The sequence below is a fragment of the Musca vetustissima genome, unplaced genomic scaffold, assembly GCF_032173495.1.
Source record: "Musca vetustissima isolate MV318-11 ecotype Yass unplaced genomic scaffold, APGP_CSIRO_Mvet_v1 utg40789, whole genome shotgun sequence".
Classification (NCBI taxonomy): domain Eukaryota; kingdom Metazoa; phylum Arthropoda; class Insecta; order Diptera; family Muscidae; genus Musca; species Musca vetustissima.
In genome coordinates, this window is record NW_026875964.1 from 14836 (window position 1) to 153536 (window position 138701).

At 33.2% G+C, this 138701-nt stretch overlaps 7 protein-coding genes across 7 annotated transcripts; 3 read left to right on the forward strand and 4 right to left on the reverse strand.

The window, feature by feature from the left end:
* The first annotated feature begins 19076 nt into the window (after window positions 1-19076).
* Window positions 19077-81466, forward strand: LOC133338494 (uncharacterized). Its single transcript, XM_061546662.1, has 11 exons — window positions 19077-19807; window positions 19871-22010; window positions 56474-56584; window positions 58458-58553; window positions 65226-65411; window positions 66095-66412; window positions 66478-66675; window positions 68337-68703; window positions 68761-68891; window positions 78931-79057; window positions 81351-81466. The coding sequence occupies exons 1-11, from the start codon at window positions 19077-19079 to the stop codon at window positions 81464-81466; spliced, it is 4521 nt and encodes a 1506-aa protein (XP_061402646.1).
* A 9378-nt stretch (window positions 81467-90844) lies between these two features.
* LOC133338501 (ribonuclease kappa) lies at window positions 90845-94176 on the reverse strand. Its single transcript, XM_061546669.1, has 3 exons — window positions 93972-94176; window positions 93558-93677; window positions 90845-90947 (listed from the first exon to the last, which is right to left on the reverse strand). The coding sequence occupies exons 1-3, from the start codon at window positions 94038-94040 to the stop codon at window positions 90849-90851; spliced, it is 288 nt and encodes a 95-aa protein (XP_061402653.1). The 5' UTR covers window positions 94041-94176; the 3' UTR covers window positions 90845-90848.
* Window positions 94177-96945: 2769 nt separating this feature from the next.
* Window positions 96946-97782, forward strand: LOC133338502 (uncharacterized). The gene has a single exon (XM_061546670.1). It carries the CDS (start codon window positions 96946-96948, stop codon window positions 97774-97776), a length of 831 nt encoding a protein of 276 aa, XP_061402654.1. The 3' UTR covers window positions 97777-97782.
* A 3866-nt stretch (window positions 97783-101648) lies between these two features.
* Window positions 101649-102650, reverse strand: LOC133338495 (josephin-like protein). The gene is made up of 3 exons (XM_061546663.1): window positions 102554-102650; window positions 102300-102471; window positions 101649-102030 (listed from the first exon to the last, which is right to left on the reverse strand). The coding sequence occupies exons 1-3, from the start codon at window positions 102621-102623 to the stop codon at window positions 101649-101651; spliced, it is 624 nt and encodes a 207-aa protein (XP_061402647.1). The 5' UTR covers window positions 102624-102650.
* A 21719-nt stretch (window positions 102651-124369) lies between these two features.
* Window positions 124370-129459, forward strand: LOC133338496 (zinc finger protein ubi-d4 B). Its single transcript, XM_061546664.1, has 3 exons — window positions 124370-124857; window positions 127147-127425; window positions 128540-129459. Exons 1-3 carry the CDS (start codon window positions 124449-124451, stop codon window positions 129457-129459), a joined length of 1608 nt encoding a protein of 535 aa, XP_061402648.1. The 5' UTR covers window positions 124370-124448.
* A 3639-nt stretch (window positions 129460-133098) lies between these two features.
* Window positions 133099-133913, reverse strand: LOC133338498 (uncharacterized). Its single transcript, XM_061546665.1, has 4 exons — window positions 133830-133913; window positions 133533-133771; window positions 133352-133462; window positions 133099-133246 (listed from the first exon to the last, which is right to left on the reverse strand). The coding sequence occupies exons 1-4, from the start codon at window positions 133911-133913 to the stop codon at window positions 133099-133101; spliced, it is 582 nt and encodes a 193-aa protein (XP_061402649.1).
* Window positions 133914-135008: 1095 nt separating this feature from the next.
* On the reverse strand, window positions 135009-137060 carry LOC133338504 (cytochrome P450 4p1-like). Its single transcript, XM_061546672.1, has 6 exons — window positions 136865-137060; window positions 136415-136697; window positions 136246-136346; window positions 135831-136095; window positions 135237-135766; window positions 135009-135169 (listed from the first exon to the last, which is right to left on the reverse strand). Exons 1-6 carry the CDS (start codon window positions 137058-137060, stop codon window positions 135009-135011), a joined length of 1536 nt encoding a protein of 511 aa, XP_061402656.1.
* Window positions 137061-138701: the final 1641 nt, after the last annotated feature.

Genomic DNA, 138701 nt, shown 5'->3' on the forward strand with positions numbered 1-138701 from the left:
AAAATACGCGCATATTCTAGGCCTCGAATTTTTTTTTTTGTAAATCCACGTCTTGATCTAGGCCTTGACATTTCTTTTCTTTAAACCCTCCTAGGCCTTCACATTTATTTTTTTTTAACCCTTCCAAAAAATTATTCTATAAATTATTCTTTACAAATCCACGCCTATTGTAGGTCTTCTAAAAAATTATTCTTTAAAAATCCACACCTATTGTAGGACTCGAAATAAATAGTAGTTTAACCCTTGACTGATTTACAAGGGTATGTCAAAGTTCAATTTCAGGTTTTTCGAATACCCACCAAATTGTGGAAGGTATACAATTTTCCACCTAGATTTCACGAATTTTTATTTTCCATTAATTTGAAAATGTATCTTTGAAATTCCCTTGTTCTCCCCTCTCTGAATATTCTACATATGTATATGTAAATTCTGTATGACTTTATCTCACAAATAATGCATAACAATATTTTTACATTTATCTTCCGCTTCCGAATAACTTCTGTGGAAAAAAAATTATTAGAGCAAGCAGGTGAAGTGAGCCATTACATTAGCATTCTTGCATTTAGCTGACAAGACTCCAACTACCTTTCTTCTTCTGCTTCTAATTACACTTTCTTCTAGCCGACACTCCGACACATAGTCTTCGTCAGTCAACCACCACATATCACCGACACTGTCGGTAATTAGCAAATGATTAATTATTATCACTAATGTATAGACCTACGGTTAGGCTGGCTCCCTCAAAGATATGTGTCTACGGGAGCACTTGCTGCAATACTTCTCGGCAAATTGAAATCAAAAGTGTAGCGTCGTCGAATGAATGAAAGCGAAACAAGAATGAAAGCAAGCAGCCGAAACTATTTTAGTGAACATCATTTATCAAAACTTGAAAAGTGAAAATCGAAGGACCACACACGTTTGCCTTACACAGATAACTATTTAATGTAATATTGGTAATTGGAGGAGAAGTGGAATGTCAATCAGACGGAAGTGGATATAAGTTATGTGGAGTCTCTTAGGAAATGATGAACCGGAAATTTTTATCTATTGATTTTCATGAAAAATTTTCATATATGAGACCTAAAGATAATGAATTAGGTTTTCAATCGATGGAAGATGTGAAGAAGGTCTGTAACCAATACTATATCCGAACAAGGCCTCTGAATTAAGAAGGATGTATGGTTTATAAAAACGCTGAAGAATGTCGTTTGTGTCAGAAGACGTAATAGGAAGAAGATCTCGTGTCTACACAATACTCGAAGGGAGTCTTCAATGATCTGAATAAAGGCATCGTATGATTGGGGTTATCTTATCGTTAAAAAAACACTGGAATAGATTTTTGTTTATAAGGATCTGAGGTAGGATTTCTGCATTCAAGGAACCTAGGTAGTAGATAGAAGACCCGAATATTTTTTTTTAATATTTTTTAAAAGAATTTGTCGAATACATATTAACGGGGGAAGAACTTTCAAGGGCCAACTGAGGCGTGGATTTATTAAAGAATATTTTTCAAGGGCCAACTGAGGCGTGGATTTATTAAAGAATATTTTTCAAGGGCCAACTGAGGCGTGGATTTATTAAAGAATATTTTTCAAGGGCCAACTGAGGCGTGGATTTATTAAAGAATATTTTTCAAGGGCCAACTGAGGCGTGGATTTATTAAGGTTTCTTTCTATGGAAGTTCTTCCCTCGGAATTTTTTGAACCTCTATTGTAGAGGTTCCAAAAAATTATTCTTTTAAATTTTACACCTATTGTAGGACTTCAAAAAAATCTTCTTTAAAAAATTACACCTATTGTAGGACTTCAAAAAATTCCTCTTAAAAAATCCAAAATGATTATACTTTAAAAAATCCACGCATATTAAATTCTTCTTTAAAAGTCCAAGTCTATTGTAGGCCTTCCAAAAAAAAAAATATTCTTTAAAAATGTACACCTATTGGAGGCTTTAAAAAATATTCTTTAAAAATCCAAGCCTATTGTTGGTTTTCCAAAAAAATATTCTTTAAAAATCCAAGCCAATTATTGGTTTTCCAAAAAATTATTCTTTTAAAATCCACGTATATTGGAGTCTTTGAAAAAGTTTATTCTTTAAAAATCCAGGCCTATTAAGGCTTGAAAAAATGTGTTTTAGGCTCCACGCCTATTGTAGGCCTTCAAAAAAATTATTCTTTAAAAATTCACACCTATTGTAGGCCTTCATAATAATTATTCTTTAAAAATCCAAGCATATTCTAGGCCTTCAAAAAATTATTCCCTAAAATTCACGCCTATTGGAGGCTTTGAAATTAGTATTCTTTAAAACGAAGCCTATCGCTGGCCTTGCAAAAAATTATTGATTAAAAATCCACGACTATTGGGGGCTTTGAAAAATATTTTTCTTTAAAAATACACGCCTATTAAGCCTTGAAAATTAATCTTTAAAATCCACGACACATTATGACGTGAAGTCATTAAAACCCTGGAGTGTATTGTTTGTATTGGCTGTCAATAGACAACAAGAAGAGTTTATAGAACAACTGCAAACCTATTCTCTCGTTAAAGAATATTTTTATTTTAAACAAGTCCTATATAGATTATTGGTCCATAAAGAATGGCCCATATTATATAAAATAACTAAGATAGGTCCACTTCTTCTTTATGTTAAACTTCGGAACCTGTTACCTGTCCGCAGAAGACACGAGACCAAAATCTATGGAGACCAGGATGTAGACTTTTGTCTAAATGACTTTGTGATCTGAAGAAGGTATTCTTTTAATAAAAGACCCAAAGAAAGTATTTTATGTATAGAAGACCCGAAGTACGTCTAATGAAGATCATATGACGACATGAAGAAGGTATTCTATCGGCATGAGACCTTCAAAAAAATTCACTCTGTAGAAGAGCTATATATCGTATATTTTCCTTGCAGCAGATCATAAGGTATCCGTCTGTCTATAGAAAATCTGAAGAGATATTTTTTTGTAAATAGAGAACTTGAAGAAGCTTTTCTGGCAATAGATTTTAAAAATTCATTCTTATTATAGAATAGTGTATCGAACCGTCTAATGGCGTTTTGTTTTTGTAAAAAACTTGAGATAATATTTTATCTATGAAAAATCTGAAAATGACTTTTCGCTATAAAAGCTCCGAGAAATAGTTTTCTGTTCATAGGAGAACTGGAGCGAAATCTTATGTCTATAGCAGATCAGGAGAAGGACTAATGAACACCGTTTTTCTACAGGAAGCCCAAAAAAGTCTTTGTTTTTTTATTTCAAGATTCGTTCCCTCTATAGGGGATATATATTAAAGATATTCTTCAGTTTTTAGAAAATTTGTGGGTATTCTTGAAGAAGCATATTTAATGAATATCTGTTGTCAATGTGCCATCTACCCAAAGACGTTCTGATGATTGCCATATAAGATGTCCAGTTGAAGAATAGTCTGAAAAAACTGTTCATCGATAGAAGGTCCTTCAGGTACATTCTATAAATAAAAGGTTGATCTCATCTATAAAGAGAAGGCAGTTCAGTAGGACTTATAAATAGAAAACATATTTCAAAGGGGTTTCTTAGAAAAAAGGAAACTGGGAGAGGTCTCCTATTGAAACAAGGCTTTTGAAGAGGTTTTGCATAGGGTTCCCTTCTAGAGGACTTCTTTGTCTTTCAGTTTATAAGAAAAAAAACTCTATGATGGACTTTTTCCATGGATGGCCAGCAGAAGGGCTTTGGTCTATTGAAGATTATAAAGAAGGCTAAAAGAGTAACCTGAATGTAGCATCTGTCTTTAACCTGAACCTGAATGTACCATCTGTCTGTAATTCAATAATCTCTTGTTCTTACATAATACTTGTATCTACAAATGTATATCAAGGAGATCTAAGAAACTCCTTCTTTAATTCAAATAAAACCTTAATTATTTTTTTCTGGCAATAGAGACTCCGCTATAAAACACATCTAAATCATTTGAAGATTTTTTAATGTACCTAAAACACAGTTCGTCGACCAAGGAACCCCTTTCAAGATTGTTCTACATCGGAAGATTTATTCCCTCTATAGAGGACATAAACATTTCTTTAAATTTTTTTTAGAAAATGTGTGTACTCCTTATAAGAAGTACCATGGATATACAAATTTATTTTCAGAGTCGTAGCCAGATTCGAAAAAAAAAATGGAAAATCGTGTTTTGTTGAAGAATTCTTATAAAATTTTGAGAATTCTCTCGTCTCCACTTGATATTTCTAAAATAGATATATTTTCTCTCCATATAGAGGGGTTATCTCTCCCTATAGGAGGTTTTCATATATTTACATTAAACTTAAAGTGTTTTAGAAACCTTGGCTGATATTTAGGGATTTAGGGTAATAAATATATGAATGTATTATTGAAAATGACATGGACTGTAGGAATTCCACAAAAACCACTACTACTAAAAATTAAATACAACCACACATGTAGCCTCAATTAAAAAATTTGAACAAAAAAATCTGTAACAATTTTGTTAAATATTTGTGAATGGCTATTCATTTAAAAAACAAACTGTTTCAAATTCTTCATTTTGATAATTGAAAAAAACACTGGTCATTCCACAAAATAGCAACAACAATAGAAAAACCTAGCCTAACATCAAATTATGTGTGGCGAGCTGATTATTAAACTTTTACTTAAAAGCGATTGTCTGGCTGCCTGCCTGCCTCTGCTAACCTCCTCAACGACTAACCTCAACTTAGCCATGTCTTAATGATGCTGCCGGTACCAAAGAAGACTAGTTTAATAGCAACCAACAGCATGTTAACTTCACATAACCACAGATTCATTTAATCTCCAATGTAGCACCAACCACACCTGCGGTGTAACTGTGTTTTGCCATTCAATCACCTGTTCTGTTTTTTGCCTCTTCTGAAAATCTAAAGCCTAATATCATGGATTCACTTTCGTTTTCAATGGATTTTTACAAGAAAATAAAAAAAATATAATAAGCTCACCTCCCCCTATCCCTCGTCACTTATTCAGCCATGTGAGTCACACATAAAACCACATGCTGCTGGTGTTTTAAATTACAGCTTAAGCCAAGTGACTGAATGATTGGCACAGCTCCAAGCGCAGTTACCACCTAAAAGTGTACGCATCTTCTTCGATGCACTTTGTTTAGCTCTTCACCTTTGGCGTCTTTTTTGTTGTTTTGATGGGATTTCTAATGCTGCAGTCTCGAGTCTTCCCAAAATATGCCATCCACCACTACCCCACCACCATCATCAACCAACCAAAATGAAAATGAAACTGTTTATATGTTAATAATACCGTTAGAGAAGAATATAATTAGGTTTATGGGAACACACACGAGTACGAGAGAGTCACTGAGCTAGTAAGTGTCTGATGTTTGGATGTGTGGAAGTTTAATTGGCTGCTAAGTCAACAGGTTTCCATATAACCAATTGTAACTAATGAAAATTGGCTAAATAAAAAAAATGCAACGGTTTTTCGGAATATTCAAGAGATTTTCACCAGATAGAAGCTCAAGATGTAAAGGTACCTTCAATATATCCTCTTTAGAAAACAGACAGATTAAACTTGAAGGTGCGTTTTTAGACAGAGGACCATTCAAGAGATGTTTTATAAGAAGTCCGTCCCAAAGATCCTTCAAATGATCTTCTGTCAAAATCAGATTTCAAGGCGCCTTATTTGACAGAAGTCTCTTCAAATGTTATTCAAATCAACCGCTCAAAAGACCCTTCAAGAGATCTTCTGTCTAAACCAACTTTCAATAGGCATTACATGGTAGAAGGCTCTTTCAAAGTTTTTCTATTGCATGAGGGTCTATAAAGTGGTCTCGAGATGTCATGTAAAGACAGATGACTCTTCAAGATATATTTTATTATACCCTCAGCCTTATGGCTAATGAGGGTATATACACGTTGATATGGCAAAAATGTGACTCATCGCAATATTGCTTTTAGACACAGAGTTTCGTTGGATCAAATCGGTTTCCGATGAAATCGGTCCATCCATCGTAATATTTCTTCCAAACATAGTTTAAATTTTACTGAGCCTAGATAGAATCCAAAGATAGGACCCATCGATCAACTACTTATGATACATCTCCCACAAAGTGTCAGAATGTCCGATTTTATGCCAAATATGCATATCGTAACATTTTTTTCAAATGGTTCGAAATTCCGTCAAAACTTTATTTGGGCTGATATGGCCCATTTCTACTTCGGTAAATGTGTTAATAACCAAAATTGTCGCATCTGAGTCTTGGAAACCTCAAGAATTACTATAGGAAATCAGCACCTGTTTTCTGCGGTTTATGAAGCGGCGTGATCAGTGGATCCCACTTTTTGATTGTATACATTCAGAGTTGGTTTATATTGATGTACTTTCAACATTCTTTTACGGTAAAGTTTCCGAATAGTTTTATCTCTCGTAGAAGTGCTACCGGTTTTTGTGATTTCTTTCTTTGGGCCAAGTGATTCAAGATTCAAGATCTCAAAGACGCATTCTTCGTGAGGCTATCGATAATATATAATAGTCACTTTGTTTCAATATTTTCAAAACCGGGTTTTCCTAGAAATTTATAATATATATTTATAAAAAAATAAATAAATTTCAAGAAAAAAGAACCGGTTTTCAAAAATTTTGAACCGGATATTCAGATAATAAAACCGATAATAGACCGGTTTCATAAATTACATGAATATCATTAGTAAAATAGTAAAAAACGTGCTATTTTTTATGAAACGGATCATTGTCGGTTTTATTATCTGAATATCCGGTTCATAAATTTTGAAAACTGGTTCTTTTTCCTCGATATTTAGTTTTTGGCAGAACTAAACTTTAGAAAAATAGATGTCAAAAAAATAAATTTCAAGGAAAATAGAAGCGGGACTAAACATTTTTGAACCGGATATTCAGATCATTTTTTTACGTATTTGGCATAACTAAAAAATAAAAGACTAAAAAAGAACCGGGTTTCAAAATTTTTTAAACCGGATATTCAAAAAATAAAACCGATAATAGGCCGGTTGAATAAATTATGTGCATATCTTTAGTGCACTAGTAAAGAAACGTGCTTATTTTTTATAAACCGGATTATTATCGGTTTTATTATCTGAATATCCGGTTTAAAAATTTTGAAACCCGGTTCTTTTTTCATTGAAATTTATTTTTTCGACGTAGTTGGTATAGAACATAATTCGAACGAATCTGACAGTTCGCCATAATAAGGAATGTATACTGAATTTATTGAAATCCATAGATATAGGGTTTTAGCGACAAGAAACGGGTAAAATTGAGAATATTCCAATAAAACATTAAAATATCGGTTACTCGTCCTTGAAGACCCCAACTAGAATCCTATGAGCAAAATTTTTGTAGAATGTTGCGAGGATGAAATAACGCATCTATTGATAATTGGATCCCGGTTCAATAAATTATGGACCCAAAAGGGCACACAAAGAATCGAGTTAGAAGGATCAAATGCTCTACAAACTATTTTAATCTCAAAAATACGTACAATAGCTACAAAAAGCTATTTCTTCATGTATAATAGGGTCGCCAGCAAAAAAATATAATGTCATATCTCCGAACTTGGACTTATAGGGAATTTTTCCATCTGGGGGTTTACATATACTCACCAAGGTTTTTCTTTCTCAATAGGAATTTTCCACCCCACGGTATCTCAAAAAAAAGATTTTTCTTGAATATTAAAATAACACCTTGTATTTGTGGATGACCTATTTTCATAGAAGTTATCCTCTTATAGGAATCATTCCTCCATATAGAAGTCCCATCCTCTATAGATAGGTCACATTTAGGTGGTTTCTATAGGACATTCATGTGGTGTTCAAAAACCTCAAAATGTTTCTTTTTTTTTTTTTTTTTTGACTGTCGGTGCTAAACAATTTACTCACCTACATTTGCCATTTCTTTCCACCTTTCTTACTATTTTCGCAAACACCCAACTGCACTCAGCCATAACTTCTCAACAAAAATTCAACACAATGTTTAACGCGCCCGAGTGTTAACCTGTAAATAATGTGGCAGAAACAAATGTAGCGCTCTGGGCTAAATTCATGGCTTAAGGCAAACTTTGGCAGACAGAGAGATGGGGGAAAACGGGAAAAGAAATGCCAACGAAAGTGTTACTAACATTTGTTTAGTTTTTGTTGCTGCTATTTAGTTAATGTTTTGCTCTGGTGATAGCGATCATCATAATATGAGAGATGATGATGTTCATCATCTTCTTGGCAATTGGAAACTAATGAAAGAAAGCATTAAAGTTTTCCGTTGTATTTTCTCGAATTGAAAATACGAAAGAGAGATGTTCCAAAACCCGCATGACATATTATTGTCGCATCTTTATTAGAAACAAAAAGAGAAACGATTTATTTACCTCTTTAAAATGTCAATGGGCACCCCATCAAAATCTCCAGTGTGAATATAAGTTTAATGGAGACACAGTCAATTTTTTATTAACTTTGAACCCAGCCAATCAAAATAAAACAGTTATTGGCTATTTTATAGTCAATATCAGCAGCTATTATTGATGAAGAAGACATTGATGCCAGCACAAATGCGTTGTTGTTGTCATGTCGCATGTCTGAAACTAATTTTTATGTCAAACAATTTGAATTCTTAAGGTCTTTGCTTTAATTACCGTTCATATGAAGGTTGATTTTTTTTGTTTGCCAATTTTATTGCGACATCTTTATATATCTTTTAATGTTTTATTCTCGTTTCTTGTCTAACACACCCGTTTTATTTTTTGCCTTTTGTTTCGTTATAGGTATGTATGCGTTATAATAAACATGGTTTATACTCTTTTTTGGAGGTAAGTACATTAAGGTTTGAATTAGGAAATTAGTAGAAGTCACGAATGTGGGATATACGTTCCATTGCTATCCAAACTTACTCGCCCAGTTGCAGTAGCATTCTCAGTTCGCAGTTTAAAAAAGGTAGACCTAATACATCATAAACTTGTATCCCCAAAGTAAACTGGTAAATATTAAGTGGGAAGCATAAATCGGTATCAAAAAATCTATTTTTTCTTTAAAATTTCTAGTGATAACTTTCGTATGAACTAGGATACGTCCAATCGGCGAAGATCTTCTATATTGTCCAGGTTGGTTTTTGGTAAAAATAGGCGAAGTTCCATACAATAATTTTCCTAGATCCGCCATTTTGCTAATTTTTGAGCGAAGCCAATAACCCTTGTTTATACCAGAGCCAGATATGTACTCCTTTCTGGGATCTTTTGGTAACAAAATTCCGTTTATACATGAGAAATATTTCAGTAGGAAAAAATGAATCATTGAAATGTTATTCTAAACACATTTCTATATCATCATATACCCCATACAACTACCACTAAAGTCTAAGTTTCTGCGGATCTATAGTCCGTTAATATTTCGCGATATTTACATTATCTTGGCCGATTATATGTCAGGACCTCCACGTTCTAAAACTGGCATAATTTCAAAATCTTGTTTTTTTGCCGAGATGAATATTTACACCATAAAATAATAATTTAGTCACTTTAAGTTTTGGTTGATTTAACCCTCGGACTATTGTCCGATCATCATCTAAACAGTTGTTCTATGTATTTGGTCAGATACCCACCATGTAATATATGTAATGTTCTGCATATAGTAATGACCTCTAGAGCGACTAGAAAATCTGACAAAAATACATATCATCTCAACATCACCGAAAAATTATAAGCGTCGTTCTTGATCATAACCAGAACTTCATGTAAATTTTCAAGGCGATCAGCGTAAAATTTCCGAACTCTAGTCGGTAATAGTAAATATTAAGTATAAATCCCACATATACAACAATATAATTGGCATCAATTTAAAGGTCAAGTACCTCCCTCCAATTGACCCGCTAAATATTGACCGCTCTTCACCGAACTGACATGCTTATTTTATGACCAAACACTTCTCTCTGTGTTAAATTTCGTGGTGTTCGGGTCATAATTGTAGGTCTAGAGCGACAAAAAAGTTTTGGATCCATTACAACCCCTAAGTATTAACGGATCGTTACCAAAAACAATACGGGTCTTCATTGGCTAGAACCCATCCTACATGCAAAATTTCATGACGTGTTTTCAAATTATAATGGACAGACGGACGGACACACATGATCTGGAACGACTCAGCTAGTCGAAATATGACGATCAGTATGCTTGAATGTGGGTCCAGGATTAATATTTCGCGGCGTTTCAAACACAAAACTGTAATACCCTTCTCAATAGTGGTACAAAAGACCTGCAGCTATTTTCTTAATATATGAGGTCTGTCTATAAGGAAACTTGGATTCTGCCTATAGGAAGACTTGAAAGCTATATTCGGGCCTATTTTTATTCATAAGGTTAACAGGAAGTCTTCATTGACTGTGAAATTTACTGTTTGAGAAAAAAATAACCAAAAAAATATTTTTATTCGAAACAAAATAGTCGTGCGCAATCTTATCAAAACATTTTTTTATGTAGGTATTTCGCGTTTAAAAAGTTGATAGTAAGTGAAGACTAAAGCATTTTTATGTAGGTATTTCCCGATTAAAAAGTTGACAGTAAGTGAAGACTAAAGCAAGAATTCGCTTGCCGGTTAACCTTATAAATAAACCTTGATTCGTGCTATAGAACGCCGGAATAAGGTATTTTGTCGATACAAGTTTTGTATGTATTCTCTGAACCGGTCCCGGAGAAGGTAGGGTTCCTCCCGTCCATTGGAGGTAAATTTCAAACATCGTCTGCTTATAAAAAAACATACGAATATATCCTATCTAAAACACTGCCAAAGGCTATCTTGCCTACAAAGACGAATGCTTGTAGAAGGTATTTTATCTATAGAAGATCTGAAAAGTCTGAATAAAGCCTTATTACAGTTTTATGTACTATATAGAAGTCCAAAAACGGGTCTGCATTTTATAAAATATATGGTCTATAGATGACTTGGAAAGAGTCTTCTGCGTATGGAACTCCTGAATAAGGCCTATTGTCTGTAGAAAACCTACAGAAAGAATTTTGTTTACAAAAGACCTGAGGAAGATTTTCTGTCTTCTTCCAGAGGAAGACCCAAGAATATCTTTGATCAAAAGAACCCCTTATGAATGTTTTTTTATCTACTGAAGACTTGATGGAGGTCTCGTGTCTATAAAAGTTCTGGGATCTTCTGCATATTGAAGACCTGAAAGATCTATAGAATATTCGGACAGAATACTTATAAATGTCGTCTCTCTATGAAGGACATAAAGCTATGCGAATATATTCAGCTTAGAAAGTCTATATAGGACTCGATGTAGGTATTATGTATATATGAAAACCTACTAAAGTTGTAAACTTATAGTTTTCATTGTGTCCTTCTGAGGAAGATCTAAATAATATCTTACGTATCATAAAAAGTTTAGTCTTTGGAAGACTTCCGTCTATATAACTGATGTTTCGTACTATTTATTCCCTGATTATTTATCTTTTATAATAAAGAGATCCTTCATAGACTGAAATCCTGTATAGATGGTATAAGGACTTCTGGAGATCTTCTATAGACCTTTCAAAAATATGACAGAATGACAGAAGAAATATTCAACATTTCTACCTATATATCCCGAAAAAAAATAACTAATGAATATTTTCAGTACTTGCAAGACCTATGGAAAGTCCTATGGTATAACATGCATATTTTTATTATTTTGTTCATAAAAGTCCGATGATGATATTCCGTCATAGACCAGTAGATGACTAGTAGACTCCCAACTACTATACGAACTTCCATCTATATATCTATACACCCTAAAGAATCCGACTGTATAAATAGTACACACAGAAAACATTTTGCACATCTGCGATATCACAAGATGCGATTTTTCATTCTCGCAATATTCTACAAAATGTTGCTTACAGAGATTTAATGAGCGATTCTCAAAGACTAGAAATAGACCATGAAAGCGTTAAAATACCGATTTCTCGTCTTTGGGGACGCCAACTAAAACCTAATGAGCATAATTTTTGTAGAATATTGCGAGGATGAACAAATCGCATCGTATAATAATAGCAGACCGGTTCAATAAATTAAGAACGATACACAAGGAATCGAGTTAGAAGGACGATATGTTCCACCAAAAAATCCAACATTCGATTTTACTGAAGGAATGTATCTCAAAAATACATATAATATCAATTCAATTCCGATATAAAGGTCTGTAAACTCTAACGGGTCATGGGTAAGACCCCTATTTTTTTAATAACTCTTGCATACACATTCGAACTGCACTGATTTTTGTATTTTCATTTTCCATTAACGACCAAAAATCGGAACTCACCACAATTAGACTCGAAAATCAAAGTAATTTCAATTCGAAACAGTGATGTAAAAATGCCGATAAGATGTTGCAACAACACACGACACAAGTAGGCTGGCGGTGTCGGTTTAATGAGTTCAATCCCTTTTCAAATAGTCAACAGAGAAAAAAACTATCTAAATTGATTGCCACCAATAATCCTGGTAACAATGGAGCCATTACAATTTATTAGACAAACCAATCGAACCATCCGCTAAAAACAGCAACAACAACAACAGAAAGAAAGAAATTCCTTTTGTTACAAACAAAAAAATGGACTGCCCATTTTTCCACTAATTTAGGCTACCAATAAAAATTCATCGTGAGTAAGCAACAAAATTTAAAGAGTGATCAGTTGTGAATGAATAAATGACTGAATGACCTGACGGACTGAGGTAACTCATGATATCAACTCGAATAATTTTCAAAATTGTACATTTGTAACAACAATTAATCATTCATGGGATGAGATAGATGTGTGGTTGAGGGTGGGGGAAAGATATCCAACCGAATACCTTCCAATAACAACAACGCCAAACAAAGAGTCGTAACTATTAATGTCTGGTTTTATTACCAATCTTCAGTCAGACAGATACAAATTGATTTATGAGTTTTTTGTTGGTGTTGTGGTGTCCACAATCCCATGCCAGGAGCTATAAAGGGATTGTTTTTTCCTTTTCCTACTACTGGACATGACAATTTACATGACCATTTCTTATCAGGTTTTTTTATGACTCAAAACCACGAACACGCATGCACACACACTACATGACGAACACAGTTGGAGTTATACGCACACGCGCACTTTATGTCATCTTGATAATTTATGTCCCGCCGAAAATAAATCAGAATTCTACTGCTGATGTTACTTGTTGCTCCTTGGGACGTAGTAGGAAGGAAAGAGGAAGAAAGAAGTGGGAAAACTTATTCACACACACAAACATATGCATACGTATTGGATGAAATGGTCATTAAACTTCTAGCTTGGTTTTGTTTAGGCTTCTTTCCAATCCTTGGCTTTTATTGGAGTATGTACACATCATCGTTATAATATCGAGCATTATTATAAAAGCAGTGGTGTGGAAAATTATAGCATCATTTTTCATCCGAAGTACCATCTAAAAGTCTAGAAAATTATTATTCGAAATATAAAAGTTATTGTAAAAGACTTCCGTGTAGAAGATATTCAGGAGACTTCTCTAGAAAGATATATGAGGTCTTCTGTAACAAGGAATAATTTCTGAGATACCTATAAACAGAAGTTCTTCCTGAGGTATTCTATACGAAAAGGGTTCACAGTTTTTGTTTTTGTATGAAAATCCACGCCTGGAGACCTTCTTTTATACAGAATAACTTCAGAATGCCTCATAGAAAAATATGACATTCCTGAGGCATTCTGCGGACCTGAGGAAAGTTTTTATGAATGGAAGTCCATCTTGAACCTTTCAAAGGCAGAACACCATCCAAATACATCTATGGACAGAAGAATACCTTCTGGAGATCTTCTATCGGCCTTCCTATATTCTCGAGGTGGTTTGTAGAAAACATATTTTTAAGAGGTTTTTTTGATATGTATTCTAGAAGACCTTCAGCAGATATTCTATAAGACCTATAGAAGGTATTCTAATATATATATATATATATATCGGGTATTCTATAGACATAATATAAGACCTTCGGAGGATTCCTATTGTGGTCTTTTTTTCTCTCCTTTCTGATTTCTATAGGCTACAAATCTTAAGCAGGTCTTTTATGGGCAGATTAACTACTATTATCTTCTACAGGCGGAAGACCTAGGTACTTATATAAATAGAATGACTTTCTTAGGGCTTCTACATGTCGGAAACTCTCCTGAGGTCTCTTATAGGCAAATAACACTTATGTGGTCTACTTAAACAGCAGACCTACCTTAAAAGATATTCTTCCTGGAGCTATGTTTCAACACAGAAGACATTCTTCAAAAGATCCTTTGGAGGAAGTTCACAGACATAAGGCCATAGATCTTGAATAGACAGAATAACTTCTAGATATTCTATAGACAAAATCTCCCAGATGTCTTCTTGAGGTATTTTTTAAACAGAAAACATTTTGCAGTTATTTTAGAAAAATAAGGTTTTCTGGAGGTCTTTTATACGGGGACGAACAATGGTGGGGCTTTTATGAACGGACGACTTTCTGGAGGTATTTTATAGACAGACGATCCAAATGAGACTTTCTGTAGGCCGAATAACATTTAGATGTCGTCCGTAGACGGAAGACACCTGTGTTATTCTATAAACATAAGTCCTTTCAGAGGTTTTGAATAGACAGAAGAACCTTTTAATCCGTCTGTAAACAAAAACCAAGTTATTCTATGGGTTGAACACCTACCTAAAGCCTTCTAAAGAAGACTTTCTTGAAACCTTTCATAAACATATGAGAAGAACCGAGGTCTGTATATACATAAACTCTTTGAAGGGCCTTTTATGGGCGACACATTTTTTTCAATGACTTTTATCAGATAGAACACCTTATGGAGACTATTTTGGTTTGATTGTTTGTAGGTACTGTATGAGCTCCTTTCGGAAGTCTTAAGATCTTCTTGGGATTTCCTATAACTCTCCTGAATAGATGGTCTTCAGAAGCGTTGCTATGAATATAATACCATGTAGAGCTATATGCGACCTATTTGAGGTCTTTTAAAAACACAGGCATTTCGGGAGGTATTTCATGGACAGAAGGTCTTCTGGATTTCTTTTATAAAACCAAAGATCTCCTGGATACTATGCATTTTTGTAGGTCTTGTATGAACGGAAGATCCTCCAAATCTTGGTTGTAGGTCGACTTTTCTGAAATTTTTTATATATGGTATAAGACCTTTTGGTGATTTGCTATCGTTCTCTCATCGATGAATGTCTTTTAAGCTTTTCTATGTACATAAGAACAGAGCCCTTCAGGTCTCCTAGGCTAAAACAGCATCTTCAGCTTTTCCCCAGTTTTATAAGCTTTCTTCTACGCCGAGTTAAACCTCTTCAGACCCAAGTGCCTCATAAGCTCTTCTATAGCTCGAAGGGCCGCATCATCTCTTCTATTGCCAGAAGAGCGTAGAAAGTCTCTTCAGTTCTCCTATATCCAGAAGAGCCCTTCAGTACTTCTATAGTTAGAAGAGCATATTCAGGTCTTCTATACCAGAAAAGTCTATACAACTTTTGGCTATTCTACAGCCAGAAGATTCGCTTCAGAGGTCGAAGAGGATCTTAAGCTCTTCTACAACCTTTTGAAACCCCTTACACTGCTATTTTTCTTTACATTCATGTCAACTTTGTCACTCACACAAAAAAGTGTCTGCCTGCCTCCACAACAATAAAAAACCTCCACAAACTGGTCAAACAAGAATGATGTCTTTTTTGCTGTTGATCTTTTTTTGACCAGGCGCAAGCGTAACATAAAATTCCCATAGCTCCACATCAAACACATATCATCATCAACATGTATGAAAGAAACATGTTGTGTGTTGTAAACGATCAATGCTACTTAACAACATAGCTGGTGGTTGCCACTATTGTTACCACCATACAAACAGTTGCAAACAAACTTTAGACGGTTAAACAACACGAAAACGGATGAATTGAAAACGAAAAGCAAAAAAAAAAACGTTTGAAAACATTTTGAATGAATGGTAGTAAACACGATTCGGAAATAATCGGTAGTTTAACATCTTTCTATACAAAACAAAAAAAATCCGTAAACAATTGTGTGTTTTTGGTGTGGAAAGAAATTGTTATTTCAATGCATTGATTTGTTAATCCCCCACTCTTCCCGATTTATTGGATTATACGATGTGATTTTTATTTATATAATTATGCAAAATATTATTTTTGTTTTTTCGTGTTAATTATTATTCAATCTTTATTGACCATTCAAATGTTTGTTTGAAACGGAAACAAAAAGAATACAAAAAATAACGAAACGAAGTGTTACAATTGTTGAAAATCCGAACAAAAAATTAAAAAAAAAACCAAATCGAAAACTCGAATTATTAAAAAAATATATTTTTTTGTTGTGAACAAAAAAAACACCCAAGGTTATACACCAACATTTAAGTGCCCCTATTAACTATGAAAATTGTGTCAAAAAAATAAATAAAAAAACCTTGTTGTTGGTGTTTCTTTTTATGAAAATAATAAAAAAAACATAAACATAATAAAAAATCCCACACAAATCTGCTGCAGCTGAGATTATTTTTCATGTTCCAGACTTAATGAGAATTACAACGACTAATGAAGTCTTCGCCCAATCTCATTCAAGTGACTAAGGATTACACTTAATGAGCATTTTTAAGAAGTATATACAATAAATCATAAAAATTTGCTTGTGAACTGGTGTCAGAAGCTTGAAAGTGAATAACCAATGCCTTAACGAGAATTATGACGCTTTTAGTGTTTTTCGTAAAGTGAATGAGAATTGTCTGCTTTGCTGAAATTCGCCTAAGACATTGAAGTGTCAAAAATAAACAAAGAGAAGCTTTTAGTTACGGATTTATTTTACAGAATTCAAAAACTGTGTAAACTTCACGAAATAAATGAATAGACTAACCCTCCCACATAAATACGAACCCAAAAATTCCTTTTTGAAATAATCTTCCAAGTGCCTAAAGTGAATGAGAATTATATGCTTTATTGTAATGAGAATTATACGCTTTATTATAGTTCTTAGCAATTAATTTCTGTGACAACACTGAAGTGTAATTTTTCTAAGCAATCTGCAAAATAAAAATCTGCAACGGAAACGACTTTAGTGCATTTTAATTTCAATGACCCAAGTGAATGAGAATTACAAGCCTTACAGAATTGTATTGAAATTGAAGTAAAAAACTAAGGCTTTATAAACATCCACAGTGAATGAAGTGTTTACAGAAAATTGAATTAGCAGCACCAGAAGTTCTCTTATCGGATAACCAATTAATTAAAAATATCCAAAATATCTGCTGTAAAGTTGGTTTGCATAAGAACGAATACTGTTACAGTGGATTTTGAGATTAATTTGTCAAGTGATTAACCTAAATGAGAATTATAACAGAAAATAATGTACACTGAAGTCTCACCCAACGAAATAAGGGTTCATGAAAAACTGAAATATCTACGGGAAATCTCTCAGTCAAACATACAATTGAAAATATCTAAAACATCTGCAGTCAACTTAGTTTGAATGAAGTCAAAGCTATGTCTCAAGAGGAGTTGTAATTCAATTTAAGAATATTTAAAGAAATTTGATCGGAAATCTTCGTCAGATATAAAATAAAAACCAAATTCCTAAGTATCTACAGTGATATTGGATCGACTGAAAATTACCAGAACTATACTAAAAGGAATCAAATAAACGTATTCAACGAAGTGCATTAAAAACGATATTCTTAAAGTTTTAAAAAAATTTCGGTCAAATATAAAAATAAAACAAATCTCTAGTAACTCTACGGTGAACATCGTTCGAATGAGAATTTACAGCCTTTAAATCAATAGAACAATCCAAAAAAAATACTTCGGCCAGAAATTATCTTAAAAAAAAAATCTCAAATATCATCACAGCGAACTTCGTTTGAATGAGAATTACCAGGACTTGGACCTTGGACTAAAAGGAATAACTTGAACGAATACATTAAAGAGCAATAATTCTATCGAAGGCAGTGTTATGATAGATTTTATGCGAATTGGAAGTCATTCGGAAACATATTTCTAGAGAGAAATCAAATAAAACAAATTATTAATAACTTCACTGGGAATTCTGATTTGAACGAGAATTATCTGCATTAGCCATAAAGTAATAAAATAAACCAATACACTGAAGTACAATATTTCCATTGAAAACCATATTGAAAATCATTTGAACGCCTTTTCGAAGCGATTGTGGTCAGATTTTAAACCAGAAACAATTTTCCCAGCATCTCAAAAGTAAACTGGGATTTTTGAAATAAATTTACATAATCTCAACTTTGAACCTACACCGAATGGGAATTGTAAATCTTAAATCAAACGAAAAAAACTGAACTACAACGAAAATAAAGAAAAATAAAAGCCCTGGAAATATTTCCTAAAAAACAACGAACCTCAAGCCAGTGAGATATACAACCCTTTAACCTAAACTATAAGACACTGAAGTGATATATCTCCATAGCTGGAAGTACTCAACACATTTTAAACATATTAGAAGTCTAATTGGAAACAAATTTCTTATTAGAAACCCAAATTGTCACATCTCTGCATTTGAACTTCTAGTGAAAACCTCAAGCCAATGAGAATTACAAGCCTTAAACCTAAACAATAATACACTGAAGTGAAATATCTCCATAGCTAGAAGTGTTAAACACATTTTAAGAATATTTGAAATCTAATTTTCTGATTAGAAAATAAAATTCCAACATCTCTGGATTTGAACTTCTAGTGAAAATCAATATCCTTACTTATCACCAATTGAACATCAAGTGAATGAGAATTAACAGACACGAGACTGCACTGAAGTACACTTTTACGAACAATAACATGCGAAATTGAATAAAACGAATGAAAAATATAAAGAAATGCCCGATAATAAAAAAAAAACTAAGAAGGAAATCAATACAATTTTAAATAAAAAAATTTATAACTAAAGAAAAAGAAATTCCGAAAAAGGAGAAATCCAAATATCCATCCAACAAAAATGTGCCTTCACACCCTAAAATAAATTTTCAACATTCCAAATCATCAGAGTTTCTTCAATTATAATGAAAAAATCCACCCACAAAATGCATCATATACAACGTAAATCCTCCAATGAAACATTGGCCAGTGTTGGCATGGACAGTACATTGGATTCGCGTATGTCCAGTGCCGAGGTACCACAAATGGAATTGCTGAAAGTAAATTATGTACATCAATGCAAGGAAGCGCTGATGACAAAAACTGGATCCAAACCAAATTATAGTTATATGGAATATAAGCGTAGCCTGCCACAAGTACAATTAGTTTCATCTCAGCAGCAGCAGCAACAACGTTCTAAAAATGTGGCCCGAATTTCTGTTGTCAATCGTTATGAGGCCCCAAATAAGCCGCTACCACCCCTACCACCTCCAACTGTGGAATCATGGCAATTTTTACAAAATCCCACACCTCAGCGTACCACAAATTCACCACCAAAATTTGTTAAACCTCCCGGTTCCACATCATCCGCCTGTTCGGTATTTTCAAATGCTTCGTCCTCCACTACCAGCTGTTGTCATTCCTCCTCATGCAGTGCGAATGGTGGAGGGGATTGTGATGCCGATACTGGTTGTGAATCGGATAATACTCTCAATGGAGATTGTGAAAAATCGAATAGTTGGGATTATCGTAATCGCATATCCACCTGTGACATACGGCGTGATATTGCCCGGGCTGGTATAAAATCTCGAGCAGATCGCATTGCACGCATAGAGCTAACGGAGTGTGAACATGCCGGGCCAAAATCCAAGGAGGCAGTGGCCAAAATTAATAAAATGTTTGAACAACAAAAACAAGCGGCGCGACAGCAACAACAACAATTACCGCCACAACCCAGTAGGCCGGCTCCAATACCACACAAGGAACCAAATCGAAGGCTAAAACCTGTCTCGGAAGATCCGACAAGATTTCGTCAATCTTTAAGTATTAAAAGTGCGGAATGTTTGGAATGTTTAAGCCAGCAGGAAATGGGTAAAGAGGATAAATCATGTTGTAAGGAGGGTGGTAAGGAGGAGAACCATAAAAGTGCCGGACACAAGGATAGGAAAGCCATCTCCAGAATACCCAAACCCATAACAGATGGCAGAATTCGCCAAGAGGCTTTTCGTTATGTGGATAATGAAAAATCTCCGCCAGAAAATTCTCTACCCATAGATCAAAATCTCTTGAGAAATACCCGTCTCCCGGCTGGACAATATACCAAGGCCAAAGTGGAAAGGGTACATATTCGCAAGAAACGTCAACCTCTACTGATTATTAATCAATTGAATGAACCGAACAACGAGGGGGGAGAGGAGAAGCCGGAGAAGGATAAAAATACCTGTGGTTATAAAAATTGTAATTTTAAAAATTGTCCCATGTCCCGCTCTCAACATGATCTGTCCACAATGCACCAGCAGGAAGATGACAAACTTAAACGTTTATCCCTGGAAAGTAATTCCGATTCGGGGGTATCCTCATCCAATGATGAACATAAGAAACCCGCAAACTCATCATCCGTCAACTCAATGAAGGCAGCGGATAATTTAAAAAACCCTGAAAAGTGCTCGGATATAAAAAAGGCCGCCGGAAAATCCGAGCACTTTGATACGGATTTTGGCTATGATAAATATAAATTGAGTAAAAATTTAGAGGAACCCATTAAGCCCAATATCTCCTGCCACTCCTCGGGCACATCACACATTACCATCCAAGTGGGTAAGACCTCGATTACCTCCTTTTCGGGCCACTACAACAACAATCTGGCGGATCCCAATGATGTTACAAATTTCGCCAAGAAGAATCTGACCAAGGCCACCACAAATGAGGCTCTCAATAATTCCATATCCTCTAAATCCAACACATCATCCTGTTCAGGAGGTACCATTTCAAATACGCCCAATCCGACCAAACAGTGCAACATCGAAAATGAACAGCGTTTGAAAATTCAAAATAATTTACAAAAAAGTAATCTAACCAAAATTCGCATCGATGATGATTGGATCATGGATCATAGTAATGAGCATGCGGATGAGGATTTCATCGAGGCCGATTCGCTGATGATAACTGAAACTATGATGTCAACACCACCATCATCGGCTGCCCACAAAAAACCCTTGAACACTGGGGATAATTCTGTGAAAATTTTTGTAAGAAGTTCGGGACAGAATTCACATGACCTAACCCGATCATCGTGTATATCGGCCCATTCATTTGTCTCCCAAACATCGGTGTGTACACAAAACTCCTCAGCCCATTCGACCTGTTCATCGAGCAGTTGTTGTAGTTCTTCTGCCAGTTCGTCGGATTCATCATCGGGTTGTTCAGCCACTTCGTCCCACAATGGGGATAATCAATCCCTATGCGATTCCGAACGGGATTGTTGTTGTCAATTTAACGATACGAATGGGATATTCTTCAATCGTCCATCCTCATCGATATCCGATGATCAAAGAGCCTGTGCCGGATCACCATTGAGCAGTACCGATGCCATTAGTGAAATAAGCAGTTGTGTAACCTGCTCCTCGGCCCAAAGCACGGTTGTGGTGGCTCCAAATGCCAATAACAACAACAACAATTCGAAACAGTTGGCCTGTTGTCAAACGGATAGTGGGGTATTTTGGAATAGCTCCTATGGTTCACTGGAGGATGGCCAACAGTTGGAGGAGGACGAGGATGAAAATGATTTACCCTGCTATTGTAGTATGTCCAGTTGTGATGATGATAATTGTTCATACTATGAGGGGCAGCAGGGTGATCGGGAGAGATCAGATAGCAGACAGCAGCAGCAGAAACATCCGAAAAGGGATAATATTAAAATTGAAATTAGTCACTCATCATATCGTCACGAAGAAAAGCAGACACAACCCTCAGCGAATCTAAGACATCATACAAATCGACATCAATTACAGCTGCAGCAGCAACAACATCAGCACCAACAACCTCCACAATTACCCAAACGTAATGTACGCATGAGTACCGGCAATCAAATATTGAGGAAGGTAAGTTCAAAACCAAAAAACAAAAAAAAATAAATAAGCGGGCATAGCCCTTAGACTATCCATCTCCCTCACCCAATTAACTAAACAACCCAACGGTCAATATAATTATCTACTTCAGTGAAGCGGAACCACCCGACCAATGTAATACAATTTCATGATTTGAAAATGTAGAAAAATATATAAAAAATTCAATTTGAAAAAATAAAATAATTTTTTCAGTGGTAATATTTAATTTCAATATTTTTTTCCAAAAAAATTAATTTCCGTTTCATCTCGTTTTTTTTATTTCTTTTTGAAACTTCTTCACAAATGTGAATAGTCTCATCCTCTCAAAAAACCAGCTCATCACGTCAATGTTACATTAAATTATTTTTCTATTTTTTTTTTTTTTTTATATTTTCATAATTATTATATTGAAACTTCTGAACCTCACTCAACATTAACCTGCCGGTTTGGTAATTTCGCTTTGGCCATTTTTTCGCTGTCGTTGTTTTAGTTTATATGGATAATTTTTAGAAATTTCGCCACATAAGTATTGTTTTTTTGAAGTGGTGCTGCGTTTCCGTTGTGAAATTTCATAACAAATTATGGGCATGAAATGGTTTGTTTTGTTTTTTTTTACTAATCGATGCACTTTTTTTAGCTTTTTTGAAAAGAATTTCAACTTTCTTTATAAAAATTTAAATATCAGTTAATGGCCATCATAAGTGATTTTTTGGTTTCAGAAAAAAATATATTTTATATAACAAACAATAAATCAAAATAATATTCGAATATAGGAAAGCAGAAGGTCTGCTATACCATACCATAAAATAAATACCATAAAATTCTCTTAGGGAAGACCAGATGTAAAATATATAAGCATTCCTCTATTATCATAAGGTCCTACTATAGATGTTCAGAATGAAAGGAGGTCAGAAGAACTTCTTATAGAATTTCAATAAAATAGGTAGGGTTTCTTATAGAGGGCCAATATGACCTTTTATGGAAGGCTTCTTATAGAAAGCCAAAAATTTGTTCTTAACTCTAATATCGCTTCTTACTGAAAAAAAGTGAGGCTAATTGTAGAAGACCAATAGGATTTATCATAGAAAGCTGCACAAAGAAGATCAATATGGCTTATCATAAAAAGCCAATAGAGCTTCTAATAAAATTCCAATTTTCCTTTTTAACAACGGTCTCTTATAGAAGAATAATCCATCTTCTTATAAGAGTCTTATATTTAATTTTGCAGAAAACAAAATGTGGTCTTTATAGGAGATCTGTCGATAGAAACAATCCCCATACTTCATGATTATTATTATTATTACTTTTTTTTTTGCAATTGAAAATAAAATCCTCATTCTCTCAGATCCTTGGATATTAATGCCTGATTTTCCCTATAGAAAAAAATCCGAAAATAAAAAAAATATGAGTCATAGTCTTTGGGGAGGCTCCCAATAAACCTCTACTACCCTTACCACCATCGTGGCAATTTTTACAAATCCCACATCACGACGTATTTTTTTTTTTTTTTTTTTTTTGCAATTGAAAAAAAATCTTCATTCTTTCAGATCCTTGGATATTAATGTCTGATTTTCCCTATAGAAAAAATCCAAATATAAAAAATATATAAGTCATTGACTTTGGAGAGGCTCCCAATAAACCTCTACTACCCTTACCAGCATTGACCGTGGAATCGTGGCAATTTTTACAAATTCCACATCACGACGTATTTACATTTGTAACACGTCACCACGAAAATTTATTAAACCTCCCAGTTCCACATCCTTCCGTCTGTCCCATATTTTCAAATGCTTTGTACGGATAATACTCTAAGGGGGGATTATCGAAATCGCATATCCCCCTGTGACATAAGACGTGATATTGCCCGGTCGGGTATAAAATCTCGAGCAGGTCCTAATTCTCTGAGATCATTGGACATTAATAAAATAAATCTGAGTCATGATTTCCGGTTTAATTTCTATAGAAAATGTCCCTCAATCAAAAACATGAAAGAATTGTTTCTACAAAAAAGAATCCTTGGTCTATGAGGACGGATTTTTTTCTATATACAAAATACGGCTACTTAGATAATACCAATATTGCTTCTTATAGGTCAGTGAGGCTTCTTATCGTAGAAGAATTCTCAAAGAAGGTCAATAGGGCTTCTAATAAAAGGCCAATATCGTTCCCAATAAAAGACCAATATAGCTTTTTATGAAGGGTTTCTTATAGAAAAGCAATACATTATCTTATAAGAAAGAAAATATTTTTAAAACTTGTTGGTCCTTGAAAAAATATTTAATTGAAAATTCTCAGCTCTGATAATCATTAAAAATATAAGAAATTAGTCCTTATTGTTTCTTGATAAAATATTGTCAACATAATCAACAATATTGTTGTTGACTTCTTGCTCTGAAAATCCTTGTAATTTTTTTTTTTAAATTTCAGCGCCCAGATTCTAAAATTGTAATTTTAAAAATTCAAGACCTTTCTTGCTTTTGTGGTACAGGGTATTATGTCTTTGTGCATATGTTTGAAACAGGCAAAAGGAAACGAGATAGACACATGGTTCCTTTTGAGAATATGCATAGGATTACTTGTTATGTCGATTTATGCGTGTCCGTACGTCCGTCTGTCTGTCCATGTTAAATTGTAAACAAAGTACAGGTCGCATTTTTGATTCGAATGTCATGAAATTTGGCACAGCTTATTTAAACCATTATAAATGGTACACCAATGTCCCTATATATTCTTCGATTTGCACGAAATTAGGCATAGCGTTCAGAATTAAGCCTGGAACTAAGTGTGTTAAATTTCGAGAAAATCGGTTCAGATTTATTAATAGCTCCCATATATAGTTTCGTCCGATTTTAGGTAAATAGTGCACCAAAGTCCATATATATCATTCGATTTGCACGAAATTTGGCATGGCGTACTGGATTGATTCTAGCATGATGTGTGTTAAATTTCTTCAAAATCGATTCAGATTTAGATATAGCTCCCATATATATTTTCGACCGATTTTAGGTAAATGCTATACCAAAGTCCGTATATACTTTTCGATTTTCACGAAATTTTGCATAACGTACTGGATTCAGTCTAGAATGATGTGTGTTAAATTTCTTGAAAATCGGTCAGAATTAGATATAGCTCCTAAATATATATATTCGTCCAATTTTATGTAGTGTTCGAGAGCCTCTACGTTTTTTTCGATTTGCACGAAATTTGGCATACCATACTGAAGTAGGTCTAGAATGATGTTCGTTAAGTTTTATGAAAATCGGTTTCAGGTTTAGATATAGCTCCCATATATATTTTCATCCGATTTAATGTAAATTGTGTACCAAAGGCCCTCTATATATTTTTCGATATGCACGAAATTTGACATAGCGTACTGAATTGAGTCTAGAATGATGTGCGTAAAATTTCTTGAAAATCGGTTCATTTTTATATATAGCTTCCATATTTATTTTTATCCGATTTTAAGTAAATGGTGTGCCAAAGACCCTATATATCTTTCGATATACACGAAATTTGGAATAGCGTACTGAATTGAGTCTAGAATGATGTGCGTAAAATTTTTGAAAATCGGTTCATTTTTATATATAGCTTCCATATCTATTTTCATCCGATTTTAAGTAAATAGTGCACCAAACTCCTCATGTTTGTAATTTTGACATGAAATTTTGAACAATGCATAAAATTGAAGTGGAAGTTCAGATATAGTCCATATATATTTCCGACCGAGTTCGTGTTAATTGGGCTCCAAATATTCAACGGTTGCCCGATTGATATTTTCTTTAAATCGATTTACATAACTTTGCCCCTTTGTAAGAAACGAATGACATGTTTATAGATTGATCTAAGTCGGTTCACATGTAGATAAAGGTCTGTTAATATGCATCTGTTGAATATACCCATAGTGGTGAAGGGTATCATATACAGTAGACCATGTATATAAGAACATCAAAAAAAATCGAGAAATTTGTTCTTATAAGCGGGTTTTTCTTATATGAATGTATTTTATATAACAAACTGTTTTCATTTATGGGTGAAACATTTTCTTATATCCGTGTTTTTCTTATATAAGATGTTCTTATATCCGTGGTCTACTGTAGTCGGCCCCGACCGACTTTACTACTTTCCTTACTGGTTATAATTTTAATTTCTTTATGTTGAAAAAATTAAAAATATTAAAAAAATTAAATTATTTAAATTATATTTATAATTTTTTTAATATCTTTTAAGATCGGCCATAAGGCTTGAATTTTTAAGAAATATATATTTTTTAAAGTCGGCCATAATTGAAAATTTTCTATTAAAATTCCACTTCTTGTTGCCGCTGGAAAAAATATTTATTAAAAAATCTACTTTTTCTTAATGTTTATAAAAATAAAAATACGCCTTGTTGGTTCTTAAAAAAATATTTGCTTTGAAACCAACATGAAAAATATGTTTAAAACAAATCTACACCTTGTTAGTCTTAAAAAAATGGTTTATAATCGATGCCAATAGAAAAAAAAATTATAATAAAAACACATAAACATAAAAACTACTTAAATTAATTTAAAAAAAAATAGCACCTTGTTTATTCATGCAAATATATTTATTTTTATTTAGAAGAATGTTCTATAAAAATATTTAATTAAAATTAAAATTCTGAATTGAATTCTTTTGAATTACCACTGACCTAGTGTAGTCTACGACTATTTTTATTACAATAGAAATTAAATATTATCATAAGAATGCCATTCAATATATGCCCAAATGATTTAATTTCCATATAGTCCTAAATTTTGACGTTCGGAATTGTTGTTCTTTTATTGTGGGGATTTCGAATAGTCTGCGATAATTTTAACACTTGGCGCCTAAATAAAAAAAACAAAAGACTTAAGAAACAAACGTGTTGAGAACAAAGTTCACATTTTATGTGGAGGGAAATTTTCAATTATATTTATAGAATAATAGATTTTAAATCAGATATATGTATAATTTTGTACTCATATTATTTATATAAAATTTTTTGCTTTATCATGAATTTCTTATGTACAAAACAAAAGACTTAAGACACAAACTTGTTCAGCATAGAGTAATTTTCTTGCTCTAACTTTTTTTAATTTTTTCACACATTTTAGTTTGATTTTTTTTACTTTGCAATTTCGTTTAAGGTATTTTCAAGTAATAAACAATTTTAATAAAATGTTGAAAAAATATACCTTTTTCTCTCATTACATTTATTTCACAATTAATAGCCATTGCGGTCTAATATTTGTAATTGATTGTGTTTTATTTTCGTCACATGCCACTTTCAACATGCCGCCACTTTTCTTTGGCTACATATTCAAATTAATTATAAAAAAAATATTTTGTAATAGGCATAACTTCCGTTACAACAATCAAAGAAAATAATTAACGAAATACATATATGCCGTCTCATTGATGGATTTTGTTTACCAAAAATAAAAAAATGGGAAAACTACACACATTATTTTACCTTACATACATACACATGTACAATGGAATGTTGAGTACGTATGTACATTAGGTTGTAATGAAAATTACTGAGTGGAAATAGAGTTTGGAATTTTTAAAAATATTTTTGAAAAGTACACAAGAAGGCGTGAATTGTTTACAAATATTTTTCAAAAAAAAAAAAAAAAAAAAAATGTGTTGAATGATGACCAGGGACAAGACAGACAGAAGCTCTAGGAAATCTTATTTTTGGTTGGGCTAGTGGAACAGACGTTCTGTCTCGAGCCAGCTAAGTGTGTATTGGAAGGATTGGGAGTGGTACTGAAGACCGTTCACTTTCCTAACAGCCTAGATATTTTATAATATTTTTGAAGGATTTAAAATTCTTCTCCCAAAGTGTATATACGATCTAATGTCACGTTTCACTAATAAACCATTTAAGAGGTGTTTATGTATCTTGTTTAAAAAATGTTCATGGCATAGCGTTAATGTAATAATGTCGTGTTATTTACACACAAATGTTATGGTTATAGTTTAATTTTTATTTGTTGCAGCAGTAGCACTGCTACTACTTTCAACGTGTTAAAACTTTTACAAAACATTTAGAGGCAAACACATGTATATACATACATATGTACATCGACAAACATGACCAAGTCTTCTTCGCACCATTTCATTAACATTAAACAGCTAGAAATCGCAGTAGCCACGCTTTGTCTGAAAAAGAATTTACGAACTAATGAAGCAAAGAAATTTTAGAAATAAAAAAAATAAAATACGAAAATTATTTTTTATTTTTATTTCCCAGTCTGCCATTGTTGAAAAGAATTTTAGAAGATAATTTCTACAAAAGTTGTCTAGTTCTTCTAGAAGGTGTGTGTGTACGTGTGTGAGAAGAAAATTTCTGTTCTTTTGTTTTTTTTTTTTTTTTTGTAAATTCTTAACAAAATATCTCCGATAGGTTTACCGTTAGTTCCTTTGTTTATTTTATTGTTAAAGTTCTTCTGCGGGGCTTCTGATTAGCGTTCGGCATTGTTATCTTTACAAAAGGTGACATTTAAGATGTCACTTAGCAAGTCATTACGAATACACACACATGCTTCAGTGATTCCCGAAAAAAAGGTTCTTATTTTAAGATATTCTGGCTGTTGTTTGTAAAGATGTGAAATTATTTGAGATATCGAATATAGATAACTTATAGCGCCAAGAGAAATAACAAATTAACGGGGCTTTTTGTAACAAATATTTTTTTTTTGCAATGACTTTCTAAAAATGTTTACGTACAAACGTTTTAATTTTTTTTTTCAAGATTTAACAAAGCTCCGATTTTTTCAAAATATTTTTCGAAAATACAAAATATTTTTCTTTAATTCTTCTTAATTTTTTTTCCTCTTAAATTCTTGCAAAGCATAGATTAAAAATAAAAAAAATTAAATTCTTGTAAGGCACAGATTAATTTTTTACAACAATGTTTTAAAGACACGACAGGTAGTAGATTTTTTAAAAAATATTTTTTGAAGTTACGACAAAGCGCAGATTTAAAAAAAAAGAATATTTTCTGAAGATATTATTAGGCTAAGCCTTTTATTTTTTTTTTTTTAATTATTTTTTGAAGATACGATGAGGCCAAAAATATTTTTGGAGGTACGAGGTTCATTGGAATTATTCCGAGAAAGGAACGATCGGAACTAGTTCAAGCTCTGTAATTAATATAGCTCCTTTTTCTGATATCGTTCCTTTTTGATCTCGTTCTTTTGTCTTTTTCTCCTTCTTTTTTTTCTAATCTCGTTCCTGTATTCCCATATTCTTCATTCGTTCGTATTTCAAATTGTGTAAATAGTTAAATTTTATATTTTTTTTAATATTTTTATTTTTATTTATAAAAAATATTTTGTGCTTGTCGTCCTGCAGTTGAATTCTTTAGCTTCATTTAATTTTTTTTTTAAATTTTGAATTTTTTAACAACTCAACACGGAACTATGTGAGCGAAAAAAAAACTAAAAGAACGATGAAAGAGAGAGATTCAAAGGAACTATGTAGGAGTATTAGAGCTTTGTGCAGCCCCAAGAGTTTGTAACGCCGCGAAATATTGGTCCTAGACCCACCTTTAAGTATACCATTCGTCATATCTCGACTAGCTGAGTCAATGTCGACATGTGTGTCCGTCCGTCCGTATGTGTTATAATTCGTAAACACGATACAGGCCACAGTTATGGACCAATCTTTACGAAAGATGTAGGATGGGTTCTGGCAAATGAAGCCCCCTATTCTTTTTGGTAAAGATCGGTTAATATTTAGGGGATGAAATGGACCAAAAACTTTTTTTGTCTGATTTTCTGGTTGCTCTAGAGGCCGCAATTATGGCAAAATATCGCGACTTTTTACATGGCGTATATATTTATGCCTGTTTTGATGAAGATCTGTAAATATTTAGTGGGTCAAATGACTCTTGTGTGAAAAATTACAAATTTTGTATTCTATGGCGTATATATTTACTCCTGATAGATATAGACCCGAGAAGTTGATAGTATATCCAAGAGGAGTGGTTGGCCTTTAAATTGATACCAATTATATTGTCGTATGTAGTCGGATGTGGGAGTTACACTTAAATATTTACGTAGGTGCTTACGTATTCAGATATTATTTCATAACCAATTTCCACACTGAAAGGCGAAAATATAGCGCTGATCGGTTTGAAATTTTCAACGAGGGTCCAGGTATGATCAAAGACAACGCCTATAATTTTCGGCGATGATCAGATAATAATTTTTGGATGAAATACACCGATCTATAGGCCACAATTGAAAGCCGAACATCACAACACAACCCTCGGCGAAGGGAATCTGGACAAGTATTTAGAAGGACTGCACAGAATATTAGTAATATTGAGAAAATTTGTCAGTGTAAGGAAGAGGTGCTGTTGACCTCTAATCGGGCAACAGGGTGTAGATATCACGAAATATTGCCCATTCTTGAACTAAACATCCGCAGATAGTTACAATTCCGTGGTAGTTGTGTAGGGTATCGTATGGACGGCTCCGTCCGACTTTACCGCTCCCCTCACTGGTTTTATAATATGTTGTGATGTTTCTTATACAAAAATATTTCGTGAAGTTATTGTAAATTTCTTAAAAAATATAATTTAATGAAAAATTAAGTTATGACAAGGCGTAGATTTCTTAAAAAATTATTTCGAAAAGTTATTACAAGGCGTAGATTTCTTAAAAAATATTTTTTGAAGTTTCCATGAGGCCCAGATAATTTTTTTTAATTTTTGAAGTTTAAAAGTATTCTGGCCAAGCCTTAAACCCGCCTATTTAAAGACCTAATAAATTATTTATAAAAAATTCAGGCTTAAACTAAAAATCCTGGCTTTAAAAACAATTTTTTAAGAAATCGACGAATATTCATAGGCCTTTAAAAACTATTTTTTAAAATCCACGGCTATTTATAGGCCTGATAAATTATTTATAAAAATCCAGGATTTAAAAAACTTTATAAAAATCCAGGCCTTAAAAAATATTTTTAAAAGAAATACACGCATATTTATAGGTCTGATAAATTAGTTATAAAAATTCAGGCATTATTTATTGGCCTTAAAAAATATTTTGTTAAGAAATCCACCCATATTAAAAGGCCTTAAAATATTATTAAGAAATCTAGGCTTAATTATAGGATTAAAAATATTTATAAAAATCCACGCCTGTGTATAGGTCTTAAAAATATTTATAACAACCCCCGTCTGTGTATAGGCCTTAAAAAGTTTAATATTTAATTAATAATTATTATTAGATAAACCTTATTTTAAAATATAGATATATTTTTAAAATAAGATTTATTTAATATTGTTTAAAATGCATACATTTTTTAGACTTCAAAACATATTTTGTTTACAATTCCAGTGGGAAAGGTATAGTATTGTTTGTAAATGCCTTGTTAACCTCGAAGTGAGGCACCAGCGAAATTCTCATGCAGTTTATTTTATTTTGGATATGAAATGTTTTTTGTATAGAAGCAATAGCTTCTGGGGAGAATATCACAACAAAAAACTAAGGGAACTGATGAGGATCAGTGGCGTGATTCGAAACTTTAGTCTTCCTTGCCTTACCCCTCGGCAAACAATGTCATACATTCCCCACTAAGAAATAGTTGTTTTTTCTTATTTATTTATTTATTTATTTATTGAAAATTATATTTATAAATAAATTACAAATATAACAAAAATTAAGCTTTGGCTACTAGGCCTTAAGCTAAAAATGTTTTTTATAAAAACAACAAACTGGGATTCAGCCTATTTTGCAAAAACAAAATACAAATGGTATGCCAAATAAACCGCCAACACTACTGAGGTTGACAATTCCCAATTTCTTTAGACTTTAAAAAAATATATCCTGAAATTTTTTAGACTACACAAAATTGAAGATCTAAAAAACCCTGATATTTTTACCTCAAAAAACATTACAATAATATATTTTAGATTTTGAAAAAAATAAAATTCTGCTTTTAACCTCAAAATAAAATGTAATTCATTTTTTCAATTTCACAATTTATATTTTTATATGTTGTCAGGGTATTATAGCTTTGTGCAGCCTCAAGAGTTTGTAACGCAGCGAAATATTGGTCCTAGACCTAGACCACCTTTAAGTATACCCATCGTCATATTTCGACTAGCTGAGTCGATCTAGACATGTGTGTCCGTCCGTCTGTCCATTATAATTTGTAAACACGATATAGGCCACAGTTATGGACCAATCTTCACGAAATTTTGCATGTAGGATGGGTTCCTGCCAATGAAGATCGGTTAATATTTAAGGGATGAAATGGACCAAAAACTTTATTTTTGTCTGATTTTCTGGTCGCTCCTGACGCCGCAATTATGGTCCAAACATCGCGAAAATTTACATGGAGAAGGCAATCGAGCCAAAGAATAAGCATGCCTGTTTTGATGAATATCGGTCAATATTTAGCGGGCCAAATGGATCCTGACATTTGTGTGACAAATTACAGAAATTGTATTCTATAGCGTATTAATTTACTCCTGAAGGACATAGACCCAAAAAGTTGATAGTATATCTAAGAGGAGTGATTGACCTTTAAATTGATACCAATTATATTGTCGTATGTACTCGGATGTGGGAGTTACACTTAAATATTTACAGGTGCTTACGTACTCAGATATTATTTCATAACCAATTTCCACACTGGAAGGCGAAAATATAGCGCTGATCGGTTTGAAATTTTTCACGAGGGTCCAGGTATGGTCAAAGACAACGCCTATAATTTTCATTGATGATTAGCTAATAATTTTGGGATGAAGTGGACCGAAAAGTTATTTTTTGTGTGTTTTTCGAGTCGATCTATAGGCCACAATTATAAGCCGAACATCACAACACAGCCCACGGTGAGGAGAATCTGGACAAGTAATTAGAGGGGCTGTACTGAATATTAGTAATATTCGGAATATATATCTGTGTAGGAAGAGGTGCTGTTGACCTCTAATCGGACAATAGGGTGCAAATATCCCGAACTATTATCCAGGCTTAGAATAAACATCCGCAGAAAGTTAGAGTTCCGTGCAAGTTGTGTTGGGTATCGTATGGTCGGCCCCGTCCGACTATACTGCTCCGTCCATATAGACGCTTTATGCACTTCTCTTCAAAGCAAGCTCAATATAATCAAATGTTTATCCAACAAAAAATTTCAATGTAACACATATACATTAATCTCAATAATTAATTCATTAATCGTATCTAAAATAACTTACGGAATTTTCTTGTATGGATATACAGCAAAATCAGTTCTAAACAAACTAAAAACTATATTTAATTCAGCAGTGCGAACTGCTCTTGGATCCCACCGCACAACAAGAATTACTAACATGTTATTCGAAGCAAATCTCATGACAATTGAAAATTATAGGGATCTTAACACAACAAAACTAGTAAAGTCCATATTAATAAAAGACAACTCTCCAGTTGTAGAGCTGTTGAACAAATCTGTCAAAACCAAAAGGTTTTCCAAGATCGATTCAGCTTTAAATCGCATTAAAAGTTTTTGCGATGAATACAACCTCCCATACAACCGCAAAAATACCCATTAAGCCCTTTTGGAACCGCAACTCCTACCCTATAGATACATCCCTTCGAAAATATAGCAAAGAAAATACAATTCTGGAAATATATTCTCAAGAATTTCTTAATATCCAGGAAAAATACCGAGAATTTCAATTTATTTACACCGATGGATCTAAGTCCCACAATGGTATTAGCTACAGCATTGTAGACAGCAATGAAACTATAAAGTCATCGATTTTGCCTGAATATTCGTCTGTTTTTTCTGCTGAAATAATAGCCATTTATGAGGCGATTAATTACACCAAACATCTAGGAGGTAAATTTGCTATTGTATCTGACTCATTATCAGCATTAGATTGTATTGCAAATCCTAATAATAACAATATTTATGGGTCTTTAATCAGAGATACCATAAACGATGAGAAACATATACTTGTGTGGGTGCCAGGACACTCTAACATAAAAGGAAATGAGTTCGCAGATTCTGTTGCAAAAGAAGCATTCAATTTTCCACTAATCAACACTGATAATTTAAATCTAAAAGATATCAAGAATTTTGTCAATAAAGTCTTCCACACTAAAAGTGTTTCCATTTGGAACAATTCCTCTGACTGGTATAAATCAGTTAATAATAATAAGACCAATATTAAAACTTATCTTTATAATACAAAATTTTTGTCAAGATATGACCAAACTAAAATAATTCGTCTACGGTTGGGACATTCTAGTGCAACGCACGATTATATCATCAACAAGGACATTAAAAAAGAATGTAAATTTTGTAAATCGAACATTTTTGATATGAATCACTTATTGCTTAATTGCCAATATATCAAACGACACACTGATATACTTTTTCCCAATAATAGCTTCCTAAATATTTTAAACAACCTTGATGATACAAACCTTACTAAAATAATAATCTTTTTAAAAAGATGTAACCTTTACAATTCCATTTAAAACTAGTTAATTATTTCGCAATACAAAATTGTTTATATTATATCATGAACTGTTATTTTATCTAAAACCATAAATTTATATGTATGTATATAAAAATTTTAGCTTAAGGCCACAGTAGCCAGAGCTATTACTCATATTATATTTGTAATTATAATTTATAAATATAATTGTTAATAAATAAATAAATATATCTGTGTAGGAAGAGGTGCTGTTGACCTCTAATCGGACAATGGTCGGCCCCGTCCGACTATACTGCTCCGCTCACTGGTTTTAATATAAAATGTATTATGTTATATTATTTTTAAGCATTTTTGGCTTCTAAAAAATATTTGTTTTTTTTTCCAAAAAAAATCATTGAACAAATTTCCATTCCTGAATTTTTATATCTCAAAAATAACCACTTGCATAAAAATTGCTAATTTTAATAGCAATTTATATTCTGCAAGTTTTATAGCTAAATTCCCTTCACTTTGTTATATATGTTGTTTTCCCTCTTTAATTTTTGGCCAAATTAAAAAGAAATAAATTATTTAAAGTTATACGAACCAGGAATTAAAAAAAAATAATTTTGACTTCACTCATAGAAAATAGCCTCCATTGAGCGAAGCTCGTCGTATCATAATGTTAGGCTAAATTATTCTATACATGAAAAGTAATAAAAGTAAATGTGTGTATGTGTGTTTTTTTTCTTATGTAAGGTTGTCATAGCTTTATTAAAATTCTGCAAATTCACCTCGCCAAAGAAGAAGTAGTTGAAGAAGACGAAGAAGTGCAAAATAAAAATACAAAATTCGCTTTCCTTCAAAATGTTTTATGCAAGCATTAATTTGTTTGTTTTTTTTTTTTCAATGTACAAGGCCTTGCGGGAGTGTGACGATGGTATAGCTATTCCTATCACGTGCTGACAACTAGTTCACTTCCTTGTTTTTTTTTTTTTTTTTGCTATTTGTTTCAAATTTAATTAACAGCAATTTAGATGTCACTGGGCTAACACCAAGTGTATGGAACTTTGCAGTAACGAAGTTTAGAAATTGGTTAGGCAACCATGGTTTGTTCGGGCTTATAAATTTAACTATTTTTTATTTGATGGATGAGTACAAAAAAAAAAAATAAAAATATAAAAATTATCTAACAGTGGCTTGCCATTATTGATGAATATCAATCACGTCAAAGATCCACCTTCCTCATTGACTCGATCTTTCGATCTTTCCGAACACACACTCACAAACTATGGGAGGGGAAGAAATGGCAAACCAACAAAAATAACAAATTTCATAACTGATTTTTTTTTTTTTTTTTTTGCAACATTATTAACGCTCTCCATGAACTTTTGCCAGACTTAGAGACATAGCCACTCAAATGTTGGGTGGGTAACACACAAAAATCCACTGGATAAGCTGCTTATGTTTGGCAGCGATTTTGGCCTACAATACCCGGCTATTGTTTCCAGATGGCGGTGTTCGTGTGTGTGCGTGTTTTTTCCCACTTAAAAGTTCAGTTCCTTGTTGATAGAGTTATTATTATGATTGCGATCCAGAGGTGGCAGAGACCACCGCTCACCATTACACTCTGTGTCCCAATGCCGGTGGTCTGGTCGGGTTTGGTGTGGTCGTTGTGTCTCTTCTGTTGTTTGTCGGGCTAATTACAGACTCTTGACATTTGATGGCGTTCATTGGGTCTCTAAGTTAGGAAAGTTAGGTCGACACTTTAATCAAACAGACAAACAAAAAGTCACATTTATGGACAAACAATGTTGTTGTTGTTGCTGAGTTTTTTTTTTAATTGTGTCAACATTATTATGAAAATAATAATATTGCGGATATTGTTGCTTTTATTTCCAGTTGCAAATGTCTTTATTTGCAAAATTATTAGCAGCGACTATGTTTTGTTATGTTTTTTTTTTCATAATTATTTATGGCGGTATTTATTTGCTAATTTCACAATAGATTTTATGGAGAGGGTCACAAAAGGCCTATGGTGTATTTTTTTTTTTTTTTGGATTATGTGTTTTCTCGAAGTTGTTGGGAAATGCGTCAAATAGATTTCCATCTGAGTTTGATAATAAAAATTTCTCAATATTGTTACGGAAAATACCAAAAAACTGTGCTTTTATTAATCAATGAAGTTTTGAAAATTCAAAATATATATGAAAACAAAAATGCTACCACTATTGTGTTGTTTTTTTTTTTTAAATCTCTGCCATGGGAAGTTCAAAAATACCTTTTCTAATCTACGTCTTGTTGGCATTTCAAAGGGTAACATTAAGCTCTCCCTTAGGAGAGCTGAATGTTATCCTGGAGTCTTCTTCCACCGGAAGAAGACTCCTGTAACTCACCTCACAGACTACCAGCAGCTCTTTCAAAGGAAGAAGAATACCTGCAGCTCGTCCACAGGAAGAAGAAAACCCACAGTTCTCATTTAGGAAGCAGAAGATTCCCAGCTCTCCTATATGAAGAAAAATACCGACAACTTTTCTGTAGGAAGAAAAGTTACATCCAGCTCTCATATAGGAAGAGGAATACTTCCATGTCTTCCATAGGAAGAAGGATACTGGCAGCTATTCCAAAGGAGGAAGAATACGTGCAGCTCTTCAACTGGGAGAAAAATACCTTCAGCTCTTCCACAGGAGGAAGAATACATATAGTTCTGCTTTAGGAGGAAGGATATCTCCAGCTCTCCTATAGGAAGAAGACTACCTCCAGCTCTTTTAGTGGAAGCATAATATCTGGAGCCTTTTCAAAGGAAGAAGAATACCTGCAGCTCTTCCATAGGAAGAGGAATACCTGCAGCTCTTCCACAGGAAGAAGAATACTTGCAGTGCTTCGCGGGAAGAAGATTTCTTAAAGCTCTTTCCCAGGAAGAAGAATAGGAATACAATAGGAAGAAAATACCTCCAGCTTTCTTGTAGGAAAAAATTACATGCACCTCCAGTATAGGAAGAAGAATACCTCTAGGTATTCCATAGAAAGACCAGCAGGTCTTCCATAGGAAGAAAAATACCTCCTAACAACATAGTTGTGTAGGATATAAAAATCTACGCCTTATCAAAAATAAAAAACACCCCTTGTTGGAATTTTAAAAAATAATATTATTTTAATAAAATGCATGCCTTTATCGATTTTTTATTAAAAAAAAAACAAAAAATATATTAAAAAACTAAGCCTTATTGAAAGTTTTTTACTATTACTATTTTGTTGAAGTTCGAAAAATAAGTAATAATATAATAAGTTTTTAAATCAATCCTTAGAATCTTCCAAAAATATTTTTTTTAATAAATCTTCGCCTGAATGGAAGAAAAAATATTTAAAAAAAACTGTGCCTTAATGGAAGTTAAAAAATATTTTTTAATAAAAGTCTACACCTTCCTGGCCTTTGATGGCCCTTTTTTAAATAATAAAAAACATTTTCTATTCTTTTCTATAGCTTAAATTTTTGAAGAAATACAAATATGAGGGTCAGAAGGGGCGTAGATTATTATTTTAAAAAAATAGAGCTTTTCGTCCTTGAGATATTTTGAAATTTAATTTTATTGCCTTTTTAAATATTGTATTCCTTCGAAATTCTCTCTCATGATTAATTGAGGTATTGGAATTCCTAGAATGCTAAAATATTCAGAAATCCACTCAATAAGAATTGAATAAACCCGTTTTTTTATCTCAACATTTATCTTGAACTATAATCAGAATGCCATTTATTTTCGATAATAAAAAATTAACCCCTTTAAAAGTGAATTGTATTTCGGCAAATCCACAATGGAATTTTTAGCTCCAAAAAACATAACATATAGAGGGAAATAATTTTCGATTTTATTACACTTTCAGTTGCCATAGTTACTTTGTGGTCTGTATGTCAGTCAGTTTTTGCTAACTTGAAAATAAAATGAAAAACCAAAAGCAAACGCCTGAGTGTGAAGAGTATTAATTAAAGTTTTATTGTTGCTGCTGCTATCCGTGCAGGAGGAATTGTTTACACATATACACATGTATATATACATAGACAGGTGTAAGCCAGGCACTATCTTTATCAAAACAACTTTTTTGTTCGACGCAAATTTCCGCATGATTTCCTGGATGTTCGTAAACCACATTCACACATATGTATAGTTTGTTATTTAAGTTTTACGTTTTTATTTTGTTATAAATGTAACAGCCATGTGTTTTACATTTAATAACAATAATAATATGGTAACACATAAACATTTTCTGTTTAATCAAAAGAAAGTTGGTTTTATACACATCAACAAAAAAATAAAATAAAATAATAGAAAATATTAAATAATAAAAACGTACGTATTAATATTTATAAATTTTCTATTTTTTTTTTTAATTTATAATGTGTGGAATTTCTAAACACTGGATAGAAAATAATTTTTTTTAAGAATTATTAAGGAGTTTTTTTAATATTAATTTTAAAAGATTATCATGTCGTAATTTTTTATTAAATATTTTTTTAAAGATTAATTAAGGTGTGGATTTTTATACTCTACACAACTATGTTGTCAGTGTATTATAGCTTTATGCAGCCCCCAGAGTTTGTAACGCCGCGAAATATTGGTCCTAGACCTAGACCTTTAATTATACCGATCGTCATATCTCGTCTAGCTGAGTCGATCTAGACATGTGTGTCCGTCCGTCCGTCTGTCCATTATAATTTGTAAACACGATACTGGCCACAGTTATGGACCAATCCTTACAAAATTTTGCATGTTCTGGCCAATGAAGACCCCTATTGTTTTTAGTAAAGCCCAAACTTCGTGAATTTTTACATGGAGAAGGGGATCGGGCCAAAGAATAAGCATACATGTTTTGATAAAGATCGGTCAATATTTAGCGGGTCAAATGGACCCACACTTTTGTGTGAAAATGACAAAAATTTTATTCTATAGCGTATATATTTAATCCTAAAAGAAAATAGACCATAGAAGTTGATAGTATATCCAATAGTAGTGGTTGACCTTTAAATTGATACCAATTATATTGTCGTATGTAATCGGATGCGGGAGATACATTAAAATATTTACAGGTGCTTACGTAGTAACCCATTACCACACTAGAGGGCGTAAATATAGCGTTGATCGCTTTTCCATGAGGATCCAGGTATGATCAAGGACAACACCATTAATTTTCTGTGATGATCGGATAATAATATTGGAAGGGTCACAATTGAAAGCCGGGTGAAGGGAATTTGGATAAATACAGCCCTCCTCTACTGAATATTAATAATATTTGTTGACATCTAGTCGGTCAAGAGAGTGTGCAAATATCGCGAAATATTGCCTAAACTCAGAATATAGAACCACAGAAAGTTATATGTTCGTGGAAGTTTTGTAGGGTATCATATGGTCGGCCTCGTCCGACTATACTGCTCCGCTCACTGGTTTTAATCATGTTTTAATAAATATTTGGCCTGTCTGAAGTCGTGGATTTTTTTTTTAATATTTTCCAAATCCTATCCTAAGAGATGGATTTCTTAATAACTATTTTTTATTTTATCTAAGCCTGTCTGAAGACGTCGATTTTCTTAAAAGAATTTCAAGTCCTGTCTGAATGCATAGATTATTTAATAAACATGTTTCAAGGCCCGTCTGAGAAGTCGTGGATATTGTAATAAATATAGGTGTGATTTTTTTTAGAAATAATTGCAAAACCCTATCTTAAAGCGTGGATTAAATATTGATAAATATTTTTTGATAAATATTTTACCAAAGCCTATCTCAAGGCGTAGATTTTTATAAATATCTTCCAAAGCCTATCTCATGGCGTAGATTTTTATAAATATCTTCCAAAGCCTATCTCAAGGCGTAGATTTTTATAAATATCTTCCAAAGCCTATCTCAAGGCGTAGATTTTTATACATATCTTCCAAAGTCTATCTCAAGGCGTAGATTTTTATAAATATCTTCCAAAACCTATCTCAAGGCGTAGATTTTCGAATAAATTCTTTCCAAAGCCTATCTCTAGGCGTGTATTTTTTTAAAAATATTTTCTTAAGCCTATGTCTAGGCGTGTATTTTTTTAAAAATATTTTCCAAAGCCTATCTCTAGGCGTGTATTTTTTTAAAAATATTTTCCGAAGCCTACCTCTAGCGTGTATTTTTTTAAAAATATTTTCCAAACCCTATCCCAAACTTATAAACTCGAACCACTAATAAACACACAAATATATGAAGGCTTTAGCCTACCTAATTTTCATTGGATGATTACAACAGACCGAATGCGGGACAAACTTGGTAGATGATATATAACTTATTCAAAATACAAATAAATAAACTGTATACTTTTTCTGATATTAATATTCGAACATTTTCCCAACATAAATTAAAATTGTCGATCCCATGTGAATACCTCATTCCCACCTCTCTTAGTTGTGAATGTGTATAAATAGCCGATCTATGAAAATATGACCTTCTAAATCTGACCTGATTTCAATCTAATAGCCAAACTAAAATACACAACTAAATGCTTCCAGATACCCACATCATCATTTGATACATCAAATTCCCATATTTAACATATGAATTGAAACATGTTGATATGGTTCAATTGTTTTCATTGAAATATTTAGCCCTATGGAAAACAACCACAGTAAACAGGGGGAACCCCTCTTCAATCCGCTATCATCAAAATATAACAACTAGATTATTTGCAATCCACAAATAACTTGTCTTTCGTTATGGTTATTTTGATATCGGATATTTGTTTTGCCATAATATAATTTATGCACACGTACGACAAACAGACGGATTGACTAGAGTTGATCGGTCAATCGGCAGGTTGGCTGACTGATTGGTCACACATTATTACCAGTTATTCCGAACGGTGTCTTTATGTTTTCATCGATAGTTTGGCATTGTTTATAAAAAATATTTTCATATGTTCACAATTGTTTTGCCATTATGATGATTGTGATTGTCATTGTGACGATGCCGACGTCGATGACGCTGAGGAATATGACGATTTTGTAATAACCACACCACAGCACCGTAACATTGTTGTGTGTCTTTCCACACACGTCCGTTTGTTTGTCTGTATTTGTGATTGTGATGGCAGACCGTTCACCCAAACCTGGTGATGGACAACATTTTGTATGGCCGGGTGAAACTGGCCTCTTTTGATAGGCCTATAAATTGTTCGCCATTTTTTTTCTGATGCCACTGTGGTACATACAACTGGAACGTTAGCAAAGCTAATCACTGTAATCGATTTAATCGGTCTGTAAATTGTTGGAGCAATTGTAATTGTGGTGGCTCACTCACTCACTACTGTCCACAGGAAATTGCAAAATATTTGTGTTAATAATTATGAATATTGTCGGTTCGTCGGCATGTAATCTAATGTATCGTATGGTCGGTCGTATTTGGAGTATAGAGTCCATATTTTTTGTTGTTCAGTACTTATGTGGAGAATTAATACATATATGTGTGTATGTATGGTTTCAATTAATTTAGCAATAGAGCAATTGCTACTTTGGACTACGCCCTTCTATAAAAACGATATCTAAACAATAGAGTCTTTGGCGTTGTAATTGACCCCAATTAGAAAATTATTAAAAATGAGGAATTTAAACAAATCTAGTTAAGGAAATTTTCAAAATTAGGGAAAAATCCACGTCTAATGATTGGCTTTGAAAAATCTATTCAAAAATTCCAAGCCTAAAAAGAAACTTAAGGGAACCAGGAAGAGTACATGTCTGGCTCTCGTACGAACTAGGATTATTGTCTTCGCTCTAAAATTAACAAAATGGTGGACCTTTCAAAAAATATTTTTGGAAAATCGCTGATTTTTAACCAAACCCCAAGTTAAAAAATAAGGAATATCTTCACCGATTGGCTTTAATCTAGTTCATACGATAGCTATACTCTCACAGAGAAACGTGTAAAAATTTGAAATCGATTGGGTTATTAGTTTTAGAGTTATCTTGCCCGCCATTCGCAAAAAAATGTTTAGAGAAAAACGCGTTTAAAGTTTGAGAAGCCCTTCAGTCGTCACTTGATGCTGACACAATAAATCGGCTAAATCTTCAAGAGTTCTTGAGATTTTAATTTGAAATTTTGTAGGGACATTCTTTAATTAGTGTAGATTCGAATTATATCAACAACATTTTTGACCCCGAGAATGGGGGGGAAGAAAATGAAGAAAATGATGTGCAAGACGTATGATCTATTAGAAGGTATTTGAAAGATAAATCCAATCTATTAGAACTACCATCCGTACTGTGAGTGGATGTTTATGGTTAGAGAAATGTTCAATCATTTCAGCTTAAGGGCGTATTTTCTGCTACCAAAAGATGCAGTTGTGTACTTAGTTGACGCATTAGACCCTGGTTTCCGAAAAGCTCGACGGTCAACAGCAATTCCTCCTCTCTTAAAAGTGTGTGCAGCTCTGAGTTTTTTTTGCGGAGGAAATGACTTCAATCTTGGCATGGCTCAATCCACAATGTCGGTGGTTTGTGACCGAAAATTATAGGCGATGTACTTGACCATAACTGGAACCTCATGGAACATTTCAAAGCGATCATCGCTATATTTCCGTCCACCACTGTGGTAATGAGTTACTAAATAATATCTGAATACATAAGCACCTGTAAATATTTAAGTGTAACTCCCACATCCGAGTACATACGACCATATAATTGATATCAATCTAAAGGCCAACCACATCTCTTGGCTATACTATCAACTTCTCGGGTCTAAGTCCGTCAGGAGTAATTATATACGCCATAGAATACAAATTTTGTAATTTTTCACACAAAAATTAGGGTCCATTTGACCCGCTACACATTTACCGATCGTTATCAAAACAGCCATGCTTATTCTTTGGCCCGATCCCCTTATCCATGTAAAAATTCGCGATGTTTGGGCCAGAATTGCGGCCTCCAGAGCGACCAGAAAATCAGACAAAAATACAGTTTTTGGTCCATTTCATTCGCTAAATATTAACCGATCTTTTCCAAAAACAATAGGGGTCTTCATTGGTCAGAACCCATCCAACATGCAAAATTTCGTTAAGATTGGTCCATAACTGTGGCCTGTATCGTGTTTACAAATTATAATGGACAGATGGACGGACGGACGGACGGACACACGTGTCTAGATCGACTAAGCTAGTCAAGATATAACGATGGGTATACTTAAATGTGGGTCTAGGACCAATATTTCGCGGCGTTACAAACTCTGGGGCTGCACAAAGCTATAATACCCTGACAACATAGTTGGGTAGGGTATAAAAACATTACTTAAAATATATACGCCTTAATATAGGTCCTTAAAAATTATTTAAAATATCTACGCCTTAATATAGGTCTTTAAAAAAATATTTAAACAATCTACGCCTTAATATAGGTCTTTAAAAAAATTATTTAAAAAATCTACGCCTTAATATAGGTCTTTAAAAAATTATTTAAAAAAATCTACGCAGTAATATAGGTCTTTAAAAAAATTATTTAAAAAATCTTCGCCTTAATATAGGTCTTCGCCTTAATATAGGTCTTTAAAAACATTATTTAAAAATCTACGCCTTAATAAAGGTCTTTCAAAAAAATTATTTAAAAAATCTACGCCTTAATATAGGTCTTTAAAAAAATTATTTAAAAAATCTGCGCCTTAATATAGGTCTTTAAAAAAATTATTTAAAAATCTACGCCTTAATATAGGCCTTTAAAAAAATATTTAAAATGTCTACGCTTTAATATAGGTCTTTAAAAAAAATATTTAAAAAATCTATACCTTAATGTAGGTCTTTAAAAAAAAATATTTTAAAAATCTACGCCTTAAGATAGGCCTTGCAAAATATTTATTTAAAAATCCACGCCTTAAGATAGGCCTTGAAAAATATTTATTTAAAAATCTACACCTTAAGATAGGCCTTGAAAAATATTTATTTAAAAATCCACACCTTAAGATAGGCCTTGAAAAATATTTATTTAAAAATCCACGCCTTAAGATAAGCCTTGAAAAATATTTATTTAAAAATCCACGCCTTAAGATAGGTCTTGAAAAATATTTATTTAAAAATCCACGCTTAAGATAGGCCTTGAAAAATATTTATTTAAAAATCCACGCCTTATTTAAAAATCCACGCCTTAAGATATGCCTTCAAAATATTTATTTCAAAATCAACGCCTTAAAACTATTTATTTAAAAAAATTACAGCCTTAAAAAATATTTATTGAAAAAAATTCCACACCTAAAAAAATTTTTATTTACAAAAATCCACGCATTAAAAAATATTTTTATTTAAAAAAATCCACACCTTAAAAAATATTTATTAAAAAAACACGTAGTACAACCACAAATACAAGAAATTAGGATATGCATTGAAAAAAAAAACTATAGATATGCATTAATAAATATATTTAAAAAACATGCTTAAAGATAGGCTTTGAAAATATATTTTGTATAACTCCATGCCATAAAATTAGCCTTGATTTTTTTTACTTTTTTAACTCCACGACTTCAGATAAAAAATTATTTTTTTAAATTCCAAGCCTTAACATTGTCTTTGAAAAAAAATTTTAAAAAATTACCCCTTAAGATAGACCTTGAAAAAAACAATTTTTAATTCACGGCTTATTATATGCCACGCTTTTGAATAATCTTTGAAATATATTTATCTTCCTGTAAAAAATATTAATACCCCAAGTAAAAAAAAATTACATTCTTATCTAAAACCACTTACAAAATAATTAAAGTTACATAAAAAACGTTTATGAAATAAACAAATGAATCGCATTTTTAGTGACATTTACAAAATACCCACATTTTTTGTCAAATAGTTTTTCTTAGCCAATAGAAGAAAAAACCTGAGTCATTATTAGCCCATAAACATTGTGGCTTAATGAAATATTAAAAAATTACTGTGACTAAATTTTTCACCCAAGAAGCAGAAAAAGAAAAAAAAAATAATTTCACTTTTTTTCAACTAATTTTTAAACCCATTCGCCAACGACCTTAGATAACAAGTGGAAAGAGCAGCAACAACAATAGAATGGAAATTTTTTGAATTTTTTTTTTCTAAGGTGACAGACAAATAAAATCACTTGGTAATGGATATTTCTTACAATTTAGTTGTCACATAGTCATAAATTATGAGTTACCTATCTAGCACCGAACTCAAAAAGAAAAAAAAATAATTTAAGTTGCCCAACTTCGTTTGTAGGGCTCTGCCATATGGGAGTGGGTGAAGGGTAAATTTAATGGGTACGGAGTATGCAAAATGACTTGGAACTTCTCTTGGTGCAGCTATTAAAAATTACTTTATGGTGTGACTAAAATTAAATCGGTTAGGCTTTACAAATGACTTGATTACCTTACCCTAGCCTCCCTAAATAAAGGGAGGAAATAATTATGATTTGAGCCCGTGGATTTCAAATGTTTTTTGCTTTTTTTAATTTCTAATTATTTTATTTTGACAAAATATTTGGATTGCTTAAAAGCACACACACACAGACATAAATAGAGATTATGTTGCTTTTCCAAAGTCGTTGTTTTTAATGAATTGTGCTTCTAATGACCTCCCACAGAGGTGGGTTCCCAACAACATCTAAGCTTGACTATTTTTTTATGCAATTTTATTTACATAAATATTTATTGTAGCTGGGTGGCCGGTCACACTTTGGTCGCTCAGACAGCTTCTGACACTTGGCTGTCATTGACCACCACCGTCACCATCATATCTCACCGCACACACATCTGCTGCAACTAATTAGATTGTTTTCCTCACTGTAAACAAATTTTGAAAGTGTGGTAATTTAAATTGAAGTGGCATGTATGGAAATTGTAATTAAAAAACATGAATTTCACAAACTTTAATTTTGCAATTTGTCAACAAATGTCATTTGAATTAAAAAACTGGATTACCGGTTTGTTTGGAGATTTATTTGCCATGCCTGAGTTAGGTGTGAAGAAATTGAGGATTTTTTTAGACACAGAGCTTAGTTTTTAAAATAAATTTAAAAAAAAAATCCGGACTTTAAAAAAATATATAGACGTTGCAATAAATTTATTTTTCCAAAATTAAATAAAGAAACAAAATTTTTTAAATAAAAATGTGTTAATACACCTTAAAACTTATATAAACAGACAATTTTTTTTTAATTAATGATAATTTTTATATATAATAATTTTTATATATACATATTTTTTTAAAAATATTCTATCATTGTTCTAGAGGTTTTAATAAATTATTTTATTTCGAAAAATAAATATCAAAATGTATTTTTAAAACCGGTACAAAAATCGGTTTTTATTATCAGACAATCTGGTGAAAAATTTTATGAATCAGGATTTATCAAAAAATTGAAGTCCACTCGACACTTCTTCATAATCTGCTACTTATACGAAATACACTAGTTTTAATATATGTAAGAGTTTCTGAGCAAGGATCGACGAAAATGTCTTGTCTTTGTGGAATATTTGGAGGAAAATTCGAGATAGAAGAGGGATTTTTTTACAAAAATATTCCTCATTTGATTTGACTGAAGACATCTCATCTCGATCATACCCCCCGCAAACAAAGATATACAACTTTATCTTCATGGACCTTAGATTTACCAGCAAAAAAATTATTCCCTCCGAAACGCAAGAACTTAACCTAAGTTAGAAAATTGAGCTATGGTCTTGACGAAGGGCTGAAGTCACTTAAAAAATTGAGCGTGTGAACATCAAAGTACCTATAAATGGACTGAACAAATTTCAATAAGATAATTTCAACTTACAGTCAACTTGGTTTAAAAACCTTTCTGAAATCCTCAAAATACAGAAAATTAAGGTTACCCTTATATAGGACCTATACCAAATCGAGGACAAATATATTCATATTTTTTATTGAAAAAAAAAAACACGCCTTACGTAAGATATGCCTTAAAATATGTATTTAATTATGCACGCCCTAAGATATGCTATAAAAATCTTTATTTAAATATGAATTTCGTAAGATATTCAATACGCTTGAAAAGCATGTATTGAAAAATCCACGCCATAAGATTTACCTTGAAAAATATTTATTAAAAATATCCCACTTTTGATAGGCTCGAAAACCCTATGCCTTAAAATATGACTTGAAAATATTTATTTAAAAATTCACACTTTAAGAAATGCTTAAATAAATCTACGCCCTAAGATATGACTTCAAAAATGTTTATTGAAAAATTCACGACTTACACCTTGCAAAATATTTATTTAAAATTCAAGCCTTGAGATATGCCTTGAAAAATATGTATTTAAAATCCACGTACACCTTATAATATGCCGTTAAAAATTCAAGTCTTATGATATACCTTTAAGATTGACCTTTAACATATTTCTTAAAAAAAAACACACACATCTAGAGACAGTCTTTAAAAAATATTTACTAAAAAACGCACGCCTAACGATAGACCTTTTTAAAGAATCCACGAATTAAGTAATGACTTAAAAATATTTACTGAAAATCCATGCCTTAAAAATATCAAAAATATTTTTTTAAAAATCAACGCCTTAAGATAGACCTTTAAAGTATTTGATAAAGAATCAACGCCTTAAAATAGGCATATAAATGTTTTTTATCTACGCCTGATGATAGACCTTGAAAACATTTATTAAAAACATTTATTCACGCCTTAAGACACCCCTTACTCAATATTTATTTAAAAGTTTCGACTTAAGGGAACCCCACCCATTCTCGGTTTCAAAAAATTCAAGTTTTTTTATTTTGATTTAATTCGAACCTATACTAATTCAAGAATGTCCCTATAAATTGTCAAGTGAAAATCTTAACATTTTTTGAAGATATAGCCGATTTATGGTGTTAGCATCAAGTGACAGCAAGAGTGCATCTCAAACTTTAAACGCGTTTTCTTAAGTAGAGCTTAAAAAATATTTTTTTAAAAATCCACGCCTTATTAAATTGTCTACCCATTAATCCGACAAATAGAGAGCCTTTTTGCTACGAGTTGAGAAGAAAACTCGAATCAGGATCTGCTGGCTATACCTAAATGGTCTTTTGAAGAGGAAGAAAATTTTGTTCATAAATAAATTGAAGGAAAAAACCCTTAAAAATTCTATTTCTTTTAAAATAAATCAAAAATGCTTCAAGAGTAAATAGTTTTGTTCGTAAACCAAAGCGGAAATACATCGAAATACACACACACATTATCATACGCATCCCAAACCTCCCACACACACACATGTTATGACATGAAGTGACGGATTAGAAGAACTGTTGAGGATAGGAACATTCTGCGCGACTGTCTGTTTGGATTTAGGTCGGGTCTCTCTACGGTCCATGCCTTAACGGCTTTTAGTAGCTTCGTTGGAAAAGGTTTCGATAGGAGATACGGAACTATAGCTGTGTCGTTAGATATTGCCAAGGCTTTTGACTCAGTCTGGCATGATGGAATTTTATATAAATTCCAATCGTTTGGCTTTGATAATCAAATATGTAGAATGGTCGCTAGTTTCCTTAGAGGTCGTGTTTTTAGATTGAGGGTGAGCCAACGCCCGATTTTTGCTGGTGTTCCTCAGGGTTCTTTGCTCGGTCCTATGTTGTACAATAATTTTTCGTGCAACATTCCGCCTCCTCCCCCTGGTGATCTTCTTTTGACCAATGCCGATGACGTCCTGTTAGCATTTTCTGGTCCACTTGCTAGGGCGGTTAATGGGCGCGCTAACGAGTACCTTGATGCACTTCATCGGTACTTCGTTAGATGGCATCTTAAGCTGAATGTAGGAAAATGTAGCGCTGCGGTCTTCCTTGGTAGGCCAGGTGTTGTTTATCCTAATTTTAGGACGTTTCAGTCGGTTCTGAAAATAGGTTCGTAGCAGGTTTCAGTATCGGATTAGCTGAAATACTTGGGGGTAGTATTTCAGAATAGGTTCGATTTTATCCGCCATGTAGACTACATCCTCAATAGGGCGAAAGGTACGTTTTGAATTAATAAAATGGTCGCAGGCTAAAATCGTAAAAACTTGAAGTGACATGAAGCTTTTGTGGGCGAAACCTAGAAAAGATGAACAAAATCGAATACAATTTGTTAAAAAAAAAATGTAGGAAAATGTAGCGTTGCGGTTTTCCTTGGTAGGCCAGTATCGGATAAGCTGAAATACTTGGGGGTAGTATTTCAGGAAAGGTTCGATTTTATCCGCCATGTAGACTACATCCTCAATAGGGCGAAAGGTCTCTTCTTCAGATATAGGGGAGGGTCTTGCGGATGAGAGGTAGTCTTTCCCAGGAGGTTAGGCTCTTGATCTACCGGCAGGTGATCAGGCCTACCATTGCCTATGCTTTTCCTGTCTGGTATGGCATTTCGTCACATCAGATGGAAAGGTTAAGCCTCTTGGAAAGGAAAATACTATCCTCTTGTCTGCGGTTACGCCCTTTTCGGTTAGAGGACGGTTCCTTTAGGAGGCACTCTTGTAGGTCGATCTATGAAAAGGCACAGATTGATAGGATTGATGTCTTCATGGTTAGGTGTGAATCTCGCATTTTTAGACAGATGTCAGTTTGTTGAGAATAGCATCGTTGAGGACTTAATTTGTAGTGCGGAGGGATCGGATCGACTGCGTGCTCGGAAGCACCTGCCGCCCGCAGCCCTTGCTAGACTGAACACTAGGAACATGCTCTACGGAGAGGAGGGTCTTCTGTTTTACCACAGAAGAGCCTTCTCTTCGGACTGGAGCAATTTGGTATACAATACCGCCCAGCGCACCTAAGTTAGTTTAAGTTATTGTAAATATATTTAGTTTTAAGATTTCAAATTAGTTATACGTTTTTCATAGCCCTTTTTTTAATTATTCTATTTTTCCGGGGCATAGTTTGTAGGTGGTGCCATAGGGCAAAGACTTAGTGAGTTGGTTGTGTCCTCTGCTAAGCCGAGACACTTTTTGTTAAGGGTAAAGTAGGCGCTGAATAAGTGCATGATAAGTTACGACGTAAGATAGGTTTAAGCCGTTTAACCTGTTATAGATGTAAGGTTTGAATTAATAAAATTGCCGTAGGCTAAAATCTTGAAGTGACATGAAGCTCTTTCGTGGTCGAAACCTAGAAAAGATGAAAAAAAATTCGAATACAATTTGTTAAGAAAAAAATCAGAAAAAAATTTTGAGTCCATTTTTTATATCGATGGGTCCTAATCGCTTTAAAAAAGATTTTTAAAAAAATAAAAATTTAATATCGGTGCGAAATGGGTTAAAAAGTAGCTGTTTCTAAAGAACACAACACATCATCTGTATCTATCCATTATGTTAACTATTTTCAATGACCTACTTCAAACTTCAAAAAGTATATAAATAGACCAGCAATGTGGACCGGATCGCCTAGTACCATGTCTTCAAGAAAAAAATGAAAGTCATATTCTTCATAACTAAAAAAATTCCTTGTAAGAAGCAACAAATAAAACAATCAGTTCTTACACCAACAAATAATTCCCCATGGGAAAAAGTCACTTCTAAATTAAGTTACCTAATACAAAACAACAATAACAACATATTTAGGAAAATTCCATTAACACCTCGTTGAATTTTCTTTCCTATCTACACACTAAAAAAGTAATATTAATGTTCTAAAGAATTTCACCAACCAGCTGTAATAACAAACTCAACAAATAACAACAAAAACAAATCCCTCACATGATTCATACAAAGAGACACAACAAATTGTCATACCAAAAATTGAAACAAGAAGAAGAAAAAGTGGAGAAAAACAACAGAAAAATGCCAAAGAAAATATACTTACCATGCAACTGTCATATCCCAACAAGTATGTGCCTCACATACAAACCTACACACATACTCACACATGTATGTACATGTTTATGTTTAATGAACACTTTTTGATCTAAAGTTCAAGTTAAATGGTTCATAACATTGACTAGACAAGACTAGAAATCTTCGTTAGGGTTGTCATAGCTCTCTTGTTGTTGTTGCACACGCGCACGCATCAACAACAACATTTTGGTCGTGCTCAAAGTTTTGCTTGTTGGTTGGTATGCCCCAACGAACAAACGAACGAACATCACGTCAGCGCACTCCATTCATCAGTTTCGGTTGGAACGTTTTAACGTTTTCTGTAAGCGAAAGTGTTTCACTGCCAAAAACAATAATAACACGCACAGACACAAATACACACACACTCAATCGCTCGCTCGCTAACTCATAAACTTGACGAAGTAGCGTTTTAACAGTTAAAAGTTGGTCAAAACAAAAAAAAAATGCCTGAACAACCAAAAAATGTTGTTGTAGTGGCAGCAGCAACAGCAACTAACATCATTTCCACGTTGAGAGTAGCTGACACAGTGGTTTGGCGTGGGTTTCCAATTGTTTGGAAAGGGATAGAGAGGAAGTGAGGGTACTAAAAGCTTTGATATTCATTTGAATGGAGTAGCTATGTTTTGTGGGCTTTTACGAGGTCTAATCAAACAATTTAAAACTTGTATACACTACCTCTCCCAATTTTGGGGGAGGGACCAGAGTTGATGAAATGATGGACCTTTATATCGAAAAATTGCACGAAATCTATGGTTAGTATAAATTTTAAGGTCTGTTAAGTTTTAGATCACCCAGGATTCACCATTATGTTTCTATTATGTATATGTTTTTACCAAAAAAATATGCCATACAGACCCCATGTTCGGATTTAATGTACATAGGTTTGGTAAAAATATTGCGATGATGCATTATGCAGAATAACCCATATTCTACATATAAAATTTCAGATTTTTAAAAAATTTCACACTTTGTGGGACAGATTTGAGAAAAAATAATAGAAAATCAGTGAGCGGAGCAGCATAGTCGGACGGGGCCGACCGTATGATACCCTACACAACTTTCACGAAAATCTAACTTTCTGTGGCTTGGGCAATATTTCGCGCTATTTGCACCCTTTGGACCGACTAGAGGTCAACAGCACATCTTCTTTAGACTGACATATTTTCAGAATATTACTAATATTCAGTACAGCCCTTTTAATTACTTGTCCTGATTCCCTTCACAGTGGGTTATGTTGTGATGTTCGGCTTTCAATTGTGGCCTATAGATCGACTCGAAAAAAAAAACAAAAAATTAAGTTTTCGGTCCAGCTCATCCCAATATTATTATGTGAGCATCACCGAAAATTAAAGGCGTTGTCCTTGACCGTAAGTGGAACCTAGTGGAAAATTTTAAAGCGATCATCGCTATATTTCCGCCTTCTATTGTGGTAATTGTTTATTAAATAATATCTGAATACATAAGCACCTGTAAATATTTACATGTAACTCCCACATACGAGTACATACAACAATACAATTGGAATCAATTTAAAGCCCAACCACTCGTCTAGGATATACTATCGACTTATCGGCTCTATGTCCTTCAGGAGTTATTATATACGCCATAGAATACAGATTTTATATTTTTTCACACAAAAGTAAGGGTCCATTTGACCCGCTAAATATTGACCGATCTTTATCAAAACAGGCATGCTTATTTATTGGCCCAATCCCCTTCTCCATGTAAAACTTCGCGATGTTTGGGCCGTAATTGCAGCCTTTGGAGCGTCCTGGAAATCAAACAAAAATAAAGTTTTTGGTCCATTTCATCCCCTAAATATTATGCGATCTTTACCAATAGGGGTCTTCATTGGCCAGAACCCATCCTACATGCAAAATTTCGTGAAGATTGGTCCATAACTGTGGCCTGAATCGTGTTTACAAATTATAATGGACAGAGAGACGGACGGACACACATGTCTAGATCGACTCAGCTCAGTCTTTTGGGGCTGCACAGAGCTATAATACCCTGCCAACATAGTTGTGTAGTCTATAAATAGGATTCCATCTTCGGATCTGATATAGGTGTGCTAAAAATATCTCTATGTCCTATTCAAAAAAAATTATATTGGATTTACGCCTGATTTATAAATTTTCAAAATGTTGACAATGTGTCTGGGATGTACAGAAAAGAGTGGGCCTATAATCTAAGATTCGGATTTAATATAGACTTGGTAAAACTATAACGATATACCTCGGGTATTCCATCCGCTTCATATGCAATTTACAAGTTTAAAAATGTTTACCCTTTGCGGAGGAAATACCATATAGATTGGACTGATGTTTCGCATCTTCAAACTTGATCTATGTTTGGTAAAATATTACTTTTGAATACAATTTTTTATTCTCTTCGAGAGGAAATAAAAAGCCAGTCAGTCGGACGGAAATGTTAAAATTGCCATCAAATTGTCTAAAACGGATTTGGTTCAGTGTATATGCCATAATTAGCCCTGAGACTGGCCTATTAGGGCCTGTTACAAAAAATGAACCGTTTATTTATTCACCAATAACTATTTGTCCTCTTCAAAGTAATCGGTCTTCGGTCGGATGATTGAGCTTTGGATTCAATGTTATAGCCTTAGGTCTTCTATGTGCAGAAACATACCCTATCCATAGAAAAGAGGATATGGTATATTTTCAATAGGAGCTATCTTCAATGTATGCCTTTGCTATATTAAGATGAAGTCTTCTGTCGATAAAATAGGCATTCTATTAACAGAACAGTTCTTTTTTTCCAAAGGAGAGGTCTTCGATCCACATAAGAGTTATTTTTTTCAAAGAAGATGTCTTCGAACCACGCAAGAGGTCTTCTATTTATAGAAAAGGTCTTTCATCTGTAAGACAGGTGTTCTACCTTTACAAGAGGTCTTCTATCTATAGAAAAGTTCTTCTATCTCTAAAACAGGTTTTGGACACCTGTTCTTCGATCCACAAAAGAGTTCTTTTTTTCAAAGAAGAGGTATTCGAACCACGCTAGATGTTTTCTATTTATAGAAAATATATTCCATCTCTAGGACAGGTGTTCTATCCTTAAAAGAGGTATTCTATCCATAAAAGAGGTCTTCTACCTATTGAAGAGTTATTTTTTTCAAAGATGAGGTCTTCGAACCTCGGAAGAGGTCTTATATCTGTAGAAAAGCTCTTCTATCCCTAGAAAAGGTGTCAGGAGAGGTATTCGATCCACAGAAGAGTTCTTTGTTTATCAAGGAAGAGGTCTGCGACCCACGCAAGAGGTATTCTATCTATTGAAAAGGTCTTCCATCTGTAGGACAGATCTTCTATCTTTACAAGAGGTCTTCTATCCATAGAAGGGGTCTTCTACCGATTACATAGGTCATCAATTTATAGAAGAGGTCATCTACCTATAGAAGAGTACTTTTCAGTACTTTCAAAGATGAGGTTTTCGAATCTCGGAAGAGGTTTTCTATCTATAGAAAAGTTCTTCTATCTCTAGAGCAGGTGTTCTATCCCTAGAATAGGTGTTCTATCCATAGAATAGATCTTCTACCTATAGAAGAGATATTCTATCTATAGTAGATGTCTTCTATTTCTAAAAGAGATCTTCCATCCGTAGAAGATGTCTTATACCCACAAAAGAGGTCTTATATCCGTAGAAGAGGTATTCAACAAAGTACAACAAAGAGGTCCACGTTTTGGTATAGCCCCATATAATGGGGAGTTTGGGCACGTTTTTTAAATTAACTGTAATTTGATATTTTGGCTTCTCATGGGGTTTCAAATATTCTTACCAAAAATATAAATATTCCGAACTTTGGGAAGTTTGGGCACAGTTTTCAACCAATATGGCTTACATTTTAGATTTTGTCATTTCATTGGGATTCAAATATTCTTACCAAAAATTTTCAATATTGGTCCAAAATTTCGATATGTGGAGGAGTTGTGTCACAGTTTTCAACCAAAATTGTATATTTTTCAACCGAATTGGCTCTACTTTGATATTTTGAGTTCTGATTACTGTTTTGTTGGTATTTTCAAGATCGTATCCCAATTTTCCTACATAAGAGGGTCTTTAGTTTGATATTCGTTTTTTTCTGGCATCAAGTTGTCGTGGCATAGCAACCATATAAAAGTCCCAATCGATTTGAATCATTTTTTATGTACACCTCAATGTAGAGGGTTTAAGAAGTTCGACCCATCCGAACTTCATTTTCTTTATGAATTGATTTCTTTTTATAAGAGGTGTTTTGTCCCCAGAAGGGCTCTTCTGTCCTTAGAAGTGGTATTTTCTCCTCGGAAGTGGTCGTATGTCTACAGAAGTGGTCTATTGTCCACAGAAGTGGTCCTCGGATCACATAAGATGTCTTCTGACCACAGAAGAGGATTTTTTGTTAAATACATTTTTATAAACATCTTCTTCTAAAATATTTATGTCAATCGAAAGAAATTGAAGCTCAGCCGATCTCATACCTTACTATCTCATAATTATTTATTTCAGATTTTATATTTTTATTTAGATTTTTTTGAATTTTATGAGCATTCAAAAAAATAAAATTTGATTTTTATTATTATTTTTCAAATATTTTATCGTCTACAAATCACTGTCTTTGTAGTCGACTATTGAAAACAACAAAAACAACAAGAAAACAAAACAAAGAAATTCACAAAAAAAGAAAACACAACAAAACCTAAATACAGCTACCTCTTAGGTCCAAAAAAGAAAAGAAAAAGAACCGTTTTACTCATTTAAATGGAATAACTAATACAAAAAAACTTTTGACATGAATGGGTTTTGAGATGACGGCGAGACGAGGCAAACCGAAGGGGCAACATTATTGAGACTTGTTGATCTATTGTTACCATTTTTTTTTTTTTTTTTTTGCTACCAAAATTTCTTCTGAACTTCTCCAAACTGTTGATTTTTTTTTAGTCTTCTCGAAACAAAATCTTAACTGTTTTTGTGTGTCGAATTTGAAATATTGAAGTTGAAATAGTTTTTTGTTTTAATTTTTTTCGCTTGATTATGCCAATTGTTGTTTGCAAATCATTTTATAACTGCGCTGACCCTAATTTCCATCCCACAACGTTGACATTTGACATTTTTATTGGTGGAGTTGGTTTGCTCAATCAATTGTTTGCCAATATTTATGTGGAATTTTATTTCAATATTGTTTTTTAAATCTTTTTTTAATTCAAAAATTATTAATTTGTATTTTTTGTATTTCTTTCCAGACTGATGTTATTCACGAATTACGTCCTCGATCCATGGATTGTGCCATGGATTCGGGTGTTTCATTAAACGGTGACAATGGTTGTAATTCCGATGCCGGTGAAAGTCAACAGGTAAGGAGGGGAAACGGGAAATAAACGGAAAATTTTAGATTAGATTTTAGTAGAATTATTGAAGACCTCATAAAGGAGATTTTCTCTCCACAGAGGAGATTTTCCATTCATAGAGACAAAATACCTCTTCTGCGAACAGAAGCTCAGAAAATCTCTTCTGTGAATTGAAAAAAAAAACTACTGACCTCTGAAGCCGATTTGTGTCTATAGAAGAGATCTTCTGTCTATAGAAGAGATCTTCTGTCTATAGAAGTGGTCATCTCTCAACAGAAGAGTTTTTCTGTGCACAGGTCTTCCGTCCCAAAAGAGGTCTTCTGTCCCCAAAGAGATCTTCAGTCAATATAAGAGGTCTATCATCAAAGAGGTCCTCAATCCACAAAGGTAGTCTTCTGTAGAAGTTGTCTTCTGTCCTCAAAAGAGATCTTCTGTCCCCAAAGAGATCTTCAGTCCGCAGAAATTGTCTTCTGTCTATAGAAGAAGTCTTCCATCTACATGAAGAGGTATTCTGTCCCCAAAGATAACTTCCATCCACAGAAGAAATATTCTGCCCACAGAAGAAGTTTTCTGAACACAGAAGAGGCCTTCTGTCCACAGACAGAAGTCGTCTATCCCCAAAAGAAGGACAGAAAAGGACAGAGGTCTTCTGTCCACAGAAGGGGTCTTCTGCCCACAGAAGATGTCTTCTGTCCACAGAAGATGTCTTCTGTCCACAGAAGATGTCTTCTGTCCACAGAAGATGTCTTCTGTCCACAGAAGATGTCTTCTGTCCACAGAAGATGTCTTCTGTCCACAGAAGATGTCTTCTGTCCACAGAAGATGTCTTCTGTCCACAGAAGATGTCTTCTGTCCCCAGAAGGGGTCTCCTGTCCCCAGAAGGGGTCTTCTGCCCACAGAAGAGGTCTTCTGCCCACAGAAAAGGTCTTATGTACACAGAAGGGGTCTTCTGTCCACAGAAAAGGTCTTCTGTCCACAGAAGAGGTCTTCTGTCCACAGAAAAGGTCTTCTGTCCACAGAAGAGGTCTTCTGTCCACAGAAGAGGTCTTCTGTCCACAGAAGAGGTCTTCTGTCCACAGAAGAGGTCTTCTGTCCACAGAAGAGGTCTTCTGTCCACAGAAGAGGTCTTCTGTCCACAGAAGAGGTCTTCTGTCCACAGAAGAGGTCTTCTGTCCACAGAAGAGGTCTTCTGTCCACAGAAGAGGTCTTCTGTCCACAGAAGAGGTCTTCTGTCCACAGAAGGGGTCTTCTGTCCACAGAAGGGGCCTTCTGTCCACAGAAGGGGTCTTCTGTCCACAGAAGGGGTCTTCTGTCCACAGAAGGGGTCTTCTGTCCACAGAAGGGGTCTTCTGTCCACAGAAGGGGTCTTCTGTCTACATAAGGGGTATTCTGTGGACAGAAGGGGTATATTCATGGAGGAGTTCTTCTGTCCACTCAAGGGGTCTTCTGCCCACAGATGAGGTCATCTGTCTTCTGTTAAGGAGAGGTCTTTTGTTCCCAGAGAAGGTCGGCAGAAGACCTCGTCTTCTACCCATAGAGGAGGCCATCTATTCATGGAGGAGTTCTTCACCCCATAGAGGAGACATTCTACCTATCAGAAATCTGCTATCCGGAAAATAGGTCAACTGTTTTAAGAAGATGTCTCCTATTTGTAAAAGAGAAATCCTACATATAGAAGAGACCATGTATTTATAGGAGGGACTTTCTTCTATTTATAAAGGGTACCTAGATTGGACTTGAAGTGCCTTGAAATATACTGAAGAAGGTCTCTATATATAGAAGAGTCCTTTAGTATATAGAATAAAACCCGTCTGTATATAGACAAGTTTTTCTTGTTGTGTTTTTTACTAATTTTATATTCCATTCTCTTTTTTTGCAGGACATGGAAGCCAGACGTTTGAAACGTGGCCATGTACTAACCGAACTATTGGAAACCGAACGTATCTATGTCAGCGAAATGAGTTCAATATTAAAGGTAAGTTTTCAAAGTCCAACAAAATCATGAACAACAACTGTTGTTGTGGACTTCAACTGAACGTTTTACGCATTCCGTTCGGTTATTTTGCCCCCCAGAGCAGCAGCGATCGACCGATCGCACAACCATTAGTTGTTACGGCCAATAAATATGTAATATTCTGTAAGGCGAATAAATTACTAACCAGCAATTAATAAAATTTATAAAGAAAAAACAACAACAACAAAAACAATAAGGCTGCTACAACAACAGCAATCAGAATCCCCAAGCAACTGTTAAACCAGAGCCAAAGAACAGAATGCAGAAAAAACCCTCCATTTATAATTGCCAAGTAATCATCATAAAACCATGAAGTATTTAACTTTTTTGTACAAAAAAAAATAGTTCTGCCAAAGGAAACCAACAACCCAATCTGAATAATGTTCATCGTTCATTATAAATAATAACACATACGCCCATCCATTCTTCGATGGTCATACAACCACGGCAGCTGCCACCACCACCTGAATGCTGTACAGCCATCCATCCATTCATCCACTGGAAGTATGGTCAGTGAACTACTTTAGTACAACAATTGTTCGGTTGGACTGAGGGGCTAACTGACAGCCTTTTTGTGTTGTGTGGGGAAGCAAAAGGTGGAGTTTTGAAAATTAAAAGAAGAACAAAAAAACTTGCAATAAATTATATTCTAGAAAACGGTAAAAAATGCAAGCTTAGCAGAAGCGAACGAAGTACGATGCAGTAGCATTTTGAAAAAAAAACAACACTAACGGCCAAGCCATAAGAAATCTTATAAAACACATTAGTTAGGTAAAGATTTGAAAAACAACAAGAAATAAAAATAACGCTGAAATGAAATAGAAATATGCAGCAGAGAAAGAAAACACAAACAACAACAACAAATAGTGTTCATGTATGCTTATGATTGCAATTAGTGCATTAAGTGATTTGTTTTGATGCTTTTTCATATTTTTTCATAACAGGGTGGTACAACAAGTTGATTAAGGGGGGACACACATTGTAGGAGGTTAGGTTAGTTCTCAATTTGGAATTCGAAAACAATTGGCAATTTTGTCCAAATAAACGTGGTATCATGGATTCATGACAAGAAACACATTCACATGCAACATTGGTTAGTTCATAACTACTTGGATTACAAATTGTAATAGACAGATGGACGGACATACATAGCTATATCGATTCAGTTACACCAAATGTATGTGTCTTCTGTCCACGGAGGAGGAGGAAATGGACGGACATACGTAGCTATATCGATTCAGTTACACGAAATGACTGTGTCTTCTGTCCATGGAGGAGGTCTTCTGTCCACATATGAAGTCTTCGGCTCACAGATGAGGTCTTCCGTCCACAGAAGAGGTCTTCTTCCCACAAAAGAGGACTTATGCCCACAAAAGTGATTTTGTGTCCGCAGAAGTAGTCGTGGGTCTACAGAAAAAGTCTTCAGTACACAGAAGTGGTCTTTTGTCCTCATAATTGGTTTTCTGTACATAGAGGTAGTCTTCTGTCCACAGAAGATGACTTCTGTCCGCCGATGTTGGCTTCTGTCCACATGAAGAGATATTCAGTACCCAAAAAAGATCTTCTGTCCGCAGCAGTACAGGGTTGCCCATATTCGACGGACCCATGTTTTTTTTTTTTTGTTTTTTTTTTTAATCAAAGAAAAAAAATAAATTTGGCGGTTGGCAATGTTAATCATTTAATTTGTTCCAAGTAGATTTGTTTACATCAATTTTTGAATATGATATCTCTCAAATGGCCGCCTCTGGTGTTAATGACGTATTGTGCCCTTTTTGCTGAATTTTCCATCGTTTTTGCCAACATTTCGGCCGGAATAGCGGCTATTTCTTCACGAATGTTGTCCTTGAGCTCTCCTACGGTCCTTGGCTTGTTAACGTAAACCGTTGACTTCAAATATCCCCACAAGAAGAAGTCAGGCGGCGTCAAATCGGGCGAACGCGGTGGACCGTCCAAATTACCACTTTTTGACATCAAACGGCCCGGAAACAAATTCTTCAGAAAATCGATTGTTATGCGACTTGTGGCGCCGATTGTTATGCGGTGGAGCGCCGTCTTGTTGAAACCAGAACTGCCTCATATGCTTTCGACGAATAATTGGCATCACAAAATTGGTCATCATGTCGCAATAACGCTCCTGATTGATGGTAACAGCATGGTCATTTTCATTTTGGAAGAACAACGGCCCAATGACCGTTTTCGCACTAACGCCGCACCAAACTGTGACTTTTTCGTCATGAAGAGGCACTTCTAGAATCTCCTGAGGATTTTCAGTGGCGTAAAACGGGAATTTTGTTTATTTACGGTCCCATTCAATGTGAAATGGGCTTCATCGGACATGATAATTTTGTTCCAAAATTGCTCGTCATCTTCGGCCATTTCGATGACTCTTTGGGCCCATTCCAATCGACTAGGCTTGTCCGCAGGCAACATTCTTTGCGTCAATTGAAATTTGTACGGGAACAAATGCAAATCAATGCGAATAATCCGTTGTAAAGTGGACCGAGACATGCCCAACTGCTGAGAACGGCGTTTTTGGGATGTTCTTGGGGCCCTCTCAACACTGGCTCGTACGGCAGCGATAATCTCGGCCGATCGACTTTTATATGGCCTCTTCGGATTAGAAAGAGCCTTGCCAGTCGAAATTTTTCGTATAAACGCTTAATTGACTTCTTCTGTTGAATGTAAATTTCAACTATTTCAGAGCGTGGCGTGTATTGGTTCATGGTAAAAGTCTGCTTGGACTGACGCTTCAAACGCGGTATGTCACTAAGCGATGTGACATCTCTGTCAAAAGTTATGGCGTTGCCAGATGGGTCCGTCGAATACGGGCAACCCTGTAGTCGTGTTTTTACAGAAGAACTCTTTTGTGCACATAAGCGGTGTTATGTCATCAGATCTTATCTTATGTCTACATGAAGAGGTATTCTGTTCCAAAAAGGTCTTCTGTCCCCAAAAAAGATCGTCTGCCCCTAAAAAAGATGGACTATTGTGTCTGGAGTATTTTGGAAAGCAAATTTTATTGCCAAACTTTCTCTCCAAAAATACTCCAGACACAATATACCAAAGTGTCGATCACCTCAAGCAAGCGCCTCGCCGAAAATGGGCCAAACTACGGCAGACCAATATTCGGGCAGCGTGTGACGGTATCATTGGCCGTTTTAAGGTCATAATTCGTGCCAAAGGTGACCAATTCGACCAAATCTAAGCTTATTCTAAAATTTGATGCTTTTTCCGACATTTTTTGCTTTCATTCAATAAAATAAAAAAATAAAATTAAAAATTATCTCGTTGACTTTGTTGCAGTTTTTTATCTCACTCTGTATTTTGGGTTTGGTTTAGCTATTCCGAGTTTTCAGAGGTAGAAAATTGCCAATATAGGTTTATATTTTCGGCATATTTCCAACACAAAGGTCCAACTTTTAGTATTTAGAAGGTCTTAGCTGGTTATGAAATCTCCTGGCATGTAATTTTCTTAGGCGAAGAAATCCATACCATCTGAATAATTGGTTCCAAATCTCTCCCGCTAAATATAAATATAAAAGCTGAGGTGGTAAATCAGCCCTTGGTGGGAATTTAAGAATTTTGGCTCATGGACGGATTCTAATATAGACTAAGTAACATTAACTTCTTCAAAATATTTAAGTTTCAATAACCTACCTGATAATTGTGGTAATATTTTGGATTATGAGGATCCATCTAACGAGGATCCATATTACCTCAAACAGATCATTCAAGGTGACGAATCTATGGAGTATGTCATTGACGCCCAGAAGAAACGAAGGTTGAAGAAAGCACGTCAGGTTGAGTTCACGGTTTTTTTCAACTGCTGTAGCCTGGTGCATCATGAATTCTTGCCGCAAGGTCGTACGGTCAATAAGGAATTTGTGTCATTTTCGAGAGGCAATTCGTCAGAATCTAAGCTGGTGCGGACTTGACCCCGGCTGATATTTTGCTCTTCCCAATGCTGAAAACACCCATGTAAGGAAAAAGTTTTGCTACGAATGAGGAGATAAAAGAAAAGTCGAAACATCAGCTGTTGGCTTATCAAAATTGTTTCGAGGATTGGAAAACATTTTCAAAAGTATATAACGATGTGACAATTTTGAATCAAAACGTTTGCTCCCATCAAACATCAGCATCGTCTTCCAATTATGTTAAAATCAATTACTAAAGTTAATGAACTATTTTCAAAGTGTGGTGACTGTCAGTAATGGTGGTCGGAGGGTAACTTATCTTTCATAAAATGTCCATAGTTCCAAAAATATTGTATACAACAGGCTCCAAATAAAACGACCATTGTTATTATCATTCCATATAGCGTAAAATTTAGATTTGAGTGTGGAATTTAAATTACGCCTAAACAAACTAAAATATTCTCCAGATAATGACCTTCTAACAAGTTCCAAAAATCCATTGTTAAAATAAAATATCAATTGTAAAAATAAGACAATTCCCAACTAGATTACCAAGGGTCTCATTGATAAGGGCAACGAACTGCATTGGGAAAAAAACTTGATGCCCTCCAGGGCATCATTTTTATTGTGGCTATAATTTTTTTAATACATTTGTTTAAACAAATATTGAAACGTGAATCAAATCGGAGATCACATCGTTAAAAAACCCTCTTACAAAATGCAAACGCATTTTTATGACAAAATGTGTGAATAGACGAGGGAGATGAATGCCACCTATCATCTGAAATATTATCGATTGTGAAATTTTATTTCAAGAAATGAAACAATAAACTCCAGTCTGCTGCTGCTGCACCCCTTTTAATAAAAACAACTGCGGCTCTGAATAAAACTACAACAACAGCAACAAAACCCAAAGAAGAATATTTTATAATTCCCCCAAACAGACAAAATGAATTTGAAATGATGATCAACGGCATGATGGTGGATAGCTGAATGGTTGGCTACACGCTGAAGATATGATGATCATGAGCATTGTCAAGTTCGTATGGTGGTTGGCTTCGGATCTTGAAATAAAAATGTTTTAAATGGTGGAGAGGGGATATGTGTTTTGTTGTTGTGTTTCTTTTTAATTTATTAGAAGTCTTGGCTTGATGGACTTTAGGCAAACTGCATCTTGAAAAACTTAAAACATTTGCAATAATCCACCAACGGAACACAGTTGCTGGTCTCTGAGGAAATCGGAAAATCGTTTTGGTGCTAAAATTAAAAAAAGAAAATAAAATTTTAACAACAACAAAATATAATAACAACAACAATGCGCTATGGTGGCTATGATCTACAAAAAGCTTCAAAGGCCACGCGATCGGAAAATAACCCATCGGATCAAACGGGAACATTTCATTTGAGAAAAGTTCAAAATACCGCCTGCCAGATTATGGAAAAATTCAATACGAAACTACATCATTCTTTGAGGAAATTATATTCCGTAAAAGCTTTTCAGGAGTCTTCCTCCGGTCCAGGTCGTAATTCCCCTCTTTCATTTCGTGGTTCTCTATTCGATTCGGAAAGTTGTTCGGATAATGGAAGAAAAAGTGCTACCGGCACCACAACCACAATTCGTTATACGGAAAATGATTTCCGTCCCCACTTCGATTTCAGTGAATGTAAAGACCAGCATAATTACATATTCGGGACGAATATCTATAATCTATCAGCGCGCAATATGCTAAATGGAAAATCGACAATAAAAATTTTAAATACCTTCAAAGAAATCGAGGAAAGTAATTCCCTGGAATCCATCAAATCGGCCAAGAATAGCCTGCAGCGCCTGAAAGAGGAACGTAAAACCATATTCAAAGAGCTTTTAGACCTTTCCAGCTGCGATGAATCTTTGGAATTTCGTTTGGTCAAAGACTATTTGGAATGCAATTCCTATTCCGAGATTGAAAATGACTTGGAATTTAAAGAATATTTACAGCGTAAAAATTATTCCGATATTTTAAGTTATCTGGAGGATTGTGCTGAACCGAAAAGTATGATGTCCATATCTTCATCGGTGGCCAGGGCCCAATCGGCATTGGGTAAAAATTCTTTAAATAGTTTGAAGCTGCTATCCACACCCAAGCCCATTAAGGAACCCAAGCGTACACCACAAATTGAAAGTCTGGTATGTTCCACTTGTCGTTCCGCCATGGGTGACTACAGCTCCTCCTCGTGTCTCTCATATGGAGGTAACACACTAAAAGCCCCCAAGAACCGTGATCCCGTTACAGAAAAATCTAAACAACCGAACAGCAACACGAACAACTTCTTTACATCATCATATCGTGAAATTTTAAAATTTTGTCAAGAATTTTTCGAAGAAAGTTTCTCGCCGCACAGCAATGGCTTTGAAATGCCCAAATTCACTTTCGGTAAATTTAAGGAACAAAAATACGAACAAATTCTCCAGGAATTTGTCAACAACCAAGGCTATGCCGAGGTTAAGCATTATGTGGAGGATAAATTTGGACAATTTATTGAACAGGAGTTGTGTAAATATGTTAGCACTTTAAGGCAAACAAATGGTGGGGACGCCGCCTGTGGAGAATGTACATATGCCGGAGGCGATAACTGTTCGGAATGTGTAATGTTTTTGAACAAAAATTAAATAAATTTCGGATTTTTGTATATTAATTAATTTTTGTATTTTTTCGGTTGTTTCTGTTTATTTTTTCAGGGTTATTGTGACCAAATGCATTCGGAAGAGATGATGCATCTGGTGCCGGCCAGTTTACAGGGCAAAGAAGACATCCTCTTCGGTAATCTTCATGAGCTCTACACATTTCACAATGACGTATTTCTCAAGGATTTGGAGAATTGTATATCCACGACAGAATTGGTGGCATTATGTTTTGTACAAAGGGTAAGTGGAAAAATATAAAAAAATATATTTATATATATAAAAATGTTTTAAAATTTATTTTGGGAAAAAAATTAAATAACCAATAAAATTAAATAACCAATTTTTAAGAATAAATTATTATTTAAAAAATTAATTAATATTGAAATTCATTAAATCCTGAAGTTTAAAAAAATTGTTTTGAACAAATAATTAATTTTTAAAAATTATTATAAATTAATTAATAATTACTATTAATTAATTATTTTTTTATTTTTAACAAAAATAATAAGTAAATTTTTTTTGAAGAACTAATTTAAAAAATATTTTTAAAAAATATATATGTATATATATACATTTTTTTTTTGAAGAAAAAATTATTGTATAAAAAAATTAATTAATATTCAAATTCATTAAATCCTGATGTTTTAAAAAAATTTTTTGAACAAATAATTAATTTTTAAAAATTATTATAAATTAATTAATAATTACTATTAATTATTTTTTTTTTATTTTTACCAAAGATAATAAGTATTTTTTTTTGTTTTAAAGAATTAATTTATTAAAAATAAAAAAATAATTTTTAAAATATATATTTTTAAGAAAAAAATATTGTTAAAAAAATTAATTAATATTCAAATTCATTAAATAATGAAGTTTTAAAAAAATTATTAATTTTGAATTCCCGTTTTTTTCTGTTCTTTCAGCGTGATACTTTTTATCGTTTATATTCATTCTACTGCCAAAATATCCCACGATCAGATCGTCTACGTGAAACACTGGTCGATACACATCTCTTCCTGCAAGAATGCCAAAAACGTTTGGGCCACAAACTGCCCCTAGCCGCGTATCTACTGAAGCCCGTTCAACGTATAACCAAATATCAATTGTTACTTAAGGATCTGCTACGGTTCAGTGACAATGGCAGTTGCACGAAAGAGCTGCAAAAGGCTCTGGACTGTATGCTGATTGTGCTGAAGTGTGTCAATGACTCAATGCATCAAGTGGCTATAACGGGATTCCCGGTAAGTTGTTAAATATTTTTTATTTATTTTTATATGTAATGATTGTTTTTTCTCCTTTTTGGCAGACCGATTTATCTCAACAAGGCGAATTATTGTTGCAAGATTCATTTCAAGTATGGTCTGAATCGAAAAAAGACATTCGCCTGCGCATAAAGCCCCAACAAAGACATATATTTTTATATCAAAAATCTATGCTATTTTGTAAGCAAACTTCGAAGCCGGGCCACAATAAGAGCACCTATCAGTTCAAGCATTATCTAAAGGTGGGTAAATTGATAATTTTATAAAAAAATATTTAGAAAAAAAATCCAAAGGCATAGATTTAAAAAAAATTTCAAAATTTCGACAGAAATTGAAAAAAAAGATTTTTTTATCATCCCACAAGGATTAGATTTTTTAAAAAAATATTTTGTTAAGACGTAGTTTTTTTTAAAAAAATATTTTTTGAAGGCGTAGATTATTTAAAAAAAATATTTTTTGAAGGCGTAGTTTCTTTTAAAAAAATATTTTTTGAAGTCATCGATTTTTTAAAAAATATTTTTTGAAGGCGTAGATTTTTTAAAAAACATTTTTTGAAGGAGTAGATTTTTTAAGAAATATTTTTTGAAGGCGTAGATTTTTTTAAGAAATATTTTTTGAAGGCGTAGATTTTTAAAATATATGTTTTTTAAAAAATATTTTTTTTCAAGACGTAGATTTTTTAATTTTTTTTTTTTTTTTTTTGAAGACGTAGATTTTTTAAAAAATATTTTTTGAAGACGTAGATTTTTTAAAAAATATTTTTTTAAGGCGTAGATTTTTTAAAAAATATTTTTTTAAGGCGTAGATTTTTTAAAAAATATTTTTTGAAGGCTTTGTTAAAAAAAATTGAGGCGTAGATTTTTTAAAAAATATTTTTTGAAGGCGTAGATTTTTTAAAAAATATTTTTTGAAGGCGTAGATTTTTTAAAAAATATTTTTTGAAGGCGTAGATTTTTTAAAAAATATTTTTTAAAGGCGTAGATTTTTTAAAAAATATTTTTTGAAGGCGTAGATTTTTTAAAAAATATTTTTTGAAGGCGTAGATTTTTTAAAAAATACTTTTTAAAGGCGTAGATTTTTTAAAAAATATTTTTTGAAGGCGTAGATTTTTTAAAAAATATTTTTTGAAGGCGTATATTTTTTAATTTTTTTTTTTTTTTGAAGACGTAGATTAAAAAAAAAATTTTGGAAGGCGTAGATTTTTTAAAAATATTTTTTGAAGCCGTCAATTTTTTAAAAAAAAAAATTTTGAAGGCGTAGATTTTTTAAAAAAATATTTTTTGAGGGCGTAGATTTTTTAAAAAAAAAAATTTTGAAGACGTAGACTTTTTAAAAAAATTTTTTTGAAGGCGTAGATTTTTTAAAAAAAAATTTTTTGAAGGCGTAGATTTTTTAAAAAAATTTTTTTGAAGGCGTAGATTTTTTAAAAAATTTTTTTTGACGACGTAGATTTTTTAAAAAATATTTTTTATCATCTCACAAGGCGTAGATTTGTTAAAAAATATTTTTTGAAAGTGTAGATTTTTTAAAGAATAGTTTTGAAAGCGTAGATTTTTTAAAAAATATTTTTTGAAAGCGTAGATTTTTTAAAAAATATTTTTTGAAGGCGTAGATTTTTTAAAAAATATTTTTTGAAGGCGTAGATTTTTTAAAAAATATTTTTTGAAGGCGTAGATTTTTTAAAAAATATTTTTTGAAGTACTGGTAAGGCGTAGATTTTTTAAAAAATATTTTTTGAAGTACTGGTAAGGCGTAGATTTTTTAAAAAATATTTTTTGAAGTACTGGTAAGGCGTAGATTTTTTAAAAATTTGAATTTTTTTAAACAATATTTTTTCGAGATCCCACAAAGCCTAGTTTAAACAAATGTAATTACATTACCTCTCTCTCACCCCCATTTTCAGATGTCTCAAATCGGTCTAACCGAATCCGTGCGCGGCGACACAAAACGTTTTGAAGTTTGGTTACAGGGCCGCCAAGAGGTACACACTCTGCAGGCGCCAACCTTGGAAATCAAAAACAAATGGGTGGCCGAAATCAAAAAAGTCCTGCTAACCCAATTGGAAGAGTTGAAAGGTGAGAAAATCAAACAGTATGGTCTAAATCATCGTGGCCTCAGACAGACAACATCATGGGATACACCCAATATCTTGTTGGGTGGCCCCGGCCGTACCATTAGTTGTGATGCATCGTCGGAATCATCGAATCGTAACTCGAATTGTAGTAGTAGTGATGATAATTGTACAACAATAAGTTTGGGCAGTGGTAATAGTGTGGGTGGTATGATGGCCCCTTGTTCAAATATATCGCTGGTATCTGGTATAACAGCAAATTCGGGATCCGGAGCAGCAACAGCGGCATCGGATAAGGAACATAATAATGAGGCATGCGGTTGGAGTTCAGATTATTCGAATAGTGAAGATGAAATGTCAACGGCCGATGATAATAGCAGTACACCGGTAAGTTGATTAAGTTATTTGGTTTATTTTTGAAGCCTATTTTTAGGCATGTTTAGTTGTTTTTTTTTTATTGAAAAAAAAACTTTTTTGAATATATTTCCCTTTTTTTGTTGAAAAAAAAAATTGAATTGGTTTTCGGTTTAGTTTTTGAATTTCCCCCTATTTTTTAATTTTAGTTTGAGTTTTTTCAAAATTATTGTAATTTGTATTCCCTCGAATTTTTTTTTGTTTATTTATTTGTCCTTTGTTTTTTGTTATTCTTTTGTTTCAATGTTTTTTAATTCATTTTTTGTCTTGTTTTTCTCTTCATGTTTTTTTGGGTTCTCTTTGTTTTATTTCCATGCACCAAACCAAAAACAAAAACACTTCATTCCAAATATCTAAAAAATAAATAAATACCAAACAACTTACGTCCTACGCAAAACAACAAAACGTAATGTAACAATAATTAAAAAAAAAAATTAACTAAAATTTAAAACCAAAACAAAAAAAAAATAATTTCTCTCTGGTGTCTGTGCCGTGTAATGAAAAAAAAATCTCTTCCCAAACAAAATATCAAAACCTCAATACGTGTGTGGTATGTGTGTTTGATTTATTCCAATTTATGTAGCGTTTCATAAATTTCCTTGCACCATGGTCTACCACCTCTACTACTACTACTAGCAACAGCACCACTACTCCGCATAATGGCCATCAGCATAATTCGAACCATCACAACCAAAACCATAATCATCACCACCACCACCATCATCAGCAACTAGATAATGGTTCTACAACATATCCTCGTAATTCGACCAACAATACCAAATCCAATTCGAAATTTTATGTTTCCGTTGAGCATTGAGTGGTTTACAAACCAGATGATTTGATAGGAAATGCGGAATTACATTCAAACTTCTAAGGTGGCAAATTCAAATAAAATCTCCTTAGAAGTTCTGTAAAACTGTGGCTTTCTTTCAAAACATACAAAAAAATGGGAATGTTGAACTCTTCTCCACCACTCTTCCTTCCCACTCTACCAAACCAAAATCAAAACCAACGAAAAACTAATCTTCCATGTGCAATAAAAATGTGAAAGAAACATTTTGAAAAGAAAACAAATAGAATTTTTTTCTCATTAAATTTAGAATTTTTATTAAATTACAAGTACAATTAATATTAATTAAGCTGTTTTTTTTTTTCATTCATGTTTTTTTATTTGTCGTCATTGTATGAGTGTGTTGTCTCTGTGTATATATATATATTTGTAAAACGAGCAAAAGGCAAAACATGTAAAAGGAGTCATACTCTCTAGTATTTAGTAATAATAATTTGTTAAATGTTTTAAACTTAGCGGTATTTATTAAAATTTAAAGATGAATAGACGAAGTGGAATTTAAATGTAGTTCTATCAAATCATAAATGCAATTTTGTCAAATTCATTTTGTTTTTTGTATATATAAAATTATATTGCCTAAGTGTGCAAAAATAAATACTCTTTTTTTGAAAGTATAAGAATAAACAAAAACAACTGAATAAGAGGCCATATTTCTATTTCAATTTTGAATATATAAATGGGAATATTTTATTACCGTAATAATGCAATTTCATTTCTTTTGTGGCCACAATGTGTAAAATAATAACAATGATTTCGAATATTAAAGGGGGGTTATTATAACTATATGGATTAAATAAAAATTGAATTGAGTTTAAAGCTCGATTATATTAAAAAATGAAAAAAAATCATAAAGTTGTTATAGTATTATTATATATTATATATACTCTCTAAAAATTAGACAACATTAATTAAAAGTTTATTATCATCAGTGATTGATATAAAACTTTGAAACATTGGTTATAACAAATTTGTATAAGGTTATATATTAGGCACTTCCATATTCATTTATATTCTCCGAATCCACAGACTAAAACCCAATGATATTTTGATTGGGATTTCATTTTTCCATTCTAACAATTCAACAGGGATTCTATCGCGTTTCTTTAGAATAGTGGAGGCTTTTGGATTTGTTTCCCTCAAATGGCCATTATTTGTATTAAAATTCAGTTTCATTCATTTTTTTCCCTTCCACTATCCTTTGAAGATATTTGCAAACTACAAGTCAATGTCGCAATGGGCAATATATTAAAATATAAAGCATACTTTTAGGCGTTATATTCATTTAAGATTTTATTTATAAAATTTTTCGGATATTTCAATTAAAATAAATGTGAATTCAGTTTCTAAACATTTCAAGGCGTGATTTTTTCCAAACTACCTTACATACTTAGCTGGCTTGTGACAGAACATTTTTTCCATAAGCCGAGCTTAAAAAAGATTTCCAAGCGCATCGGTCTTGCGTGTAGATTTTCCATTATGAAAGACCATGTGCACAGACTATTTGTGGCCTTCCCCTTCTGCGTGACTTAGTCGCTGCAGCTCGATACGACTGACAATATTGCTAGCCGCATATAGACTATAAAGGTCGTGGTTCATTCGATGGCGATATTCAATGTCGACGCGATCAGCCCATAAATCTTTCGGATAAAATTTCTCTCAAATACTCCAATAGCTGCATCATCTGATTTCGCAAGTACCCAAGCTTCAGATCCATATAACACGGGTATTATCAGCGTCTTGTAGAGTATGAGTTTGGTTTTGCGGGGGGTGGTCTTGTCTCAAAACTGTTTTCTTTGACCATAGTAGCATCTATTGGCCAACAATATCCTTCTCCGAATTTCAACAATGATGTCATTAGTTCTATTTATGGCGGTACCAAGGTATATAAATTTGTTGACTACCTCAAAACTGTAGTTCTGTAGTTCGATCGCAATACAGAGTGCCATTTCTGTTTACATTTGCATCTCGTATGATATTTTTCAGCAGGATGTTAAACCGGTCACACCACAAACTGTTACCTTGTCTGAATCCTCGTTCGGTATAAAAGGGCTCCGATAGGTCTTTTAAGACTTTAACTGCTGATCTTGTGTCACATAAAGTTATCCTGCATAGCCGTATTCATTTAGCTGAATGCCGAACGCAGACATGCTTTTAGCACCTCTGAACGGGTTGGGCTGTCAAATGCGGCTTTATAGTCGACGAATATGTGGAATGTGTCGATGTGCTTTTCGCGAATCTTTTCCAACATTTGGTGCAGCGTGAAAATCAAGTCAATGGTGGATTTGCCAGGTCTGAAGCCGCATTGGTATGGTCCAATAATGTCATTTACCATTGGCTTCAGTCGTTCACACAGCACGCTGGATTGCACTTTTTATGCGATGAAAGGGAGAAATATTCCTCTATAGTTAGTTGTCAAATATTGTCTTGTCTCCTCTTTTGTGCACGGAACACATGATGCTGGCGATCCAATCATTGGGCATACATTCCTCCAGCCAAATTGTGCTAATCAGTTGGTGCCAGCATCTGACCACCAGTCTTAAATAGTTCAGCTGGTAACCCATCGGCACCTGCTGCTTTATTATTCATTCTTCAGCTGATTGATTGCTATTCTGACCTCATCTTGTCTAGATGGTATGCACTCTATACCGTTATCTCTTATTGGTTCTGGGGTATCTTCTTCACCGTCACTATTTGATAGCAGAAGCTTTTCAAAATGCTCCTTTCAGATCCTCAAGACGGTGTCTGTATCTTTCACCAGGTTTCCTCCTTCATATCTACAGGTGGATGTGCCTGCACCAAAGCCTTCGGTACTTTAATCGTGGGTAAAATTTCCGGACTTCGTCCGATTTGCTCCCGCTCACGTTTTTCTTGGTCTTTCTTCAAACTACCAGGCATGAATTAAAAAAATATATATTTTTTCCAAGTCTTTGTAACAGCCAAATGGAAACGACACATGATTCCTTTTGAGAATATGCAAAGAATCACTTTCTGAGTCGATTTATGCATGTCCGTCCATCCGTCCGTCTGTTGATGTTAACTTGTAAACAAAGTACTGATTTATTTCGCCCAAGGACGAACCCTATTGAAATTTGTAAAAAATAGTTCAGATTTAGATATTGCCCCCATATGTATTTTCGTCCGATTTTATGTAAATGGTGTACCAAAACCGTATATATCTTTCGATTTGCACGAAATTTGGAGTTACGGACTGAGTGGAGTCTAGAATGATGTGTGCTATGTTTCGTAAAAATCGGTTCCAATTTAGATATAGCTCCCATATACATTTTCGTCCGATTTAATGTAAATTGTACACTAAATCCCTTATATATCCTTCGATTTGCACGAAATTTGGCATAGTGTACCGAATTGAGCCTAGAATGATGGGTGCTAAGTTTCGTGAAAATCGGATCCAATTTAGAATACATATTTGAAATATAGACGTCGTATCCGAATCATTGTTATTGTTTTGCAAAATATTTACCACAAAAGTGAAAAGAAATAACCACCGAAAAATAAACCAACGAATAGCCTTCGACACCAAAGAAACACAGCATTAAAAATTCGAAAACGAATTGGAACACAAAAGAAAACGTTACTTCTCGACACCTTTTAAAATATGTGTTTTTCAATGTTTTATTGTTTTAAAATAATCTGTTGCTAGAAAATGACAATATCAATTTAAAAAAAAAAAAATCTCATTTTCAATCAATTGCCAGACAAATTCTGAACATATGTTCGACATGATTTTCTAAGAAAAACGTACAGCTTCATTACAACGAATCATCAACACCATGCCACAACGATTAGTAAAAAAATGAATGATTTGCTTCATCGCGTAAATATCATAAATACATAAAAACAAAACAAAAGTGTTGTGCAGATCATGCATACTATCCTAGAGCATAGTATCCCTCCAACGTCAACACCAGTCAGTCACTCAGCATCATCATCTTCATCATAGCTTTGTTGTTGATTATGTTTTCTATTGTTGTTGTTATGACCACGGGATCCTGTTTAACGTCCATCTTCTATAAACATTTACAAATGACGTACGTAAGTTGAATTTCATTTAGTAAGACCAAAAAAAAAAAACTTTAACATTCCCTTACGGAACCTGACCCCCCTTCTTTCTTAAATCTCACACCGCCCCGCCCCCACCTAAATCACTACCACCACTAATCACAAGTTAACATAATTGAATTCTTTTTTATTTTAATTTTTAGCATATGTGCGTGTGTATGCGTGTACGTGTTGTGTTAACAAATTAAAATAAATAATTGTAAAATTAATTAACACAATTGTTAATGCATTTGCAATGCAATGCAATCCATAACATAGCATACATTTAGGCTGCAAACATTATGCATTGCTATAAAAATTAAAAAAGTTGTCATGTATTGTCTTGCGTAGAATATTTACCATAATTAGGGAGTTTCATCGGATTAATTTCTGATCACTACTTTATTAGGGGAATCATTCAATGCAATTAAGACTATCTGACTGCCTTTTTTTTGGATATCAAACCAACCATTAGGACATGAAGTCAAAATTTCAACACCCTAAAATTTATTTTTCGATTCTAAGGATGCCCTTAATGTCGGAATCCAATGCACTAAAGGTTTTTTATGGTCCTTGTTATATAGCCACGAAAATACATATCATTGTATGAATTTTGTCTTGAAATAAACATTCAATATTACCTACCAACACCCAAATTAACCATTAATCTCAAAATGACCATCTAATCAAATAACATTGGCGTGTGCACACCCTAATATTGTAGTATTAAAACATTAAAATATGTACATAATGATTATAAATATTATAAGCTTTCCACCCCAGTTCTATAATTGTCACTATAAAAAACATCGAACATCGAATTTTAGAAAATTAAAAATGGAAAATTCGGACTTTATTTACTGTCATTCATGATTTCTACAAGTCAATCTGATAAAAGAAAATAGTTTTTTAATTTATCAGGAATTGTTTTAAGAGTATGAAAATCAATCAAAAAATATCTTTCTTAAGGGTACAGATAAAATCGTAATCAGCCCAATCGCCAAAATATGGGAGAATTTCTATTCCCACGGAAAGCATTTCTCTCGAGAGAAAAATCCTCCAATCGCGGAAAATATAGGAGTAACATTTTTGGAATATGGCATCTCTTCACTTTTAATTATATCCAATGATGTTGCGCTCGTCAACATCATTGATATTGATATATCCATTTGGCTGACTTCATTAAGATGCTCATTTGGTCCTGTTTCATCACTGGCAGTACTTAAATATTCGTTAAATATTCGCTGTCTCTTCATCATCGTCAAGACCAACAGGGTTTACTGCTAGGGATAAGTTAATCGACTTTCGACTAATCGATTAATCGACTTTTTGTTTTGAAAAGCCCAAAAGTCGAAGTCAAGATCTATTAATAAGGTCACCAAGATAGCAATCGAAATCGGAAAACAGCTGTTTTTTTCTCAAGTCTAATGTCAAAAATTTCGAGTTTGTTTACGTTTTCATAATGGAAGTCAATTCACAATAATGCATTTTGACAGCAAACTTGAGAGGTATCGATAATCAGCTGGTCTCCCTTGGTGACCTTATTTATAGGCCATGGTCGAAGTCGACTTTTGATCTATGAGAAAATCGTAAAGTCCATTTTTCAAGATCGACTTTCGATTTTCTTCATAAATATTTGGTTTTTTTTATCACAAAGCTCAAATTACTCAAAAATTGCACTTTCCGGAACTTTACTTTATCTGTTCACAATAATTCATATAAAAAAGCAAATTTTTAGTCGATTTTGCAGAAGTCAGTTAAAGTCGAAAATCGATTTTGAACAGTTTTAACAAAATCGAAAGATCGAATAGTCGACTTTTTAGTCAAAGGCTAAAATTGAAAAGTCTAAAAATCGACTTTTTGGTCAGAGGCAAAAATTGAAAAGTCTAAAAGTCGACTTTTGCGCTCGACTACGTATCCCTATTTACTGCAACACCCTCTGCAGACGATTTCATTTCAATAAGATTATAGATAGCTTCTTCGGTGCTTGATAACTTTTGGCTCCTTGTTTGGGCCGCCTCCTGTTCCTGTTTTGTATTGTAAATTCTGTGCAGCTTTTTGCCTTACATATTTTTTTGGTCAGCCCAAACCTATTTTAAGTAATTTTGAAGAATGAATGGATTATTTTATGTAAATGAAAAATGTAGTACTAAACCTTTTTCCATTCGGTTATCCTATCGAATTGAGCTCATTTTCCGTTTTTTCCAAAACCGAGTAAGATACTCTTTGCTCCCTTTATAAAATCCACGTGCAATGTCTGGATGTAATTACATCACTGACACTAAATGCTGCAATTGGGTTTTATTTGTCGTCGACCTACAAAGAACTAATTTATTTATTTCTATTTCGATTTACATTTGAAACCCCCTTACTTACATTTTTTATCTCTCTTCGATTTTCTTTGTGTGATATTTTTTGAGGAAAACACAAATCGAACTTTCTTATGATGCCTACTTTTTCTTCTTTCTCCCTTTAACTCCTATTTTACACTGTTGCATAAAAATAGTATTAAAATATGAGATGTAAAAAAGGGAAATCCGCGAATCATGTTTGGGATCTATGACTGCCAATCCTCACCGGCGAATTGTGGGGAATGGACCCCGCATGATATCAATTTATCGCCAATTTTGACCTGTTCGATCAGCATCTTTATCTAAGGGTTCTCTTGATGCCCTAAAGATAGAGTGTATATTAAATGGGCCATTCTGATTGCAATACCTCGAAGTATTTTTCGGGGACCCCACATTTTGTTGATCAGAATAAAATTATATCTCAACTTAGTCCCGTCCGTGTGTTTCTTGAAATCAGAATATAGTGCGCAATAGTTAAGATAGATGGAACTTTGCATATACATTGTTACTACTCCGGTACCCGAAAATATTTCAAATTAAAACTGTCAAATCTTCCTACCAAAAATTTACCATGAAATCAAATCAACACACCCGAACTTTGAAACACTCTCTATATTTATGCAGATCCTTTGTGAAACACCTGGGAGGGGTACTGTGACGAAAATTTATTGCTATGCTGAGTTTGAATACTTCCAACATTAATGACCGGCAACTGGACAGCATTTCCCAATGATAATCCGTCAGTAGCCGGACCACCCTGCCTACTTGTCATATTGAGTTTTTTTTATGGTGAATTAAACGAACAACTTAACTTCTGTTGTTTGAATATGCGCGAAGTATGGTCCAGATTAAACCCAACATTCTCTTTTGATGCTGCAAACCAAGGTCTATTAAAATCATCCAATAGATGTCTTCTTCTGCGTGATCTTGTCAAAAGGACTTTCTCCAAATATTTTAGTTTGATTAAAAGGAAGGCTATATTTATATAAGACAAGAGCCATTAATAACACGTGTTAACTAACACGTGTTTGTCAATTTAGACGAATTTCTTCGTATACGGATAACCTATCAAGTCACAACATATCGACTAATTGAAACCGAACTAGTTTTTAAAAAGATTTTTAGGCTTTGAATACGCATGATATATGGTCCAAACTTCCTATACTAAATCTCGTTCAGTTCAGAGATCGAACGAACTAGATCATTTTTTTAAGTGAACTAGGTCGTTCACCTCGTTCAGTTGCTTATACCGTTCAATTGGATACTCAGTTCAATTGGCATGGCAGCGTATTCCAATAAAGTTCTGGCAGTTCAGCCAACCGTAAAGAATGATTACCTTTCACAATCATTCGAAGGACTTTCCTATATATTTTCTCCACTTTGTTAAGGGGTGGTGGTCAATGACATAACTCCTTAAATATTCGGCAGCACTCTTGTTTGCGCTGCAGTTTTTGCTCTGGTCCCCCTTTGCCTATTTTCCGTAGTTTCCAGCTCCACGGTTATCTATGGGGGTGCTTTAAATGTCGCATCATATTATTTACTGACCCTCCAGCTGTACGTCAAACACTTCTGTAGCATTTGATATTTTAAGCACCGCATATTACACGAATCTCATTCAAAATAACAGATTTTATATGAAATTGTTCTTATTTGACTATTTTAGTCAGTCAATACACCTGTGAACAACACTGAAGGTGTAGAAAAAAATACAATGTCGTTCAGTGACCGACGGCATTTCTTGAGCAATGTCGTTCAGTGTGAATTGTAAATTCAATTCACAATAGTACATTTTGGCAGGAAACAGCTGATCTTTATATATTATAAACATATTCATAATCTGTACCAAAGGAGATTTTGGTTTTTGAAAAATGTAAATTCAATTAATTGAACTTATTACCGGGTTAACCTACTCAATGACAATTGCAATGACTATTAATAAGGTCATACAGGGATACATATCAGCTGCTTCTTTATTGGCTTATAGAAAATGTATTTCTTCGTAAATAGAATACACAATAATTCAAAATTGCAAATAATTTTAACCAAAATACCCCTGTATATGGAAAATAATTATAAAACGTATATTATACACAACATAAATGACAATAACACTCACATTAACCCTACGGCACTTAAATGCATATTGTTAACAAAAATAATAATATTTAAATAAAAATGTATCACAATTAATGCTAGAAACACCACAAATCAATAACCTAGATAGTAATAAACAACACTAACCTAAAACTACTCACCCAACACCTTAACATAAGCTAACATTACAATTTCACTTTGTTTTATTCAATTCAATCACAAAACATTTTATTTAGTTTCATTTTCAAATGCTTGATTTTGTTTAAAACAACAACTTTATTATGCTTGAGTTCATTTAAACATTTTATTAAAACAAAAAATATATTTTCATATATTACTCTGCATTTATTACGCAAAAATGCTTTGTTAATGGCTAATGTGTTAACACGTTTCAGAATAATAATAAATTTTAATCAATTACTAATTTTATATATTTAATAAAAAACATATATTAAATAACATATATAAAACTATACTAATTCAAATTATTTTCATCGTCTTTCATTTTCATTATTCTATTTTCTTTTGGGATATTCGAAAATCATCAACATCATATTTTGGCCCACATCAAAATTCCAAACATCATCATTCCTTCTTTATTGGAAATTCGCCTCTCCATTATCGTCGCTGTCATCATACATTATGGTCAATTTTATAGGGAAGTAAATATGTAGCCTTAGCCGACTATGTGGCCGTTGGCCATTCGGAGGTATCGATGCGTGAAGGTGATACGGTTGAACTGCTTAAGGTTGGCTGTGCCGGTTGGTGGTATGTGCGAATATTAGGTAAATGTCATTTTTATCCATTTTCTTATTATTACTATCCTGTCAACTTTGTCATAAGCATTGTCACAATTCTTTTTTTATAAATTTATCTGTTTTTTATATGTACTACGATATGTATGTCTGTATGTATATTATCGATATATAATTTATTGTATCTGACTAACTGTACATGTAAAATCTCTAATTTAGAATAGTTTTTTTTTTAAGTTCGCTGTAGAAATCTAAATATTTCGCTTATGTAAATAGATGCCCTCATATAGGTCTTATCCTTAAATGAAGTGTCGTATATCATGATCTATTAATATAGTCACCCAGTAAGCAAAAGTCATATGTTTATTTTTCAAGTCCCAGCTGCATATCAGCTGCTTCTCAAGTTTGCTGTCTAAAGCAATTATTGTGAATTGACCTCCATTATGAAAACGTAAACAAAGTGCAAATTTTTGACATTAGACTTGAGAATAATAAAAAACATATAACTTTCGCTTAATAGATCTTGCTCAAGTCTAATGTCAAAAAATTTGATTTTTTTACGTTTTAATAAATGAAGTCAATTCACAATAATCTCAAGTTCAAGGCCTACTAATATGTTCAGTATATCAGCTGCTTCTCAAGTTTGCTGTCAAAATCCATTATTGTGAATTGACTTCAATTATGAAAACGTAATAGGCCTTGTCGTCTATAATCCGTTTCTATAAATTAAGTCCTATAAATGAGGTCATCCAGTGAGACCAGCTGGATATCTGCTGCCCCTCAAGTTTCCTGTCAAAATCCATTATTGTGAATTGGCTTCCATTATAAAAACGTAAACAAATTTTGTACATTAGACTTGAGACTTTCGCCAGCTGTTCAGTATATCAGCTGCTTCTCAAGTTTGCTGTCAAAATCCATTATTGTGAATTGACTTCAATTATGAAAACGTAAACAAAGTCCAACTTCACAATAATAGATTGTGACAGTAAACTTGAGAAGCAGTTGGCATCCTTCGATGACCTTATTAATAGGCCCTGTCGTCTATAATCCGTTTCTATAAATTAAGTCCTATAAATGAGGTCATCCAGGGAGACCAGCTGGATATCAGTTGCCTCTCAAGTTTGCTGTCAAAATCCATTATTGTGAATTGACTTCCATTATGAAAACGTAAACAAATTATGTACATTAGACTTGAGAAAAAACAGCTGACTTCGCCAGCTGGGTGACCTTATTAATAGACCTTGTTTTAGTCCATTTTGCATTAGTTAGTAACAATCGAAAATCGATTTTGAACCGGTTTGGCAAAATCAAAGGATCGAAAAGTCGACTTTTTAGACAAAGGCAAAAAACGAAAAGTCTAAAAATCGACTTTTTGATCAGAGTAAAAAATTGAAAAGTGTTAAAGTCGACTATATATCTGTAGTGCGAACACGACATAAGCACCCTTATTACGGATGGCGTAGTCGTGTTAAAAATTCGGCACTGTCGAATTTATACGACAAATCGGTATTATGAAAGGCGTTACAATACGCCAAATCTGTCGTAAACGATTTTTTTGACGACAGCATACAAAAATATATAAAAATGTGTTAAAATTGCATTTTAAAAATATTTACTGATTAACTGTTATAGTACGTTTACATTTAACCGGATTACGTTAACCCAGTGGGTTTAAACTGTCAATTCCTTTACATATTTGTCAAATAAATCTTCATAAAGTAGGTTAACCCGGTAAAAAGTTCTAATGTATATGCCGTTTTATAGTACGTTTACATTTAACCGGATTTCGTTAACCCAGTGGATTTCAATTGTCAATTCCTTTGTATATATGTCAAATAAATCCTCATAAAGTAGGTTAACCCGATAAAAAGTTCTAATGTATATGCCGTTTTACATTCAAATTTATTTTATTGCATTACTCAATATTCATAAGAATTACAATTACCACAAAAATTAATTAGAAAACAAACAAAATTACATAGTTTTTCCAATACAATATAAAAAGGGTTCTAAAAGAACAATTTTTGATTTCGTTTTGTAACAGAGTAAATGAAAAATCTATTACAATAGTTGGTGTTGTCGAAAATTTTACATAAAACCGACCAAAAACGACTACGACAACGCAATCGACTACGCCTACCAGAGCTGCCGTACAACGACTACGCCTACCGTAATAAGGGTGAAGTTTTTTGTAGATAATGACTGGCCCTCCATCAGCAAATTCTTCACTGTTTAAAGTTAGAATTTTCCCTTAGTAGCAGTTTTGATTTTTTTATTGTTTTCATTAAAAACTAATTCAAAATTTCTTCTTTTTTCCCTTTAGATACCAATGCTGAAGGTTGGACCCCAGCCGCGTACCTGGAATCGATCAATCGAAAATCTTCTCGATCATCTAGCCGGAACCAAGAACGTTTAAATTTACATAAAATGCAGGAATAAAATGGAACGCAAAAACAAGTGATTGTCAATGACAGCAACAACAACAACAAAACCGAAACAAAATTTGTATTACAACAAAGTGAACCCCCTATCTTTATTTCCTTATGCTAAAACTATTATATACAATTTATCTATAACCAAAAAACCACTAGCTATGCATATTTTCGATGGCTCTTCTAGTAATGCACGCGCTTCAAATCTAGAAAACAAATCAAAAAGCAACAACAACAACAAACAAAAACATATTTGAAAACAATGATATTGAAATAATGAACCTCCTTATAAGCACAACCACAAAACAACACTTAAACTATTTGGGCCTTGTCTTAGATGTCGTAACTTATCTATTTACAATTTTCAAATTCCAAAATAAAAAGAAAAAGAGAAAGAAAAGAATATATATAACAAATCAAATTTTTCTCGCAAAAGAAGCTTAAAGTATTTTCTCTCTCTCTCTATCCCCTCTACCCAAAACTACAAAACGAACTTAAACGAAATGTTGTAATAATACAAAAAAAATAAATAGAAAACGTCAAATTTTTCTAAATGCTTTTCCAAATTAGCAATATTATAACAACATCAACAAAAATTAAATATACTAGTTAACTTATATAATGTCCTTAATTATCTATATGCGCTAAGTAATCATTAATCAAAAAAAGGAAATCATGTTTTCGCATTAAGAGTATATATTATTATTATTATTCAAAATTTAATTTAAGAGCAACAATTTATTAATAATAAGTTCTACTAGTCTGTAAAATATATTCTCAACAACAACAACAAACATAAATTTTTGTTTATTTATTATTTTTATTTTATATATGTATATTTAAAAATAAAAATAGAGATTTGTTGAATTTTGAACCAAATCTAGGATTTTACAATAATAAAAGAAAAAATATTTAAATAAATAATAAACAATTAATTTATTGGACTAATGATTAGATTTTCTTATAAATATTATCATTGTTAAAAATATTGGTTTCTTACATTTATTATTAGTTAACGAAACGATCACATGAATTAAATAAACAAAACAATTTCTTATAAATTAATACTCTTCCATTTAAATATCTTTTAGTAAAAATCCTCTAGTAGTTACCTTTCAGACCTATATTCAATATGTAGAACAAATGTCTGTAAATTTGATGCATATGTTAAAATTTGTTTTTTTTTTTTTTTTTTTTTTTTTTTTTGATAAATTCCTAAGTCGAAGCCCATGGTGCAAAAGGATTTGCAGCCTCAATTGTTTCCATTGGGAAATTGAAGTAAATTGTAAACCAATGGGCAACGAACTTCTGTTGCGATTTCTTTGATTTGAAAATGTAAAATTGTTGACGTGCGATTAGTAATCTTTTAAATTAATTTAATTGAAATTCTCTTGCCAATTCATGGTCTTGTATTTTTTTCTGGCTCCCAATATATTGTCAAGCTCAAATTGTAATATCGTATTTTTTATTTCAAATATAATGACCCCTTTCTGGGTCATTCTACATATATCAAAAATGTCATATCGAACTTGACACCAGTATTACGATACAATGAAATCAGTTGAGTATTGCAGTTACCTTGTATAATTGTACCATGGTCGAAACCCGAACTGAAGTGATTTCTAATGGCAAAAATATGGCCTATAAATACGGTCGTCCAGGGAGACCATCAGGATATCAGCTACCTCTTCAGCCAGGTCTATTAATAAGGTCCCCCAGGTAGCAATTGAAATCGAAAGACATCTGTTTTTTTTTTTTTCAAATCTAATGGCAAAATTTGAAATTTGTTTACTTTTTCAATTCACAAACTTGAGTGACAGCTGATATCCAGCTGAGCACCCTGCATGACCTCATTTATAGGCCTTGTTCTTAAGTTTTCCGTCAAAATCCATTATTGTGAATTGATTTGCATTATGAAAACGTAATCAAAAGCCAAATTTTTGACATTAGATTTGAGAAGAAACAGCTGACTTTCGCTAGCTGTGTGATCTTATCAATAGATATTGATAAAAAAAATTAGATTTTTGATTACGTTTTCATAATGTATGTCAACTCAAAATAATGGATTTTGACAGGAAAGTTGAGAGTCAGCTGATATCCAGCTGGTCTCCCTTGTTGGCCTTATTAATAAATCTTGATGTAAATTATTTCAAGGCCTATAAATAAGGTCGTCCAGAAATACCAGCTGGAAATTATTGTGAATTGACTTCCATTATGAAAACGTAAACAAAAGCCAAATTTTTGACATAAGACTTTCCCTAGCTGGGTGACCTTCTTAATAGAACTTGAGTTATTTTATGAAATTGCTTTAGTGTGGAAAGAGACTTACCAAAATTGGAAACAAATGTCAATTTGTAATTATTGATAATTGTCTGGTATATACATCCCCACAAAGTGTCAACATGTTAAAATTTTGTTAATGCAATATCAAGATAATGTTATGTCTGATTTAATCCAAACTTTATAAATCGTAATACTTTTCCAAACTAAGATGGGGTCTATAGGCCAACTTTTTCTGGTAAGTCTCCAAAGATGGTCAACTCTTTAATAAAAGAAAAATATATACCTTATATAAAGGAAATATTAAAACCAGTGTGTTATTCCGTATACCTCCATAAACCATAAGCTGAGGGTATAATCCGGTCCTCTACATATAGTACTGATAATTTTCCTATATAGATAATAGTCCCTGACTAAGGTAGGCAATTCTATAAATATAATAACATTTTACGTCTTCTGTCTGTATAAGGTTGTGTTTGCATTATAGATCTTCTGAAGATATTAGGGATACGTACTCGAGCGCAAAAGTCGACTTTTCGATTTTTACCTCTGACCAAACATTTCAACCTCGATTTTTAAACATTTCAATTTTTGTCTTTGACTTAAAATCTGTCTTCTCCATCCTTCGATTTTGTAAAACCTGTTCAAAATCGATTTTCGACTTTTATCGACCCATGCAAAATCGACTAAAAATTTGTTTTTTTTATATATAAATGGTTGTCAAGAGATAAAATAATGTTCTGAAATATGTAAATTTTGGGCATTAGGATAATAAATCAAGTATTTATAAAGAATCAAAAGTCAAATTTGACTTTTTGACCTTTCAATACAAAAAGTTTCGATTAATCGAAAGTAAATCTACTTATCCCTAGAATATATTATTGTTTATAAAAGACCAATTATTATTGTCTGTAGAGGACCGCCATTTGTAATTGTATAGTTTTCGGAAAGACTTTTTGGCTCTTTAAAGATGCTCAGTATTAATATTAACACAATTAAACCTGGCATATTTGGTTAAATTTAGATTCAGTTAGCATTAAAACTTTAGATTTGTTTTATTATTCAAAAATTTGTTTTATTATTCAAAAATGGCCCATAAAGGTCTTAGTTAATTTTCCAAAGTATATTAGTGGGGACACCTGACTATATTTTATTGGCCGGTTCATTTTACTTTCCCTGCATTTCTGCAAATCTATGTTAAAGATAGGAAAAACTAATTTTTTATTCGATTCAAAATCTTAAATCTTAGATATGGTTTAATATAACAGCTCTTATATATTTATATATATATATATATTTCTTTTTTTGTCTTTGGAACAAAATCTCCCCATAAAGCTCTTAAATATATATTTTTTCAAAAATATACCTTATCATATCATTATTACATTGTTTTACAATATTGTGTCCATCATCATTAAAAATCATATATACGTAAACCAAATAATTAAAAAAAACAATTCCTTTTAAAGTAAAATTTTTAGTTATCAGATATACAATTTTTTGGTTGTTGTTAATTAACACAAAATGAGAGGGCATTTTAGTTGTAAATCAAATACAATAATTTTTATAACTATTATTATGAAATATTACATATAGTTTATAATTGAATTGATTGCTCTTGGGTGTGTTTTGTATCAGTAGTTGTTACTGTAATTTTAGAATTTAAAAAAATAGGTATTTGTGGCTTTTATAAAAGGCTTGTCGTTTTTGTTTTTTATATACATTTTGTTTTGTTTTTTTTTCATAATGTATTTATTATTAGTTTAGCTTTAAAAAATAATGTGTAGTAAATAATATAATTGTATATGTAGTTTAATACTGTACTTATATTTATGTATTATTATAATAAATTAGATTTGTATATTGAAATGCTATTTTGCTAAGTATATACTATTATTATATCATCTCGATTCACAACAAATTATTAATAATATAATAATTTATATACGAAACATAAATGAATAAAATAATAAATATTCAGCAACAAAAAATATGAAAATAAAATGAATAACATCAAAATATCAATCAAAGTGTATTTGAGTTTTTTATTTATTTTTAATATTTTAATAAAGGTTTGTAAAACATGTTATTAAAAAAGATGCCTTGTTTGGTCTTAAAAAATGATTAATAAAAAGAACCCTACTTGCTTTGTCTTCCCAAAATGATTTTTTTATAAATAATTGTCTTTGAAAAAATGATTAATAAAAAGAACCCTACTTGCTTTGTCTTCCTAATTTTCTTTTTAAATACACCTAGCTTTGTCTTTCAAAAAATGGTTTATTAAAAAAGACACCTTACCTGGTCTTTGAAAAAATGATTAATAAAAAGAACCCGCCTTGCTTTGCCTTTGACATTGAAAAAATATTTACTAAAAAAACCACGCCTTAATGGACACTGAAAAAATATTTATTAAAATTTTTTAAATGAAAAAAATCACATCTTAACGGACCTTGAAACAAGTAAAAAAGTGTAAGTCGGTGTTGCCGACAGGTATATACCCTCAGCATATGGTTTACGGAGCTCTTTGGAATTACACACAGATTTTATTATTAGCTTTATATAAGAAATATGTTTTTATCAAAGAGTTTTTGGATTTAATGTTGATAAAATTTTGTTAAAAATATTAACCATTTGTAAGGAAGGTACCAAAAGGAGTGGACTACTAGGTCCCATCTTAGGACTTGATATAGAGTTGGTAAAGATAATAGGCTATGCAAGGATTGCTTGAAATATGACATTCCATTCGCCTGATATTGGATTTAAAAATATTGAAAAATTTGACCATTTGTTGGGGAGGTACCAAAAGGAGTGGACCAATTGGTCCTATCTTTGAACTTAATCTTGACTTCGTAAAGGCAATGGGTTGTGCCAAGTTTGGTTCACAACGGACATTCCATTCTCATGATATTGGATTTACAAATATTGAAAATTTTGACCATTTTGTGGGGGAGGTACCAGAAAAAATGGACCAATGGGTCCCATTTTCAAACTTGATCTAGGCTTGTACAAAGTTTTTTTAAAATCGGATAACCCGTTGCATGTTATTATAAAATTAAGTTTTTTCGAGCATAGTTTTGACCATTTAGCAGATGGAATGGACCGATATTCCCCATCTTCGAACTTAAACTAAGTTTGGAAGAAATATTATGATGTGCAAAGTTTGAATGAAATCGGTTGCTGCCTTCGAGAGTTATCGTGCTCACCAACCAGCCAGACAGACGGACAACGGACGGACGGACGGACATGTGTAAATCTACTCCAAATTTTCTGAAACGGATTTGGTCCAAAGAAACATTGGTTCTAAAACCAATATTTCGATGCGGCACATTTTCACCGTATCAAAATGTATATACCCTCATTAGCCATGAGGCTAATTGATAAAAAAATACACACCTTGATGCAGCTTAAAAAAAATATTTATTAATAATCCACGCCTTGTTTGATCCTTGAAAAATATTTATTAAAAATCGACTATTTTAATTCGAATCGACTATTTTAAAAATTCGAATATTTTTTCTTTCATTTTATTGTTACACATGAAAACTACAACACTCCCCCTATACAATAGTGAAAGTTTCATTCAAATATCTATATTCATCACCGAGTTATTGCCATTTGAAATTGACCATGTTTCAAAATATAGCAGCTACACGATTCTGTTTGCCTGGTACGGCAAATGAGAAAACTGACGAAATTCCAATTCCAAAAAAACAGAAAAATGCACGATATGTTGCCAGATTGATTGCTTTGTGTTACCATGTTAGTTTACGAAGTTATGAGCATACTTTTAGGCGTTCCATAATAGAAAAAAATTAATAAATCTGGCATCACATTCTGCTGCATTTTTCTGTTTTTTGTGGAATTGGATTTTCTTCAGTTTTTCCCATTTGCCGTACTAGGCCAACAGAATCGTGTAGCAGCTATATTTTTCACTATTGGATAGGGGGAATAATGTAGTAATGTGTATGAATAAAATATTAGAAGAAAATATTCGATGTTTAATTTTATTCATTTTAATTAAAATACTAAGATAACTGATTTTATAGCAGAGTTTTAAAGAATTTTTTAACCAACCATCTGATTTTAGATCGTTATATTTCTGCTAAAAATTAAATTAGGTTCTAATATGGGGAATATCGGTACACACGAAAACTATTTTTATAATAACAAGCGAACGGACTATTCGATTTGATTTTGCACAACCTAATATTTTTTCCAAACATGTATATTGTAGGAAGATGAGACCTCCAAAATGTTTCAAAATTTTCAAATTTTTTAAATTTAATTTTGAGCGAAATGAATGTTCCATTTGACCCAAACTTTACACATTGTCATATTTTTACCAACTCTAAATCAAACTTGAAAATAAGATCCTTCGGTCCATTTCATCAGGTACCTCCCTTAAGAAGGGTCAACATTTTGAAAAGTAGTTAATCCAATAACAATCGAAAATGAGACACATAAGCCCACTCTTTCCGGTATCTCCCATACAAAATGGTCAAAGATGCCTTGTTTGGTCTTAAAAAATGATTAATAAAAAGAATTTTCAAATTTTTTAAATTTAATTTTGAGCGAAATGAATGTTCCATTTGACCCAAACTTTACACATTGTCATATTTTTACCAACTCTAAATCAAACTTGAAAATAAGATCCTTCGGTCCATTTCATCTGGTACCTCCCTTAAGAAGGGTCAAAATTTTGAAAAGTAGTTAATCCAATAACAATCGAAAATGAGACACATAAGCCCACTCTTTCCGGTATCTCCCATACAAAATGGTCAACATTTTATTGAGGTAACAGGCGGAGTGGCCCGATAGGTTAGGTTAGGGATGTACGGTTCTTAGTAACTACCGTCCACATACAAGGCAACCATATGTAGTATGCTAGTGTATGATTTCTGGTCCGAGTGGGCCGATATGTCTCAGCTCCTAACAATATACAGATCGATTCATATCGGAGATTCTGTTCTGTTCTGTTTTAACATTTTGGTTCCCATCTTCGAACTTGATTTATATTTGAAAATCGGTTACTCCCTTCTAGTGGGGGATACACAAATCAGGAAACTGTAACTAAAGGCACACCTCAGGGAGGGGTGCTCTCGCCGTTGCTAGGCTATTGGTAATTAATAATATACTGATGGAACTGGACGGGAAAGGTATCAAACTTGTAGCTTATACGGACAACGTGGTGATATTGATTTCCGGAAAATACCGGTCAACAATCTCGGAGCTTATGCAAAGAGCCTTACTGACGCTGTCGCGTTGGGCTAGGCCGAACGGCCTGGGATCTTGATCCAATTGATTACTGTAGACTCTGCGTTGACGATGAGGAGACGGAGACAATTGAGTATTCTCTGCGTCACTATCCAGCACTGGCTTACAGGCGCCACAGACTAGTGGGTGCTCATTTTCCTCCGAGTCTTAGCTTCTTCTCAAAAACCGAACATGCTCTAATCTACAGCATAATTAGAAACCTAAAGTGGTTTGGAAAGTGCAACCTTGGCACGTAATATATCTTCTGTCTGATCTCTATAGCCATCGACATTATTCCAATCTTACCTTCTTATATCTTTCTGTAAGCTTCTCATCTCTCTTTATTTCCCCAATCTTCTCTCCCCTATAGATCTGTCCTTATCTATTGTCTTCTCGTGGATGAACACAACGGACCTACAGGTCTCTGAGTGCTGTAGCCACATAAGTGACTGCACATCCCCAAACCTAACCGAACCTACTCCCTTCTAGAGTTATCATGCGCACCAGCCGGCCAGACAGACGAACGGACAGACATTTGTAAATCGACTCCAAATCGTTTGAAACGGGTTTGGTCAAAGGAAACTTGGGGTCTAAAACCAATGTTTCAATGAGGCACATTTTTACCGTAATGGACCTTGAAAAAATATTTATTAAGAATCCTAGCATTAATGGACCCTGAAAAATTAATTATTAAAAATGCACACCTTACAGTTTAACAAGTTCATGGTAAACTTGGAAAAAATCCCCTACACATAAATAACACACACATTAATAATTTAGTTTTATTTTAATGTATATTATATTTATTTTTATAATTATAATAACCTTTATTGACAGCAATTATACATTATTGTGGGTTGTATTTTTCATTTACTAACGCTTATATAATTTACATAAACATCTCTCGTTAAATTTTTGGATATAATTAAACAAGCAAAAAAGCTGGTAATTGATTATTTTGAAAAATTCGACATTTTACGAACGAAAAACAATTGTAAAATAAGAAACTTACACACACTAGAAAGTTGACACACACACAAATATAATTAATACAATATTTTTTTGTTTTACAATTGTTTAACGTTCGATATTGGTCAGAAATTTTCCAAAAAAAATAATTCTGTTATAAAAAAACCAAGAAAAAAACAGATTAAACCTTCTCACAATTATACAGGTAGACAACAATGACTAAAATATTAAATAAACAAACAAAAAAAGAAATAAACTAAACTGGAGGGTTGTGTGGGAAAAAAATACTTGGTATTTTGCAAAATACTTATTACAAAATATTAAAAAATTTTAAAATTGTTCTCAATAGAAAAGAAAACTGATGACGATCTTAAGGAATGTTGTTCGAAATTAAATTTTGGATTCTCACACAGTTCAATCAATCAATAACACAAAAAGAAAAAGATGAATACTCCATGAAAATTAAACACGAATGCGTTTTGAAAAATTTCTTTAGATTTGGATTATTATTCAAGGAAAAATATTATTATGATTGAACAAATAAGAATGGGATTTGGTATTTGTATATGATCGTCATTGTGTGTGTTTTTTTTTTTTTTTTTTGAATGGAAATGGAAAACCAAATTTGTTTTTTTAAGTAACTAGACGACAACTAGAGTTGACATTTTGTTTTTGTTTTGAATAAATCAAATCGTCGTAACATCCAATTACAGATTCTACATTTTATTTGTGTTTTGTTGTTTTTCTTGTGGGAAAGTGGATTGTAGTGAATTTTTAGGATACAATAATGCTGTGTTGAACTCCCCCATGATTTTCACTCTAATCTAGCATCTGCATCTCATCCCTCAGTACATGTTTTATTTTTCACATTGACGATGAAAAATATTTTAGTTGGCAGTTACTCGACTGTTGACATAGAATTGTTGGGCAGATAACAACAGAGTCAGCACATAGATGCAAGCTGCAATCCAACAGTTGTAGGCGTTCTGTAATTGAAAGAAAAAAACAAAAATATTTAATATTATTGAGAACATTAACAATTTATAACGTGATTATGTTTTTAGTTTATAATTATTATGTTAAAAAATATATGCTAGAATGTTCCCTAATCACTGAGAACCTGAAATGGCTACAGGGATAGACATGAAAGTTTTTTCTTAAATATTAAGAGTTAAGACCAATATATCAGGGGTAGAGAGAAAATTGAATTGGGAAGGCTGCAACAACAATATAGCAACAATGCCTCATGAAGTCAATGGCTACAATAGGTTTCCCAGATGGATAGCGGAGATGTGGTTACTTTAAAATGGGCGGAAATGTGCGGGGCCATAATTCAGCATTCTGACTAATGAGGGTATATAAACTTTGATATGGCCTCTTTGAAATATTGGTTTTATAAACTTTCGCATATCATGTGGAGCATCCTTGCAGTCACGAAATGCGTTTGAGTTAATAGTACACGACTTAAGTGCCTTAATGTCCGGCTGACTTTCGACATATATAGTTACCGGTCCTATGTTATCGGCAATAAGTGTTTTGACTATCTCAAAACAAACCAAACATTTCTAAATGGATTTTCTCGATTTTCATTGCAAGTCTCTGTGACAGTGGGGACTCTGTGTAGAAAACTAAACAAAACAAACTTTTCTAAATGGATTTTCTCGATTTTCATTGCAAGTCTCAGTGACAGTGGGGACTCTGTGTAGAAAACGCCATATTGCGCAAAAACTAAAATGGATGCAGTATATAGACCCACATCAATTGAAAGGCCTCGAAATGTACATTCAGAATATATACACCTTACTTATGCCGAAAAACGTACTTTCGCCTAACGGAATTAAACCAGAATGTCCAGTGATTGGAGATTCAGGATTGTATTCAGGGCTGTCTGTGGTGTGCTTCTTAGCGCTCCACTAATCAGAATCGACGCCGATCGCTATACAGTACTCATTTTGGCCAACAGTGTATACTTATTGACCCTTTGCCACCTTACACAGGTACCAATTTTCGAATTACTCACATCGGGTTTAAGCCAAGCTTCAGTAAAAACAACTACATTATGATAAAGATAACGTCTATTTGTGTATAAATTTGTAAGTTTCGTATTTAACCCTCTTACATTCTGATAGAGGAATGACAAGTTCATATTTAGTTTTTTTTCGTAATAGGAATGGTGATTGGTTAGACTGAATTAGATATTTCCCTGTATACAAACTCTTTTACTAAAAGTCCGTCGGGCCAAAATGTGTTATTAAGGATAGTATCAAATAGATTTGGAGGAGATATGATCTTGAAGAATGAAATATAACGAGGTTGACTAGAATTGAACTTGAACATTTTGAAGTCACGAATATTATCAATAGTAGTATCAGGGTGCAACCTTGATAGAAACAGGATTTTCCGAGGAACAATAACTATTAGTTGATCATTCATGGTAGAAGTATAGGGCTTATCAATCACAATGGAAGGGACAGATGGTTGCTTTATTGTGCCAGAAGTTGAATTTAAATTTGTAATAGAGGGGGCAGAAACTGTTTGCTTTATAGTGTTAGAAAGGGGAGGATGATTTTAAAGTCCTTCTAGGGGGGACCGAGACGGGATATCGCTATTTGCTAATTCCGTCACGGATAGCTGATTCTCCGAAGATTCAGTTTTATCAACAGCTTTGGAAGGTGATAATTAGTTTAAATTCTCCAATTTTTAGTATCAACAACATTGGCTATTTGGAGAATCGTTACCAAAATCAAAATAATTTAATATTTTTTCTATTTTTGAAAATTGTCAAATTGTGAAAACAGGATAATTATAGAATTTTAGAAGACATTGGTATGTGGCGGTGTTGCTAATGAATTCCATCTAATTCCTTCAAAATCCAAATTTTATAATATGTTTTTCCATTCTCTATCAATTTATATGTTCTTAATTGTAAATAAAAAAGGAAAATCTTATGATTTGTTAAATTATGGAAGGTGTAAGCTAGATAATATTTAATTCATATTAGCATTTACAATTTGAATTTATTTTTAACTTCTACTTATTTGGTAATTATTTATATTTTAGATTTTCATATTTTCGATATTTTTATGGAGCGGCCTTAAAAAGCTATCCCTTACACAAAGTGAATCATAAAAATTAACATTTGTAAACATACATCGATATTCAAACTCCATTTTAAAACACCAGGAAAATACGAAAAGTTCATTCAATTTCAATCGCACAACAATAAACATTTGTTATCAGTACAAAAAATAGTAGCTAATTTCTTTATCATATTTTAACAAAACATGTTAACAGAAAAAAATGATAAATCCAATAATACAATACACCAGCAGAAGTTATGGCATGAACGAAGTAAACAGATCACGAGAACTCAACATATTTACATTGTTGTGAACTACGAACGAATGTGTGATTTTACGCAATTAATTTCGTTTCCCACATTTAGCTAGCTTGTTTAAACACGACATACCAAATATGCAACACTTTTTAATAAAAATTATATTAAAACCGATTTCAAGGTCAATTACACACACTGCATAGCAATAGGGTTCTTTATAGAAAAAATAAAACTTCTTTTAAATTATTGAAATGCATACCTGATTGTAAGCATTATTGGCAGCAGTATAGAATGCATCCAAACTGTGGTATTCCTCTTCAATGGGCAAATCCTCAATCAAGGCAACACTGTGGATATAGAAGAACAAGCCCATCAATACCTAGGAGAAGAAAATTGATTCATTATATTTCTTTAAAACAATAAAATATATTATTTTAATAAAATTAACAATTTTACACAAAAACATCATATCCACCCATATTTCGGGGATGGTTGCTTGGACAGTCATTTTCCCACCCATACAAATACGAATTCTTTTTGTCATACGCCATCATCACCACCAGCCAGCCATTGTTTCATCGTTGGGCAAAAACATTACTCGCTCGCCATCATATCTCTATTCTACACACAAAAACAGTTTTTTTTTTCTTTCCACACAACTACCCATACTCACCAATTGGACAATGCCCCAAACGGAGATGATCAAACCACAGAGGGATAGTTTAGGACCACAGATTTTCATTTTGCCTGTTTTTTGTTGGTTTTTTTACAGATGGACTCGAACAATATATCGCCTTGATTTTTTTCGTATTTTCCTGTTGGGAAAAATTGGAATTTTGCGAAGTATACGTCAAGTCAGGTGAAAATCATGTGACAGTTGTTGTAGAGAGCAAAGGCGTTAAAATGAATCGTATATCGGCGGCGTTGTAATGTTTTGATGGCGACGGCATGTATACTAAGGCAAATCATGTGAAAATGATAACACTGGAAGCTGTGAAAAGCGCACTGAAATGTGATAACACGACTTTTGACGGCGTTACTATTGACTGTCGTAGAAAAAAGTTAAAAACCGAGAAACATTAAAGAATTCGATGCAAAACTTTTTACAAAATGTATAAAAAAAACTAGCTGAACTTTTTAAATGCGTAAAAGAAAAATCGAAGAAAATTCAATGTATAATAGATTCTACAGAAAAATAAAAAAGACAGATATATTTTGAAGAAAACAGAAATGCAACTCTGTAGTGATGTATTTTTATATTAAGGTGCGTTTACACTGACCCTTCTACATCAATTCGATTTGTAAATCGAGGTATCAAACTCCCAGCTATTTAGACTAGTGTTAAAAATATATAAAATTGATTTGTCAGCTGTTATTTGTTACGTATACACATACATTTCACTGGTTTTATAATCTATCGTAATTTAGCAATTTTTCAATCTATATTTTTATAATTTTTAGCAGGAGAAGTGATTAAATTTTTGGTTCAAGGCTGGGTTGAATTTGGATTTTGGACAAATCGAGATATTGGGTGGATTTGATTTTGTATGTTTAACCGTGGAAATTAAGTTTGGTTAAGCAATTAATACTGCACATTATCAATATAAAAGCTATAGTAAAACGCGCCTTCACATTTATTTATAAACACACCAATCGACATTTTCACCAATTTGTGGTCTGTTCCCGTACTGCAAGAATCAACTATTTTTTACTACGATAACAAATGTGCTTTTTAATATCGAAAAAAATAATAAAAATTAGAAGATCCTTGCAGTACGTGAAGAGAACAATAAAATGTTTATCCTTTTTTATCATAAAGGAAAATGTTTATCCTAGTAATGCCATGTTCTAACGGTCATTTGAACAACATTTGGTCTGTTCCTGTACTGCATGAATCTACTGTTTTTTACTACGATAACGAATTTTCCTTTATGATATCGAAGAAAATAGTAAAATCGAGTAGATTCTTGCAGTACGGGAACAGACCAATTGTTTTACGAAGATGGTGAAAGCTGGAAAATGTTATTTTGTAACTAGGACAGCCGCCCAAAGGTAAGTCATTCAATAATTATAAATTAGTAATAATAACTTAAAATATTTTCAGGAAGGATAGCATTTTAAAGTAATGGCGCCTTCATCGGGAAGAGAATAGATATTATAATGGAAGAGAATAGATATTATTACATAAGGGTTCCTTTTCCGATCTGTCCTATAGATGTTTTCTTATAGAAGATTTCGGGTCTTGTAAGAGTTCATATAGAAGAGCTATAGGTCTTATTTTAAAAGACGGACGACGTTTGAATTTGCATTCCTTTGATCAACGTTGGAGCGGGTGTTCGGTTCAACAATTGCCTTACAGAAATGTATGCGGCGCGTTTGCCTTGCAACAAGAAACAATAGACTGCTTCAAAACCAGTCGATCAAAGGTTATTATCTCATCATAAGTCTTCAACATACGTTCGCAAGCAGTCATTTTGGGCTTCTTAAAGAAACTTTAGGTTAAAATTAAGTTAAATTATTGCCATTATGCATTTTACATTATATAGCTGAATTCATATTATTAAAGGAATTTTTAAAACAACATACATGATCGGATTTCTTAACTTTTGATTTTATGGAATTAATGGTGTTTTTACACGATATGTATTTTACATATGTGCTGTCACTTTTTTGCATATGGAAATCGAACTCGTCATGTGAAACATAAGGAAATCAGCTGTTTGAATGAAACACATTGTTGGAAGAAAATATTTCAATTGCAAGTCAAAGAAAAAGTTGAAAAGGGAACAATTACAAGTTATTATTTCGTTTGTAGGTGTTTAATAAAAAAAGATGTTGATTTAAGAAAAAATAAAAGTGATTTCTTTGTTTATAGGTTATGTCATATGTAAAATACATATGCCGATTTGAACACAAAAATAAATGTTTTGTGTACGCCGCTAATTTTGACACACATAAGGAATTACATATGGATGAAATAACTGACAGCACATATGTAAAATACATATCGTGTAAAAACACCATAACCGATATGTGCACTGAGCGGTTGAAAGGATTTTGTCTTTTTCAGATGATTTTCATTCAACAGAAAACTGAAAATACGTATTTGGGAAAATAAATGAATTATAAATATAAAATAAAAGTAAATAAATAAAATGGTAAAAAAAAATAAAATCTAAAATTCTAATATTTCAACATTCGTGGCAACATTTTTTATTTTTGTAAACAAGTGTGAGTGTGTATGTGTTTATGTAAACAAATACCCACTTTCATTCGAAATTATCTCAAAGCCAGTGTAAATAACCTTGATTTATTTACAGCATTTCTTAAATCCACACCTTATAAAATACGAATATAAATGCTCTGTAAATGTGTTATTATTTTCAATTAAAATCCATTCAAAAGCGTTATTACAATAGGTTAACCACATAGCTGTCTTTGCAACTCTGTGTTTATATCATTGGTAATTGATATATGATATCGATAGTTGTTATCGATTTTTTGTCAGCTCTAATTATTATTATTATTTGTTGGGCGTGGAACAAACCATAGAAATTTAGTAAATAAATTGTTTGGATTTTTGGAAAAAATACGCAAAGGACGCACAGCAGTTTCGTTAGCAGAATCGTGAAACTATTCTCTTCAAAATGGGAGCCAGCAATCGCAATACTCGTGTTGCTGTGGGCATTTCAGCCGTAGCATTTTCCCTGTTTCTCATAGCATTCGTCACACCATACTGGCTGGTTACAGATGGTCGTCTCAGTGATCCACGATTTACTAATTTGGGTCTGTGGGAAGTTTGCTTTAACAACTTCCAGGACATTCATCGTTTCTATGAAACCCGTTTCCAGGGCTGCATGTGGGTCTTTGAAGAGGAATACTATATTATACATGATTTCCTATTGCGTGGATTCTATATTGCTGTGCAGGTGTTTGCCACTTTGTGTTTTGTTATGTGTTTGATTGCCCTACCCTTGACTTTGTCATTTTTGCGTACCTCACGAGACGACGATCGTTATGTGTTTCTGTTGCTCACCATTGGATCGTGTCAAATATTGGGATCACTGTTTGGTTTCATAGCTGTGGTCGTGTTTGGTGCCAAAGGTGATTCACGCGATTGGATGCCTCATTGGCAAAATAATGATATGGGTTGGTCGTTTGCACTGGGAGTTGTTGGAGCTATCTTTTTAATGCCAGCTGGTGTTCTGTATATGATCGAGGCACGCCGTGAACGTTATAAACGTTTGAATGAGATTAGTACACGTGAGGCGGCAAGTGAATATGGTGGTGGTGATGATTACTTTTCGCAAGGGGTGCCAGCACAAATACAACAACAGCCGCAGCAACAACAACAACCTACAATTCAGGATTACTACAATCCACAGCCAAGTCGTCCAAGACGCCCACAACCCGGACATCGTACACCAACAGCTCCTCCAGCTGCTGTTGTAGGTGGTGGCATACAAACTGATATTTAAGCAGAGCAGCTTGTTTTTTTTTTTGCAGCAAAATTAAAGTACATAGAAGAAAAACATATCCGTCCAGAAATTTGTTTTCTAATTTGTAGTTAACAACAAGTCCATTTATATATTCTAAGTATTTTTTATATATACAAAACGAATCTCGAACTTTTTAACGAGCACTCGATATATTTTATTCTCCAATATTTAGTGGCCTTATACAATTGTTTATATATACATTTGGAGAAAGTATTTATGTATATGTTGTGTATGTACATTCCGAAATGTATTTGTCTATTTATATCGATATTGTTTATTTGAATCTCTTGTTAATTGTCCTTTTTGAATGCCCTGTTTTTTAAATAATTAAAGGAAATATTCGATAACATTCCAACAAAGAAAGTATTTATAAAAGTCAATATCATTCAATAAAGCACAGTTTTCAATATTGAATATTTTATCTATACAATATTATACACACAAATTTTATACAAGTTTTTATTAATAAAATAAAACTATAACGACAAAAACGAAAGACTGCATTTTCAATATTGTACTTTTGAGAAAAGGGAGGCGGAGTATAATACCAAAAAAAATTATTTGTGGAGGATAATGCAAATTTGAGAGCGTTTTTTTTCTAGAGAATTTATTTTTTATTCATGATAGGATTCATTATTGGGCTGCAATTTTTTTAAAACTTTGTAACTTTTGTTAGCAATTCTGCTAAGTTCTTAGGAGAGAGAGGTATAAAAAGTGACAAGGGGGAAGAAAAGGGAAGGTTAAAAAAATTATCTTTTTAAAAAGCTTTTTCCGATGCAGGTATATAAAAATAGTTGTATGTTATTATAAAAGGGTAGATTTTTCAAAAATATTTTTTAAAGGAATTTCAGAAACTTGAATAAAAAGCAATCTTCAGAGGCTTGGATTTAAAAAAAATGTGTATGTGCACAAAATTCTGAAAAGTGAATTAAAAAAAGGAAAATTCATATTTAAAAATATTAATTGTTTACAATGCTCACAAAAATAACATAACGAAAATATGTTTGAAAGAATGTGTAGAAACTTAGATTTTCTTAAAAAATAAATTTTTAAGAAATATTGTAATATAAATTTCAAAAAATTTTCAAAAAAAAAATAAATAAATTTAAGAAGTATGGGGATTCAAAAACGTAATGATGCTCAATTGTCTTTGTAGAAACTTAAATTTTTTAAAAAATATATTTTTATGAAAAGCTGTTATTAAAGAAAGATATTTTATTAAAAAGGCGCATGTATTTAAAAATGCATAAAAAATAAAGAAGCGAAGACTTTTGAAAATTATTTTTTTTAAAGAAGCTTGAATTTTCAGAAACTTATTTTCTTTTGTAAAAATAATCCGATTTATGAATATTAAAACAACATTTCAATAAATAACAGAAACGTGTATTTTTTATTTTTTTATTATGCGTGTTAACAAAAATAAAATAAATTTATATTCTGTGGATTTAAAAAAAAAGTATGCTTCCATATAATATAAAATCCAAATGTTGTTCTTTTTAATTAATTTTTTTAAACATTTAAGTATTGTATATTTACTTATATACAGTGGTGGTCACAGAATTAAAACATTTACTGTGTTAAACATTTTTTGATCAGCCCTCGATTCGTTTGAAGTATTTTTGAAATTTTTTTAATTCAGAACACTTCGATATACTGCACTTAAGAGATTTAGTGTGAGAATGGAAAATTATTGCATGCAATTTTTCCATAAATAACGGTTTTTATGAAAATACATCGACTTTGAAGTGGCCATATAATTAAAACATTGTGTGATTTTTTACTTTACTTCATTTTTTGAAAATATTTTTAAAAAAGCTCTTTAATTTAGTTGAATTATGTAAACTAAGCACTGAAAAAATCATTTACTGATAAAAATTTTTTAAAAAATTTGTAAAATCTATCAAAATTGCCAATAATTTGTACAGTACACCTTACATTCAGGAAAAAAATAGAAATAGAAAATAAAGGTCCGAATGCACCAGAAATTGCTAGAATTAGTAGAAAACAATAAATAATTATCGAAATAAAAACTCAAAAAATGGGAATTAACTTAAAGGAACGATTCAATTTCAATAGCCTTTACTGAAGAAGGCCGGAATATTTTTGCAGTATGTGAGAAAAAATCGATTGTTATTGGTATTTATTATACCAAATCGATTGTTCGAGTAGTACAGAATATATTTTATTAAAAAAATATACAAGTCACAACAGAAAGAACAGAGATCAACGCCTATGTTGACGAGTAAAAGCTTCTGCCACACAGCAGCATTTTTGATGCTCAACACAAGACTTTAAATATTTGTCAAATTGTAATTTTTTCTTTCTTTTGGCTAAAATAGACTAAATTGGCATTATTCTATTCAAAAAATATTATTTTGGAAAAATATTGTCATGTTCAATAGATTTTAAGGGTCAAGAGTTAACCATCAAACATGCTGCTGTGTACCAGAAACGTTTTCTCGTCAACATAGGTGTTGATCTCTGTTCGTTCTGGTGTGACTGATATATTTTTTGATAAAATATATTCTGTACTACTCGAACAATCGATTTGATATAATAAATGCCAATATCAATCGATATTTCCTCACACACTGCAAAAATATTCCGGCCTTCTTCAATAAAGGCTATCGAAATTGTGTCGTTCTTTTAGGTTAATTCCTATTTTTTCAGTTTTTATTTTAAATATTTATTTATTTTGAGAATAATTTATTGTTTTCTACTAATTCTAGCAATTTCTGGTGCATTCGGACCTTTATTTTCTATAATAAGGGTTATTTTCTGAATGTAAGTTGTACTGTACAAATTATTGGCAATTTTGATAGATTTTACAATTTTTATCAGTAAATGATTTTTTCAGTGCTTAGTTTACGTATTTTAACTAAATTAAAAAGCTTTTTTAAAAATATTTTCAAAAAATGTAGTAAAGTAAACAATTACACAATGTTTTAATTATATGGCTACTTCAAAGTCGACGTATTTTCATAAAAACCGTTATTTATGGAAAATTGCTTGCAATAATTTTCCATTTTCACACTAAATCTCTTAAGTGCAGTATATCGAAGTGTTCTGAATTAAAAAAAATTTCAAAAATACTTCAAACGAATCGAGGGCTGATCAAAAAATGTTTACCACAGTAAATGTTTTAATTCTGTGACCACCACTGTATATATATATATCCTTTTTTGAAAATTAATATTTGCAAAAAAATATTTATGTTTGAATTTTTCAAAAATAAACTTGGAAATTTTTTCAAAATATATCCATGCTTGGTTTTCTAAAATTATTTTATGGACACCAAATATTTATCTTCGCATATTTCCCATAAAAAGCTTTAATATTCTAAATCCAAATAAGAAATATTTCAAAAATTATTTTTTTTAAACAACAGTTTATACGTTTATTTTAATATAATCGTCTTTCATCCTTTTTTTAAATAAATAAAAATATATATACTAATATATAATTAAGAGATTATAATAAAGCATTTTACACATGACATAAAATAATAAAAAAATATATGTCTTTCATCCTTTTTATAAATAAATAAAAATATATATACTAATATATAATTAAGTGATTATAATAAAGCATTTTACACATGACATAAAATAATAAAAAAATATATGTATTTTAACAAATTGTGTACGTAGGTATTTTTGTTTATATTCAAATGGTTTTGGTTATTCCATAGAAAAAAACTAACCAGACTAGTCTTTATTTCGCTTTGCTTTTGTCTTTTTTTTAATTTATTCGTCTTCTTGTTTATAAAATAAATAAACATTTTGTAAATTCTTTACAACCTTCGTATAATGCACAAGTCCATATACCTATGTTTCGTCGCCATTTAGAACTCACGAAACATGACCATTCATTACTGAAGAATTTGTATTATTATGTTTGGCCATTTTTGTTGGGGTTTCATTTGTTGGTGATTCTTTTAACCATTTTTTCTGTTGGTCATTTGCATCATTGGCACTCGATTCGACAATAACAAATAATTCCCGATCATTTGATTGCAGTTGTTGTTTCAGAAATGCAAATAATTGCTCGTCGTTACCTATGCATTCGGGTGCTTGCAGTTTGGAGTCTAAATTGTAAAATTTGCCATCGATTTGACGTACCGCAATCCAATGTCTTCGACGCAATGGCAGTGTTATAAAGCCGAATTTATAATCTGAAGGAACATTGAGAATGAAGCCCACAATTGCGTTAAGGTCAATGCACGAAGGATCTCTGAAAAAAATAAGTTAGTATTTTTTAAGTCACTAAGGGATATTTTTGTTGTATCCTTTCCTGCATTCTTATTTTAAATATTAAACCTAAACACGGCAAATTTTGTGGGTATTTAATATGGAAAATGCAAATCATTGTAAAGTACAACAAATGCCATCCAATCATAATATGAACATCAAATGCCTTCCCCGCCACCTACACTTTCTCTTTTGTTTTGTTTGTATCTTTTTAAACAAAACAAACCCCTTCCCAAAAATATATCGACTTACTTTCGCTTATCAAACCAACAGGCCTCACAATTATTCGTCTGCAGGGCGGTCATTATAACATTGACATCATAGTTTCCTAATCCCAGCATCGAACGATGTGGATTTAGAAATACATTTGGATTTAAATTTGTACATATTTGATCTAATTGTTCTTTGGTAAATGCTTGACGAGCTACAGAGAATAAAAAAACATTCACACACAATTAGAAAACATTCGCATATATGTGTGTTAAAATCGATATGTCGGAGCTTACATTGAAATAAATTATTTAAAGTATGTAAAGCACATAATTGTCGCGTTTGTCTTTCGTGATATACGGGCATATTTCTTTAAATTTTATTCGAGAAATGTTTGTCGTCTGTCTGCCAGTTTTGATGATGATGTTGTTTTGTAGAAAAAATAATAATAATAATAAGCAATCGATAAATAACTTTATATCGATTACATGCATATTTAGCTCGATTACATGGAACGTAGTATTACTATTAGAAGTATTACAAAGGGTTATCCCATGAAACAATAAATCGTTAAGCGGCACACTAGTACTTTTGAATAACACTCTTGCCCATAATTTGTTTTTTTTTCTCGGTTTATTCGTTCCTTCTATCCAAATTTTGTTTGTTTGATAGTTTGGCCACTCGTATTTGTCATTAATAAGCAACCCCAACCACCGAAAATCTCCCTTCGAAATATTTTTTTCAAGAAAAATTATTTAATGTAGTATTCTAACAGTATTCGAACGGAGCCTCATCGATATCTAGACACCTCAATGCAGTTACCATGTTGTGAGGAGGCTATGTCATGGTCGACCTCGGGTCCTTCATTTAACCAATGCGTATGAATTCTCTAAAAATTCAAACCCCCCCTAAAACTAAAATATACCCTTCGGCTCTTGCAGGTTTCTCCATCGACACTACCGACGCAAACGAAGCAGAACTGTGTGTAACTGACGAAGGCGGGGATCTCTTAGCAGCAGGTTGTTATTCGTCCGAGGACCTCATTCTCTTCACAGCTGAGGGCTGTGATCGAGATTCGGCAGAGATATGCTCAGCCGCATGCATTCAAATAAATTCTGGAGAATTTCCGAATGAATTTGAGGTACCTCTTGATCAAAAGGAACTCTTTATCCATGATGGAGTCGCTGTTCCGTCCGATGGATCGGACAGACATTTTTACGAGCACCTAGAAACTGCATATGATCGCTGCCCATGACATTAAAATTCTGAAAGGAGATTTTAATGAAAAAATCGGAAGGAAAAATATTTTTGGGGCCATCGTCGGAAATTCAGCCTCCATGAAGAAACATTCGAAAACGTCATGAGGTTGATTGACTTCGCGGCAGTAAAAAACATGGGAGTTGACAACGCCAGATTTAAGCATCTGACCATGGCACAATGAATAGGTAGTCCATTTAGCGCAGCTGATGTCTGGATTAACTGTCAAAGTGGGTAATTTCTACTTGAATTCGATGTGCAGTGTTGCTAACCATTTGAAATATTATATGGAAAATTTTGGCAGATAATCGAGTCAAAAACAAAGGTTTTTGTTCTTCTCGACATACACAAGGCCACCTGCATTTCTCCTGATCAAGCAACGAGAAATCAAATTGATAATGTTGTGATAGACAGAAAGCGTACAGTGTTTTAGACGTTCGATCGATACGAGGTTCGCACCCGTCTTAATGTAGCGACAAAGGTGCGATGTAATGTAACACGGAAACTCGACGTCGAGAAGCTCCAAACACAACAGGTAGCAGAGGTCTACTCGGCTCAACTTACCCACCTGCTCTACGAAAGCACTTCTTGTCCCGATAATAGTATAGAAGCAATGAAATGCCCACTCCCTACAAATTGAAGCAAAAGCAACACTTGGGTACCAAAAATCACCGCCAAGAAACACATAGTAATGCTACTGCCGAACACTTGGGTATCAAAAATCACCGCCAAGAAACACATAGTAATGCTACTGCCGAACTATTCAAGACCGTTGGTCAGATGCTGGTCAGGAGCATGTACCGGCTCATTTGTACATTTTGGCTAGAGAAATGCACGCCCAATGATTGGAACCTCAGCAACCTGTGTCCCGTGCACAAAAAGGAGACAAGACGATATGTGCCAGCTATAGCCAATGTTCATTGACATTATTGGACCGTACCAATGCGGCTCCAGGACTGGCAAATCCACCATTGACCACATTTTCACTCTGTGCCAGATCCTGGAAAAACCACATCGACACATTCCACTTATTCGTCAACTATTAAGGCGCATTCGACAGCCCTATCCGTTCAGAGATGTATAAAGCCATGCCTGCGTTTGGCATTCCTGCAAAATTAATCCGGCTATGCAGGTTAACTTTAACTGGTACAATGTCAGAGTCAAATTTGAATTTGGACGCCGTTCTCCTTTCTTTTATAATAAAAACCTGCGTGAAGTTAGCGATATCGCTAACTTTCGATAACAAAATTTTTATCGAAATTACAGGGTGACACAGAACATCACAATTTCACGTTTAATACTATTTTTATCAACAGTGCTTTCCAACAGAGATAGCGCAGAATATTATAAATTAATAATTTTTTAAAATTATTAATAAAAATGTTAACATAATTCATTAGTAATGAAAAAAAATAAACAATACGAACATTTTGAAACATATTTTATTATAATCTAAAACTAAATATTACTAAATCACAAAAATTTTAATCCAGTGAATCAGGAGAGAAGTCCGTCTCTGGAAGCCTCCCTATACAAACCTCGAACATAGTGATGGTACCAAATGAAAGAGGGAGTCTCTACGAGTATTTTGATATCCACCATATGTTCAGATTCAGTTTTTTGTAGAACAAAGTTGCTTAATTTCTGATTTCCAACTGGTGGTCAGGACACCAAACTGGCTCTGGAAGCCCCCCTATGCAAACCTCGAACAAAGTGATGGTACCAAATGAAAGAGGGAGTCTCTACGAGTATTTTGGTATGCACCATTTGTCCGAATTCAGTTTTTTGTAGAACAAAGTTGTTGAATTTCTGATTTCCAACTGGTGGTCAGGACACAAAAATGGCTCTGGAAGCCTCCCTATACAAACCTCGAACAAAGTGATGGTACCAAATGAAAGAGGGAGTCTCTGCGAGTATTTTGGTATCCACCATTTGTTCAAATTCAGTTTTTTGTAGAACAAAGTTCCTGAATTTCTGATTTCCAACTGGTGGTCAGGACACAAAAATGGCTCTGGAAGCCTCCCTATACAAACCTCGAACGTAGTGATGGTACCAAATGAAAGAGGGAGTCTCTACGAGTATTTTGGTATGCACCATTTGTTCAAATTCAGTTTTTTGTAGAACAAAGTTGTTGAATTTCTGATTTCCAACTGGTGGTCAGGACACAAAAATGGCTCTGGAAGCCTCCCTATACAAACCTCGAACAAAGTGATGGTACCAAATGAAAGAGGGAGTCTCTACGAGTATTTTGGTATCCACCATTTGTTCAAATTCAGTTTTTTGTAGAACAAAGTTGTTGAATTTCTGATTTCCAACTGGTGGTCAGGACACAAAAATGACTCTGGAAGCCTCCCTATACAAACCTCGAACATCGTGATGGTACCAAATGAAAGAGGGAGTCTCTACGAGTATTTTGGTATCCACCATATGTTCAGATTCAGTTTTTTGTAGAACAAAGTTGTTGAATTTCTGATTTCCAACTGGTGGTCAGGACACAAAAATGGCTCTGGAAGCCTCCCTATACAAACCTCGAACAAAGTGATGGTACCAAATGAAAGAGGGAGTCTCTACGAGTATTTTGGTATCCACCATTTGTTCAAATTCAGTTTTTTGTAGAACAAAGTTCCTGAATTTCTGATTTCCAACTGGTGGTCAGGACACAAAAATGGCTCTGGAAGCCTCCCTATACAAACCTCGAACATAATGATGGTACCAAATGAAAGAGGGAGTCTCTACGAGTATTTTGGTATGCACCATTTGTTCAAACTCAGTTTTTTGTAGAACAAAGTTGTTGAATTTCTGATTTCCAACTGGTGGTCAGGACACAAAAATGGCTCTGGAAGCCTCCCTATACAAACCTCGAACAAAGTGATGGTACCAAATGAAAGAGGGAGTCTCTACGAGTATTTTGGTATCCACCATTTGTTCAAATTCAGTTTTTTGTAGAACAAATTTGTTGAATTTCTGATTTCCAACTGGTGGTCAGGACACAAAAATGGCTCTGGAAGCCTCCCTATACAAACCTCGAACATAGTGATGGTACCAAATGAAAGAGGGAGTCTCTACGAGTATTTTGGTATGCACCATTTGTTCAAATTCAGTTTTTTGTAGAACAAAGTTGTTGAATTTCTGATTTCCAACTGGTGGTCAGGACACAAAATGGCTCTGGAAGCCTCCCTATACAAACCTCGAACAAAGTGATGGTACCAAATGAAAGAGGGAGTCTCTACGAGTATTTTGGTATGCACCATTTGTTCAAATTCAGTTTTTTGTAGAACAAAGTTATTGAATTTCTGATTTCCAACTGGTGGTCAGGACACAAAAATGACTCTGGAAGCCTCCCTATACAAACCTCGAACATCGTGATGGTACCAAATGAAAGAGGGAGTCTCTACGAGTATTTTGGTATCCACCATATGTTCAGATTCAGTTTTTTGTAGAACAAAGTTGTTGAATTTCTGATTTCCAACTGGTGGTCAGGACACAAAAATGGCTCTGGAAGCCTCCCTATACAAACCTCGAACATAGTGATGGTACCAAATGAAAGAGGGAGTCTCTACGAGTATTTTGGTATCCACCATTTGTTCAAATTCAGTTTTTTGTAGAACAAAGTTGTTGAATTTCTGATTTCCAACTGGTGGTCAGGACACAAAAATGGCTCTGGAAGCCTCCCTATACAAACCTCGAACATAGTGATGGTACCAAATGAAAGAGGGAGTCTCTACGAGTATTTTGGTATGCACCATTTGTTCAAATTCAGTTTTTTGTAGAACAAAGTTGTTGAATTTCTGATTTCCAACTGGTGGTCAGGACACAAAAATGGCTCTGGAAGCCTCCCTATACAAACCTCGAACAAAGTGATGGTACCAAATGAAAGAGGGAGTCTCTACGAGTATTTTGGTATCCACCATTTGTTCAAATTCAGTTTTTTGTAGAACAAAGTTGTTGAATTTCTGATTTCCAACTGGTGGTCAGGACACAAAAATGACTCTGGAAGCCTCCCTATACAAACCTCGAACATCGTGATGGTACCAAATGAAAGAGGGAGTCTCTACGAGTATTTTGGTATCCACCATATGTTCAGATTCAGTTTTTTGTAGAACAAAGTTGTTGAATTTCTGATTTCCAACTGGTGGTCAGGACACAAAAATGGCTCTGGAAGCCTCCCTATACAAACCTCGAACAAAGTGATGGTACCAAATGAAAGAGGGAGTCTCTACGAGTATTTTGGTATGCACCATTTGTTCAAATTCAGTTTTTTGTAGAACAAAGTTATTGAATTTCTGATTTCCAACTGGTGGTCAGGACACAAAAATGGCTCTGGAAGCCTCCCTATACAAACCTCGAACATAGTGATGGTACCAAATGAAAGAGGGAGTCTCTACGAGTATTTTGGTATCCACCATTTGTTCAAATTCAGTTTTTTGTAGAACAAAGTTGTTGAATTTCTGATTTCCAACTGGTGGTCAGGACACAAAAATGGCTCTGGAAGCCTCCCTATACAAACCTCGAACAAAGTGATGGTACCAAATGAAAGAGGGAGTCTCTACGAGTATTTTGGTATCCACCATTTGTTCAAATTCAGTTTTTTGTAGAACAAAGTTGTTGAATTTCTGATTTCCAACTGGTGGTCAGGACACAAAAATGGCTCTGGAAGCCTCCCTATACAAACCTCGAACATAGTGATGGTACCAAATGAAAGAGGGAGTCTCTACGAGTATTTTGGTATGCACCATTTGTTCAAATTCAGTTTTTTGTAGAACAAAGTTGTTGAATTTCTGATTTCCAACTGGTGGTCAGGACACAAAAATGGCTCTGGAAGCCTCCCTATACAAACCTCGAACAAAGTGATGGTACCAAATGAAAGAGGGAGTCTCTACGAGTATTTTGGTATCCACCATTTGTTCAAATTCAGTTTTTTGTAGAACAAAGTTGTTGAATTTCTGATTTCCAACTGGTGGTCAGGACACAAAAATGACTCTGGAAGCCTCCCTATACAAACCTCGAACATAGTGATGGTACCAAATGAAAGAGGGAGTCTCTACGAGTATTTTGGTATGCACCATTTGTTCAAATTCAGTTTTTTGTAGAACAAAGTTGTTGAATTTCTGATTTCCAACTGGTGGTCAGGACACAAAAATGGCTCTGGAAGCCTCCCTATACAAACCTCGAACAAAGTGATGGTACCAAATGAAAGAGGGAGTCTCTACGAGTATTTTGGTATGCACCATTTGTTCAAATTCAGTTTTTTGTAGAACAAAGTTATTGAATTTCTGATTTCCAACTGGTGGTCAGGACACAAAAATGGCTCTGGAAGCCTCCCTATACAAACCTCGAACATAGTGATGGTACCAAATGAAAGAGGGAGTCTCTACGAGTATTTTGGTATCCACCATTTGTTCAAATTCAGTTTTTTGTAGAACAAAGTTGTTGAATTTCTGATTTCCAACTGGTGGTCAGGACACAAAAATGGCTCTGGAAGCCTCCCTATACAAACCTCGAACATAGTGATGGTACCAAATGAAAGAGGGAGTCTCTACGAGTATTTTGGTATCCACCATTTGTTCAAATTCAGTTTTTTGTAGAACAAAGTTGTTGAATTTCTGATTTCCAACTGGTGGTCAGGACACCAAACTGGCTCTGGAAGCCCCCCTATGCAAACCTCGAACAAAGTGATGGTACCAAATGAAAGATGGAGTCTCTACGAGTATTTTGGTATCCACCATATGTTCAGATTCAGTTTTTTGTAGAACAAAGTTGTTGAATTTCTGATTTCCAACTGCCGTACTTGACTATACTTTTGGGTTTGCTACACACTGTGTCTGCTTTTCCACAGGCAGATTTTTTTTTGGCAAATACTGAGTTTGGAGCGAGAGGGGTGCGAGGAAGAAAAACACAAATTTGCCTGTTCAGAATTTGCTGTACACGCAAATTCTGCTTTGCTCTGTTCGTTGAAAACAATTTTGTTGACATTTCCTTTTGAACCTATTCGCTTTACTGACACACAGTCGGCTTTTGTTTAAAAACCTCTTGCTGTAATTTGTGCATGTGAAATTTAATTTTTAATATTTGCAATTTATATAATAAAATATATAAAAAATAAATAAAATATTAAAAAAATCTTTAAAATGCAAACACTTTTGACGTTTTTTTTTTCTTTCTTTTGTACTTTGATTCGCAAATTTGGCAAAGAAAAAATTGCTAATGGAAAAGCAAGCGAAAATTTCAAAAGAGAAAACAAAAAATTTGCCAAATAAAAATCTGCCTGTGGAAAAGCAGACTTAGTAAATTTCTACGCCGACGAAGAGGAACAAAGTCGGCTTTGTCAACTCAACTGACACATAATGATTCTACTAAAAACTATAGAAACTTTAAACATGGGTATAAGACGAAAAAATATGCTCCGGTGGGACTGGATTTAAGTCGTAGTGAATCAAAATCAAATATTGAGCCGGTAAGATCCATCTTTATTGAAAAAATTATGCTTTGATTTATGTACACCATTGTTCTCTTTTACCATGTAGGTATTCTTTTATTAAAAGATGTCTCCTTCAGTATACTTCAGGAACGCGCGGAAAAAGAAAATTGAGCAATATGAAACAGTTATCTGCAATATCGGCTTCATCATATTCTGAGGATGAAGTAGTTAAAAAAACCAAAGGATACATCACCCCCACTTCTTCCATTGAAGGAATGAAGAAAGTGAAAAAAGTATATAATTCTGACCCATCTGACAGTAGCACAGAATCGACATCACCTCCGACTCTAGTTCTGATGCGGAATTTGATGATAGCTAAGACGAAAATGTAATGGGAGACGAAGAAGATCGTAAAAGATTGTCCTGCATTTCAGAAAAAGAAAAAGATATTTAAAAGAATTGAACAGCGTGATATCATTATATTATAAAGCGTATAAGATGGGAAATTGAGCGAATATTGTAATTAACAAAACAATCTAAAGCGAAGAAAGAAAACCAAACTAAAAATTCATTGCCAACGTCAAGATTTCTGGAAGGAAAAATGTGTACCAGTAGAAAATGTTCAAACGGCGAATACTTCGATTCTAAAGGGAGATCGAAGGAAAGAAAGAAGAATGTTGAAATGACACGCACAGATGTCAAACGAAGCAAAGCTATGTCACTGCTTAAAGCAAAACGAGAATGAAAGGCGAAAAGAGGTAATAAAATGCATTTTGATTTACAGTATGGTAATTCTCATTTTGTAGAGTGGTGTAGAGGCGCCATGGCTGTCTTAACTCTAGTTTAGTAAAATCAATCAGATTTTTTTTTTGAAATTTAGTTTACTTCCCGATGGCCTAAAAAAATGTTGAATTATTTTTATTAACGTTGAGTAAATTAACAATTAGTACAATATTGCTTTTTTGTCAATAGTCGGCACTTCTTTCCAATTGTCGGCATGTCATGTTCCTATAGTCGGACGTTTCCATCAGTGTTGTTTTTAAAGAGTTATAGGGTAAGTGCACCAATAGTCGGCACTTTAAGGATTTCGCTTTTTAAAAATTTTACCATTCCAAGTGCATCGTTTCCACTAATGTATACGATGCAGCTAACTGGTTCTAAATTTGTGCGAACATATATTAGAAAATAATTATTATAAGAGTTATAGAAGAAGTTTTTAAATGATTCCCACTTTCGGTAACGGAGTAGCGGGCATATGCTAGTAAAGTTATTAAAAGCGCTTTTATGTCAGATATCAGATGGTGTCATCTATGCATTTATATCGTATCAAATATTGAAATATTTTTAACTAAACCAAATTAAAACCGAAGATTTGACCTATATGTCCACTTCTTTTTGTGCCTGTGCACCTATCGGTCCACTAGCTCTTTCACATCAACCGATTATAACATTTTATTTTGGTCCACACTGTTCATATAGTAATACTTTTGCCAAACCTTGATTAAGTTTCAAAATGGGACCCATAGGTCTAATCCTTCTAGTACCTCCCCCACAATTGTACAAAAATATAAATATTACTTGCTGAGGTGTATATATTTAATATGGGCAACGAAAATAAATTACTCTTGTTATTTGTTACGAAAACTTCACAATTTAAGGGGACCCCCCCATTCTCGGGGTCAATTTTTTATTATTTAATTTGAATCTACAAAATTTCAAGTGAAAATCTCAAGAACTCTTGAAGATATAACCGATTTATTGTGTCAGTGACGGCTGAAGGACTTCTCAAACTTTAAACGTGTTTTTCTCTAAACATTGGTTTTGCGAATGGCGGGCACGCGAATGGGGGTTCCCTTAAGAGGAGATTTTTGTTGACATTCAGTTGTGGTCACGTAATTAAAATATTAACTGTGGTAAAATTTTTTTGATAAGCCTTCGATTCGTTGGAATTATTTTTAAAATTTTTTTATTGAGAACACTTAGTTATACTGCACTTAAGAGATTTAGTGTCAAAATAGAAAATTATTACATGTATTTTTTTCATAAATAACAGTTTTTATAAACTTCATTGTTTGAAAATATTTTTAAAAATATCTTAAATTTAAAAAATTATGTAAAGTAAGCACCGATAAAATCATTTATAGTATATTTTTATCATTTACAGAATGAACAGAAATAAACCAGTAAAAATTTCTGCACAAAGCAAAACTTTTGATGTTCAACACCGGATCTTAGATATTGGTCAAACGAAATTTCATTTATTTCATAAACGAGAATTTTTTAAATTTAGGGATTTTTTTTAATATTTTCAAAAAATGCAGTAATGTAAAAAAATCACACAATGTTTTAATTATGTGGCCAATTCAAAGTCGATGTTTTTTTTTCATAAAAACCGTTAGTTATGGAAACATTGCATTCAATAATTTTTCTATTTTCACACTAAATCTCTTAAGTGCAGTATATCTAAGTGTATATCTAAATTGTTAAAAATACTTCCAACGAATCGAGGGCTTATCAAAAAAAGTTTACCACAGTTAATGTTTTAATTACTTGACCACCACTGTATGTATGTGAAATATCCTCTTACGTAGTCGGCATGGTTTAATATACTGACTTCAGAGGGTAACGGGTTTAAAATTAAAATATTATTACTATTGTGAAAAATTACTCAAAATTGTATTTTTTTAAAGAAATAGGATTGTAGAATGCACACAACTACCTTGTTGGTGTTGCTAGTATACATCAGCAAATCATTTAGTTAAAACTTTTTGTCATTTGTTATAAATAAGTTTTATATATGAGTCCCTATAATGCCTTGTAATATGAAGTCTAGCATGCAGCCAAAGTGTTTTACGGTATCATATAGTAGTCGGCAACGTTTTACATTGGTTTATTCTTTACTTGTTTCAAAATGTTTTTCTTCTAATTTAGGGTTTCGTAGCTGCGTACCGACAAAGGATTTAGTGATGTAAACAATCCAACTACACAATTAATAATGTCTATCAATTAAATGCAAATTAAATCTTATAAACGACGACCATCGATATATGGTGAGTATAATTTATGACAGTCTCTTTCAATTTCTATTTTTTTTTTTTTTTTAAGAAAAATTTTAAGAGTTTAAGTAAATTTGTATGATATACTAGAGTAATTTACCAGTCGTCGGAACATTAGGTTTTGCCTAATTAAATTGTTTGGCATTTGATTGAATTTTTTATTTTTAAAGGCAACATTGATTAAAGTAGAATTGCAGGAATTTCATAATAATTTTAAATTCTAAATTATTCTTCTGTAGTTTATTACTATTGAGAGACATATTTGGAATAAATTTTGATATGAATAAAACTCTTTAATCTCGAACTCAATTATTTTTTAATAAACATGAATTATCGCTAGCATGATTAACAAGAAGCTAAATATGTATCTGCTTTTAAAATAAACTTGTCTACATTAATCTGTTAGAGCGTGGAGTTTTAAATAGAATAACTACTTTCTTCAAATTATACTTCTGATTGGACCAGCTATGTTTTTTGGATTTTATGGTTACTCGATGGAAATCAATAATTAATAAAAAATTAATACTTTAGTTTTGTATATTGCATTTATTCTTGATTTTTTTAAATGAGACATTGTATGCCTTTCAATCCAAAAACATATCTTAAAAATATAATAACATTTCAACATATTTTATAAGCATTATATACTTAAAAGCACAAAAACTATAGTTAGTTTGAAAAGAGGGGTGGTTTACACCACCACATGTCCGTTGTAGGATATACACTTAAGCCATTGGAGGCCTGTTGTGCGCTCTAGGAAGGAAAGGTATTTAGACTAAATTATTCTTAATGATTGGTCTTCCTATTCTTCTAGGAATTCTGTGATCTTGCTGAAGTTCTTTAGTATTTTCCATTCACACCCCTTTAGGCCATTTAGTTCAGGAATAGTGTCATTTTTGAAAAATTGGGTTCGGATGCCGGGCAGTGGCATAGGAAATGTTCCAACGTTTCGTTGTCTTCCCCACACGCTCTACACCTGCTGCTTCCCGCACACTAAGATGTCCTGTGAGAATACCTATCAGTCTGCTTAGTCGTTCTTGTTTAGCGGAAGTATTTGCTTAGTCTTATTAAATCCTCCAATCCTCTCGTTATTCCAGAGTGTTTTGTGCGCCTCTTTCGCCCATGACCTCATTTCTAAACGTGGCGCGCTAAAAGGTTTTGCACTGTTCACATTGGTCTTACTTTCTTGATCAAACCCGGAGTTAGAATTTGAGTCTCCACCTGCCTCTGAAGGTTGGGTCATGCTTTTATCTCCCCGGTGGTAACCGAAGTCTAATTTGTTTGTGTCTGCTGGCTGAGTGCTTGTAGCGATACCCTCGACTACAGATGCCAAGGCACCCACATCTGTAGGAGATGTTTGATCACGATCGTTGGATGACGACGGGGCGTGACTCGTAGGCAGATCAACGACACCCGCCAGTACTGAGTTATTTAGACTCTGCACCGTAACTTTTAATGTATCTTCCTTGCTTTCCATCTTTGTTTTTTTGTTTTAGGGGAACACCCCCGTAGTCAGTTTTGGTCCGCGGGGCAAAAAGCCCTAAAGTGGGATGATCAGACTATTCCTTTACCTCCAGGGTTTAGCTAATAGTAATGAGATAGTCTGATCATCCAACTTCCCCCTATCCGCCACCTGGGGACGCGCCGGGTAGGAGACTGACAAACTCCCTCGGGACAAAAACTATATGTTAAGGAAAAAATGCAACGTTTTAAGTTGCAACTTTATCTTACATTATAATACTATATATATAAATATATACATATATGGAATCAAAAATGTAAATTTTTAAGCATTATATGCTTTACAAGTCTTCTTAAACATTAACCTACATTTTGTTAGTATTATATACAATATATACATTTTCGTATGACTTTTTGGGATTCATCAAGCAATGTTAAAAGTTAATGGTGTTACATTATGAATTAATGATTAATATTACAAGATATTAATATAAAAGCCAGATTTTACGATTTGGTAGCAAATTTGAGAAAAAAGTACATGATTCAATTCTTTTGATGCTTGTTTTCGACAGTACATAGCTTACAAAGGAATCGAATATAAATTTTATTTGTATAACAATTATTTATACATTCTGAGCAAATTTTTTTTGAACACCTTAAGCATTCTTCCCTAAAATTTCGAGTTGAAGAACAGTGAAGACACAACTCTGTGGATGCATATTTAAGTAGTTTGCTTTGAAGCCTTTTTCTATAACATATTTTCTCTTCTAGGTTCTTCATTGACTGACTTTTTATATACTTCTCAGCGTATTGTATGATATATATGCCACATTCAAAATTGTCAGTCTGTTTATCGTAAGAAAATGTTTTAATTTTCCATTTTTCCTGTTTAATATTCCAAATTTCTTTTAAATAATATATGGTTAGTTTTTCTGTTAAACCTTGTTTTGTTTGTTTAGGGTCCAAACAAGACAGTTCTTTAGATTCCATGTTAAGTATTACAAGGTAATAATGACTATTTATTAATTGTGGAATCAGCAATGAAGTTGAGCAATTAGACATAGCTTCAGATAGTATTATATGGTTTTGGAAACAGTATTTGTCAATTTGTACTGGCACAGCTTTGCATTTAGATTTGTTTTCATCTAGTATTATTGCTAATGCAGCATTAACAATATTATTACGCAACCATTGTTTTGGGTTTAAAGTTTCTAATTCCATTAGGGAAATACTATTATCACTAAATGGCCTACCTACGAAATACACATCGTACAGAGTTTGCAGGTTACAAATAAATATTTTATCTAAATCAAATTTTTTTAATGTGGCTTCGGAATATAACATATATGGATTATAGACGTTTTTTTGCGAATAGTCGTGGTCATGTTCTATACATTCGCGGTTTTTGTAATTTTCTTCAATGTCTTTTGCAGTTTTTTGTAATCCCGCAAATGTCTGTGAAAACATTGGCTGAGATAAACGACTATTTCTACATCTTTTATCCCATCCTTCTTTGATTTTATTTATATCCTTATTAGACATTGTTCCAAAAATTTTAGAATTAGTTGGTTTCTTTGTTTTCTTAGATTTTTTGGCTTTTCTAGAAGCCCCCACTTTTGTTCCGATAGGTATGGCTTCATATAATTTATCTTGGAAGTACCATATATCAATATCTGTTGATAAAGAACGATAATATTTTTCCATTGCTCTTATAAATCGTCCAAGCTTTTTCTTTTGGCCATCCATAATTATGTCTTTTAAATTTTTGTAATGAGCTTCTATTGGTCCATTGCTTACTCGCGTATCTTTGGATATAAAACATCCGATAATATTCGTCCAAAAAGGTAAAAATGCTATATATTTTTTAATAATAAATTGTACAATTTGTGGATGATAGTAAGGATTGGTGTGTCCACTTTCATCATATAATTTTAAGTCCTGTACGCTAGTTAATATTTCTTGGAATTCTATTGTAAAAGGGCTTGACTTCGATATGTCATCCAATGTGTTTGGACCAATTTCATCCAAGTAAGTTTTGCATGTATCATCCTTAAACATATTTTCTTCAATCGGTAATCTAACGAAGTTTAAAAAATTTTTTATAGCAGTAGAAACTTCATCATTTAAATGTGGCCCACAAAGAATTATACATAACATTTTAAACCATTGTTTGCATTCTTTTAGGGTATTTAATTTAAATGCTAGTCCAATAGCTTCCCTCAAGAATTCTCTTAGTTTTATATTTGCTAGTGGAACCCTTTCATCAATGTCTTTGCATATTATTTTAGTGTAATGACTGGTACAGAATTGAATAGAGACGAAATCCAATTGTGTCATATCAGAGTTCAAAAAGTTTTTGCATTTCATTAAATATTCATGGATGCTGTTCATTGTATTAAAAACTAATAATATGGCATTTATTATTGCATAGCTGCAATCTGTTACTATTCGTTTGCAAATGGGCCATTTTATATTATTGTTTTGGCAAGTGTCTTTCAAAAAATGTAAAAATAGTCCAATTTCATAACTAGAATGTCTACATAAAATAGCGTCTGCAATTGGAAATATTTTCTTAGACTCTGACATATGAGCTATTATAGAATATAGAAATATTCGTTTATTTGCACATTTTAATGGTTCAACAACACTACCTGTAGCGTCTATACGAAGAGTGAAGTTAGATTTTTCTAATAATAACGATTCAAACTTGTGCAACATTGCTACTCTATCCGTGCTAAACAGATAAACTTGTAATGGCGAGGCTAAGTGCTGAATATAATAGCTATAATTGGTTTCGCTCATTATGAATGAGTCAATAAATGGATGGGAATCATAATCAAAGTGCCCCAAAGCTTCTGATCGTATTTTGCGATAGGTAGTAAGCGATCTTAAGCCTTGTTGTTTTCCAACAAAATTTAGGGATTTCGAAAGTTTATTAAGCACACTTTTTCTATATACTAAAGCTTTTTTATTGTACAGTTCAGACTTTACAATAAGACGTCTTGGACCTCTACATTGATAAGTATTTTGAATACCCTTTTGATGTTGTAATTCTTTTTTAGATCTATATACTTTGCAGGATTCTGTTTCAAAAGTCAGTTTTAGAATAAAAGTACAGCACGCTCGATCATTGCAATATGCATATGTTATGAACATTGTGTTGGTATTGTTGAATCTACTTGTATGTATATTAACATCACATACGTTATTTGATTCTTCATATAATACCCGAAGAATATCTTGCAAAACCTGTTTATGTGTACACACATCATTTTTTTCTAAAATTTCTCGAACACCCTTGCACTTAAATTCGCAATCGAAGTACTTACAACTCTTATAAGAAAGTTTTCTTCTCTTAGCCCCACTAGGTAAGCGTTGTACTAATCGAACACTTCTATTCGGTTTTGTATTTGGTTTGGCAGATTTTCGATACTTCTGTATTAAAGACACATTAAATGATTCTTCTGGTGTACCATTAAGATCATCGCTTATAAGGGAGCTCTATAATGACAAAAAATATTTGTTGCTTATAAATATGTGTTCTCAAAATGATCTCAAATGATCCGTATATCATTCGTTTTTTAAATACATTTATATACAAATAAAAAAATAAAAATGTAAATATTGCTTATAATAAAACTTGGCATTATGATTCGTAACTGAATCGATTTCACACAAATAGAGCAAAAACTTACGATGTTAATTTTCTCATTTTTTTCAGATTCTGCAAGATTGTTATTTTTACTTGCTTCAGCATTCTTTTCGTCCACATATATTTGTGTATCATCACCATCTAATGAACCAAGGAAGCTTGCTGTACTTTCTTCTACGACTACCATGTTTTCCAAAGGAACCTCAGAAATTTCCACATTTTCATGACTTTCTTTCGGGACAAGAACTTCTGCTATATCTAACACTTTGTGCTGAATATCCTCCAATGGAACCACGGACATTTCAAGTATGCCTCCGACATTTTCATTAGCCGTACTCTCCGCAATCGGTACTAAGTTTGGTGAAGTTAATCGTTCTTGGGATACATTTTCTGCATTCGAGAAATAACTGTGATCGTCAGTTATGTCCCAAGCTTTGGTTTCTAATTTTGGTAGCGCTTGTGTATTTCTATATTGTATTAACTTTTTTGCATGATACGCAATTTTTTGCCGATTTTTTCTTGTATTAGTGAGTTGCCGGTGCTTTGCAACTCTTTTCACACAATTTAATTGATTAATAATGTTCTGAAAAATTCCGTTTTCGTCGTTATAATAACTTAAAAAGTCTTTTAAATTATCACAACTTTTTAGAATTTCTTCTAAATAAGGAATGAAACACTTAAACATCTTGTTAAATTAGAGTTTTTCTTCAAATGAAACGTCTATCGTTGTTTATAACTTCAGGAAAAGTAAAAATAGCCATACATTTTCAACGATGAACTCATTTAAAAAAAATCGTTCCGTTTTATATCTATTTTCAAGGATGAATTCATTTAAAAAAATCGTTCCGTTTCATATTTCTAATACGAATTCATCCTGAAGCAAAAACCGTTCCTTATTAAATTCTATTACAAAATTGTAGCAATAAGAGTTGCCACCTATTTGAAAATTATGAAGAAATTCGTTATTAATGAAGTATTAGTATAATTGCTGCTACATACGACTGTTCTCCAGAAAAAATATAAATACATTTGATTTAGTTGAAAGTGTAATACATTAGTATTAATTTAGATGTATTTTACATAGCTGCACTTTTTTTATTTTTATTTTTTTATTTGTTCTTTATTTTATATTGAAAAGCCATTCGGCCAAAATCTAATACAATATGCTCCAATAACAAATTATATGCAAACAAATTAAATTTAATTGATCTAAATTAAAAAAAAATATAGCTAAACATATTATAAAAATATTTACATTTTACGTACTCCTCAGGAGAGAACTACTCAGAAAATACCTCCTTTAAGAGGCTGTTAAATCTAATTTAAGCATAATAAAAAATAAAAATAAATTGTAACAAATGCCAGTTTTATTAAACATATGATTACTGTAGCGACTACTCATATTTAATTAAATTGGGCTATCGCTAAACTTTAGACGACCGAAATACAGAAAGCAGCTTAAACCGAAACAGATCTACCTGTTTAAAATAAATCTCCATAGTATATTTTCTCAGCACATTTAGGCATTTTTGAGTTTAGCTGCACAGAAGGTATTAAAGAATATAAAGGCTCCTCATTTTTACACACAATCAGAAACCACACAATCTATTTAACTATTTCCCATAAAAACACTCGATGTCAATGTTGCCACTTCATGTGTAATTACACATTTTTGGTGGAATAGGAACCCATGTGTAATTTATTATTAATATATTGTGATATAATTTAATGATTTAGATAATATTCAAATAATTAATTTTTTATATTTTCAGAAAGTGTGGACGTCATCAAGAATTTGTGGGATTAAGTCCGGGAAATTCTAAATTTTATTTGATATGGCATCTTCAATATTACTGGAAAGTGGCGTGGCAACAACTCAAATAGTTTTTTATATACATATATTTAAGAAAATAATGGTTCACATTTTGTATATAATATATGTACATAATTAATGTACATATTTCGTTGTAGTATATATATATACACTTAAAAATGTATTATATTTTATAAAACTGTAATAATTAATATACAATATATTATCTTCTTATTTACATATATTTGAATCAATATATTTATTGAAATGCGTATAAATAGGGATTGGATATGACAAATAAAACCCAACATTTAATGGACTTTTTTCCTTCAACATTTGTAACATCTAAAGGGAAGCAAGTTGGACTTAGTAACTTATGAGAATTTCTCTAGTATTGATATTTTGAGTAGATTTAAACATTTGCGTCCATCTGACATACTCTAAGCACAGAAACACCAGCGAGGAAAGTAATAAAGTCGGACTGGGCCGTTTATATGATACCCTTCACCATTTTGGTTATACTCTACATATGTATCCTAACATACATCGCCTTTTTGAAGGAACATTGACATGAAATTGAACGAACTCAAATTGTGATCTTTATCTATACCTAAACCGACAAACATCATCAACCTATGCTAAATTTTGTATATCGATTTAAAATAAACTTGGCATACGCTATTGCTGCACGGTTTACCATTTAATCTGAATCAGACATCCTTTTATTGTACAATTAACATGAATAGGTCGAAATTATATATGGAAGTTATGCTATATATATATATATATATATATGAACCGATTTCAAGGAAACTTGACAGAGATTTATTTATTTGTCTATCGGCTTAGCTATGGATCTTTAGTGCACTATTTACTTAAAATCGGACAAAAATATATATACGAGGTGTATGTAAATCTGAACTGATTTTCACCAATTTCAATAGTGTCGTCCTTGGGCCAAATAAATAAGCTGTGCCAAATTTCATCCAAATCGGATCATAAATGCGACCTGTACTTTGTTTACAAATTAACATGGACAGACGGACGGACGGACATGCATAAATCGAGTGAAAGTGATTCTATACATATTCTCAAAAGGAACCATAGGTCTATCTCGATTCCTTTTGCCTGTTACAAACATATGCACAAAGACGTAATACCCAGTACCACAGTGTGGTGAAGAGTATAATTAGTAACATTTTAACAATATTCGACATTGTTTATTTACAACAATTTCATTTGTTCGTTTTGTTGTTTTTACAATAACAAAAGAAAATTAGACAATATCGAATGTTGTTAAAAGTTACAGAATAGGCCTAATGGATCGGTTCAAGTTTAGGTATTGTTTAACTTTGATAGAAATCGGCTTAAGTTTCGACAAAGCACCGTAAAGATTCCCTCTTTCATTTGGTACCATCACTTTGTTCGAGGTTTGTATAGGGAGGCTTCCAGAGCCAGTTTGGTGTCCTGACCACCAGTTGGAAATCAGAAATTAAGCCACTTTGTTCTACAAAAAACTGAATCTGAACATATGGTGGGTACCAAAATACTCGTAGAGACTCCCTCTTTCATTTGGTACCATCACTATGTTCGAGGTTTGTATAGGGAGGCTTCCAGAGTCATTTTTGTGTCCTGAGCACCAGTTGGAAATCAGAAATTCAACAACTTTGTTCTACAAAAAACTGAATTTGAACAAATGGTGGATACCAAAATACTCGTAGAGACTCCCTCTTTCATTTGGTACCATCACTTTGTTCGAGGTTTGTATAGGGAGGCTTCCAGAGCCATTTTTGTGTCCTGACCACCAGTTGGAAATCAGAAATTCAACAACTTTGTTCTACAAAAAACTGAATTTGAACAAATGGTGCATACCAAAATACTCGTAGAGACTCCCTCTTTCATTTGGTACCATCACTATGTTCGAGGTTTGTATAGGGAGGCTTCCAGAGCCATTTTTGTGTCCTGACCACCAGTTGGAAATCAGAAATTCAACAACTTTGTTCTACAAAAAACTGAATTTGAACAAATGGTGGATACCAAAATACTCGTAGAGACTCCCTCTTTCATTTGGTACCATCACTATGTTCGAGGTTTGTATAGGGAGGCTTCCAGAGCCATTTTTGTGTCCTGACCACCAGTTGGAAATCAGAAATTCAACAACTTTGTTCTACAAAAAACTGAATCTGAACATATGGTGGATACCAAAATACTCGTAGAGACTCCCTCTTTCATTTGGTACCATCACGATGTTCGAGGTTTGTATAGGGAGGCTTCCAGAGTCATTTTTGTGTCCTGACCACCAGTTGGAAATCAGACATTCAATAACTTTGTTCTACAAAAAACTGAATTTGAACAAATGGTGCATACCAAAATACTCGTAGAGACTCCCTCTTTCATTTGGTACCATCACTTTGTTCGAGGTTTGTATAGGGAGGCTTCCAGAGCCATTTTGTGTCCTGACCACCAGTTGGAAATCAGAAATTCAACAACTTTGTTCTACAAAAAACTGAATTTGAACAAATGGTGCATACCAAAATACTCGTAGAGACTCCCTCTTTCATTTGGTACCATCACTATGTTCGAGGTTTGTATAGGGAGGCTTCCAGAGCCATTTTTGTGTCCTGACCACCAGTTGGAAATCAGAAATTCAACAAATTTGTTCTACAAAAAACTGAATTTGAACAAATGGTGGATACCAAAATACTCGTAGAGACTCCCTCTTTCATTTGGTACCATCACTTTGTTCGAGGTTTGTATAGGGAGGCTTCCAGAGCCATTTTTGTGTCCTGACCACCAGTTGGAAATCAGAAATTCAACAACTTTGTTCTACAAAAAACTGAATTTGAACAAATGGTGCATACCAAAATACTCGTAGAGACTCCCTCTTTCATTTGGTACCATCACTTTGTTCGAGGTTTGTATAGGGAGGCTTCCAGAGCCATTTTTGTGTCCTGACCACCAGTTGGAAATCAGAAATTCAACAACTTTGTTCTACAAAAAACTGAATTTGAACAAATGGTGCATACCAAAATACTCGTAGAGACTCCCTCTTTCATTTGGTACCATCACTATGTTCGAGGTTTGTATAGGGAGGCTTCCAGAGCCATTTTTGTGTCCTGACCACCAGTTGGAAATCAGAAATTCAGGAACTTTGTTCTACAAAAAACTGAATTTGAACAAATGGTGGATACCAAAATACTCGCAGAGACTCCCTCTTTCATTTGGTACCATCACTTTGTTCGAGGTTTGTATAGGGAGGCTTCCAGAGCCATTTTTGTGTCCTGACCACCAGTTGGAAATCAGAAATTCAACAACTTTGTTCTACAAAAAACTGAATTCGGACAAATGGTGCATACCAAAATACTCGTAGAGACTCCCTCTTTCATTTGGTACCATCACTTTGTTCGAGGTTTGCATAGGGGGGCTTCCAGAGCCAGTTTGGTGTCCTGACCACCAGTTGGAAATCAGAAATTAAGCAACTTTGTTCTACAAAAAACTGAATCTGAACATATGGTGGATATCAAAATACTCGTAGAGACTCCCTCTTTCATTTGGTACCATCACTATGTTCGAGGTTTGTATAGGGAGGCTTCCAGAGACGGACTTCTCTCCTGATTCACTGGATTAAAATTTTTGTGATTTAGTAATATTTAGTTTTAGATTATAATAAAATATGTTTCAAAATGTTCGTATTGTTTATTTTTTTTCATTACTAATGAATTATGTTAACATTTTTATTAATAATTTTAAAAAATTATTAATTTATAATATTCTGCGCTATCTCTGTTGGAAAGCACTGTTGATAAAAATAGTATTAAACGTGAAATTGTGATGTTCTGTGTCACCCTGTAATTTCGATAAAAATTTTGTTATCGAAAGTTAGCGATATCGCTAACTTCACGCAGGTATAATAAAAAACGAACTTAACGTTGAATTTTAGAGGTGAATCTCTTAGAATAAACAGATGAAATTGAGTGCAGGGATCATACAGTAGTTACAGCTGTTTACTTCAGGAATCTGCAAGTTTTTACTATTTTTTCTATCGTCCAGCATTACCTTGATCCGGAACGAAACTATTGTGTATATGATTTGTTTAAAATTGACGTGTCACTTTACACCTTCAATAACCATAAATCGATAACAGGGGATGATCTGTTATCGTTGACATTGTCATCTACAGAAATATAGCGTCAATTGAAAAAAAAAACTTGTTTAGAGCAGCAGCGAAATGCAAAATCGAATAAAAATTAAGCTAAAAGTTTGCTATAAATAAAACTTTGTGTGTTTTTGTACTCTCAAAAGTGTTGACTGAAAATTTAAATCTATTTTTTCACATTTTAACCGAGCAAAAAATAATTTTCTGTGGGAGTTTGTTTTGTCTGAAAATTATAAACGCGAAAAGAAGAAACTAAAGTGCATTGCAACAACAAAGAGGAGGAAGCTGGCTGTTTGGTGTTTTCACCCTACACAACAACACACAGTAGTTGGCCTTACAAAGTGAACGTCGTCGCGGACAACGGGTACATTGGGCATTATGTCTGCCCCTGAAATTGAAATTGCTAATATTGCGAATTTTGAGAAAATCCAAAACTTTCTCAACGATTCCGCCTACAAGGAGATTTTGGAGAACAGCGAAAACTACAATACCCGACTATGTATCGAAAGACGCTTACGGATGCCTTTTCTCGATCCACAGACTGGTGTGGCCCAGACACATTGTGCCCTGTTTGTTAAACAAAAACAACGTATGCCTGGTTTTCGTGAAGGTCAGCTCTATACATATCCTTCGTCGAGATGGCGTAAACCGAAACGACAATATTTGCACAATCATCACCACAGCTATCGTCCATATCAATATCGTGAATCGCATCACAATCATCATCATTACTCATCGAATAGTGGATCAGGTGCTTCCAGGGATCATCATCAAAATGAAAATGCAGGTAAAGTCAAAAGAAGATAAAATAAAGTGGGAATAATCAATATATCTAAATTCTATGTGGGTTTCTTTTTTTCTTGTTCGTTTCTGCAGTACTCATTAGTACGTTTTGTTTGTTCTCATTAACAACCCTACTTTGGACCTGCTACTGCTTTCATTGTATTTTTGTGTGATTGTTGTGTTGGATGGTTGGGTGGTGCTTTACGGGTTTGCCACCCCTACCTAAGCAGTAAACACTTCTTGTGCAATTCATGGCATCATTAGTGTTGTTGTTGTCTTTGTCTCATTTACAAGTACTTTGTTTTTGCAATTGCTTGCTTGCCTTGTCCCCTTATCCTTTTTTATTTTATTTCTCCATTTGTAATGAAATTTATTTGCTTTAGGGAAAAAATCTGTATCTTTTATATAATTGGTAAGAGGAAAAAGTATGCTCCTCCATGGCAGGCATGAGTGTGCTGCAAAAAAAGTATGTCTGTATTTATATTTTATATTACATATAGGTACGTATTTTATTTCTTTTATTTATTCATCTTGTCTTTTGCTGATGATGAATATAAATGCTTGGCTGTAATGCCAATATTACAGTTACACATTTATGTGATTGTTAATATAAACATGAAGAAAACACAATGTAAGAGTTCAATTAAGTTCATCATAATATGAATATGACTATGTCGATTTCGATGTTTAGGAATAGGTTGTTTTTTATGCGACATATCTTTAAAATTTTCCAATAATTTAAGTTAAAAAATGTATTTAAGAAATTTTCTGTAGAGATTTATTTTATAATTTTTACCACAGCATACTGATGCTGCTCATGACAATTTTGAGGAAAAATATTTGCGGAGTTATGGGATTCCAAACTTTGATTTGATTTTACACCTTTCTTTGATTTTTTTAAACATTATCTATTTCATACTTATCATGGCGACATTGGTAAATATCCTTATATACAAATCAACGGTTCAAGGTTCTTCCTTTATAAATTGCAACATTTTTCTGATAGAAAATTGAGACAAGTTTGTACAGATGTTATTTTAAATATGGGCTCGGTCCACGACACTTTGCATGATAGTTTCACATTCTAATTCTTCATTTTGGCTGCAGATATCACTACCAAAAATCATTATATACATATATACCTATAAATATATATAATTGGAGTGGCAGCCGCTGGCCGATATGAGTCGGGTCAATCCGGTATCGTAGAACCCGTTGCCGTTGGATTTCGCCGTCATTTCTCTTGGCTCAGACCTTGGCTCCCCATAACCGTCTCCATTAGCAGACCGCCCGATTTCGTCATCTCTGAACGCCACACTTTCCCTAAGTCAGCATAGCAATATGCTTTCGCAGTCCCTGCCATCATATGCCCCGAGGACTGCGACAGGTTGCCTTCTCATGACAACTCCCCCACCCAGGCGAGTCAGGAATGATCTGCATGATCTAGAGAGAGAGAGAGTTCAACGATACAAAAGGGAGCCTCTAGATCAAGTTGCCTAAAGAGCAGGTCTGAATAGCATTCGTACTGATGCAGTAGCCGCAGCGCTGAACGGATACAGATTGAATGGGGTCCTCGGAGCTCACACCCATAGCAGCTGAAGAACGTCAGCTGCCCAGACAAACCAGAGTAGTTTTGGCCCGATTACGTTCAGGATTGTGCAGTCGTCTCAATTCGTATTGGGCACGGATTGATGACCATGTGCATGATGTCTGCCCAGCATGTGGTACGGGCCCTCATATCACACTGCACTTATTCAATTGCTCAGCCAAATCTACCCATCTTACTCCAGAAGGTCTGTGGTTGCAAATCTACCCATCTTACTCCAGAAGGTCTTTGGAGACAGACCAGATGGAATTTAAACAGGAAAAAAATATATTCATATAAACTGCTATAACAACAACCAAAAACTATCAATATCGGTGCATGTTTATGTATAGGCCCCATATCCCCAATATTCTTTGTTATATTTTTATTTATTTTTGACGTGTTTTTTTTTCAAATTGCATGGAAATTTTACCAACAATTATCAATATGTGTCCATGGTTAAATAATATAGCCTCCATATTATGGTATTCGCATTTTTTTTTATTTTGAGGATTTTGGGCTCGTGTTTCAGAATTGCTGCTATTTTTACATATTACTTAATTATCTTTATTTCCTAAAAAAGGATGTTTAAAATATGTGATTTTTATAAACTTAATACAATTCAAATCTAGGACAATGTAAAATTTTTAATAAGTTTTTCCTTGATTAAAATCAATTTTATTTATTTTTTCCTTCTCCTATTTCCAGCTTTAACAGCCGATGGCAATTCTATGAGCGCATCTGGTGACAATGATAGCAAAGATTCTCATGCTAATGCTGAAAAAGAATGGTTCCATGATGACATGGAAATGTCATATCATCATCATGAAGATTTTGAAGATGATTTTGAATCGGATAATGATTTCGATGAATCGTATAGTGCGCGAGGCAAACGTAAACGTGGTACTGGTGGTGGCGGCGGTACACGATGGCGTCGTTCGAACGCTGCTTCCGATGGTACTCCAAAGCGTGGACGCAAGGGAGGCGGTGAGTAATATAAGCGTATGAATTCAAAGAAATGAATTGAGAATGAAATAAATAAGGTTCGGCAATGCTGAATGTTTTGAAAGAAGATACAGGGTTAAAATTATATAAAATTGCCCATGAGGATTGCGGAGAGCCTGCAAATATTAGTTCTAATGGTTGTGGATGATCAGTATCGAACTGTTTTGAGTTATACTGCTAATAGCTTCGGCTATAAAGCTGACGGAAGGTTTCGTAGCACGGATGTTAGGGTACTCAGGTCTGTGGATCTAGTCCATTCATTCAGGTGAACATCGTGCTAGAGGTGGTTTATACCCAAGTTTGGGCATTACAACCTGGAGCCTGACCCATAGACAGGCAGGAGTTTTAGATGTGCCCGCTTCTCGTCCAAGGAGGTGATCACGTGCAAATATATGTGATCGGTGCTTTGGTGTGAGGGCGTTGGTCTGAATATACAGTTGCGAAAAATAAAATAGCACCAGCAAGTCACCTATTAATTTTGTTAAACAAATACCTCTAAATGGAGAAACGTTTTATGGACAGATGAAAGATAGATTGTGGTGTATGGGGGAAGGGGATCTCAAGAATATGTCAGACGACCACCGAATGCAGAACTTTAAAAAATGTTGATACACCTTTCTAAGTATTGTTTGTAAGGGTGGTGCTATTTTATTTTTCGCAGCTGTATATTAAACCTATTTTCATAGTTTTATGAAATTTGGACCATATCTTTTGAAGGACCAAACAAAGCCTGTTGTTCTTATAAAATATTTTTTAAGAGCCTACATCATGAGGTTTTGTTAATAAATACATTTTTAAGGGCAGTCTTGGATTTTCAATAACTTTTTTAAGGACATCATAGCGTTGATTTCATAAATAAGGCGTGGTTTTAAGGGCAAACATGGCTTGGATTAATAGATATTTATTAAGAACAGATAAAATCAGGAACTTTTAAATAAATTTTTATGGAGAAAATATTTACGGATATATAAGACCTGGGTTATAAATATATACGTTCTTCCACAGTCCAAAAATCCGTTCCTATTTTTTCAAAAGTAATTCAGATTCTCAAAATATTTTGTATTAACAATGCATCCCTTTTCCACTTTCATTATAGGCACTCGTCGCCGCGGTGCAGCTAATGCTGATGGCGAAGAACCACCGCGACGTCGTCGTGGTGGCGCCGGATCAAATACCTCATCAGCAGCGGCGGTAGCTGCTATTGCAACCAGTGTAGCTCCCGCAACAATAAGTCATTCCAATTCTGCATCACCAATAACAAATACCGATGATTCCTCGCAACCCGGTCTTACAATGCCTTCCAGTGTCAATATGAATGCACCCGTACAAGCTCCAATAGTACCACCAACAATCGATAATTCGTCATCAAATGCAACGGATGCCTCAATGGGTTTACCAACCGATAGTAATTCATCTAGTGCAGCTGCCTCAGGGCCAACGGCCGCGACGGTAGCAACAATCGCAGCTTCTGCTGGTGCTGCATCTGTTGCAACAACAACAGTTGCCAGTGTACCAGTTACCGTGGGTGTCAGTGCTACTACGGCCAGCCCCAGTAAAGTGGCTGGCAAACCTGGCAAGGGACGTTCAAATTATCGTGAAGTGGCCCAGCCATCACCATATTGCGATTTCTGTTTGGGCGATCAACGTGAGAATAAAAAGACTAACTTACCCGAAGAATTGGTTTCATGTTCCGACTGCGGTCGTTCGGGTCATCCATCGTGTTTGCAATTTACACCCAATATGATTATTTCGGTTAAACGTTATCGTTGGCAGTGTATCGAATGCAAATACTGTTCGATTTGTGGTACATCGGATAATGACGATCAGCTGCTGTTTTGCGATGATTGTGATCGTGGCTATCACATGTATTGTCTTTCGCCGCCACTGGTAACACCTCCTGAAGGTTCATGGAGTTGTAAATTATGCTTGGAAGAATTCCATAAAACTGAACCAACAGAAGCTGCAGCGGCAGCGGCAACTCCGCCAGCTGCGCCATCAGCAGAAAATACCAATTGAAAAATTTACAAGTGTACAACAACAACAACTCAAAGCAACAAACGTATGGAATATTGAAAATTATTTTCCCTTTATTTCTAATACAAGATTTAAGTTTATCATATTAAGATACACCACGGCAGCTTTGTAAAAGTTTTAACATTTAAGAATTATTTTTTTCTATTCGTCATAATAATTAATTACTTTTAACCATGTGCGGTATTCCATATATATATTTTTTAAAATCTCATTTAAGTTTGAGTAACAAAGTTTTTTTTTGTTTGCTCACAATTTATGTTAATTTATTTTCTAGTTTTTGTCCCTACGCCACCACCAGCAAAGAAAAATCTCATTTTCATTAAAATTGTATTCCAATGAAAAATACCCCTATACATATATTTTATAAATAGTATTCATAAAATTATTAAAGCAATAACGCTACTTGAAAAAAAAAAACACTCATAAATAAAAGTTGGAAACGAACTATACGTACGTATGTAATTTCTACTTTTGAATATAATAACAAATAAACTGCTGAACATTTAATGAAAACAAAATTTGGGTATATTTTTTTAAGGACCAAACAAACCAGGGGTGGATTTTTTAAATACATATTTTTTAGGGACCAAATAAGGTGTCGGTATTTGAAATAAATCTTTTTCAAAGGCCAAATAAAGCGTGGTTATTTCAAATATTTTTCAAAGCCCCAACTACGCTGTTTTTTTAACAAATATGTTTTCATGGACCAAACAGTTCAGGGGATTTTTAATAAATATTTTTCAAGGCGTGGAATTTTTAATAAATATTTTTTGAAGGCGTGAATTTTAATAAATATTTTTTTCAAGGCGTGGAATTAAACAAAGAGTGGAATTATAAAAAAATCAAAGCATGGAATCTATATTAATAAAAGAGTAATGTGATTGACTGACTGATTTAACTATCATCATCAACGTCATGACGAAACGGCTGAAGCTAGAATCTTGAAATTTTGGGTGAGGGTCACTATTGGTCCAAAGGTGACAGATAAGGCTGGGTTTTTGGAAATTCGTACTAGAACGGTACGAAAAGTACTAAAAAGTACTAAATGTTATATCATTTGTATTTGGCGAACCGGTAGAGCTAGAACTATTAAATTTTAAATGAGGGTCACTAATTGGGTTAGAATAGATATAGCAAAGGGTTTTTTAGACATTCGAACTATAAGTATGCGAAAAGTACTAAAATGTACTAATTTTGGTACAATTTCGTAGCATCTATTTAAGGAGATGGTTTTGAAAGCATGTACGACAAGTACTATATATTTGGTACAAATTTAATTTGGAGATACAAATCGAGCTGGAATTTGAAATTAATATTACCGTCGGATATGAATTTGAGATATGAACGTAGTTTTGGAAGTTTGTTACTTATGTGTAAGAAAAAAGTACTAAATCAGTTCATTGGCGGCAAGCACTAAATCGTACTATAATCGGTACAGCTTGGATTTGGAACAATGGAATTTGGAGTCAGGATCACTGTAGTGGTGTGGGATTGTGGTCAGGATTCAGTTTAAGAGATTAATACTTATAGTACTAAATTTGGTACAATTTGAATTTTAGGAGAACCAATAGAACAAGAATCATGAAATTTGGAGTCAGGATCACTGTTGAGGTGTAAGACTGAGATATGTAAAAGTTTAAGAAATTTGTATAAATGTGTACTAAATTTGGTACAATTTGAATTGTGAGTGAACCGATAGAGTTGGAATCCTGAAACTTGGATTTGTTGGGACATGTAGAAAGTTTTAGAAATTTGTACTAAGTCTACTAAATTTGGTACAATTTAAACTGTGGGTGAAGCGATAGAGTTGGAATCCTGAAATTTTGATTTAGGATCACTGTGGAGGTGTAGGATTGGGGTAAGTAGGAAGGTTTGGAAATTGGTAGTACTATGTACTAAATTTAGTACGATTTGATTTGTGGGTGAACCGATAGAGTTGGAATCCTAAAACTTAAATTTAGGATCACTGTGGATGTGTAGAATTGGGGTATTTAGGAAGTTTTGGAAATTGGTACTACTGTGTACAAAATTTGGTAAAATTGGAATTGTGGATTTAGAATCAATGTGGAGGTGTAGGATTGGAGTATGTAGGAAGTTTTGGAAAGGGTTACTACTGTGTACTAAATGGGATACAATGGGATTGGGCTATGTAGTAATTTTGGAAATTGGTACTACTATGTACTAAATTTGGTACAATTTGAATTGTGGGTGAACCGATAGAGTTTTGAATCCTCAAAATTTGATTTAGGATCACTGTGGAGGTGTAGGATTGGGGTATGTAGTAATTTTTGGAAATTGGTACTACTGTGTACAAAATTTGGTACAATTTGAATTGTGGGTGAACCGATCCAGAAACTTGGATTTAGGATCACTGTTGGGTGTTGGTTTGGGTTAAGTAGGAAGTTTTGGAAACTCGTACTACTGTGTACTATATTTGGTGCAATTTGAATTGTGGGTGAACCAATAGATTTGAAAACCTCAAATTTGAATTGGAATCATTCTGTAGGATCGGCGTATGCAGGAAGTTTTGCTGGAAGGTACTTATGGAAATAATGTGTGCGAAATGGAATTTAATTTGGTAAAATTTGGATTTGGGTGAACCTTTAGAGCTCAAATCATGAAATTTGGTACTAAATGGTACTCAAATTCAATTTATGGTCGAGATTAATGTGTGGATTGTTTAGTTTTTCTGACGTATACAGTTTTCTGTGAAAATAAAATAATATGTTAATACATTTTTAAATATTACCCACATTCGCTAACGAAGTAGCAGGTATATGCTAGTTTTTAATAATTTTTGTTTTCAAGGCATGGAATTTTTAATAAATGGTGTGAAATTTTTAATAATTTTTTTTGTAGGCGCAGAATTTTTAATATACCTTTTTTAGGACGTGGAATTTTTAAACTTTTTAATAATTTTTTTTCAAGGAGCGGAATTTTAAAAAAATATTTTTTTAAAGGATTTCTTTGTGCATACAAACATATGCACAACAGGCAAACAGGCAAAAGAAATATGCATAGAATCACATTCTGAGTCGATTTATGCGTGTCCGTCCATGTATTTTTGTGAGCAATGTACAGGTCGCATTAATGATCCGATTGAGATGAAATTGGCACAGGACACTTATTTAGCCCAAAGACGAATCCTATTGAAATTGAAGAAAATCGACTTAGATTTAGCTATAGCTCCCATATATAGTTTCGTCAGATTTTGGGAAAATGGTGCACCAAACTCGCAATATTTTTCCGATTGAGACAAAATTTTGCACAGCGTATTGAGATAGGTTCATATTAATGTATATGACGTTTTGTGAAAATCGGTTCAGATTTAGATATAGCTCCCATATATAGTTTCGTCCGATTTTGGCATATTGTGCACCAAACTAACAATATATGTCCGATTGAGACAACATTTTGCACAGTGTACTAGATTTCGTCTGATTTTATATAGTCGACCCCGTCCGATTTTTGAACTTTCCTTACTGGTTAATAAATGTTTTTCATAGTGTGGAAATTTTAAAAATAGTTTATTATTAAATTATTCGAGTACCTACCAGTCTTTTTTTCAAAAATTCAATCACCAAAAATATCGAGTTTTGTAAAAATTCCCTTTAAAATTTATCAATTTATTTTAAATATTTTTGATATTAATTCCATTATAGAAAAATTGCATTCGTATATTGTACAATCACCGCTTGAGGATCCTAGTTTTTCAGCCTCCAAGTAATTTTGACTTAAATCGGTTTCCATGTCATGCGATGTAGAAGGGCTGTAATGAAATTAACCATATATGTATGTGTGTGTGTAAAGATTACAATTCAATTTGTTATGAGAAATGCATTTTATTTTCTTTTTGATGGAGATTCATGTTCACCTGAAGAGTATGTGCATCAGTTCACTGAAAACATCGTAGTGCCTTACAAATGTTAAGGCATTTGCCTCACATATGGCCTTCATTACGCATTCCTGACCCCGATAACCATAACTTAGAATATATATTGAAATAATAATTTAGAATTTGATTTTTAAATATTATACCCAGTATACATACATACCTATCAAAACGTTCACTCAAAATATCATAAATATCCCAACGTAGGGTAGAACGTCTGCTACGCTGCGATATATATGCACTGGTATTTAAATTATAAAAACCATCTTTGTATTCGGGGAAATAGGGATTTTCACGAAAGTGAGTCTCATTGAACGGCAGCCAATACATGGCCTTCAGGACATAACCAATTGTCAGGGATTCATAGGCCAAGTCGGCTGGTATACCAATGCCGCCAATGAACTGAAAAATAAAAAAAATATATATTTTCATCCTGCTGATGAAATGATGAAATACCAACCTGATGTCTGGTGGGTGCTTGACGAGGAAATATCAAGAAACGTTTTTGCCGCATTAAACTTGTATCGCCGACAACGAAGAGCATTGCAAGCAAATATACCAACAACACAAATTGTTTGCAAATAATACATTTGAACATGTTGAATGGTTAATTGCAACTAAATTGTTTCCGCCAAATGGGTTTAGACTTTAAATGGATCACAAACAGAGTTTTGACTAGCAGCCAATTAGCACTTTGCTGCTGGTGCAGTTGCACCAACTCAGAAGGCAGACTATTCTAATTGTGGCAAAGTACTTTTACCGTTGCAGGTTTTCTAAATATTAGGGCAGAGCTGTAGTTTTAGTAAGGGTGCAACTTAGGGGAGGGGATTTTTTATAATATTTGGAGTGAATACATTAAATAAATAAAAAAATATTTTTTTGAAAGGATCAAATCCTGTGTGGGGTTTTTGAATATTATTTTAAAAAAATATTTTTACAGGGGTCTAATATGTGTGATTTATTAAAAAAATATATTTTTACAGATATAGGTCTATATATGTGAATTATTGCACCAAAGCCCCTACATTTCTTTCGATTTAATGTTAGAAACTACTTTGTCTAAAGTTTCGTTGAAATCGGTTCAGATTTGGATATAGCACTCATATATATTTTCTTGCGATTTTAAGTAAATGATGCACCAAAGCTCCTACATTTCTTTCGATTTGCACGAAATTTGGCATAGCGCACTAAATTGAGTCTAGAATGATGTGTGCTAAGTTTCCTGAAAAGCGGTTCAGACCGATTTTATGTAAATGGTGCACCAAAGCCCCAAAGTTAAGCCGATTGACACAAAATATTAAATTTACTATAACAGAACGTGTGTCAAGTTTTATCGAAATCGGTTCAGAATTGGATATAGCTGCCATATATATTTTCTTCCGATTTTAAGTAACTGGTGCACCAAAGACCAAAACTTAGGCCGAGTGGCACAAAATTTTGCACCGCATACTGAAGTTTGTATAGCCTAACATGTGTCAAGTTTTGTTGAAATCGGTTCAGAAGGGTAGCATATAGTCGCTCCCGTCCGATTAATATTTTGACAAGGGCCAAATAGTCAAGGATTTTTTTAAAAAATAGTGTTTCCATTATCAAAACAAGTCGTGGAATTAAATAATTTTAATATTTTTAAAATCTTCATTTATTGTCTCTTAATAAATTTCACCTTAACCTCATTCTTAGTTCGAATAATAATACCAGATTTAAAATCAAATGCACTTGGATCTACTAAAGGTAACAACTTATAATTCTTAATAATATGGACGAGTAATGTTTTCATTTCATTCATGGCGAATTTTTGACCTGTAAATATAGAAAACAACAACAAATAAGTATTAAAATATAATCAGATTTCCAAAACGTGACATACCTATACAATTCCTCTGCCCCGCACTAAATGGTGCAAATGCATATGGATGACGACCCACCGAATTTTCAGGTAAAAATCGATCCGGATTAAAATCTTCGGGATTTTCAAAATGTCTTGGATTACGATGTAAATCGAATATGTGCACAGTCACATATGAATTGGCGGGTAATATTAAACCGTTCGGTAGTTCAGTTTCTTCCACAGCTTCACGCATAATTATCGGTACAGTGGAATATAGACGCATTGATTCTTTCATAAAACATTCCAGATATTTTAATTTACTTAATGCGGAAATATCCACTTTTTCTAAATCACCATCAAGGCTATTGAGGATTTCTTGATAGCAACGTTCTTGCATTTTGGGATATAGCGAAAGATTCATTAAACAAAATATCAAACTCATCGATGTGGTGTCATAACCCTCAAACATAAAGGTATCAACTTCTTCACAAATGCCGGCATGATCGATGAGACCATCTTTTTCGGCATACAGCAGAGTATCTAACATGGCATAGCGTTGCTTCCGGAAACTAAGAGAGATGGGGATTGATTATTACTTTTTTTTGTAATAATAATTTTTTTAATGTGTTATACCTTTGTTCATCTTCAGCCTGTATTTGACTTGCCTCCTGCTCTTTGGCAAATTGTTCTCTTCTCTTTTGTATTATATTGCTGGAGAAATCATGAGCAATTTTTAAAGCTGGCAAATATTTATATTCTTCGATGGCCTTGTAGACCGTTTCGTTCATCAAATGGGGATTATTGACACGTCTATTGAAGCACTCTTCGAAAACACTGAAACTACGACGATATTCATCACCATCAAGGCATTCATCTAATTTAACACCCAGAGCAGTTTCTAAAAAAGAAAATATATTTTCAAGGGTCAAAAAAAGGATGTATTTTTTAAAAATATTTGTCAAGGGTTCAAAAACCGTTGATTTTTCGGCTTATAGGCCGAATAAATATTTTTCATGAATAACTTTTTAACAAATCTTCTTCAACTTACCACACACAACGTTCAATGTAAATTTTGGTATTATTTCATCCAGCAGCAAAACATTTGAATCCAAATTTTCCATATAGTTAATAAATTTTTGACTTTCTTCACTGAAATTCAAAAAAATACTTTGTTTTAATTTCACAATATTAACCTTATTAACATCCTTCCGACTTACATAAAAATCTCCTGAAATTGTCCCAAAATGTTAAAATGAAAAGCCGGTGTCAACATTTTGCGTCTGCTATGCCATTTCTCGCCAGTGGATATTAGTAGGCCATCGCCCAAAGCTTGTTTCAAAAACCCATAGACAAATCCTTTGGTAATCAATTTCGTGTTGGTAAAAATCATTTCAGCCATTTCAGCATCGATAACATTGAGAATAGTTTTGCCCATAATATATTGGACATAGCTTTGTTTCATTAGGGCGGCATTTTTGCGAAGATATTTAAACGTTTGAACTGCCAAAAATGAAAATAAAAATGATTTAATTCTTAAAAAATTAAAACTCAAAATCGAACGATCCATGATTTGTGATCACCTTTACTTTTCCAACACACCTCGTATGTATGTGTATAACTCTTTTTTTTTGTCTTATTAGATAACAAAGATTACAATAACAACTTACCAAAATCCAAACCAGCTGTATCAAATGTATTACCAAATATTGTTTGACCCGGTAATGTGGGTACCAAATGTTCTACCGACGTACCATCGATCGTTCGCAATTTTGGTGCAAAAAATGCTAAAATTTTAAAATGTTTCCGTAAACGAAATATATACAAAATACAAATGAAACCAATTGCCAAAGTCCAGAGAGACATGCTGTTCAAAAAAATCTTGACGCTTAACAGTTCGGTATAGACGAGTCGTTGCTTAACAACTGATTTGTTAGACGGCAAAATTAGACTACTAGCCGATAGAGGTATTTTGGCTATAATAGTTACTGTTGTTATTGTTGCTGGTATTGTGAAAAGGTTTATCGCACATTTGCTGTGTTTTTAGATATACTACATACATACATATGTACATATGTATGTATTTATACACATTTTTACATTTTAATTAATAATGATAAGACAAATATTGATATGCCTATTGTGGGCAACAGTAATTCTTTAAGAGGGTGTTAGAAAATGTCTGAGCGGAGTGGTAGAGAGTTGTTAATTGTGAATTGTGCCTTTATGTAAATAATAGTAATCTCCGTAAAAAAATAGTTATTAAAAAATCTATGCCTAGGAGATCTTTTAAAAAATATTTAAACAAAATCTAATAATATTTTTAAATATATACACCTTGTAAAGGTATTTATTAAAAAATCTACGCCTTTAAAAAAGTATTAATTTTTCAAAATTCAAACAAAACGTGGATTTAAAAAAAATATTTTTCAAGGTTCATACAAAGTGTGGATTTTTTCAAAAAATATTTGTCAATGGTCAAACAAGGCGTGGATGTTTTAAAAAATATTTTTCAAGGATCAAACAATATTAAAAAATACTTTTCAATGACCAAACAAGGTAGATTTATCAAAAAATCTACGCCTCTAAAAATTTTTATTAAAAAATCTACGCCTCTAAAAATATTTATTAAAAAATCTACGCTTAAAAAAAATATTAAAAAATCTACCCTTAAAAAAACTTTAATTTTTAAAAAATCTACGCCTTTTAAAATTTTTTTATTTAAAAAATCTACGTCCTAAAAAAAATTAATAAAAAATCTACGCCTTTAAAAAAATTAATAAAAAATTTACGCCTTTTAAAAAATATTTATTAAAAAAATGTACGTCTTTTAAAAAATATTTATTAAAAAAAACTACGCCTTTAAAAAATATTTATTAAAAAATCTACACCTTGTAAGTCGTTTAAAAAATATTTGTTAATCAATCTAAAAATATTTATAAAAAATCTACGCCTTTCAGGCTTTAAAAAAATGCATTAAAAAATCTACGTCTGGTAAGTCTTTTAAAAAAATATATTTTATAAAAACTTTACGCGTTGTAAGTTGAATATGTATTAAAAAATCCTTGTTGGTCCTATAAAAAATCCAACAAAAATATTATTTAAAATTCCACAAAACATTTTGTAAAAAAAATCTGGTGTATATTTTTTATACAAATAAAACATGACTAATATTTTTTAAGAGATAAGATTTGTAATCGTTATTATCAATTCTGAAGCCGTTTGCCGATCAAACAGGTGTGTACGACAAAAATTGCAGTGTAAATTGCTCAGCAATAGGTTTGTCCGATAACTTACAGAGTAAACACCATTGAGAAACCAGTAAGGAAAGTAGTAAAGTCGGACGGGGCCGACTATATGATACCCTTCACCACTTTGGGTATATTCAACAGATGAATCCTAAAAGGCATGTCATTCTGCAACCTATACTAAATTTTTCATTTAATCAGATATAGGGTTGCTTCTTACAATGGGAAAAAATTATGTAAATAAATTTAAAGAATATAT

What these genes read in the sequence shown, in the direction of transcription:
- LOC133338494 (XM_061546662.1), top strand. Translation starts at nt 19,077, where the DNA reads ATGCATCATATACAACGTAAATCCTCCAATGAAACATTGGCCAGTGTT. An exon ending in GTGGCCAAAATTAATAAAAT is followed by an intron (nt 19,808 to 19,870) that starts GTTTGAACAACA and finishes ACAACCCAGTAG; the next exon opens with GCCGGCTCCAATACCACACA. An exon ending in CATTATGTTTTGTACAAAGG is followed by an intron (nt 65,412 to 66,094) that starts GTAAGTGGAAAA and finishes CTGTTCTTTCAG; the next exon opens with CGTGATACTTTTTATCGTTT.
- LOC133338501 (XM_061546669.1), bottom strand. Translation starts at nt 94,040, where the DNA reads ATGAAAATCTGTGGTCCTAAACTATCCCTCTGTGGTTTGATCATCTCC. An exon ending in TTTGGGGCATTGTCCAATTG is followed by an intron (nt 93,678 to 93,971) that starts GTGAGTATGGGT and finishes TTCTTCTCCTAG; the next exon opens with GTATTGATGGGCTTGTTCTT. An exon ending in CCAATAATGCTTACAATCAG is followed by an intron (nt 90,948 to 93,557) that starts GTATGCATTTCA and finishes TTTCAATTACAG; the next exon opens with AACGCCTACAACTGTTGGAT.
- LOC133338502 (XM_061546670.1), top strand. Translation starts at nt 96,946, where the DNA reads ATGGGAGCCAGCAATCGCAATACTCGTGTTGCTGTGGGCATTTCAGCC.
- LOC133338495 (XM_061546663.1), bottom strand. Translation starts at nt 102,623, where the DNA reads ATGCCCGTATATCACGAAAGACAAACGCGACAATTATGTGCTTTACAT. An exon ending in TTTAAATAATTTATTTCAAT is followed by an intron (nt 102,472 to 102,553) that starts GTAAGCTCCGAC and finishes TATTCTCTGTAG; the next exon opens with CTCGTCAAGCATTTACCAAA. An exon ending in TGTTGGTTTGATAAGCGAAA is followed by an intron (nt 102,031 to 102,299) that starts GTAAGTCGATAT and finishes TATTTTTTTCAG; the next exon opens with AGATCCTTCGTGCATTGACC.
- LOC133338496 (XM_061546664.1), top strand. Translation starts at nt 124,449, where the DNA reads ATGTCTGCCCCTGAAATTGAAATTGCTAATATTGCGAATTTTGAGAAA. An exon ending in TCATCAAAATGAAAATGCAG is followed by an intron (nt 124,858 to 127,146) that starts GTAAAGTCAAAA and finishes TCCTATTTCCAG; the next exon opens with CTTTAACAGCCGATGGCAAT. An exon ending in GCGTGGACGCAAGGGAGGCG is followed by an intron (nt 127,426 to 128,539) that starts GTGAGTAATATA and finishes CTTTCATTATAG; the next exon opens with GCACTCGTCGCCGCGGTGCA.
- LOC133338498 (XM_061546665.1), bottom strand. Translation starts at nt 133,913, where the DNA reads ATGCTCTTCGTTGTCGGCGATACAAGTTTAATGCGGCAAAAACGTTTC. An exon ending in AAGCACCCACCAGACATCAG is followed by an intron (nt 133,772 to 133,829) that starts GTTGGTATTTCA and finishes TTTATTTTTCAG; the next exon opens with TTCATTGGCGGCATTGGTAT. An exon ending in CTGATGCACATACTCTTCAG is followed by an intron (nt 133,247 to 133,351) that starts GTGAACATGAAT and finishes ATTTCATTACAG; the next exon opens with CCCTTCTACATCGCATGACA.
- LOC133338504 (XM_061546672.1), bottom strand. Translation starts at nt 137,060, where the DNA reads ATGTCTCTCTGGACTTTGGCAATTGGTTTCATTTGTATTTTGTATATA. An exon ending in CAATTTCAGGAGATTTTTAT is followed by an intron (nt 136,347 to 136,414) that starts GTAAGTCGGAAG and finishes TTTGAATTTCAG; the next exon opens with TGAAGAAAGTCAAAAATTTA. An exon ending in TACATTGAACGTTGTGTGTG is followed by an intron (nt 136,096 to 136,245) that starts GTAAGTTGAAGA and finishes TTTCTTTTTTAG; the next exon opens with AAACTGCTCTGGGTGTTAAA.